The sequence below is a fragment of the Salmo salar genome, chromosome 08 (assembly GCF_965601325.2).
Source record: "Salmo salar chromosome 08, fSalSal1, whole genome shotgun sequence".
NCBI lineage: Eukaryota > Metazoa > Chordata > Actinopteri > Salmoniformes > Salmonidae > Salmo > Salmo salar.
This window is the reverse complement of record NC_138298.1, coordinates 29,916,577-30,060,755: the sequence shown is the minus strand read 5'-3', so window position 1 is coordinate 30,060,755 and position 144,179 is coordinate 29,916,577. Positions and strand designations below refer to the sequence as shown.

At 42.1% G+C, this 144,179-nt stretch overlaps 3 protein-coding genes and 1 pseudogene across 14 annotated transcripts; all 4 read right to left on the bottom strand.

The window, feature by feature from the left end:
* Positions 1-26,283: 26,283 nt before the first annotated feature.
* Positions 26,284-31,029, bottom strand: LOC145881535 (up-regulator of cell proliferation-like; annotated as a pseudogene).
* Positions 31,030-45,691: 14,662 nt separating this feature from the next.
* LOC106597144 (uncharacterized) lies at positions 45,692-56,515 on the bottom strand. 2 transcript variants are annotated; one of them, XM_082978574.1, is made up of 7 exons: positions 56,300-56,515; positions 52,402-52,568; positions 51,475-51,853; positions 51,278-51,336; positions 49,557-49,653; positions 47,504-47,556; positions 45,692-45,987 (listed from the first exon to the last, which is right to left on the bottom strand). In XM_082978574.1, exons 3-7 carry the CDS (start codon positions 51,782-51,784, stop codon positions 45,862-45,864), a joined length of 645 nt encoding a protein of 214 aa, XP_082834700.1. In that variant the 5' UTR covers positions 51,785-51,853; positions 52,402-52,568; positions 56,300-56,515; the 3' UTR covers positions 45,692-45,861. The 2 variants fall into 2 exon arrangements, with proteins under 2 accessions (XP_082834700.1, XP_082834698.1); XM_082978572.1 differs by lacking the exon at positions 52,402-52,568 and having other exon boundaries at positions 45,694-45,987; positions 56,300-56,514.
* Positions 56,516-83,704: 27,189 nt separating this feature from the next.
* On the bottom strand, positions 83,705-111,534 carry LOC106591609 (prostaglandin reductase 1). Of its 10 annotated transcripts, none has more exons than XM_082978564.1 (16): positions 111,391-111,534; positions 111,013-111,106; positions 110,638-110,739; positions 107,845-108,588; positions 102,622-102,746; positions 102,276-102,400; positions 99,318-99,467; positions 93,351-93,504; positions 92,505-92,608; positions 87,860-88,027; positions 87,694-87,721; positions 86,952-87,041; positions 86,616-86,771; positions 86,370-86,475; positions 85,803-85,921; positions 83,705-83,939 (listed from the first exon to the last, which is right to left on the bottom strand). In XM_082978564.1, the coding sequence occupies exons 2-16, from the start codon at positions 111,089-111,091 to the stop codon at positions 83,829-83,831; spliced, it is 2,361 nt and encodes a 786-aa protein (XP_082834690.1). In that variant the 5' UTR covers positions 111,092-111,106; positions 111,391-111,534; the 3' UTR covers positions 83,705-83,828. The 10 variants fall into 10 exon arrangements, with proteins under 10 accessions (XP_082834690.1, XP_082834689.1, XP_082834688.1 ...); XM_082978563.1 differs by lacking the exon at positions 87,694-87,721 and adding an exon at positions 87,229-87,256; XM_082978562.1 differs by lacking the exon at positions 87,694-87,721 and having other exon boundaries at positions 86,952-87,069; positions 111,391-111,533.
* A 15,562-nt stretch (positions 111,535-127,096) lies between these two features.
* Positions 127,097-130,488, bottom strand: LOC123742402 (N-acetylaspartate synthetase). 2 transcript variants are annotated; one of them, XM_082978560.1, is made up of 3 exons: positions 129,557-130,488; positions 129,052-129,216; positions 127,097-128,552 (listed from the first exon to the last, which is right to left on the bottom strand). In XM_082978560.1, the coding sequence occupies exons 1-3, from the start codon at positions 129,768-129,770 to the stop codon at positions 128,158-128,160; spliced, it is 774 nt and encodes a 257-aa protein (XP_082834686.1). In that variant the 5' UTR covers positions 129,771-130,488; the 3' UTR covers positions 127,097-128,157. The 2 variants fall into 2 exon arrangements, with proteins under 2 accessions (XP_082834686.1, XP_082834687.1); XM_082978561.1 differs by having other exon boundaries at positions 129,052-129,134.
* Between the last annotated feature and the right edge of the window lie 13,691 nt (positions 130,489-144,179).

Sequence of the window (144,179 nt, the reverse complement as noted above, 5' to 3'; positions counted from 1 at the left end):
AGATCTCAATGACTTTGAAATAGGGGTCTCAAAGGAGCACAGGGGGTTTAAAGGGTGTGTGTTTGTGTTTCTCAGTCACCAGGGGCCTCATTTATCAAAGGTGCGTCAGCACAAAAAAGACTAAACCTTGAGTGCACCAGTTTTTCTGTAAAGGTTGGTATTAATTGATTTTGAACTTGACTGGAAAGTGTGCATATCTCCACTCATCTCAGACCATTCATACGCATAACTTCTAGTGGTTGATCAACTGTATTGCAAGCAAATATTGTTATTTTGGGGAAAATGTAGGTATTTGATGCATGGAAATTATAATAAAGCATTAAAACCTAGGCCTAATGATAAAACAGTTGCATTGCCGTTTTTAAGAAGATCACATAGCAGCATGTCACCTAATATATGTATTTTACTTGTATTATATAGGCCTAAATCATAATCATATTGGAGGACATTTATTATTTTATGACATGACTGGTTTATTCCTGCTACACAACAATTATTTGGCTTCTGTTGCGTAGAGTAGACAGAAGGCTAAACTGAAAAACCTTAACTGAAACTTAAGCCTATATTAAATTAAAACTCTACCAAATAAAATGATGGCAGAGCCGCAAAAGCATTTCTGTGCATGGATGTTTATTTACATAGTGATCCCGAAAGAAAAACAGTACTGCCACAAACGTATACCTTATGGGGACAGCTAAACAGTGCTGCCCCATCAACAGCTCAATGAAAAGGTCCTCCCTTGAATTGAAAGATACTCGTTTTGTAAGGGGAAGCCCCTCCCATCAGAGCATACCAAACTCAAAAATTCATCATATCATTACAAACATCAGAGCATACATTTTACACTCAGCTAAACATTTAATGAACAATAGCACAATATAAGACATACGTAACCCAATCGCTACTGACATGGTGTCTTCCAATTTGCCCATTCACATGAACGCGCAATTCGGGACAAGCATGACAAAGGCAGCCCGATTGTCGTAGCTAGTGTCCTTGAAAGTCTGTCTGTCCTGTCGTTTTTTGATAAAGAGCAAATACCTACGCATGTGAAGCTTGGTTATGGAAGATACGCTGTAAGAGCTGTCGTGTCTTTGGCTATGCCGGATTAAGGAATATGACATGCTAACCTATACAATTATTTCTCTGTAATTAATATTACCTGATTAAGCTAATCATGTAAATGTAATTAACTAGAAAGTCGGGGCACCACGGAAGAACGTTTATAGAGCCGTTATCTTCCGAATAAACTCTTAAAATACTTAGTAATATTTTACATCGTTAGCAGTCAATATTAACCCTTATCTTATTTTCAGTCTCATAATGAAAGTTGTGAATTCTTGGCTATCTTCACGAACCCTGGCTAACAAGTTGAATCAGCAATACAAAATTGGGTTAAATTATTTATTTACTAAATACCTAAACTAATCACACAGAATTACAAATACACAGAATACAAATGATGTCATACAGAAAACATCCCTGGTGGATGGAACCTGTATGATGGCTTGTTACACAAAGGAAAGGGGGTTGGGCTTGAATGAAAGAGCGGGAAGATTTAGGAACAGAGAAACAGCAGCTATGCTATCGTAAATACATTATCTTATGCATTCTAAATTACCGCCCATTTGGAAAAGGAAAATGCAATAAATATTTACTCTGAGCTGCGCTTCGGTAGATTGGTCGTACATGCTGGCCGGGTTGGCCAACAGATCTTCCTGTCCTCGGAAGAATGTCTCTGGTGGTAAATTGGATACGTGGTGGTATCTTCGTCTGTTCGTTGTTAGACTGGATCCGTCGTCCGTCCTTTCTTAGCCCACGTCTACTGCGGCCGCTGCTAACTCAACGGCTAGGAAGTATCACTTCTGTAGTGAATAAGCTCCAAGTTCATACCATTCGCCACCAAAGCTCACGCCGAGGTTGGCTTAGTTCTGTACTTGACGTGTGTCCTTCTAACGTAGAGGCTGCAGACCTCACGTACTGGAACATCTGGTTATCTTTTCGTCAAAGGCTTATATAGTGGAGAGGGGGAAGGATGTGTTTCATTGTTTATAACCCCTGTCTCTTCACAGGGGTGGGCCACTGATCAAGCAGGGCACTTTCCTTATGAAAACCCAATTCTCTCATTTGGAAGCTAAAATTACATTTAAAAAGGTGGGTTTTGTTCATTGCCACAGTTCTAAACTGTACAGCACAAGTCTTAAAGAGGTCGAAGAAACTAGACATTATTGTGGCTGCAGCAGAAAAGTTTTTGGGACTCAAGGATTTTACATCGGAAGACTTGCAAGGGGTACTGGCACCGGAAGACCCGCCCTCCCAGGTTCCCCTTGAGCCTGTGTAGGGATCCGATCTGTTTTAGTTTTTTTTACAGAAAAGTTTGTTTGTTTAATTTTATATTTTTTTTTGTCGTTTTTTGGTGGGAATCCTGTTTCAATCCCGCGTAGTAGATGCAAATTAAATTGTGTGATTGCCAGTGTCATGACTCTCTGTCTTTGGTGAGCATCATTGGCACCAGATTAGCTCGGCACAGGGCTGACAGATAGCCAGACACCCCCCCCCCTCTCTCTCTCTCCCACCAAAGTTTTATGACTTAACAACCGGATTGTAAATACCTAGCAGAAATTCTTCCTTCTGCTCTGCAGTATTGAGTAAAAAATCATTTGTGTGTAGAGAGAGATTCTGGCCTAAAATTCTAACATCAAAAGATTGTACATTAGTTTTGGAATCCAAATGTCTGGAATGGTCGATGGGGATCCAAACAATAATCATGCAATATCATTTAGTATTTTGTGGTATCATTAAGGATGGTATAAATAAATAACTGTATCTTTAAGAGCTTTCACAATGTAGATATCAGATTTACATCTAAAGGTTGTAAAACGTATATGATTAAATATGAAACTATTTGTGAAAAGATAGCAATATGATTTTTGCCTTCTAAATGAGAATAGTTTTTCTTGCAAAACTTTTGTCAGTCAGTGGCCAGGCCCCGAATAAGGTCAGAGTTCACCCCTTTTTACAGAGTGCTTAAAAGGACTCGCTGAAGAATTAACATATCAGACCTGACAACGTGAGGACAATCCACACGTTGAAATGGTTAGAACTACTAGACCAGTCTACATGCAGTGCAAGCTGAATACATGACAAATGGTTTAAAACTACAACACCTGAAAATGGTAAGACCCTCTGAAACTCTCGAGTGAAGAAGATAAAGACTACACCGGAACATTCAGTCTGCAGCTGTTTAAGTACTGTTAGTCTAGTAAACTCGACCAAAGACCACGTGTGTGGAACACCTGAAGGATCCAGTCTAACAAACACTCTGAGACGAAGACGCCTACTACCACTACAAAGGACATTGTGACCTCTGATGGACAACCAGAGAATTTCACAAGCATTGACTTACATCGAACCACTTCCCATAGACGGATCGGTTTCAACAGAGAGACGACAAAGACATACAATCGTAAATATATGTTGCATTTCTTTTCTGAATGAGCGGTCATTCATGTGGAAAGTATTACTTTCCCCATGAGCATAAGCTTCCACATGTATGTACGAGTTTTAAGTTCCTCTGTGTACATATCACTGACAAACTGAATGGGTCCACGCACACAGACAGTGTGGTGAAGAAGGCGCCCTAGTGCCTCTTCAACCTCAGGAGGCTGAAAAGATATGGCTTGTCACCCAAAACCCTCACTAACTTTTACAGGTGCACAATTGAGGGCATCTCGCCGGGCTGTATCACCACCTGGTACGGCAACTTCACCGCCCACAACCGGCTATCTAGAGGGTGGTGAGGTCTGCACAACGCATCACCAGGGGCAAACTACCTGCCCTCCAGGCCACCTACAACACCCGATGTCACAGGAAGGCAAAAATGATCATCAAGGACAACAACCACCTGAGCCACTGCCTGTTCACCCCGCTAACATCCAGAAGGCGAGGTCAGTAAAGGTGCATCAAAGCTGGGACACAGAGACTGAAAAGCAGCTTCTATCTTAAGGCCATCAGATTGTTAACATTTTAAGTCTAAGTATTTCTTTGTCAGTGTTGTTGGTATGTGCAATAGGTTACCAAAAGTATCAACAATTGAACGTGACCTTATCATGAGAGTGACTGATGTAAGGATGAGACTATTGGATGATTATTTACATTCTTTCATTCAAGTTCACTCTGTACCACACAATCGCTTGGAAAAACAACTCCAATATGAATGAAGAAAACATCCATGGAAGGGTGGTCCAAAGGGTAAGGCTGGTTGTATCTACAAGGTGAAAAACATCCACACATACATTTGGCTTTGTATTCCCACACATCTACTCCCTGCTCTTAAGAATGAGGGTTGAGGTCATTTAATCCTTCATGTTCTTCAACATTCATGGATTAAGTTTTGACCAGTTCAAAGGCAGGCTGAAACTCTCCCCAAAAATATTATTTATCAACAGAATTGTATTGCCCCTTCAGGTTAGAATGTGGTTTAAAACATCAAGGAGTAAAACCAGGTTAACTAAGACCTCTGTGGTTTAATTGAGACCTAGCTTTAGTTCTCTGAGGAACGGCCCTGCAGGTAAATGGATGTTCTTATCCAGGGCTGTGTCTCCAGCAAGCCTGAGGGAGAGAGATATGAGGACCAGGCTCTGTTGGGGGGCACAACAACAGGTGCAAGAAGGTGTGTGCACTCTACTGTACCAGGAGTGCTGAAGAGCCTGGTCACGTGGTGTGTCCTTGGGTCCCTGTCAATCAGGTGGTGGACTATATAGTCTTAAACTGAAAACAGCACAGTGACACACAACTCATATTAGAAATCATATTTCCAACATACAAATATTAAGAGCATTTGTTTTTACAAATCACTCAATGACGTATAGCTCTATATAACAAAAGGTAGCCAAAGGAGAGGTAAACTATTGCTTCAACCCAGGCACCAACAAGGCGCTTGACTGCAGTAAAATCCCTGTCCAGACTCCAGTCTGGCGTTGGCCTGACTTCCAACCAGTCATGCAGGTCTCTCTAAGTACTCTGTGTACCACGACTCCTGGTACTCTCTCAGTAATGATCTCACACACAGTGACTCTGTCAGTGATTGTCCCTCGGTCAGTCAGTGTATTATGGCTAATCCCACACACACTGACAATTTGGTACACGCTTAAAACAACACCAATCCCAGGGAGCAATTTCCAATAATACGAAACCACTGACAACGTAATGTAATACATACTGAACTGGACAGGATTCATGTCTCTCTCATCTGAGAGTGGAGGACTGCCGTACCTGAGTCGGAGATATCAATAAGGAGAGTCAAACTTGTATTCAGCCTTCAGAATCTACTCAGAGCGTTGGCATTGCATCATTCTCGTCGTGGAGCGGAGGGTATCCACACAAACTGTGGCGGGGGCAAGACTACAGAGGCATCGTGTGGGATGTGACATGTTTGAATTATTTTGTTTAAAATGAATCCTATCTTTCGCCTTTGATGTAAATCACTGATCTGACAAGCGTTTACTGGTGTAAGCCATAAAATGGACACCTTGCTTTGACCCTGTCCAATTATGTTAGATCAGTATTTACCTCAGTGGAAAGATGAAGGATATATAAGCCACAATAAGTCTGCAGAGAACAGGCCGTCCTCTTAGCAATGCTAGGAGAAACACTGGAGCTAACATGAAAGAACAAGTCCATCCCTCATACTTCCAGAATGTAGGAGATGACTCTGGACCAGCTGTCCACTGCCTTGGTGTAGGGTTACTGAGACAGTACTTCAGGAGCTGCCAGAGACAACACACATGTTTTCATCACTTAATTCAGAGTCATCATTACATTTCTGCTCTGACATCATAACAAACTACATCACTGGTGGAGTGTTTGCCCTCAAAATAAACTGAATCATAGTAAACTGATATGCTCCTTCAATTTTTATGTGGAATATTTGCATACTAAAGGGAATTAAATGTAGCGAACAAATAGGTTGTGTCCTGGTCGTACTATGCCCCTGCTGCTGTCTCCAACATACACCACCATGTTCATCTGAGGGGCCCAGACGTGGATCTCACTCTGCCATGTGGTGGATGTACCATGCCCCTGCTGCTGTCTCCAACATACACCACCATGTTCATCTGAGGGGCCCAGACGTGGATCTCACTCTGCCATGTAGTGGATGTACCATGCCCCTGCTGCGGTCTCCAACATACACCACCATGTTCATCTGAGGGGCCCAGACGTGGACAGGGGTACCACCAGAGGGAAGAACAGGTTGAGGAAGGAGATGGTCTGGATGGTCTTTGTAAGGCCCTTCTCATCAGCCAGAACAAAACTACTCCCCCTGGGGACAGGAGATGGAGGAGAGGGGAGATAGAAGAGAGATGGAGAGGGGAGATAGATGAGAGATGGAGGAGAGAGGAGATAGAAGAGAGATGGAGGAGAGGGGAGATAGACGAGAGATGGAGGAGAGGGGAGATAGACGAGAGATGGAGGAGAGAGGAGATAGAAGAGAGATGGAGGAGAGGGGAGATAGACGAGAGATGGAGGAGAGGGGAGATAGACGAGAGATGGAGGAGAGGGGAGATAGACGAGAGATGGAGGAGAGAGGAGATAGAAAGGGGTGGAGAGAGAGGAACGTGAAATTTCAAAACAATTACAGAAGAATACTGCAATTTAAACAACATGTAAAAGACTGAAGACTGGACAGACTTAAACCAGGAGTGGACAATCTTATCATTAATGTGTAGTCCATAATGTAGTAACTGCCAATAATGTACTAGCTTTTTTGTCATTTATATTTTAATAACCCGTCTCCTGACTCCTAGCGATAGAGAGAGAGAGTGATAGAGATAGATAGAAGGGGTAGTACCTCTAACACTATGGTCCGCACCAGTTTCCTTGCCAGTATCACAGTAATGAAGATATTCAGGTGGTAGTCCACTGTGATGAGGGCAGAGAAGCCCACACAGCTACTGCTCCTAGATGTACTGTTGGGGGTACAGGAGGACTGGAGTTGGGCTGTTGGGGTTACAGGAGGACTGGAGTTGGGCTGTTGAGGGTACTGGAGGACTAGAGTTGGGCTGTTGGGGGTACTGGAGGACTGGAGGAGGGCTGTTGGGGGTACTGGAGGACTGGAGTTGGGGTGTTGGGGGTACTGGAGGACTGGAGTTGGGCTGTTGGGGGTACTGGAGGACTGGAGTTGGGCTGTTGGGGGTCCTGGAGGACTGGAGTTGGGCTCTTGGGGTACTGGAGGACTGGAGTTGGGCTGTTGGGGGTACAGGAGGACTGGAGTTGGGCTGTTGAGGGTACTGGAGGACTGGAGTTGGGCTATTGGGGGTATAGGAGGACTGGAGTTGGGCTGTTGGGGGTAAAGGAGGACTGGAGGACTGGAGTTGGGCTGTTGGGGGTACAGGAGGACTGGAGTTGGGCTGTTGGGAGTACAGGAGGACTGGAGTTGGGCAGTTGGGGATAATAGAGGATTGGAGTTAGGCTGTTGTGAAAACTAGAGGACTGGAGTTGGGCTGTTGGGGATACTGGAGGACTGGAGTTGGGCTGTTGTGAAAACTAGAGGACTGGAGTTGGGCTGTTCGGGATACTGGAGGACTGGAGTTGGGCTGTTGGGGATACTGGAGGACTGGAATTGGGCTGTTGTGAAACTAGAGGACTGGAGTTGGGCTGTTGTGAATACTAGAGGACTTTAATTGAGCTGTTGGGGATACTGGAGTTGGGCTGTTGGGGATAGTAGAGGAGTGGAGTTTGGCTGTTGGGGATACTAGAGGACTGGAGTTGAGCTGTTGGGGATACTGGAGTTGGGCTGTTGGGGATACTAGAGGACTGGAGTTGGGCTGTTGGGGATATCGGAGGACTTCAGTTGGGCTGTTGGGGGTACAGGAGGACTGGAGTTGGGCTGTTGGGGGTACTGGAGGACTGGAGTTGGGCTGTTGGGGGTACTGGAGGACTGGAGTTGGGCTGTTGGGGGTACTGGAGGACTGGAGTTGGGCTGTTGGGGGTACAGGAGGACTGGAGTTGGGCTGTTGAGGGTACTGGAGGACTGGAGTTGGGCTGTTGGGGATACTGGAGGACTGGAGTTGGGCTGTTGGGGGTACAGGAGGACTGGAGTTGGGCTGTTTGGGGTACAGGAGGACTGGAGTTGGGCTGTTGGGGGTACAGGAGGACTGGAGTTGGGCTGTTGGGGGTACAGGAGGACTGGAGTTGGGCTGTTGAGGGTACTGGATGACTGTAGTTGGGCTGTTGGGGATACTGGAGGACTGGAGTTGGGCAGTTGGGGATAATAGAGGATTGGAGTTGGGCTGTTGTGAAAACTAGAGGACTGGAGTTGGGCTGTTGGGGATACTGGAGGACTGGAGTTGGGCTGTTGTGAATACTAGAGGACTGGAGTTGAGCTGTTGGGGATACTGGAGGACTGGAGTTGGGCTGTTGTGAATACTAGAGGACTGGAGTTGGGCTGTTGGGGATACTGGAGGACTGTAGTTGGGCTGTTGGGGATACTGGAGGACTGGAGTTGGGCTGTTGTGAAAACTAGAGGACTGGAGTTGGGCTGTTGTGAATACTAGAGGACTTTAGTTGAGCTGATGGGGATACTGGAGTTGGGCTGTTGGGGATAGTAGAGGAGTGGAGTTGGGCTGTTGGGGATACTAGAGGACTGGAGTTGGGCTGTTGGGGATATCGGAGGACTTTAGTTGTGCTGTTGGGGATACTGGAGGACTGGAGTTGGGATGTTGAGGGTACTGGAGGACTAAACTTGGGCTGTTGGGGGTACTGGAGGACTGGAGTTGGGCTGTTGGGGTTACTGGAGGACTGGAGGAGGGCTGCTGGGGGTACTGGAGGACTGGAGTTGGGCTGTTGGGGGTACTGGAGGACTGGAGTTGGGCTGTTGGGGGTACTGGAGGACTGGAGTTGGGCTGTTGGGGGTACTGGAGGACTGGAGTTGGGCTGTTGCGTGTACTAGAGGACTGGAGTTGGGCTGTTGGGGGTACTGGAGGACTGGAGTTGGGCTGTTGGGGGTACTGGATGAGTTGGGCTGTAGGGGACAATGGAGGACTGGAGTTGGGCTGTTGAGGGTACTGGATGAGTTGGGCTGTAGGGGACAATGGAGGACTGGAGTTGGGCTGTTGAGGGTGCTGTGGGACTGGAGTTGGGCTGTTGGGGGTACTAGAGGACTGGAGTTGGGCTGTTGGGGGTACTGGATGAGATGGGCTGTAGGGGACAATGGAGGATTGGAGTTGGGCTGTTGTGAAAACTAGAGGACTGGAGTTGGGCTGTTGGGGATACTGGAGGACTGGAGTTGGGCTGTTGTGAAAACTAGAGGACTGGAGTTGGGCTGCTGGGGATACTGGAGGACTGGAGTTGGGCTGTTTGGGATACTGGAGGACTGGAGTTGGGCTGTTGGGGATACTGGAGTACTGGAGTTGGGCTGTTGAGGGTACTGGATGACTGGAGTTGGGCTGTTGGGGATACTGGAGGACTGGAGTTGGGCAGTTGGGGATAATAGAGGATTGGAGTTGGGCTGTTGTGAAAACTAGAGGACTGGAGTTGGGCTGTTGGGGATACTGGAGGACTGGAGTTGGGCTGTTGAGGATACTGGAGGACTGGAGTTGGGCTGTTGTGAAAACTAGAAGACTGGAGTTGGGCTGTTGTGAATACTAGAGGACTGGAGTTGGGCTGTTGTGAATTCTAGAGGACTGGAGTGTAGCTGTTGGGGATACTGGAGGACTGGAGTTGGGCTGTTGTGAATACTAGAGGACTGGAGTTGGGCTGTTGGGGATACTGGAGTTGGACTGTTGGGGATAGTAGAGGACTGGAGTTGGGCTGTTGGGGATACTGGAGGACTGGAGTTGGGCAGTTGGGGATAATAGAGGATTGGAGTTGGGCTGTTGTGAAAACTAGAGGACTGGAGTTGGGCTGTTGGGGATACTGGAGGACTGGAGTTGGGCTGTTAGGGATACTGGAGGACTGGAGTTGGGCTTTTGTGAAAACTAGAAGACTGGAGTTGGGCTGTTGTGAATACTAGAGGACTGGAGTTGGGCTGTTGTGAATTCTAGAGGACTGGAGTGTAGCTGTTGGGGATACTGGAGGACTGGAGTTGGGCTGTTGTGAAAACTAGAGGACTGGAGTTGGGCTGTTGTGAATACTAGAGGACTGGAGTTGGGCTGTTGGGGATAGTACAGGAGTGGAGTTGGGCTGTTGGGGATACTAGAGGACTGGAGTTGGGCTGTTGGGGATAGTACAGGAGTGGAGTTGGGCTGTTGGGGATACTAGAGGACTGGAGTTGAGCTGTTGGGCATATCGGATGACTTTAGTTGGGCTGTTGGGGTTACTGGAGGACTGGAGTTGGGCTGTTGGGGGTACTGGATGAGTTGGGCTGTAGGGGTTACTGGAGGACTGGAGTTGGGCTGTTGGGGGTACTGGATGAGTTGGGCTGTAGGGGACAATGGAGGACTGGAGTTGGGCTGTTGAGGGTGCTGGGGGATTGGAGTTGGGCTGTTGAGTGTACTGGAGGACTGGAGTTGAGCTGTTGGGGGTACTAGAGGACTGGAGTTGGGCTGTTGAGGGTACTGGAGGACTGGAGTTGGGAAACTGTTTGAGAAGATGAATTAAAAGGCAGGACATGGAGGAAGAAGATCTGAACGTCTTATGGTAGTTGGAGACTGATAGTCAACTACAAACATTTTCTCAAAAGTTGATCAAATAGGCATACACATTTCATTTCCCATGGAGCCTTGTATAAATAAGTAAATAATGTTAACCCTGATGTTGTAGTACAGTACCGTACCCAGTCTGTGTGTTAGGGGAGGGGATGTTCAGCCTGCTTGTTGTAGTACAGTACTGTACCCAGTCTGTGTGTTTAGGGAGGGGATGTTCAGCCTGCTTGTTGTAGTACTGTACTGTACCCAGTCTGTGTGTTAGGGGAGGGGATGTTCACCCTGCTTGTTGTAGTACTGTACTGTACCCAGTCTGTGTGTTAGGGGAGGGGATGTTCACCCTGCTTGTTGTAGTACAGTACTGTACCCAGTCTGTGTGTTAGGGGAGGGGATGTTCAGCCTGCTTGTTGTAGTACAGTACTGTACCCAGTCTGTGTGTTAGGGGAGGGGATGTTCAGCCTGCTTGTTGTAGTACAGTACTGTACCCAGTCTGTGTGTTAGGGGAGGGGATGTTCACCCTGCTTGTTGTAGTACAGTACTGTACCCAGTCTGTGTGTTACGGGAGGGGATGTTCAGCCTGCTTGTTGTAGTACTGTACTGTACCCAGTCTGTGTGTTTAGGGAGGGGATGTTCAGCCTGCTTGTTGTAGTACTGTACTGTACCCAGTCTGTGTGTTAGGGGAGGGGATGTTCAGCCTGCTTGTTGTAGTACAGTACTGTACCCAGTCTGTGTGTTAGGGGAGGGGATGTTCACCCTGCTTGTTGTAGTACAGTACTGTACCCAGTCTGTGTGTTAGGGGAGGGGATGTTCACCCTGCTTGTTGTAGTACAGTACTGTACCCAGTCTGTGTGTTAGGGGAGGGGATGTTCACCCTGCTTGTTGTAGTACAGTACTGTACCCAGTCTGTGTGTTAGGGGAGGGGATGTTCACCCTGCTTGTTGTAGTACAGTACTGTACCCAGTCTGTGTGTTAGGGGAGGGGATGTTCACCCTGCTTGTTGTAGTACAGTACTGTACCCAGTCTGTGTGTTAGGGGAGGGGATGTTCACCCTGCTTGTTGTAGTACTGTACTGTACGCAGTCTGTGTGTTAGGGGAGGGGATGTTCACCCTGCTTGTTGTAGTACAGTACTGTACCCAGTCTGTGTGTTAGGGGAGGGGATGTTCACCCTGCTTGTTGTAGTACAGTACCGTACCCAGTCTGTGTGTTAGGGGAGGGGATGTTCACCCTGCTTGTTGTAGTACAGTACCGTACCCAGTCTGTGTGTTAGGGGAGGGGATGTTCAGCCTGCTTGTTGTAGTACTGTACTGTACCCAGTCTGTGTGTTAGGAGAGGGGATGTTCACCCTGCTTGTTGTAGTACTGTACTGTACCCAGTCTGTGTGTTAGGGGAGGGGATGTTCACCCTGCTTGTTGTAGTACAGTACTGTACCCAGTCTGTGTGTTAGGGGAGGGGATGTTCAGCCTGCTTGTTGTAGTACAGTACTGTACCCAGTCTGTGTGTTAGGGGAGGGGATGTTCAGCCTGCTTGTTGTAGTACTGTACTGTACCCAGTCTGTGTGTTAGGGGAGGGGATGTTCACCCTGCTTGTTGTAGTACAGTACTGTACCCAGTCTGTGTGTTAGGGGAGGGGATGTTCACCCTGCTTGTTGTAGTACAGTACTGTACCCAGTCTGTGTGTTAGGGGAGGGGATGTTCAGCCTGCTTGTTGTAGTACAGTACCGTACCCAGTCTGTGTGTTAGGGGAGGGGATGTTCACCCTGCTTGTTGTAGTACTGTACTGTACCCAGTCTGTGTGTTAGGGGAGGGGATGTTCAGCATGCTTGTTGTAGTACAGTACTGTACCCAGTCTGTGTGTTAGGGGAGGGGATGTTCAGCCTGCTTGTTGTAGTACTGTACTGTACCCAGTCTGTGTGTTAGGGGAGGGGATGTTCAGCCTGCTTGTTGTAGTACAGTACTGTACCCAGTCTGTGTGTTAGGGGAGGGGATGTTCAGCCTGCTTGTTGTAGTACTGTACTGTACCCAGTCTGTGTGTTAGGGGAGGGGATGTTCACCCTGCTTGTTGTAGTACAGTACTGTACCCAGTCTGTGTGTTAGGGGAGGGGATGTTCACCCTGCTTGTTGTAGTACAGTACTGTACCCAGTCTGTGTGTTAGGGGAGGGGATGTTCAGCCTGCTTGTTGTAGTACAGTACCGTACCCAGTCTGTGTGTTAGGGGAGGGGATGTTCACCCTGCTTGTTGTAGTACTGTACTGTACCCAGTCTGTGTGTTAGGGGAGGGGATGTTCAGCCTGCTTGTTGTAGTACTGTACTGTACCCAGTCTGTGTGTTAGGGGAGGGGATGTTCACCCTGCTTGTTGTAGTACAGTACTGTACCCAGTCTGTGTGTTAGGGGAGGGGATGTTCAGCCTGCTTGTTGTAGTACTGTACTGTACCCAGTCTGTGTGTTAGGGGAGTGGATGTTCACCCTGCTTGTTGTAGTACTGTACTGTACCCAGTCTGTGTGTTAGGGGAGGGGATGTTCAGCCTGCTTGTTGTAGTACAGTACTGTACCCAGTCTGTGTGTTAGGGGAGGGGATGTTCAGCCTGCTTGTTGTAGTACAGTACTGTACCCAGTCTGTGTGTTAGGGGAGGGGATGTTCAGCCTGCTTGTTGTAGTACAGTACTGTACCCAGTCTGTGTGTTAGGGGAGGGGATGTTCAGCCTGCTTGTTGTAGTACAGTACTGTACCCAGTCTGTGTGTTAGGGGAGGGGATGTTCAGCCTGCTTGTTGTAGTACTGTACTGTACCCAGTCTGTGTGTTAGGGGAGGGGATGTTCACCCTGCTTGTTGTAGTACAGTACTGTACCCAGTCTGTGTGTTAGGGGAGGGGATGTTCACCCTGCTTGTTGTAGTACAGTACTGTACCCAGTCTGTGTGTTAGGGGAGGGGATGTTCAGCCTGCTTGTTGTAGTACAGTACCGTACCCAGTCTGTGTGTTAGGGGAGGGGATGTTCACCCTGCTTGTTGTAGTACTGTACTGTACCCAGTCTGTGTGTTAGGGGAGGGGATGTTCAGCCTGCTTGTTGTAGTACAGTACTGTACCCAGTCTGTGTGTTAGGGGAGGGGATGTTCAGCCTGCTTGTTGTAGTACTGTACTGTACCCAGTCTGTGTGTTAGGGGAGGGGATGTTCACCCTGCTTGTTGTAGTACAGTACTGTACCCAGTCTGTGTGTTAGGGGAGGGGATGTTCACCCTGCTTGTTGTAGTACAGTACTGTACCCAGTCTGTGTGTTAAGGGAGGGGATGTTCAGCCTGCTTGTTGTAGTACAGTACTGTACCCAGTCTGTGTGTTTAGGGAGGGGATGTTCAGCCTGCTTGTTGTAGTACAGTACTGTACCCAGTCTGTGTGTTAGGGGAGGGGATGTTCACCCTGCTTGTTGTAGTACAGTACTGTACCCAGTCTGTGTGTTAAGGGAGGGGATGTTCAGCCTGCTTGTTGTAGTACAGTACTGTACCCAGTCTGTGTGTTTAGGGAGGGGATGTTCAGCCTGCTTGTTGTAGTACAGTACTGTACCCAGTCTGTGTGTTAGGGGAGGGGATGTTCACCCTGCTTGTTGTAGTACAGTACTGTACCCAGTCTGTGTGTTAGGGGAGGGGATGTTCAGCCTGCTTGTTGTAGTACTGTACTGTACCCAGTCTGTGTGTTAGGGGAGGGGATGTTCACCCTGCTTGTTGTAGTACTGTACTGTACCCAGTCTGTGTGTTAGGGGAGGGGATGTTCAGCCTGCTTGTTGTAGTACAGTACTGTACCCAGTCTGTGTGTTAGGGGAGGGGATGTTCAGCCTGCTTGTTGTAGTACTGTACTGTACCCAGTCTGTGTGTTAGGGGAGGGGATGTTCAGCCTGCTTGTTGTAGTACAGTACTGTACCCAGTCTGTGTGTTAGGGGAGGGGATGTTCACCCTGCTTGTTGTAGTACAGTACTGTACCCAGTCTGTGTGTTAGGGGAGGGGATGTTCAGCCTGCTTGTTGTAGTACAGTACTGTACCCAGTGTGTGTTAGGGGACGGGATGTTCACCCTGCTTGTTGTAGTACAGTACTGTACCCAGTCTGTGTGTTAGGGGAGGGGATGTTCAGCCTGCTTGTTGTAGTACAGTACCGTACCCAGTCTGTGTGTTAGAGGAGGGGATGTTCACCCTGCTTGTTGTAGTACAGTACTGTACCCAGTCTGTGTGTTAGGGGAGGGGATGTTCAGCCTGCTTGTTGTAGTACTGTACTGTACCCAGTCTGTGTGTTAGGGGAGGGGATGTTCAGCCTGCTTGTTGTAGTACAGTACTGTACCCAGTCTGTGTGTTAGGGGAAGGGATGTTCAGCCTGCTTGTTGTAGTACTGTACCGTACCCAGTCTGTGTGTTAGGGGAGGGGATGTTCACCCTGCTTGTTGTAGTACAGTACTGTACCCAGTCTGTGTGTTAGGGGAGGGGATGTTCAGCCTGCTTGTTGTAGTACAGTACTGTACCCAGTCTGTGTGTTAGGGGAGGGGATGTTCAGCCTGCTTGTTGTAGTACTGTACTGTACCCAGTCTGTGTGTTAGGGGAGGGGATGTTCACCCTGCTTGTTGTAGTACAGTACTGTACCCAGTCTGTGTGTTAGGGGAGGGGATGTTCAGCCTGCTTGTTGTAGTACAGTACTGTACCCAGTCTGTGTGTTAGGTGAGGGGATGTTCAGCCTGCTTGTTGTAGTACAGTACTGTACCCAGTCTGTGTGTTAGGGGAGGGGATGTTCACCCTGCTTGTTGTAGTACGGTACTGTACCCAGTCTGTGTGTTAGGGGAGGGGATGTTCAGCCTGCTTGTTGTAGTACGGTACTGTACCCAGTCTGTGTGTTAGGGGAGGGGATGTTCACCCTGCTTGTTGTAGTACAGTACTGTACCCAGTCTGTGTGTTAGGGGAAGGGATTTTCAGCCTGCTTGTTGTAGTACAGTACTGTACCCAGTCTGTGTGTTAGGGGAGGGGATGTTCAGCCTGCTTGTTGTAGTACAGTACTGTACCCAGTCTGTGTGTTAGGGGAGGGGATGTTCAGCCTGCTTGTTGTAGTACAGTACTGTACCCAGTCTGTGTGTTAGGGGAGGGGATGTTCAGCCTGCTTGTTGTAGTACAGTACTGTACCCAGTCTGTGTGTTAGGGGAGGGGATGTTCAGCCTGCTTGTTGTAGTACAGTACTGTACCCAGTCTGTGTGTTAGGGAGGGGATGTTCAGCCTGCTTGTTGTAGTACTGTACTGTACCCAGTCTGTGTGTTAGGGGAGGGGATGTTCAGCCTGCTTGTTGTAGTACAGTACTGTACCCAGTCTGTGTGTTAGGGGAGGGGATGTTCACCCTGCTTGTTGTAGTACAGTACTGTACCCAGTCTGTGTGTGGTGTGTGTGTGTGTGTGTGTGTGTGTGTGTGTGTGTGTGTGTGTGTGTGTGTGTGTGTGTGTGTGTGTGTGTGTGTGTGTGTGTGTGTGTGTGTGTGTGTGTGTGTGTGTGTGTGTGTCTCTCGCTCTATATCTGTGTGTCGTCATCCCTCATCAATATCTCACCTGTTTCTGGGTCCGTTGCTGAGTCTACCTCTTACTAGTGTCTGTAGGGAGGGCTGAACAGAGTGGGTTAGCTGCTATCTACTCAGACCTCTCCAGCACCGGGGCATGGCCTAGCACAAGAACCACCTGAACACCCACTCCTCCATGGCAGGTTCCTTGCATATGTGTCTGTGTTGTGTGTGCTCCTGTTGGTCGGGATTCGGGAACGGGTGGTGGTGGTTGAGATTGTCTCCCTAGCCTCCTGGGGATGTTTTATAATTCGGGAGAACGTTTTATAAATCATGAGAATGTTTTATATCATTTCATGCACACGTTTAAATAATTCGTGAGCATATTTTATAATTTATGAGCTCGTTTTCTAAATCATGAGCACGTTTTATAATATGTGAGCTCAGTCAACGTTACCTCCAGGGCCCCATAAGGCAGAGCAAAGTGAGCAAAATCATTTGCTGCTTCTTTTTATTTTTACTGGAGTGATGGCCTGCATCTAATTGATGGTCAGTCTGAGGGGAGGAGGGAGCAGTGGTGAGGATGCCTCTCACCCGACTCACCGTCCCTCAGCCCTCCTTCCCTCCGCTGAGAAAAGGGTAAACAGTCTTCCAGCTGATGGCAAAACTCAAGTCACACCGCATTATTTCTGTCTCATGCACCAATTCATGTTGTTACTCCTATGACCAGAGAAAGTGAAATATTCCTCCAAAAGACACGAGCCGCTAATAATAACAATGCAGGCTTATTGGAATACTTTGCTGTAATCATTCATTGACACAGCAGTGCTGGTTGTAGCTTGTGAAAGTATGGAGAGCATTTTATGGCTTATAAAGGTGTTGAACAAAGTGTGGACAGTTCTGAATAACTTAAACATGAACTTCCTCATAAAAACAGCAGCTCTTTGCTGTATACGTTGAGTCTCACTCTAGTCATGGTGTTCAAATCTCACAGTATCACCTTTGCTGTGCATTTGAGGCTTCTTTTTGCAGTCTATTGAAAAGGAAACTGTGCAGACAAGGTGATCTGAACTATTTGATTGGCCAGTGGTAGGCCTATAGGTGCACTTGATTTGCTCTCTGAGTTATACCTTCAGACACATGAAATGGTTTAAATTGGGAACACTTTTTCCTTCCCGTTACTAGGGCTGCTGAATCAAGTGCACCTACCGCCAACAGTGTGAAACCCAATGATAAAAACACATATTTACAGGGTGATGATGTACTCTCTTCATAATGTCAGTAATAGGAGTGTCTGTTATATATTTACAGGGTGATGATGTACTCTCTTCATAATGTCAGTAATAGGAGTGTTATATATTTACAGGGTGATGATGTACTCTCTTCATAATGTCAGTAATAGGAGTGTCTGTTATATATTTACAGGGTGATGATGTACTCTCTTCATAATGTCAGTAATAGGAGTGTCTGTTATATATTTACAGGGTGATGATGTACTCTCTTCATAATGTCAGTAATAGGAGTGTCTGTTATATATTTACAGGGTGATGATGTACTCTCTTCATAATGTCAGTAATAGGAGTGTCTGTTATATATTTACAGGGTGATGATGTACTCTCTTCATAATGTCAGTAATAGGAGTGTCTGTTATATATTTACAGGGTGATGTACTCTCTTCATAATGTCAGTAATATGAGTGTCTGTTATATATTTACAGGGTGATGATGTACTCTCTTCATAATGTCAGTAATAGGAGTGTCTGTTATATATTTACAGGGTGATGATGTACTCTCTTCATAATGTCAGTAATAGGAGTGTCTGTTATATATTTACAGGGTGATGATGTACTCTCTTCATAATGTCAGTAATAGGAGTGTCTGTTATATATTTATAGGTTGATGATGTACTCTCTTCATAATGTCAGTAATAGGAGTGTCTGTTATATATTTACAGGGTGATGATGTACTCTCTTCATAATGTCAGTAATAGGAGTGTCTGTTATATATTTACAGGGTGATGCTGTACTCTCTTCATAATGTCAGTAATAGGAGTGTCTGTTATATATTTACAGGGTGATGATGTACTCTCTTCATAATGTCAGTAATAGGAGTGTCTGTTATATATTTACAGGGTGATTATGTACTCTCTTCATAATGTCAGTAATATGGGTGTCTTATTATAGGCTGGGGTGATAATAGGCCATCGTTATAAATAATAATTTGTTCTTAACTGACTTGCCTAGTTAAAGGTTAAATTATTGCGCTGAAAATTATTGGAATTTTTCAAACTGTTGCACGCAACATATAAGCTATGTTTTTATTGATAAATCAGAGCCATACCACGAGCACTACAACCGTGCCTGGAAAACACTTTCCATTCCCCTTTTATGGTACAAAATAACACCCTCGTTTACAGTGTGATTTGGAGATAGTTTCTAAAGCTCAAATGCAAATTGAATCACATTTCTGTAGAGGTGTGGGCAGAATGTTAAAACAGTGAGATCCAAACACAGGCCATGCATTCTTCTAGATTGTTTGTCTATTGAATCATTTCAAAGTAAATGCTGCCTACAGCCCACACTTCTATGCAAAATATGAATTGTTGATATTTTATTTATCAATACATGATTGTGTTTCTATCTTCTCCTGCCTTTGTATAGGCCCTGAGATTACATGGTTATTATAAACTGGGTGGTTATTGCTCTGAGATTACATGGTTATTATAAACTGGGTGGTTATTTCTCTGAGATTACATGGTTATTATAAACTGGGTGGTTGTGGCTCTGAGATTACATGGTTATTATAAACTGGGTGGTTATTGCTCTGAGATTACATGGCTATTATAAACTAGGTGGTTATTGCGCTGAGATTACATGGTTATTATAAACTGGGTGGTTATTGCTCTGAGATTACATGGCTATTATAAACTGGGTGGTTGTGGCTCTGAGATTACATGGTTATTATAAACTGGGTGGTTGTGGCTCTGAGATTACATGGCTATTATAAACTGGGTGGTTATTGCTCTGAGATTACATGGCTATTATAAACTGGGTGGTTAGAGCCCTGAAGGCTGATTGGCTGACACCCATGATATATCAGACCATATACCAGCGGTATAATGACAAGACATTACTTTATACTGTTCTAATTATTTTGGCAACCAGTTTATAATAGCGATATGGCACCTCAGGGTTTGTGGTATGGCCAATATACCACGGCTAAGGGCTGAATCCAGACACTCTGCATATATTGGCCTTATATCACACCCCCTCAGGCCTTAATGCTTAATTATGTCATGTTCATTGCAAAGCAATATTGTAGCCTACCCATACTGTCAGACTACATGTCTATTTTCTTTTGAGAATGGTTGGCTATTTAATGAGCGATTGATAAATGGTAGCTGCGGGCAGCATTTGGTAAGAGAACACACACTCATCTCCCCCTCCCCCCGCTCCGTTTTCAGCTACGTTACCAATGTGGGTCGACACAAGTTAACCAGCAATCTCAGTTCATACATTACACAAATGCTTACCTCCCTTCAGTAACAGTTTGGTATGGTACAAAGAATATTCAGACAAGCTTTCAAATTTAATTTAAGTGCTGTTTATTGTACTTATCAATGTTTTGGATGTGACAGCCTATAGGGAAAAGGTCAGAGACCTGATTGTGTGGTGCAAGGACAACAACCTCTCCCTCAACGTGATCAAAACAAAGGAGATGATTGTGGACTACAGGAAAAGTCGGACCAAGCACGCCCCCATTCTCATCGACAGGGCTGTAGTGGAGCAGGTTGAGAGCTTCAAGTTCCTTGGCGTCCACATCACCAACAAACTAACATGGTCCAAGCACACCAAGACAGTCTTGAAGAGGGCACGACAAAACCTATTCCCCCTCAGCAGACTGAAAAGATTTGGCATGCGTCCTCAGATCCTCAAAAGGTTTTACAGCTGCACCATCGAGAGCATCCTGACGGGTTGCATCACTGCCTGGTATGGTAACTGCTCGGCCGCCGACCACAAGGCACTACAAAGGGTAGTGCATGCAGCCCAGTACATCAAAGGGGCCAAGCTTCCTGCCGTCCAGGACCTCTATACAAGGCGGTGTCAGAGGACTGCCCTAAAAATAAATATATTCTACCCCCAAGCCATTAGACTCCTGAACAGCTAATCAAATGGCTACACAGACTATTTGCATTGACTCCCCCCCCCCCCCCCCCCAGAACGCTGCTGCAACTCTCTGTTATTATGTATGCATAGTCACTTTAATAGCTCCACCTACATGTACATATTACCTCAATTACCTCAACACCAATGCCCCCTGTATATAGCCCCGCTATTGTTATTTACTGCTGCTCTTTAATTATTTTCAATTATTTGTTATTCTTATCTCTTACTTTTATTTTAAATTTTTATTTTTAGGTATTTTCTTAAACTGCATTGTTGGTTAAGGGCTTGTAAGTAAACATTTCACTGTAAGGTTGTATTCGGCGCATGTGACAAATAACATTTGATTTGTTAGTTTGTTTCTGTTCCACGCTCTTCGTCTCTAGTTTGAGTGTATGCTGGAATAAGGACGGAAGTTTCTTCTTCTTCTATGGTATATTGGTGTCGTGACGTGACTACCATTAATGTGATGACTGTTATTTTATCAATCAATTAACTATGTTTAATTGTTACATGATTAAATGAATCATGTAACAATTAACTCATTAGTAACTTAGGGCACCACGGGCAAAGTTTGTTTAATGAGTTACCGTTTCCCAAATTAACTCAAGAATATATCAGAATATATCGTTATCATACCAGCCATCAATTAATACATTTTTCATATCAGTCTCATTTTGAACGTCGTTGACCTCGTAAATCTGCACGAACCCTAGCCTAAAAGTCATAATTCAGTGATACACAAATTGTCTAAATCATTTATTTACTAACTAGCTAAATAATTACACAGAAATACATAAACATAAACACACACACGTTATAGGTTATTGATTACTAACATAATGCAATGATATGACGGCTTGTTACACAATGGAAAGGGAGGGACATGTAAGGAGAGGGAGACAGGAAGAGTCAACTTATCAAATCAAATTGTATTGGTCACATACACATGGTTAGCAGATGTTATTGCAAGTGTAGCGAAATGCTTATGCTTCTAGATCTGACAGTGCAGCAGTATGTAACAGGTAATATCTAACAATTCCACAACAAAACCTAATACACACAATCTAGTAATGGGATGAGAATATATAAGTATAAAATATATGGATGAGCAGTGACAGAGCGGCTAAGATGCAATAGATAATAAAGAATAGATAGTGAAGGATACAGTATACAGTATATATGAGATGAGTAATGCGAGATATGTAAACTTTCTTAAAGTGCCATTATTAAAGTGACTGGTGTTCCATTTATTAAAGTGGCCAATTATGGCAGCCACCTCTCTGTGCTAGTGGTGGCTGTTTAAGTGAGTCAGGTGAACCTGTAGCCGTATTACTTCAACAGCATTTGACATGAGATATTCTCTAAGCTTTACAGGAATATGACTCTGGATATACACTGAGTGTATAAACATTAGGGACACCTGCTCTTTCCATGACAGACTGACCAGGTGAATCCAGGTGAAAGCTGTGATCCCTCATTGATGTCACCTGTAAATCCACTTCAATCAGTGTAGATGAATTGAACATGGATTGTGTATGTGTGCCATTCAGAGTGTGAATGGGCAAGACAAAATATTTAAGTGCCTTTAACCAGGGTATGGTAGTAGGTCCCAGGCGTACCAGTTTGAGTGTGTCAAGAACTGCAAAGCTGTTGGGTTTTTCACGCTCAACAGTTTCCCATGTGTATCAAGAATGGTTCACCAACCAAAGGACTTCCAGCCAACGGCAGGCCAGTGGTCGAAAACAGGTAATTAATGAAAGAGAACAAAGGAGGCTGACACAAATTGTGCAGAGCAACATACGGGCTACAGTTAGTCAACTGAGTCCAGTTTTTTATTGCGTTGCTGGGAGAAGACATGACAGTAGTATTTATTTGAGCTGATAGTGCAGGGTGAACTGCTCACAGTGGGCTTTCTACTAGGGCAAACCATCTGTGCTAAAAGTGTAACTCAGGTTAGGAGGCACATGATTACTGCTGACAGTAGTTGTCGGATAAAATGAAGTATCTTAGATTATGATTGACAACACCCCTGGGAAAATGTATATTTGCAGCAGCATTATGACAGCTCGGCGACACAATAGTAGGGATTATCTGAGCAGAGCTTGGGTCACTGATAAGTCATTGTTGGGACAGGGTCCAGGCACCTTCTGTTTCCAAAAGGTGTCGAAGTATCTATAAAAGTTATGCCAACAGCACTACAGTAGTCTTTTAGCCAGATGTGTAATGCCAGTAGCCTGCTGAATATTTCACTGTTGCTTCCGAGTAAAGACACAGGGCCTGAAATAATCAACCACTTTATGGAGTCTTTCAGAGCTAGAATTTTTCAAATCCAGTTTCAGCAGTTCCGAGCTAGCTCTCCTCTCATTTTACCCCAAATGGACTTCTGAGAGTGTCAGTCCCTGGCAGCTATCGTAGAATGGTAGGAAGCAGCCTAGTAATTGTAAGATACATTTGTAATATAATTTTGCAGTGTTGGTTTGTTAGCTTCCAGTTAATGCTAGCATTGTTTGTGTGTACCCCGTGCATGCTATCATTACTACATTTTTTTAGAAGTGTTACAGTCATTATAATTGCTGCCTACTATGTATATGTATCAGCAAGGTTTATATTGTTTGCATGTTCATGTTACCACTGCAATGTATAGCCTTAGATGTTACTGCTGTAGTAAAGGGTACCATTACCAAGTTTCTATAGGTTCCAGAACGACCAAATCCTATCTGTTGCTTGTGCACTTTGATTTACGGGCTAGTAACGGTGTCTGCTCAGATAAGATCTGTAGCTAGGCCTGAGAGAGGGCCATAAATCTGAAGTGCCAAAGGCTTATATGTCTCTCTCTGGCATGTACTGTATATATTCCTGCTGTGTGAAGTGTTTGCCTGTTATACTATAGCAGCCATTGTTAGAAAAGCATGCCAAATGTTGCATGACAACACATTACTAAAATTGCAGCTGCATCTGCCAATCAGTGCAGATTCAGTGGAGGAGACAAGGAGAGAAAGGATTTTGAAACGTTTGGTAATTTACATTTCCACAAATGACATACTAACACCCCCATCTAGTGGTTAATTCTGGTGTTTTTTTTTTACCAGGGGCTGAACATATCAATAGAACACAGAACATCAATAGAATTCAGAGCAAGAGCGCTAACTTAGGATCCGTTTAGCCTTTTAGATCACATTGAATAAGACTACATGGACAGGGAGGACCTGATCCTAGATCAGCACTTTACTTTGAGACACTTGATACTCACTTTGTGTACCTTTATTTGTCTCTAGCTGATTAAAATGGTATAGAACAGATTCCAAGTGAACAATTAGTGTACATTTTTTTATTGATGTACCGTATTTCTCATGAAGCCAAATAATATTTTTAAACCAAATGTTTTTAAACCAAATAATGTTTTATTGATTGATTGATTTGTATTCATAATTTGCATTATCTCACAATATGTCTGTAAACGATGAGTTCACTGCAGAAAAAAACACAATTTGTAAGTGATAATAACAATAAACAATATTAACTTTGTCCAACTGAAAGTCATTGCCTCCAGCTCTAAAGAGTTCAAACTCACATTATTATCATAATCACCATTTTTGTGGTTATTACCTAGAAACATTTAATCATCATCATTAACAGCAAAAATAAAATCATCATCAACAAAACAAATGCAATTATCATCATCAACAACAAGAAAATCATCATCATCATCAACAATATTTTAATAAATCATCATCAACAAGATTTTAATAAAATTATCAACAAGAAGAAATCATCATCATCATCATCAACAAGAAGAAAATCATCATCATCATCATCAACAAGAAGAAAATCATCATGATCATCAACAACAGGAAGAAAATCATCATGATCATCAACAACAGGAAGAAAATCATCATGATCATCAACAACAAGAAGAAAATCATCATGATCATCAACAACAGGAAGAAAATCATCATGATCATCAACAACAGGAAGAAAATCATCATGATCATCAACAACAGGAAGAAAATCATCATGATCATCAACAACAGGAAGAAAATCATCATGATCATCAACAACAAGAAGAAAATCATCATGATCATCAACAACAGGAAGAAAATCATCATGATCATCAACAACAGGAAGAAAATCATCATGATCATCAACAACAGGAAGAAAATCATCATGATCATCAACAACAGGAAGAAAATCATCATGATCATCAACAACAGGAAGAAAATCATCATGATCATCAACAACAGGAAGAAAATCATCATGATCATCAACAACAGGAAGAAAATCATCATGATCATCAACAACAGGAAGAAAATCATCATCATCAACAACAGGAAGAAAATCATCATCATCATCAACAACAGGAAGAAAATCATCATCATCATCAACAACAGGAAGAAAATCATCATCATCATCAACAACAGGAAGAAAATCATCATCATCATCAACAAGAAGAAAATCATCATCATCAACAAGAAGAAAATCATCATCATCAACAAGAAGAAAATCATCATCATCAACACAACAAGAAAATCATCATCATCAACACAACAAGAAAATCATCATCATCAACAACAGGAAGAAAATCATCATCATCATCAACACAAGAAGAAAATCATCATCATCAACAAGAAGAAAATCATCATCATCAACAAGAAGAAAATCATCATCATCATCAACACAAGAAGAAAATCATCATCATCAACAACAGGAAGAAAATCATCATCATCATCAACACAAGAAGAAAATCATCATCATCAACACAACAAGAAAATCATCATCATCATCAACACAACAAGAAAATCATCATCATCAACAACAGGAAGAAAATCATCATCATCATCATCAACAACAACAAGAAGAAAATCATCATCATCAACAACAGGAAGAAAATCATCATCATCATCAACACAACAAGAAAATCATCATCATCATCAACACAAGAAGAAAATCATCATCATCAACAACAGGAAGAAAATCATCATCATCATCATCATCAACAACAACAACAAGAAAATCATCATCATCATCATCAACAACAACAACAAGAAAATCATCATCATCAACAACAACAAGAAAATCATCATCCAGGCATATTGATCAAGATTGACTTTGAACATTGGGAAATACCTTCAGAACCGGCCACGTCATTGAACAAATCACTATTAAGGTGTGGCCCAATAAAACATGTTTTAAATCTTCTTAGTATTAATTTTTGATTAAGTAAATTATTGAAAGTATAATGAATGTGTAATACCTCTATTTGAAACAAGAAATGCATTTTTTTCACAATAAAACTTACATTAGGATGAAAACCCAGATCTGTAAATTGCTAAAAGGTTATATAGTTTATGAATGTATTTGTAAATATGACTTTCTGTGATCCAGTTGTGTATTTCCGGATGTGCACATTATTTCAACAACTCTTGTCTGGGCAACTACCTCCATATATTTTGATTCTGTGATATATCCACGTCATGAGAGTTATTTCTGGTTGTCAAGTCTTCTAATATTCAGTTATATGTTAACATGTTGGTTAACAGGAGTCATTATATACAGTAGTAATCCACTTTATTTCATGTTGAATGACCTCTTTCAAGGTCTCCATTGCATCATCAGGTGTTAAAGCCTTCCAGTCCTCTGGGATGTCTGCAGGGAGTGCTGAGTCTCTGTCTGTAGCGATTTTCTCATTGAATTTTGCCATCACATACATACTTCCAGTAGTCTGAAGCCTCAATGCTGGAATCTCCAGTTATTAACCAGTCAGGGTAATGTGTCTGGTAGTCCTTGTAGGGGTGAACATGCTCCTCCAGTCTCCAGGCGTTGGATGAATGATACAGCCACTAACCACAAGAGATGAACATATGTCAGTTACTAACTTATTTGAAGGTCCCTCCACCTATACACCATTGATACCTTCTGGACGGTGAATGGAGGCATGGTGGTTGGCATGCTCCTTATCCCCCCTGCTTCACAGGGTACACCGCAGAAGGGACATTGCTCTCCACAGCCAAACAGACTGGTGAACATCGTCGTCCTGAGGCTTGAATGGCAGAGATCTGAGTCTCTCTTTGATGTCTCCTCCCTGGTCGTACGTCAGCTGCCAGTGACTGCTCCATTTCTCCCACAAACTCTGTGAGGTAGTCAGCAAACTGTTCTGTGTCTGCAGTGTGCAGAATCAAGACGGACTCCAGAGCATCCTTGAGGACCAGTTTCTCTTTAAGGGCACTGCAGATGTTCTGAATGAATGTCTTGACATCATTTATATTTTTTAGGCCAGTTGTTTCTCTGATGTTAGAGATTGCGTCAGTGATCATCTTGACCATCTCTGAAAGATGTTTCTTCTCCAATTTCTCCAGACTGTTCTCATCTGAGAGTTGTTGGACAATCTGGTCAAACAGCCAGTCCTTCACAAAACTTTAGTAATTGTCAATGTACTTTTCATATTTATCATATTGTCCATCTGTCAGGAGTTGTTTCAAAATGGAGAACTGGAAAGCTCCTCTTGTGCTGTAATCCTTTGACCCTTTACCTGTCTTCACTTCATCAACCACATCAGGACCAATCATTTTGGTCACATAGTCCTGTACAGCTGGCTGCAAACAGAGCTTTGTGAAGTCCTCAGCTTTCTTTTGGCACTGGTCTCGGTTATGAAATAAGTCTTTGAACTCAGTAAGGTACTTGCTCTTAGACAGTTCCAGACACTTCTTTGGGTCATTAACTTCAATGAAATCATTATGCATCTTCTGGAACTCTCTGGCTGCTCTGCCACAGATGTGTAGCTTCAGAGAAACCTCACATTTCTCACTGATTTTAACATTCTTGTGTTGTTGTGACGATTCATCAATCTTGTTCAGCAGCTCTTTGATGTGAGTATCATGGTAATTTGTTTTGCTTTCCACCTTCTGTGTTATAAACAACTGACACTGTGTGATGATGTTGACACACAACTCTTGTAGTTTCTTCCTGTAATGGTTGATATCGAAGTGCTTAAATAAGGCCACACATATCTCCCCTACACTCCCATTTTCCACAACAAATACTTCTTTACCACAATCCACCAGGTTGATTCGAACCAACATCTCATTGACATTCCCACCCCTTGTTGAAAGATTTCCACGTAAAATAAGGAAGGCATCCTGAGCCACATCTCTTCTTGGGAGTCCTTTGAAGTGTATCTCAGAAAGAGTTTTCTTCCACATGATCTCAAACTCTTTACTGATGGCCTGACCTGATAGACCAGATTTATTCTGTCTACATTTCTGAAGCAAATCTAGCACCTTTTTCTCCATTGTACTTGCCTGAGAGCTCTTGATATTGTTCAGTTCTGTCATTCCCTCTTTGATTTCAACAAATCCTTGCAGTTTGTTCTTCACAGAGTTTTCTGTCTCTCGTCTCAGTGTTTTGGCACTGGACACAAAGTCCTCCTTGTATTTTTCCACTAGATTGACATGGCCATCTTGCTTTTCAAAGTATTTCACTATATTGTCTTGGATTTTCTTTTCTCCCAATGACAGCGTCTCAGTTGCTTCTATCATCAATTCATTTAGCACATCTCTTATGGACCTCTGGAGATGTTGATCTGTCATTCCAATATTGGTCATTTTAGTTTCAGCACATTTTAGTTTCAGCACATTTATACATCTCATTCTGGAAGGCCCATTCCCAACCGTTGGACTCCGAGCATAATCTGGAGTATGCATCTGCAACCAAGCTGTTTCTGAAACTAAAGATTAATTTCTCAAATTTCACTGCCTCCCACAAGCTTTGTGTCCACTTCAAGAAATGTGTCAAGTCATCATTTCTCTGGCATTTTCTGAAATCTTTCATCAAGGTCTTCTTGAAGCTGTACACTGCCTCACTGTAGCCAGCATTGACTGGAGCCATAGGTGGAGTCCCATGCCAGAGTCCTGGGATGTAGCAGCTGCTTGTGTCTGGATCATACTCCATCACATCAGTGAACTTGGTGATATTCTCCTTCTTCTCCATTCTGGCTGCTACCTGGGTCATTTCATTCAACTGTTCCAACAACTTCTTCCTGTCCCTCATGTTGTTGTCATGTGCAGACATGTCTGACACATTCTGGTGCACAAAATGACACATCGGCTTCTTCCCCACTTCCTTCATCCTGATAAAAGCATGAACAACAATCTGTAGAATGTCTTTCATCTCTGTGGAGTTCTCCATGGCGATGTTGATGATAGTGACATCACTGAGTCCTATCACCATTATTGCCAGTTCATTGTCATGTTCATGACTATCATCTAGTTGAGCCAACTCTGGTGATTTCAACCCCTCCGTGTCAATGATCATGATGAAGTCACATTTCGCTCCTCCTTGAGGTCTTTGTTGACTTTAATCAGTAGCATGAAGGCCCCTCTGGTACATCTTCCACTGCTGACAGCAAACTGGACCCCAAACATGGTGTTGAGGAGAGTGGACTTCCCTGTGCTTTGGTCCCCTAAAACTGTGACCACCCGTATCTTGCTGTTGGATTGGACAAGAGTATGAAGCTGAGATAGAACAGCTGATATCCATTTCAGAGGGATATTTGATGCATCTCCATCCACGATCTCAATGGGGAAACCATCCAACAGCATCTGAGCACACAATCCAGGGAGATGCTCCATCTGTTTCCTTTGAGGGCTGTTTTCAGGGAGGGAGCAGGCAGCTTCATATAACTGGCCCAACTCACGCAGGAAGTGTTCAAGTCCCAGGGAACAATCAGACATTTGCTTATCCAAATCTTTAATGTCATCTTTTTTCTCCTGAGAATGTTGGCAAAGATCTTTGTACCGGTCCCTCAAACTAGACAGGTTCTGCCGTGACAGATTGTCCAGATTTATCCGCATCCATTTGAGGAAGTAGGAACGCTCCGCTCCTGAAACTGACAATCCAGAAATGAAGCTTGTCATTGCATCTGATTTGTCAAATGTATTTTGCTTCTCTCTCAGCCCTTCCTCCCTTTTCTTCAGAAAGCTCTTGTAGTGTTCAATGACATTATTCTGTGCATTTCTCAGTCTACACCTCTCTTTTTCCAACTGGGAAAGCTCTTTCCAGATTGTTCCTTGTAAGGGTAGCTGTTGGTCTTTGAATTTCATTGTGTCTTTGAAGTTCCTGGTGATTTCATCTGCCATCTTCCTGGCACTCTGACACTCATCACTGTCTTCATCAACCAGAATCCCAAACTGATGAGCCACATCAACCATGTTTTCAATTGTCAATCTATTTCTTATTTTTTTGATGTTGTCACCCACAGATGACTGCAGGGTTTTGACAAATTCTGCATCATTCTGCTTCTTCTTCACAATCACATTTGCTGGGTTGATACTGTAGTTTGTGATAATTTTCTTCAATGTGTCCACCTTGAACGTTTTTCTCTGAGAGTTGACAACCAGAAATAACTCTGCTTTTGTGATTTTTCTTTCCAAAACCTTGAGATCTGCCTCAAAATCATCAATGAAAATGTAAACTGCAGCTGATGTTTGACACAGAAAGGAGAACTGTGTTTCAAAGGACCCGATGTCTCCTCTGAGATTGGCCACTGCCACAGGCTTAGTGAACATGTCTATGTTTCTGTTTCCACAGGGAAGGTACCAGCTGATTTCAACCAGACCATCTGAGATTCTGCGAGGAACATCGCCACATTCCATATCATAATGAACAAATGTATCATGGTACTGTTGAGGGTTACTAAGCAACTTGTTCAAAATCTGAGACCTGGACAAGCTGCTCTCTCCTAGCCTAACAAAGGACACCATAGGAATATCAGAGACAACAATTCTCTCCTCCACAAAAGCATTTGTGGCCGTTTGGAAAGAGGGTCTAAACTTCCTCACTATGTCCCTCAAGGCCCACAGCATCAAAGTGCTTTGTTTTGTGTCACAGTTGGGCAGCAGAAGAGGAACAGCAAACTGACACGTGGACATTTTCTGGACCATCTCCTGTTGCAGGAAACCATCTGAACACAGAAACAGGGCTGTGATCAGGTCCAGTGGATTAATTACATTGCTACTATCAGTGTCAGTGTCCAGGTTGTCTATACCACAATAGGAAACCTCCTGGTCAGTGGTCAGACATTTCACACTCCTAGCATTCACATTTGCCATCATTAATTTCTTAAGGAAGGCCCCTGGAAGTGACTGCATAGTGTTAAGTGGTTCATCTGATGTAGTATTAGCATTTATCTCAAGGGCAGTACTTAACGTCAGCTTGTTTTCATAATGATCTTCTAGTCCAGCCTTTGACAACAGCTCCCTCAGACAGGATCCTGTAAATAGAAATGAAAAGATAGCCATGATTACAAATCCTCTTCAACGTGTAGCAGAAAAGCACCCTAACAGGTGTTTACACTGTACTTTGGATGAAGTTAAAGCAAGCAGCAGCAGACCATCTCTGTGACACAGCGACTCACAGAAATGGAAGCATGTGAATTCAGATACAGTATGAGCTACAAATCCACTGAGCATGTTAACTCCAAAGGGAGGTATTATGACAACAGATTCCGAATTGGTAATTTCTGTTTGGTTAAATTTGGAAGAAACCATTTTACTGCAACACCAATTAAATATCCATTCAATGGAGAAATTGTCAGCTAACTGTGTTTATTGTGATTGAGCTTTATCCGTTTCTTTACATTACAGCATGGAATAAAGGTACAATAACATGTCCTGTTTCTAGAACTATATCAGTATCTCTATACATTACAGCATGGAATAAAGGTACAATGAACATAGATCCTGTTTCTAGAACTATATCAGTATCTCTATACATTACAGTATGGAATAAAGGTACAATAACATGTCCTGTTTCTAGAACTATATCAGTATCTCTATACATTACAGCATGGAATAAAGGTACAATAACATGTCCTGTTTCTATAACTATATCAGTATCTCTATACATTACAGCATGGAATAAAGGTACAATAACATGTCCTGTTTCTAGAACTATATCAGTATCTCTATACATTACAGCATGGAATAAAGGTACAATACCATGTCCTGTTTCTAGAACTATATCAGTATCTCTATACATTACAGTATGGAATAAAGGTACAATACCATGTCCTGTTTCTAGAACTATATCAGTATCTGTATATATTACAGCATGGAATAAAGGTACTATAACAGGTCCTGTTTCTGTAGCGTGAGGCAGCTTGATGTACAAGTAGTTTACACGCCCTGGACAGAACACTAGTCTATCACAGAGCCTTACCCCCAATATATCTCCTTATCCTCTCTGGGCTAGGTGGCACCAAATCGTCCCACCTACGTAACAGCCAGTTGAATCCTGTGGCGCGATTTTCAAATACCTTAGAAATGCTATTACTTCAATTTCTCAAACATATGACTATTTTACAGCTATTTAAAGACAAGACTCTCGTTAATCTAACCACACTGTCCGATTTCAAAAAGTCTTTACAACGAAAGCAAAACATTAGATTATGTCAGCAGAGTACCAAGCCAGAAATAATCAGACACCCATTTTTCAAGCCAGCATATAATGTCACCAAAACCCAGAAGACAGCTAAATGCAGCACTCACCTTTGATGATTTTCATCAGATGACAACCCTAGGACATTATGTTATACAATACATGCATGTTTTGTTCAATCAAGTTCATATTTATATCAAAAACCAGCTTTTTACATTAGCATGTGACGTTCAGAACTAGCATACCCCCCGCAAACTTCCGGGGAATTCGCTAACATTTTACTAAATTACTCACGATAAACGTTCACAAAAAGCATAACAATTATTTTAAGAATTATAGATACAGACCTCCTCTATGCACTCGATATGTCCGATTTTAAAATAGCTTTTTGGTGAAAGCACATTTTGCAATATTCTAAGTACATAGCCCAGGCATCACGGGCTCGCTATTTAGACACCCGGCAAGTTTAGCACTCACCATAATCATATTTACTATTATAAAAGTTTGATTACCTTTTGTTATCTTCGTCAGAATGCACACCCAGGACTGCTACTTCAATAACAAATGTTGGTTTGGTCCAAAATAATCCATTGTTATATCCGAATAGCGGCGTTTTGTTCGTGCGTTCTAGACACTATCCGAAATGGTAAATCAGGGTTACGAGCATGGCGCATTTCGTGACAAAAAAATTCTAAATATTCCATTACCGTACTTCGAAGCATGTCAACCGCTGTTTAAAATCAATTTTTATGCAATTTATCTCGTAAAAAAGCGATAATATTCCGACTGGGAATCTGCGTTTCGGTAAATAGAGGGAAAAAAAGAAAGACGGGGGCGACCAGTGCACGCGCCTAAGCCCACTGTCCCCTGATCGGCCACTTGACAAAGGCGATAATGTGTTTCAGCCTGGGGCTGGAATGACGACATTCAGCTTTTTCCCGGGCTCTGAGAGCCTATGGGAGCCGTGGGAAGTGTCACGTTTCCGCAGAGATCCTTTGTTTTGGAAAGAGATGTCAAAGAAAGCCAATAAATGGTCAGACAGGCCACTTCCTGTAAAGGAATCTCTCAGGTTTTGCCTGCCATATGAGTTCTGTTATACTCACAGACACCATTCAAACAGTTTTAGAAACTTTAGGGTGTTTTCTATCCATATCTAATAAGTATATGCATATTCTAGTTACTGGGTAGGTGTAGTAACCAGATTAAATCGGGTACGTTTTTTATCCGGCGGTGTAAATACTGCCCCCTAGCCCTAAGAGGTTAATGCTGAGTGCCAAGCAGAGACTCACTTAGTCCCAGTTTTACACTGTTTGGGTTGACTTCCAGCAATACAATAACCACAAGTACACATCAAAATCCATAAATAAATGGTTAATTGGCCACAAAATGAAAATTTTACAATGGCCATTTAAGTCTACGGATTTAAAAGCCATTGAAAACCAGTTTGAATTGAAGAGGGCATTCCATAAGCGGAGACAAAGGATATCAATGGTGTAAGATCCAGGGTTGGGTAGGTTACTTTCTAAATGTAATCTGTTACAGTTACTAGATACCTGTCTAAAAATTGTAATCAGTAACATAACTTTTTGATTAACCAAACTCAGTAATGTAGTCTGATTACTTTCCGTTGCGTTAAGATTATTTTCCCCTTAAGCGGCGCAGATTAGAAGCTGGCACAGCCCCCAAGTCATTAAATCAGATTTTAAATCTTAACCGTAAATTTAACCACACTGCTAACCCTAATGACAAGACTCATCCCAATAAACGTCAACCTGCTTAAGAACCATTAGAAGAAGACAAAATTGAATGTTACAAATTGAACCACATAAATTGTAGGATAAATCAATAAATCAATGCGTTTACATACTGTAGCTGGCCATAAATGGATGTTGCATTTTACTTTATGGGTTGGTTATGTAGACTTTTTCTAAGCCATTGCTTTCTACTACAGATAATAGGATTAGGCTATATAAAAAAAAAAGTTTTTCACAGTCTGACAGATTTCCAGTTGTTAATTAATTAATTTCATACCCCTTGATATTCAAGAATAGGACATCGAAAAATGGAAATATAGATTAGCCAAACTGTTTTACCTGAGCATAACCCAAAAAACATAGCCCTAATTAGCATACTCTGTTGTTTGTGATGTTGTTGTCATGGAGGACTGATTGGGCTCATTGCTTCCAGTTGAAAAGTAAATGCTGCTCTCTGAAAGACATGCTCTGAGCACTACCCAAAAGTGCCATTTGCATGTAGAAAATGAATGACATGCTGCACTTCTTAAATTAAACTCATTCTGACAGTCTGGAGCACAATACCACAGCAGAGTTTAGAAGGCAGGAACGCACATCAGTACTATGCTACTGTTGCAAGAGATAATTTGTGACCCGTTTCAGGAAGCTATGCATATGTCGCACTTCACAGGAGAGGCATTTGAATTTTGTTTTTTTAGGCAGAAATTGGTTCAGCAACATGTGAACTTTCATGTGCCTTAATAACAAACTTGTATGCCATCTATAAATAAAATTGTTACATTACGAGCCTAGTTGGTTTAGCCACGGAAAAAAACGGAACCTTCCCGCTAGCCATGATAGGGTGAGATCATGGATGAGCTGGAAATGCCTTGAGATAAGTTTGGATTGGTCTGCCATGTAGCATCCTTCTCTCTACAACATGAGCTGCTCAGTATGTGTACATAATCCTTGTTACCTTTTTTGAAAGATATAATGTCAGCCATGGAAAACTGCAAAAGTGTTGCTACGTACTGCTTTCAACAACATTTCTGCCCTGAATTTAGCAGGCATTATCGGCGGCAAAGTCAGTGGGAAAAAGTTGTGATTGACTACTTCCTGCACACGGTCAGAGTGACTTGACACAATGCAGGCCAAACAAGCTGTAGCTACAAACAAAACAGAGTTAAAGGGGTTCCAGTCTGCCGCGAAGCGGGTAAGAGTCTAGCTACATTTTCAGATATTATACATTTCAAATTTAGTCAGAAAGTCGTTTTCTTGCAAGTTAAAGCGTACAGTACTGTTAGCTAGCAAACGTTAACTTGCTGGCTCACTAGATAACGTTAGGTGTATGATCTGTGAGGTAATATTATTTGTATCCCAGAAATCCATTTGCATTGTTAGTTATTGCCTAATGTTAGCTATCTAGCTAACATTGAATTTAGTTGGTTAGCTTTTGCTACCTGCAGGGGGGGTTATAGCATTTCTTTCACATGGGTAAGCATCTATAATGTCATCTATAATGTCCCATATTACCCATCAATTCAGACAAGTGTGTCTGAGTAAGCATCTATACTGAACACAAATATAAACGCAACATGCAGGGGTGCTGCCATGGGTGGGCCTGGGAAGGCATAGGCCCACCCACTTGGAAGCCAGGTCCACCCAATGGGGAACCAGGCACAGCCAATCAGAATTAGTTTTTCCCCATGAAAGGCCTTTATTAAGGAAATACTTCTCAACGCCACATACATTTCTGGGATCTTTTATTTCAATTCATGAAAAATGGGACCAACACTTTACATGTTGCGTTTATATTTTTGTTCGGTAAAAGAATGATCAAATATACAATATTTTTTATCTTGACACTTACTATTTTTGATATTGCTACTATGCAAATATTCAAGTAACCATTTCACTGTACCATTTACACCTTCTGTATCCTGTGCATTTGACAAACATATTTTATATAGTATGTGTTTACCAGAGACGGTAATGTGAAGAACAACATGGCCTGCACCAAAGTCAGATTAGGATATAGACCAAGGACTAGATAAAGTGTATTTTACTAATACTTTTTACTACTACTTTCACCACTTTTAGTCTTAATCTTTGGTTGTTTACTACACTACCTTACTCACTCTGTTTAGCACATGGCCTCACATATGAATCCTTAACGAGATAAGAATCTTTAACCCCCTAAGGTCGATTATTCAAATCATGAAAAAAATCTCAATACAAATCTGTCAGTATAAGCTGCGCGTTGGGACTTGTCTGAAGTCGGTACAGCCACTCTGCCAACTTCTGTCTGTTTGGGTTACACACTAATGAGCCCTCTGTGTAAAGGTGAGACTCTCCCGAACAGGTACATTTCAGTTGTTTTGCTCTATGACACGACTCGTATGAAGGTCCCCTAGTACCAGTTTAAAAAAAGGATTGAAAGTACAGTAGATACTGTAAGTAGAATATTCCCATATACCAAGCTGACAGCTCATCTTGCCTCAAGCGAGGGTACCCAGTAGTGCGTAATTTGAGAAATATATAAAATACACTGAATGACCAAAAGTATGTTGACACCTGCTCATCAAACATCTCATTCCAAACTCCTGGGCATTAATATGGAGTTGGTCCCCCATTTGCTGCTATAACAGCCTCCACTCTTCTGGGAATGCTTTCCACTAAATGTAAGCGACAAGAGCATTAGTGAGTTCGGGCAATGATGTTGGGAGATTAGGCCTGGCTCACAGTCGGCGTTCCAATTCGTCCCAAAGGTGTTTGATGGGGTTGAGGTCAGGGCTCTGTGCAGGCCAGTCAAGTTCTTCCACTCCAATCTCGACAAATAATTTCATGTGGACCTCACTTTTGAGCATGTTGTCATGCTGAAACAGGAAAGGGCCTTCCCCAAACTGTTGCCACAAAGTTGGAAGCATAGAACCGTCTACAATGTCATTGTATGCTGTAGCATTAAGATTTCCCTTCACTGGAACTAAGGGGTCTAGCCCGAACCATGAAAAACAGCTCCAGATCATTATTACTCCTCCACCAAATTTTGCAGTTGGCACTATGCATTCCGGCAGGTAGCGTTCTACCGTCAGACTGCCAGATGGTGGAGCGTGATTCATCATTCCAGAGAATAACAGCACTTACAGTTGACTTGGGCAGCTCTAGCGGGGCAGAAATTTGACAAATTGACTTGTTGGAAATGTGGCATCCTATGGCGGAGCAAAGTTGAAAGTCACTGAGCTCTTCAGTAAGACCATTCTACTCCCAATGTTTGTCTGCGGAGATTTGCATGGCTGTGTGCTCGATTTTATACACCCGTCAGCAACATTTGAAGGGGTGTCCACATACTTTTGTATATATAGTGTAGGTTGCACAGCTCATGTTACACATGCTTAAAATTCACACATACAGTAGTTTACAGACTTGTAATAGTAGGATGACTATCTGGTCTATTAGATCATATCTAAAAGACTCTTTCTGCCATAGCTAGATATAGTGCCCCCCCCCACTTTAAAAAAATATAATTGTTATTATTTTTTATTTCACTTGGTCCCCACACCCCTTCACTGGTCATGCAACTCACCCTATGGTTATTCCCCCCATCCCCTCAGTCTTTACTCTGGCTCCACCCCAATGGACATGTACAGTACATTCGGAGAGTATTCAGACCACTTTACTTATCCAACATTTTGTTATGTCACAGCCTTAATCATCAATCTACAAACAATATCCTACAAACAATATCCCAGAATAACTAGACGAAAACGGGTTTTTCAAAATGTTTGCAAATGTATAAAAAAGAAATAACAGAAATACCTTATTTAGAGAAGTATTCAGACCCTTTGCTATGAGACTCGAAATTGAGCTCAGGTCCATCCTGTTTCCATTGATCATCCTTGAGATGTTTCTACAACTTGATTGGAGTCCCCCTGTCGTAAATTCAATTGATTGGACATGATTTGGAAAGGCACACACCTATCTATATAAGGTCCCACAGTTGACATTGGATGTCAGAGCAAAAATCGAGCCATGAGATTGAAGGAATTGTCCGTAGAGCTCCGAGACAGGATTGTGTCGAGGCACAGATTTTTTTCAGTGGCAGGAACTGGGAGACTAGTCAGGATCGAGGGAAAGATGAATGGAGCAAAGGACAGAGAGATCCTCGATGAGAACTTGCTCCAGAGTGCTCAGAACCTCAGACTGGGGCAAAGGTTCACCTTCCAACAGGACAACGACCCTAAGCACACAGTCAAAACAATGCAGGAATGGCTTTGGGACAAGTCTCTGAATGTCCTTGAGTGGCCCAGCCAGAGCCCGGACTTGAACCTGATCGAAGATCTCCAGAGAGACCTGAAAATAGCTGAGCAGCGATGCTCCCCATCCAACCTGGCAGAGCTTGAGAGGATCTGCAGAGAAGAATGGGAGAAACTCCCCAAATACAGGTGTGCCAAGCTTGTAGTGTCAGCTTGTAGTGTAGGAGACTGGAAGCTGTAATCGCTGACAAATGTGTTTCAACAAAGTACTGAGTATAGCATCTGAATACTTCTGTAAATGTGAGGTGTTGTGTATAGATTCATGAGGAAAAAACACAATTTAATCAATTTTAGAATAAGGCTGTAACTTAAGTAAATGTGGAAAAAGTCAAGGTGTCTGAATAATTTCCGAATGCAATGTAAATGCCTGTAATATTTCAATTTTGCAGAATCTCTTTTAAAATGGGTTAAAGTTATGTTTAGTAATCCTAGGTGTAAAATAATAAATAATGGTTACTTCAGAAAGTATTAAACTGTCGAGGAGTAAATAAGGTTGTCCACTATCGGCATATCTATTTATCATTGAAATGTTAAATATTAAAATCAGATCCATCAAAAATCTTAAAAACAAAGGTGTCATTGTATGCTGATGAGTCATGTTTTATTTTAAAACCACAATTTGGATATCCCAACAGCCTTATAGAGGATCTAGATACTTTTTGTAATCTCTCTGGATTACAACCAAATTATGTTGTGTACTATATTACGTATTGGATCACTAAAAAACACATTACCAAGTAGTTTTTTAGTTTTGGGGTCAGGACGTGGCAGTTTTGTGTATGGGAATGTTTGTGTTGTTGATTGGGACTAACAATTGAAGGGCACGGTGTGTTGAGTTGCCTTTGATTGGAAGTCCTATATAGGTGTGTGTGTTTTTCTTTGGGGTTGTGGGTGGTTGTTTTTGCACTGCGTTTATAGCCTGCAGAACTGTTGCCTGTTGTCACCTTTAATTGGTTTTGTTAAGTGGATGCTTTACTCCTTATTTGAAATTAAACATGAGTATTCACATACCTGCTGCGCCTTGGTCCATTTCTGAAGACAGCCGTTACAGTAGTTTAACAATAAATTGGTCGGACAGTGATATAGACATAACTCGGTATACATAGAAATGATCTCACTACAATACATTTTTACAGAAAGTTGGCAAAAATAGATAAGATCTTGCTACCATTGAAATGAAAAATACCTGTCTATTTATGGAAAAATCACCCTGATTAACTCTTTAGTCATATCACAGTTTACCTATTTGTTTATGGTCTTGCCTAGACCTAGAGACCGTTTTTTTAAATGTATTATATGAGCAAAACATTTTCAATTTAATTTGGAATGACAAACCAGACAAAATGAAATGGGTCTATTTATGTAATGAATATGAATTCGGAGGGGACAAATTATTAAATATTAAAGCATTAGACCTCTCACTAAAGGCATCAGTCATACAAAAGTTATACTTAAATCGAAACTGGTTCTCTAACAGATTAGTAAGAACGTCTAGAATGGCCTTTTCCCCTTTATTCAGATTACAACCTCTCAATTTTGGTTATTTGAAATGAAATAATCTCCAAATATCGCTATTTTTAAAACACGCTGTAGAAAGTTGGTTGCAATTTCAGCTCAATCCACCAGAAAAGACAGAACAAATAAACCAACAAATATTGTGGTTAAACTCAAGCATACTAATTGATCACCTTTGTAAATTATATCATAAATATAACTGGTGGAGTTATGTCACACACGCAGCTAATAAAAATATATGGAAATGTCTGCTCTACCCAAAATTACAACCAACTAATTGCAGCATTACCGCAAAATGGAAGACTGAGAAGTAAGGAACTTCTCTGTTGGCTCTGCATTAAAGACCAAAATGGGTTAAAGAAAACTGTGATAAGAAAGAAAAGTTTAATTTAAGGACCAGAAAATTGACAGCTGTGGCATACAGATTGCAAAATAGTTGAGAAGAGATTTTCGATGTACCGATTCCATGGCACATGGTTTATGAACTGATTCGCAAAACAACGCCGGATTTAAAATGTAATTATTACAGCAAATTCTTGCAACCAATAGAATGTTATATATATGGGGGATACAACCAGAATCATTAGATCATTTGTTTTGGTACTGTCCGTATGTAGCATGTTTTTGGTCACAGGTTCAGGAATGGCTGAAGAATTGCAGCATTTACCTGGAGCTAACTCTGCAGATAGCACTACAGGGTGATTTGAAAAATCATAGTCAATCGATCAATAATAAAATAATACTTTTAGCAAAAACGTTTATCTTAATTTACAATGTAGAAACTATGAGAATAGAAAGGTTCAGAACTTTTGTGAAACATCACAGTACAGTTTAAAAATATATGGCAAATAGAAATCCAATATGGATGGTGTTCAGAGATAGATGGGAGGGGTTGAGTGGGGCTGAAGGGTGGGACTAATAACTACAAGATAACGAGGAGGAGTTGAGAGTAGCAGAAGGATAGGAGTATAAACAAACAAAGATAACTATTGTAAAATAGATTGTGTCCATAAAATGTATATAGTATGTATACGCTGGAAGTAGAAGCCTACGTGTTCGTTGTTCATTAGTTTACTCTAATTAGGGGAGGGGTGGTAGGGTTAGTGGAAAATAATAAAGGAAAATGTATTTTAAGAAGATGTGTGTGAAAATACAGTACCAGTCAAAAGACTGAACACACCCACTCAGTGAATGTTTTTTCTTTATATTTACTATTTTCTACATTGTAGAATAATAGTGAAGACATCAAAACTATGAAATAACACATATGTAATCATGTAGTAACCAAAAAATTGCCAAACAAATCAAAATATATTTGAGATTTGAGATTCATCAAAGTAGCCACTCTTTGCCTTGATGACAGCTTGCACACTCTTGGCATTCTCTCAACCAGCTTCATGAGGTAGTCACCTGGAATGCATTTGAATTAACAGGTGTACCTTGTTAAAATTTAATTTGTGGAATTTCTTTCCTACTTAATGTGTTTGAGCCAATCAGTTGTGTTGTGACAAGGTGTAAGGTTCGGGCGTAGTGGAGGAGGAAACAGACGCAGGAAGCAGCGAGAAGGGTTATAGCTTTTAATGCTCAAAAGCAAAACACCTGCCAACCCAACATGCGAACTTAGCGCACACAAAATGAAAGTGCCCCAAACACGGGGGACAAAATACAGTGAGCGCAACACGATGCACTAGCGCAAAATACAGACAGCGCTTACCCAAGCAACACACAGAGGAAACAATCCCGCACAAAGAGCAGGCGGGCCAGCTAGCTCATATAGCCCCGCTAATAAACCCAGCTACGGACAGGTGCAAACAATAAAGGAAAGGGGGAAAACAGAAAAGGAATCAGTGGCAGCTAGTAGGCCGGTGATGACGACCGCCGAGCGCCACCCGAGCAGGAGGGGGCGCCACCTTCGGTGGGAGTCGTGACACAAGGTTGGGGTGGTATACAGAAGATAGCCCTATCTGGTAAAAGACCAAGTCCATATTATGGCAAGAACAGCCCAAATAAGCAAAGAGAAATGAAAGTCCATCATTACTTTAAGACATGAAGGTCAGTCAATCCAGAAAATGTCAAGAATTTTGATAGTTTCTTCAAGTGCAGTTGCAAAAACCATCAAGTGCTAAGATGGAACTGGCTCTCATGAGGATCGCCACAGGAAAGGAAGACCCAGAGTTGCCTCTGCTGCAGAGGATACGGTTGTTAGAGTTAACTGCACCTCAGATTGCAGCCCAAATAAATACTTCACAGAGTTCAAGTAACAGACACCTCTCAACATCAACTGTTCAGAGGAGACTGCATGAATCAGGCCTTCATGGTCAAATTGCTGCAAAGAAACTATTACTAAAGGACACCAATAATAAGAAGAGACTTGCTTGGGCCAAGAAACACGAGCAATGGACATTAGACCGGTGGAAATCTGTCCTTTGGTCTGATGAGTCGAAATTTGATTTTTGTTTGCAACCACCATGAGATGCAGAGTAGGTGAACAGATGATCTCTGCATGTGTGGTTCCCACCATGAAGCATTGAGGAGGATGTGTGATGGTGTAGGGGCGCTTTGCTGGTGACACTGTCAGTGCTTTATTTAGAATTCAAAGCACACTTAACCAGTATGGCTACCACAGCATTCTGCAGGCATACGCCATCCCATCTGGTTTGGGGGACTATCATTTGTTTTTTTTAAAGGGCAATGGCCCAAAACACAACTCCAAGCTGGTAAGGGCTTTTTGACCAACAAGGAGAGTGCTGGAGTGCTGCATCAGATGACCTGGCCTCCGCAATCCCCCGACCTCAACCCAATTGAGATGGTTTGGGATGAGTTGGACCACAGAGTGAAGGGAAAGCAGCCAACAAGTGCTCAGCATATGTGGGAACTCCTTCAATACTATTGGAAAAGCATTCCTCATGAAGCTGGTTGAGGGAATGCCAAGAGTGTGCAAAGCTGTCATCAAGACAAATGGTGGCTACTTTGAACAATCTAAAATATAAAATATATTTTGATTTGTTTAATGCTTTTTTTAGTTACTACATGATTCCATATGTGTTATTTCATAGTTTTGATGTCTTCACTACAATGTACAAAATAGTAAAAATAAAGAAAAACCCTTGAATGAGTAGGTGTGTCCAAACTTTTTACTGGTACTGTATATATTTGTGTTTGTATGTACAGCATGTATGTATGTATGTATGTATACATATATATATTTACAAAAAATATATGGGGGATTGGAAATGATGCAGACAATTACATTGATGGAAGCTTCAATCTATCTGCAATATATTCAATTCTGGTCTGTTGAGGATAAAGCACAATAACTTCCATTTAGAATTATGGCACATGCCTAGCTTCGATAAATTCACATTAAGGAAGTTGTTGCCCTGTTGTGACCATCATATAGGAGAGGTGATACGTTTGGAAAAAGGAAAGTGACTTTACCCCCCTCCCCCTAAAAAAAATGCATTGTTGGTTAGGGCTTGTACTGTAAGTAAGCACTTCACTTTCGTATTCGGCGCATGTGATTTTAAGTATGTTTGTAGCCTAAACCTGGTAAAATAATGTTTGTGGTGTAGCTAAACACTGAATGGCTCTAAATTCACTGTCAAAATGCAAACAAAGCTATAAACATCTTTGGAGCTAACTAGTGCTCTCAAATCGTATGCGGATGTCGACATTAGATGGGAGATGTATTCGTAACATTGCTAACTTAGCTAGCCTGTTGGGGATACGGGGGCAGTATTTGCACGGCCGGATAAAAAACGTACCCGATTTAATCTGGTTACTACTCCTGCCCAGTAACTAGAATATGCATATAATTGTTTGATTTGGATAGAAAACACCCTAAAGTTTCTAAAACTGTTTGAATGGTGTCTGTGAGTATAACAGAACTCATATGGCAGGCCAAAACCTGAGAAAATTCTAAACATGAAGTGCCCTCTCTGACCATTTCTTGGCCTTCTTTGTCATCTCTATCCAAAACAGAGGATCTCTGCTGTAACGTGACACTTTCTAAGGCTCCCATAGGCTCTCAGAAGGCGCCAGAACGTTGAATGATGACTCTGCAGTTACTGGCTGAAAAACAGTAGCGCATTTGGTAAGAGGTCGATATGAGAACAATGAGACGGGCGCGCGCATGCACGTGAAGAGTCCATTTTCTTCTTTGAGTCTTTGAACGAAAACAACTTCTCCCGGTCTGAATATTTTCGCTATTTTACGAGAAAAATCGCATAAAAATTGATTTTAAACAGCGTTTGACATGCTTCGAAGTACGGTAATGGAATATTTTGAATTTCTTTGTCACGATATGCGCCCGGCCCGTCACCCTTCGGATAGTGTCTTGAACGCACGAACAAAACGCCGCTATTTGGATATAACTATGGATTATTTGGAACCAAACCAACATTTGTTGTTGAAGTAGAAGTCCTGGGAGTGCATTCTGACGAAGAACAGCAAAGGTAATCCAATTTTTCTTATAGTAAATCTGAGTTTGGTGAGTACCAAACTTGGTGGGTGTCAAAATAGCTAGCCTGTGATGGCCGGATTATCTGCTCAGAATATTGCAAAATGTGCTTTCATCAAAGGTTAGTGCTGCATTTAGCTGTGGTTTTGGTTTTTGTGACATTATATGCTAGCTTGAAAAATGGGTGTCTGATTATTTCTGGCTGGGTACTCTGCTGACATAATCTAATGTTTTGCTTTCGTTGTAAATCCTTTTTGAAATTGGACAGTGTGGTTAGATTAACCTGTTATGGATAGGGGGCAGTATTTTCACGGCTGGATAAAAAAGTACCCGATTTAATCTGATTATTACTCCTGCCCAGAAACTAGAATATGCATATAATTATTAGCTTTGGATAGAACACACTCCAAAGTTTCTAAAACTGTTTGAATGGTGTCTGTGAGTATAACAGAACTCATTTGGCAGGCCAAAACCTGAGAAGATTCTGTACAGGAAGTACCCTGTCTGACCATTTCTTGGCCTTCTTTGTCATCTCTATCCATTACAAAGGATCTCTGCTGTTACGTGACACTTCCTATGGCTCCAATGGGCTCTCAGAGCCCGGGAAAAAGCTGAATGACGTAATTCAAAGCCCTGGCTGAAACACACGAGCGCTTTTGCTAAGTGGTCTATCAGAGGACAAAGGGCTTAGGCGCGTGCCCGAGTCGACCCAGTGATTTATTTTCTTTCGTCTGTTTACCTAATTGCAGATTCCCGGTCGGAATATTATCGCTTTTTTACGAGAAAAATGGCATAAAAATTGATTTTAAACAGCGGTTGACATGCTTTGAAGTACGGTAATGAAATATTTAGAAATCTTTTGTCACGAAATGTGCCATGCGAGCGACCCTTATTTACCATTCGGATAGTGTCTAGAACGCACAAACAAAACGCCGCTGTTGGACATAACTATGGATTATTTGGGACCAAACCAACATTTGTTATTGAAGTAGAAGTCCTGGGAGTGCATTCTGACGAAGAACATCAAAGGTAATCAAACTTTTCTAATAGTAAATCTGATTTTGGTGAGTGCTAAACTTGGTGGGTGTCTAAATAGCTAGCCCTGTGATGCCGGGCTATCTACTGAGAATATTGTAAAATGTGCTTTGACCGAAAAGCTATTTTAAAATCGGACATATCGAGTGCATAGAGGAGTTCTGTATTTATAATTCTTAAAATAATTGTTATGTTTTTTGTGAACGTTTATCGTGAGTAATTTAGTAAATTCACCGGATGTTTGCGGGGGGTATGCTAGTTCTGAACGACACATGCTAATGTAAAAAAGCTGGTTTTTGATATAAATATGAACTTGATTGAACAAAACATGCATGCATTGTATAACATAATGTCCTAGGGTTGTCATCTGATGAAGATCATCAAAGGTTAGTGCTGCATTTAGCTGTGGTTTTGTTTTTTGTGACATTATATGCTAGCTTGAAAAATGGGTAGTCTGATTATTTCTGGCTGGGTACTCTGCTGACATAATCTAATGTTTTGCTTTCGCTGTAAATCCTTTTTGAAATCGGACAGTGTGGTTAGATTAACGAGAGTCTTGTCTTTAAAATGCTGTAAAATAGTCATATGTTTGAAAATGGAAGTTTTCGGATTTTAGAGGAATTTGTATTTCGCGCCACGCCCATCATTGGATATTGGAGCAGGTGTTCCGCTAGCGGAAAATCTAGATGTAAGAGGTTAACGAGAGTCTTGTCTTTAAAATGGTGTAAAATAGTCATATGTTTGAGAAATTGAAGTAATAGCATTTCTAAGGTATTTGAATATCGCGCCTCGGGATTCCACTGGCTGTTGACTAGGGTGGGACGCAAACGTCCCACCTAGCCCAGAGAGGCTAGCTAACATATATTTTGAGAAAAAAAGATATATAAAGTGACTAGCTAGCTAGCGTAAGCAATGTTTGGTGGTCAATGAGACAGAGCTAGCTAACCAGCTGATGCTTATAATTTGTATACATGCTGGAACAGTGCACACATAAAACATACTTATAACCTGTAAATAGTTTATAAATGCTTATTAATTAATTTTGAATGACAGTGTTACCAAATCATATATCATTGAATGTGTAGTGTGCTGTGGTACCTTGGGTTGTTTTGATGTTTTCTCTTGAGGAACCTTCTTCTGGTTTTGGCTCATCTATGGCTTTTGGCACTGGTTCTTCCGCTTCACATTTCTATAAAAAGTTGAAATCATAGGTTAACATTTTACATTTTAGTCATTTAGCAGACACTCTTATCCAGAGCGACTTACAGTAGTGAATGCATACATTTCATACATTTCATGCATTTTAATTTTTTTGTACTGGCCCCCCGTGGGAATCAAACCCACAACCCTGGCGTTGCACACACCATGCTGGTGTTGCAAACACCACGCTCTACCAACTGAGCCACAGGGAAGCTGCGTCTTAACATGTTTAAGACATTATGACATTGAATCTTCAATTCTGGTCTGTTGAGGATAAAGCACAATAGCTTCCATTTAGAATTAGGGCACATTAATGCCTAGTCTGACATGCCTAGTTTGGGCTGAATTCATACTATGGCTGTCATTGCCTGTTGTGACCATCATGTAGGAGCGGTGATACGTTTGGAAAAAGGAAAGTGACTTTACTGGTAAAACAGTACCTTTATTTTCCCATCGTAACACAGATAAAAAATTATTAAAGTATATCTGTGCTAAAACGGCAGCCAAAACATCACCAAACGGTCCACAATAAACTATTACACTTTTTCTAAGTGTACCTCCATAAAATTCCAGATCTCTTGAAATCAGTTCTTGACTTGGACTGAAATATGTGCCGGTACTCATTTATAGGGCCAGTACTGTTTATATTTAGGTGCAGGAACTCCACAATACATTTGAGCTAATATTCTGTAAGAAGTGCAGGAATTTAAACAGTAGAAAATTTGAGGTGCCGGTACTCAGTTCCAGTGAGCTCCTTCCCAAATCAAGCACTGTGCCCAATAGATTTCATTGGAACAAGATCACGCAATGCGATAGCACAACAGTGGATTCTATCTTGGATTTTATTGAAATACATATTTTCAGAGTAGCCTACTCATTACAACCCTAGTCATTACCCACCGTTTGTTCTCCCTGTTCTCCCTGGTGAGTCTTTTCTTTCAAGCCCTTCTCTGGATTGGAAAGGTATGGGGCTGAAATCTCTGGATCGGGCTTCCGGTCAATAATACATCCACAAATTAGTGATTTCACAAGATCCACACAGTTACAATATATATTTTATTGTTATTGACTTTGCATAACTTATGTTGGAAATGTACATGCAGATGTAGGATCTTAATTTGATAAATATTTGTTGCTGAGAATTTTCCTGTACGGCAGGAAATGCAGAGGAGCTTCGTGATTGACATAATTTCACTGAAAACCCCCACCGACACTTTTAATAGTATTTCACTTTTCATGTAGCCTACGTTTGGCCAGCTAACAGCCTAACCACCAATCAAGCAACATTATGGACTAAATGTTAAATCCTGTTGCTGCAGGATTATTTTGCTGGGACAATATAGGACAAATTAAGATCCTACATCTGTACAAAACGGGCTGGAACTCAACCTCATATAACATTGAGCATATCATATTATAGAAACATATCATAGAAACATATCATATTATAGGAACATGATCAGCATTACCACTGAGGATAGAAATCATGTAAATGTGTCTATTACCCTCTCTGCCTCCTCCTTTTTGACAACGTGTTGACCTGACACCTCGGCTGGGCCTGGAATGGAGGTTGAGATATAGTACTTTAATAAGGGCAGGATCTCAGACGGGAAAGGTAGATGTAGTGAGATCGGATCCAGTAAAAAAAAAATATGACTAGCTTACCACTAAGTAAGTTAATAATGTGTCAACTATATAATCCTGCACCATTATATCACCCACAGATCCAGTCAAACACATTCTCATGAAAAATACTACTTTTTCCCTCCATTTTCATGATATCCAATTGACAGTTGCGATCTTGTGTCATCGCTTCAACTCCCCTACAGACTCGAAAGAGGCGAAGGTCAAGAGCCATGCGTCCTCACTGCTTCTTGACGCACTGCTCACTTAACCCGGAAGCCGACACCAATGTGTAGGAGGAAACACCGTCCAACTGACGACCGAGTAAGCTTACTGGCCCACCACAAGAAGTCGCTAGACCACGATGACAAGGAAATCCCAGCCGGCCAAACCCTCCCCTGGCCCGGATGATGCTGGGCCAATTGTGCATCGCCCCAGTGATCTCCCGGTCACGGCCGGCTGTGACACAGTCTGGGATCGAACCTGGGTCTGTAGTGGCGCCTTAGACCACTGTGCGACTTGCAAAAAATACTACTACTACTTAATTAGATACCACTATTAATACTACTACTACTATATATATATATATATATAGTAGTAGTACTAGTGTATATATATATATATATATATATATATATATATATATATATATATATATATATATATAACTACTAGTACTACTACTACTACTACTACTACTATATAACTTGATAATGTTACTACTGCGACTACTAATACTACTACTACATCATTATATAATACTACTACTACTAGTACTACATAATTATAATACTACTATTACTACTAGTACTACATAATTATAATACTACTACTACTACCACTATATAATTAGATACTACTATACTCCTCCTACTACTACTATATCATTATAAACTAATACTACTACTACTACTACTACTACTATTTAATTAGTTACTACTACTACTACTACTATATAATTATATACTACTACTACTATATAATTAGACACTACTACTATATAATTAGATACTACTACATTACTACTACATAATAATAATAATACGATACTATTACTACTACTACCACTATATAATGATCTACTACTGCTACTACTACTATATAATTAGATACTATTACTACTAGTACTACTACTACTATTTAATTATATACTACTAGTACTACTACTGCTACTGCTATATAATTAGATACTATTACTACTACTACTATATAATGAAATACTACTACTACAACTACTACTACATAATTAGATACTACTAGTAATACCAATAGTACTACAACTAATACTACTACTATATAATAAGATACTAATACAACTGCTACTGTTACTTCTACTACTGCTACTGTTACTTCTACTACTGCTACTGCTGCTACTACTACTACTACTGCAACTTCTATTCTAATGCTACTGCTGCTACTACTGCTACTGCTACTACTACTACTGCCACTACTACTGCTACTACTACTGCTGCTACAACTACTGTTGATACTACTGCTACTACTGAGACTGCTGCTACTATTGCTACTGCAACTTCTACTACTGCTACTACTACTTCTAATGCTACTGCTGCTGCTGCTACTACTACTACTGCTGCTACTACTACTACTAATATATAATTAGATACAAGTACTACTATATAATTAGATACTACTACTACTACTACTACTATATAATTAGATACCACTACTACTGATACCACTACTACTAGTATAATGAGATACTACCACTACTTCTACCACTACTACTACTACTACTTTTACTGCTACTACTACTACTACTACTACTAGCTACATCACGTTCCATTACTGTGCCAACTTCAACAGTTTGATGAGTTATTACATTGACAACATTTACATTTGAGTAATTTAGGAGACATAATGTGTAAGGGCAATGAAAGGAGCTGGTATAAAGAACTTTAAAACAGGAGACAATACCTCTGGTTGTTTCTCTGTTTCCTCCTGAGGAGCCATCTGTCTCTGGTTTTGTCTCATCATTGGCTTTGGACAAAGGCTGTTGGACCTCTTCCGATTTCTAACAAAACAGTTAAATCAATTCATTACATTGGTTAGGCTGAAAATGAAAATAAAAAGGGAAATTCCACCACTTTTTAAATAAATGTTCATTAAATCCAGCACCATACCAGTGTCTACATATGTAAACACTGTAATAAGCCATTGATAAGGAATTGTTAAATAGTGAATTCACCATTTAGTCGTCATTAGTCCCACATGTTGATTAACCATTTACTAATCACTAGTAAAGTGCTTTTGGAGCCCCTCATCTAAAGTGATTGCTGTTTATTCTTTATAAATGTTTTGAGCGACCAGTGCAATTTCTCACTAAAGGATGGGCATGCCGTTGGTAGACATTCCAGCTGTACCTGATGCCCCCTTAAGGTGTCAAAATGGCTTGGAACATATCAATGGTAAAATAATACGCACAAGATGTTAAAGGAAATATATCATATAAGCTATATAAAAAAGAGAGTAGCACACTCTATATATAAACTTCCAGGGACTTTATTTATTTTTATAGCTTACAGTTTATTGGCCGTTAGTCAGCACCTCTACATAAAATATTTTTATCTGGGTGTGCGCCAGCTCATGTTTTCTAAAGGAAATATATCGAACACTTCATATAAATAATCTACAAATGTTGGGGTAATGATTAATGCATGGTGAGCAAACTGTTTCTAAATGCCCTATACGTGGTTTATTACTGACTGTTAATACAAAGTATTACCCTATGTTCTTTCTGTTTATACATGGTTTATTACTGACTGTTAATACAAAGTATTACCCTATGTTCTTTCTGTTTATACATGGTTTATTACTGACTGTTAATACAAAGTATTATCCTATGTTCTTTCAGTTTATACATGGTTTATTACTGATGGTTAATACAAAGTATTACCCTATGTTCTTTCTGTTTATACATGGTTTATTACTGACTGTTAATACAAAGTATTATCCTTTGTTCTTTCTGTTTATACATGGTTTATTACTGACTGTTAATACAAAGTATTACCCTATGTTCTTTCTGTTTATACATGGTTTATTACTGACTGTTAATACAAAGTATTACCCTATGTTCTTTCTGTTTATACATGGTTTATTACTGACTGTTAATACAAAGTATTACCCTATGTTCTTTCTGTTTATACATGGTTTATTACTGACTGTTAATACAAAGTATTACCCTATGTTCTTTCTGTTTATACATGGTTTATTACTGACTGTTAATACAAAGTATTACCCTATGTTCTTTCTGTTTATACATGGTTTATTACTGACTGTTAATACAAAGTATTACCCTATGTTCTTTCTGTTTATACATGGTTTATTACTGACTGTTAATACAAAGTATTACCCTATGTTCTTTCTGTTTATACATGGTTTATTACTGACTGTTAATACAAAGTATTACCCTATGTTCTTTCTGTTTATACATGGTTTATTACTGACTGTTAATACAAAGTATTACCCTATGTTCTTTCTGTTTATACATGGTTTATTACTGATGGTTAATACAAAGTATTACCCTATGTTCTTTCTGTTACTATGAATTTCACAAACATGTAGAGAGCTGTTGATGACATCATCATGTGGTACTTTCTCGGGACCTTTTCTTCTTATCTTATGTAAGTGTGTCTTACCCTCTCTGCTTCCCCCTCCTTCTTGTCAAGGTGTTCAGCTAATACCTCCTCTGGTGGGCCTAGAATGGAGGGTGAGTTAAAGTATTGTACATCAGCATACATGCAGAAAGTGGTTGTTTTGCAGACTTCTTATGAACTGTTTTAATTGTTGTGAATTGTGTCTTCATCCTCAAAGAGCTGCATGATGAACAACTTGCCTAGGGACTGAGGAGCTGGTCTTGTCAAAGTGTCTGGGTTTGCTGCTGGCAGAGGGGTCACAACACACAGTTGCTTTGTCTTTCCGTTCTGCACCTCCTCCTGTAGCTGGCTGATCTGCTGCTGCATCTGTTGCTGCATTGTTTGCATTGACTGCTGTTGCTGCTGTTGAACCAACATGAAGCCCTGTAGCATAGCTCCTAGTGCTGCAATGCCATCAGGAGTACCAGTGCTGTGAACTGGTGTGGCGTCTCTTCCATCCCCTTCACCACCTGTTGCACCTGGTGACCCCTCATCATCAGGCTTCTCCATCACTTTAAGTCCACCAGGAGGGGAATCCCACCACCTAAAGATGGACGGGCTGTAACAGTCTTCTAAAGTCTAGCAGGGAAACATAATATAGTTTTTAGAGTTTCTCGAAGTAAGGTAAAAAACAACAACATTGTTAGTGGTTTACTCTCTCACAAAAAATACAATGAGTGGATGATCAACCAACACTAAGAACAGATCTCAAATTAGTCAAATGTTGGTCTCCTTACACTGGCTGTCAGTGGTATTGTTTTGTATTTATTCTCTAGATCACCTACATAGCATTGCCCCTGAAGGTTTAGCAACATTTTTGGTACATTGCAAAACATATTGTCTTCCAAAGATTCTTTGACATATCCAATACACAGTTAAAGGGCAATAAAGTGTTTATTGTGCAGGCTTCAAAATGGCTAACATGCATGAAGATGTCAGAATACAGATATGATGTCATTGTTTTAACACTATAATCACAGTTATTTTAACAACGGCGCACAACATGGTTCAATTTGACAATAAATCAGCACAATCTATATTCTGGGTTTAAATAAAAAAAACATTTTGTTTTAATTTAACTAGGCAAGTCAGTTAAGAACAAATTCTTATTTACAATGACGGCCTACCCCCGCCAATCCTGGATGACGCTGGGCCAATTGTGCGCCGCCCAATCACAGCCGGATGTGATGCAGCCTGAATTTGAACCAGGGACTGCGTGACGCCTCTTGCACTGAGATGCAGAGCCTTAGACCGCTGCGCCACTCAGGAGCCCAAAATCACAGCCTTCTGGGAGCTAGAATAGAGATCATCAATACTCTAGGAGATAGAATAGAGATCATCCATACTCTAGGAGATAGAATAGAGATCATCCATACTTTATGAGCTACAATAGAGATCATCCATAATCTAGGAGCTAGAATAGAGATCATCCTTAATCTAGGAGCTAGAATAGAGATCATCAATACTCTAGGAGCTAGAATAAAGATCCCCCATAATCTAGGAGCTAGAATAGAGATCATCCATACTCTAGGAGCTAGAATAGAGATCATCCATACTCTATGAGCTAGAATAGAGAACATCCATACTCTAGGAGCTAGAATAGAGATCATCCATACTCTAGGGGCTAGAATAGAGATCATCCATAATCTAGGAGCTAGAATAGAGATCATCCATAATCTAGGAGCTAGAATAGAGATCATCCATAATCTAGGAGCTAGAATAGAGATCATCCATACTCTAGGAGCTAGAATAGAGATCATCCATAATCTAGGAGATAGAATAGAGATCATCCATAATCTAGGAGCTAGAATAGAGATCATCCATAATCTAGGAGCTAGAATGGAGATCATCCATAATCTAGGAGCTAGAATAGAGATCATCCATAATCTAGGGGCTAGAATAGAGATCATCCATACTCTAGGAGCTAGAATAGAGATCATCCATACTCTAGGAGATAGAATAGAGATCATCCATAATCTAGGGGCTAGAATAGAGATCATCCATAATCTAGGGGCTAGAATAGAGATCATCCATCCTTTGCTAATGCAGATACAAAACAGAGTAATGGAGAGCAAGGTAGATATGGAAAATTTAGCTAACTAGGCATTTGTGGTAAATGCATGGAGGCTGTCATATTTATGCATGTCTGCTAATATGGAATTCATTATTTTATTTGACATTAATTTAACCAGAAAAGTTACATTCAGATTTACATATCTTTTTCAAGTGAGCCCTGGCCAAGAATCTAGCATACATACAGATACACATGAGACACAACACAACATAAAACAATAATGAATGGAAGTTAAAACAGTGTCAAGTGTATAAGAGAGTTTAAAAGAGCAGGTTTAAAAACATGTGCAATCTGTGGTCAACAACCTTCCAATCTGGAATTTAAATCCATCAATCAAAATAAAATGATTGAGTTATAAGTACTTTTCCAAAGTCTTTCAAGATGATGGGGCATCAAAGCTAAAGTCACTCTTAACAAACTCAGTTATTGAGTTGGAAACATTATATAAAATACAATTCTGTGATCTCAGACGGTAATGAACATGGGAGAATCTCAAATTGCATACTCCTTGCATCTTCTCTCCTCACCTCCTTTTCAAAACCCATTGGTGGAGAAGGTCAGAGGGGCGGGAACTCTGGCTTTTCCAATGGGGTTTGAGAAGGAGGCAAGGAGAGAGGAGAGAGGACACGAGGAGTATGCAATTGAGAATCTCCCCATGACTCTCCCCATGACTCTTTAGGGTGAGTAAAGTGCTTAAATACACTATATTTGGCCCTGTCCGGGGGTATCATCGGATGGGGCCACAGTGTCTTTTGATCCCTCCTGTCTCAGCCTCCAGTATTTATGCTGCAGTGGTTTATGTGTCGGGGGGCTAGGGTCAGTCTGTTACATCTGGAGTATTTCTCTTGTCTTATCCGGTGTCCTGTGTGAATTTAAATATGCTCTCTCTAATTCTCTCTTTCTCTCTTTCTGTCTTTCTCTCGGAGGACCTGAGCCCTAGGACCATGCCTCAGGACTACCTGGTATGATGACTCCTTGCTGTCCCCAGTCCACCTGGCCGTGCTGCTGCTCCAGTTTCAACTGTTCTGCCTGCGGCTATGGAACCCTGACCTGTTCACCGGACGTGCTTGTTGCACCCTCGACAACTACTATGATTATTATTATTTGACCATGCTGGTCATTTATGAACATTTTAACATTTTGACCATGTTCTGTTATAATATCCACCCTGCACAGCCAGAAGAGGACTGGCCACCCCTCATAGCCTGGTTCCTCTCTAGGTTTCTTCCTAGGTTTTTGGCCTTTCTAGGGAGTTTTTCCTAGGGAGTTTTTCCTAGCCACCGTGCTTCTTTCACATGCTTTGCTTGCTGTTTGGGGTTTTAGGCTGGGTTTCTGTACAGCACTTTGAGAATATCAGCTGATGTACGAAGGGCTATATAAAAATAAATTTGACTATATTGGCAGCTGCCCTAAAATGGTCTTATAGACAAACATGTACCAGTGTGTGTATCGCCTTACAGTTTAGGTTGGCCTTCCTGCTAACTGATATTAGGTAGAGTGGTGATATATCTGTTGTTGGTTACAAATCTTAAAGCAGCATGGTAATGTGTTGTCACGTCCTGATCAGAAAGGGGTATTTTTGTTATTGTAGTTTGGTCAGGACGTGGCAGGGGGTGTTTGTTTAGTGTCTCGGGGTTTGTTGGTCTATGTGCTTATGTAAGAGGGGTGTTTGTTTAGAGTGTTCCGGGGTTTTTGGTCTATGTTCCATGTTAGTGTATTTCTATGTTCAGTCTAGTCTTTCTATTTCTATGTTTAGGGTTTGTTGATTGACCTTCAATTGGAGGCAGCTGTTCCTCGTTGCCTCTGATTGAAGGTCCTATGTATAGGGGTGTTTGTGCTATGGGGGTTTGTGGGTAGTTGTTTCCTGTTTTGTGTCTGTGCACCTGACAGGACTGTTTTAGTGTCGTTCGTTGTTTTGTATACGTGATTTGTTTGTTTTTCCTTCTTTTGATGTAATAAAGAAGAGGAGTATACACGTTCCCGCTGCACCTTGGTCCAATCCTTACGACACCCGTTACATGTGTATCTAGTGTGAGCAGGGAAGAACAACGAATGGTATTCTCAAGAACAAGAAATGGACTTGTGTTACAAAGCGAACATCTGAGGTAGTGTAGAAGGTTGCTTTCTTGTTCTTGAGAACACAATTTGTTTAGCTTTCTTTGCATTTAAAGGTGCAATCAGCAGTTGCTACATCCATTTTTGGACTTATAAATGAATGATATGTACCCATTGATTCTTGAAGAATATAACTTAGAAATGCCTCATGAGCTTAGTTCAACTGTCATACCCCTTCAAAACCCAAAATATAAACAAAGTAAATGTAAACAAATTATATAGCCTCAAAACATGGTTAAAACTTTTGATATCATTGATGGTCTGTCCTTGCATCCATAGCTCTGTCTATGAATTTGAGAGTGGTTCCAATTCTCCTGCCCCATCACCTTGCTTTTTACCGAAACAGGGAAGGGGATTGACGCCTTGTTATTGTTTCAACTACTGATTGCCGCCATAACATCAATTTGAGCTTGTCAGAAGTCATGTCATCAACCTGGACACATTGTGATCTAACACTAAGATAAGCATTAGAAGTGCATCATCTGTATTATATTTGAAGTCCATGTTAGTCCCTGATATGTTTCATTTGAGTAATGGACAAAATGCCTACATCATATTGCATGTGTTGCCTATACGATTTTAATAATCTAGAAATTGCACGTTTGCATGAGTTAGTCTTGTTACAATGAACATAAAAAACATCTCATCACTCATACAACTTATTACAGAAGGCATTGTATAAAATAAAGTGCATACCGTATGCAGTCTTAAGAAACTCACAAAGTTTCACATTCACTTTTTATATGTAAATCTGGAAATACCAGAAATAGCCATTTGTATTTGCACACACAACAATGTGTTTAGTGTTGAAATAGTACAGTTATAGATGTCTTTACCTTTGCCTGCCTGCTGAGTTGGGGACCTACAGTCATATGTCTACAAGTAGAGATTCAGCTGATGTTTTATAGAGATGTGGGGCGTAATCTCACACCAAGAGCAACAGCATCAGAACATGATTAACCCTATCAGTCCCGAGATCAGTATCTGACTTTCACTTATCTGCATGTCCAGCCCTTATATTTAGCCTCACAATGAAGTATTTTAGCATTTTCTTTTCAGGGCAACAAGGGCTACAATTAGAAAACAAAACTATTTGACATAAACAGTTGAATTCATGAGTGTTATTGACAACAACTTGATAAAAATGAATTGATTTATACAGCTAAAGACCAGTTACGCCAACAAGACTGCAGAGAGAGATCAGATGCAAAGTGAGAAATACAAAGATCATATCTTATAAGAGCTTCTACTGGCACATACTGTATAATGTCTAATAATCTATATAAAATATAATATATGCCATATGTCACGATGAGTCAGTGACAATGAGTCAGTGATATGACTAAGATTACTTTGTCTAAACAACCCATTTAATCAGTAAAGTATCATTATTTAACTGTAGCAGAGCATGATTTACAAGAATTCCCCTGACTGACTAGAAACTGACTTGCGCCGACCCATCCCCCTTCAAGTCAGTCAGGGGATTTCAGATGACTCAAACTGAAACTAAAACAGAAAAAATATGAATTAAACAAAATAAAGTAACATAGATTGGATGTGTATGATTCAATACATGTTTAGGTAGTACACGTGTTTACATAAGTTTTGTGTTATTTTTTAAATTAGTGATGGGTGACTTGAGGGAGAAAGAGGGTCAGTGGAAAATTACTTTAGGATGCTGTTGCATGGGCGGGGGTAGATTTGCTTGAATATAATAACACACAATCAGCATTCATGAGTTTTATTGACAAATGTCACAACAAAAAAACAAGGTCCGCCAAAGCAATATACAGATTAAGCCCAGTTACAGTAGATGTCCTAACCGACTTGCCAAAACTATAGTTTGTTAACAAGAAATTTGTGGAGCGGTTGAAAAACCTAAGTATATGTAAACTTCCAACTTCATCTGTACTTTCTCTGCACTGCTGATTCATGAACTCTCTGCTGTTTGTTAATGATAGTCAGAAGACTGACGATATATTTCGGTAGAATGGTACTCTGATCTAGACGTTGGAGAGAAAGGCACTCGCACGCACGTGCATGAATGCACACATTCAGACAGTCAGAACACACATATTCAACACAAGGTGTATAATATTATTCAATAGCTGCTGTAAATCAATCACTGTTACCTGGTGGCCAACTACAAGAAACGTCTGACCTCTGTGATTGCCAACAAGGGTTTTGCCACCAAGTACTAAGTCATGTTTTGCAGAGGGGTCAAATACTTATTTCCCTCATTAAAATGCAAATAATTTTATAACATTTTTGACATGTGTTTTTCTGGATTTTTTTGTTGTTATTCTGTCTCGCACTGTTCAAATAAACCAACCATTAAAATTATAGACTTATAATTTCTTTGTAAGTGGGCAAACGTACAAAATCAGCAGGGGATCAAATTGCTATGTAACTGCAGGAGAGAGTTTGATTTACAAGAAATCCCCTCACTGACTAGAAACTGACTTGCTCAGACCCCTCCCCCCCTTTTAGTCTGTCAGGGGATTTCAGGTGACTCAAACTGAAACTATAACTAACAGATCAAGCCCAGTTACACCAACCTGACTGCACATCTTCATATCTTATGAGAGCTTCTACTATCTCATACTGAATAACGTCTAATAATGTATATCAAATATAATATATGCCTTATGTCACGATTAGACAGTGACAATGAGTCATTGATATAACTAAGATTACCCTGTGTAAACAACTCATTTAAACGCTATACTTATATCTCAACTTGTTTTCTAGCAGATTAGTACAAATGTCTCAACCCATGCTCAAGAATGGCCTTTTCCCCTTCATTCAGATTACAACCTCTCACTTTCGGTTATTAGAAAATGAAGAGACCACTGCAAAATGATCAGTTTCTCTGGTTTTACTATTTCTAGCTAAGTGTTTGGGTAAAATTAACATTTTTGTTTTATTCTATATACTACTGATAACATTTCTCCCAAATTCCAAATAAAAATATTATCATTTAGAGCATTTATTTGCAGAAAATGAAAACTGGTCAAAATAACAAAAAAAGATGCAGTGTTGTCAGACCTCGAATAACAAAGAAAATAAGTTCATATTCATTTTTAAACAACACAACACTAATGTTTTAACTTAGGAAGAGTTCAGAAATCAATATTTGGTGGAATAATCCTGATTTTCAATCACAGCTTTCATGCGTCTTGGCATGCTCTCCACCAGTCTTCACATTGATGTTGGGTGACTTTATGGCGCAAAAATTCAAGCAGCTCGGCTTTGTTTGATGGCTTGTGACCATCCATCTTCCTCTTGATCACATTCTGGTCTGGAGATTGGGTTGGCCATGACAGGGTCTTGATCTGGTGGTTCTCCATCCACACCTTGATTGTCCTGGCTGTGTAGCATGGAGCATTGTCCTGCCTGAAAAACCAATCCTCAGAGTTGGGGAACATTGTCAGAGCAGAAGGAAGCAAGTTTTCTTCCAGGACAACCTTGTACGTGGCTTGATTCATGAGATGTGGGGCGTAATCTCAGACCAAGGGCAACAGCATCAGAACATGATTAACCCTATCAGTCAAGAGATCCCAGCAAAAATTGGCTTTTCAATTATCTGACTTTAATTTATCTGCATGTCCCGCCCTTATATTTACCCCACAATTAAGAATTTTTAAATGTTATTTTAAGGACAATAAGGGCTACAATTAAAACACAAAAAAGTATTTGACATTAACAGTTGCATTCATGAGTGTTATTGACAAAAACCTGATGAAAATGAATTGATTTATACAGCTAAAGACCAGTGATATGTGATATGACTAACATTACCTTGTCTAAACAACCCATTTAATCAGTAAACTATTGTTATGTAACTGCAACAGAGAGTATGATTTACAAGAAATCCCCTGACTGACTAGAAACTGACTTTCTCAGACCCCTCCCCCCCTCTTTGTAGTCAGTCAGGGGATTTCAGGTGATTCAAACTGAACCAAAAACTAACATAGCAAAAATATGAATTAAACTCAGTAAAGTAACATAGATTGGATGTGTATGATTCAATACATGTTTAGGTAGTACACGTGTTTACATATGTTTTTTGTGCTATTTCTGATCTTCAGATAAAGGAGTGATGGGTGACTTGAGGGAGACAGAGAGTCAGCTCAAGACCAGTTACACAAATCTGTCTGCAGAGCGAGAACAGATACAAGAGAGAAATACAAAGTTCATATGTTATGAGAGCTTCTACTGTCATGAAGACCATAATATATAATATATAATGTATTGATAGATTGTAGATAATTGCTGTTTGTGTGAATAATATATTTTGTGTGATTAAGGAGAAGTAGAATGAAGCCTTAAGTCTCTGGGATGTTTTGCCTTATAAAGTCATAGTGGAAGTAGAGAAAAGGGTTTTGCTGAATATTAGTTTATTGGTTTGAAGAAGTGTCTTTGTACTTCCTGTGACCTGTGACCCCCAATATGTTATCTGGGGCAACAGTAGGACGAGAAGAGGAAGTTGCCCCATGTGCTATGGATCCCAGACGAGAAGATGAAGTGGCCCCAATCGCTATGGAACTCCAACCTGGTCTGAAAACATTCTGAATTATTATGTTTAATCCAATTAGGGGAGGGGTGGTAGGGTTAGGGGAAAATAATAAAGGAAAATATATGCATATATATATATACTGTATTATTTACCAAAAAGATATGGGGGATTGGAAATGATGCAAACAATTCCCTTGATGTAAGTAAAAATCTATCTGCAATATGAAAGCTGATCTACCCCTTAAAAAAAGGTATCATTATTTAACTGCAGCAGAGAGCATGATTTACAGAAATCCCCTTACTGACTATAAACTGACTTGCTCAGACCCCTCCCCCCCTTTTAGTCTGTCAGGGGATTTCAGGTGACTCAAACTGAAACTATAACTTGTGTAAAAAAAAAATCAAAAAAGAATCAGCAAGGTATTGCTATGTAACTGCAGGAGAGAGTATGATTTACAAGAAATCCCCTGACTGACTACAAATGGACTTGCACAGAACTTGGGGGGGGTTTCTGATACTTTAGTTACTGATTGAATGGGTTGTTTGGCCAAAGTCATTTCAAACTTAAACTAATATAGAAAAACAATTGAAGAAATCTCAATGACGTAACATATTGGATGTGTATGATTCAATGACATGTTTACGCAGTACATGTGGTTACATACGGTTTGTGTGTTGTGCTATTTCTCAAAAGGAGGCCTACTACTGTTGTGTTGTCTGCAAACTTGAAGATTGAGTTGGAGGCGTAGTCATAGGTGAACAGGGAGTACAGTAGGGGGCTAAGCACTCACCATTGTGGGGCCTCTGTGTTGAGGATCAGCATAGTGGAGGTGCTGTTCCCTACATCACCAACTGGGGGCTGCCCATCAGGAAGCCCAGGATCCAGTTGCAGAGGGAGGTGTTCAGACCCAGGGCCCCAAGCTTGATGATGAGCTTGGAGGGTACTATGGTGTTGAAGGCTGAGCTATAGTCAATGAATAGCATTCTTACATAGTTATTCCTCTTGTCCAAATAGGATATGGCAATGTGCAGTATGATGGCAATTGCATTGTCTGTGGATGTATTGGGGCGGTATCCAAATGTAATTGAGTGCAAATAGTCTGCGTAGCCATTTGATTAGGTGTTCAGGAATCTTATGGCTTGGGGGTAGAAACTGTTTAGAAGTCTCTTGGACCTAGACTTGGCGCTCCTGTACCGTTGCCGTGCGGGAGCAGTGGGAACAGTCTATGACTAGGGTGTGTGAAGTCCTTGACAATTTTTAGGGCCTTCCTCTGACACCGCCTGGTATAGAGGTCCTGGATGGCAGGAAGCTTGTAGTGCCTTGCAGTCGGAGGCTGAGCAGTTGCCATACCAGGCAGGGATGCATCCAGTCAGAATGCTCTCGATGGTGCAGCTGTAGAACCTTTTGAGGATCTGAGGACCCATGCCAAATCTTTTCAGTCTCCTGAGGGGGAATAGCTTTTGTCGTGCCCTCTTCATGACCGTCTTTTCCCTTTATAATCCGTGATTAGAAATGACTAGAATTGGACGTGCCCTCTTCATGACAGTCTTTTCCTTTTATAATCCGTGATGGAGTCCTTGCCACATATGTCTTGTGTCTGAGCCATTGAATTGCGACTCCACTCTGTCTCTGTACTGACGTTCTGCCTGTGTGATTGCCTTACGGTGGGAATAACTAAACTGTTTGTTTTCAACCATATTCCCAGTCACCATGCAGTGTTTAAATGAGGTGGTTCACAATTTCAGTTTTGCACGAATGCTGCCATCTATCCACAGTTTTTGGTTTGGGTAGGTTTTAATAGTCACAGTGGGAACAACATCCCCTATACACTTCCTGATGAACTCAGTCACCGTGTCCGTGTACATGTAAATGTTATTCTCAGAGGCAACCCAGAACATATCCCAGTCCGCGTGATCAAAACATGGATTCTGATTGGTCAGACCAGCGTTAAATAGACCTTAGTACGGGTACTTCCTGTTTGACTTCCTGCCTATAGGAAGGGAGGAGCATGGTGGAATCGTGATCTGATTTGCCAAACGGAGGGCCTTGTAGCCATCCCTGAAGGAGGAGTAACAATGGTCAAGAGTTTTTGATGCGCGAGTACTACAGGCCATGTGTTGATAGAACTTCGGTAGCCTTTTCCTAAATTTGCTTTGTTAAAATCCCCAGCTATAGGGCCGTCGTGGTATCGGCTTGAGGGGGAATAAACATGGCTGTGACTATAACTGAAAAGAATTCTCTTGGGAGGTAATACAGTCGTCATTTCATTGTATGGTATTCTAGGCATGTTGAACAAGAGGACTTGAGTTCCTGTAAGTTATCACAATCACACCATGAGTAGTTAATCATGAAACATACACAACCGCCTTTTTTCTTCCCTTTATTCCTGTCTGTGCGATGTACTGAGAACCCAGCTGGCTGTATGGATGGGGACAGTATATCCAGAGAGAGTCATGGTTCTGTAAAACAGAGTATATTACAGTCCCTGATGTCTCTCTGTAAGGAGATCCCCGCACTGAGCTCGTCTACTTTATTGTCCAGGGACTGGACATTAGCGAGTAATATACTCAAAAGCGGTGGATGGTGTGCATGCCTCCTGAGTCAGACTAGAAGACCCCTCCGAATATCTCTTCTCCGCCGGCGTCTAGGAGCAGCCTCTGGGATAAGTTCCATTGCCCTGGGGGGTACGAACAAAGGATACAATTCGGGAAAGCAGTATTTCTGGTCGTAATGCTGCTGAGTTACCCCCGCTCTGATATCCACAAGCTCTTTTCGGCTTTATGTAATAACACAAAATACTTTCTGGGCTAATAATGTCAGAAATAACACACAAAAAAAATAAAAATACTGCAAAGTTGCTTAGGAGCTCGACGCAGAGCTTCCATGTCTGTCGGCGCCATCTTCTGTATAATATGATGATAATATACAGGATCGGTACAGGATACACATGGTATACACTGTCCAACAAAATGCTCACTTCCATGTTCCCTCTCAATAAAGTGACACCATTAAGAAATAATAAAATATATTAATAAAACATTTAAAGTAAATGGGCTCGGTAGAATAGAATAAACATATTGCATGTATAAATACAGGAAACCACTCAACAATTTATAGTACAATATTTACACGTGTGTCAGGAAGAGCAAGTGTTTAAATTGTGCAGTACATAAATACGAAGTCTAGTAGCAGAAGTTGTGTTTAGCATGAGGTCCATAATTATTGGCACCCTTGATGAAGATGAGCAAAAAATACTGTATTAAATAAGTAATGAAAACACTGAGCTATATTGTATGCTTAAAAAAATCTGAAATTATATAATTATATACTAATACAATTGCTCAGAGAAAGATTTTGTTTCATTTATTATTTTCTTTACTCAAAAAGACAGGGGTCCAAATTATTGGCAAACCTGTTTTCAATACTCTAGCACCCTCCCTTTCGAGGATAATGACACTGAGTCTTTTTCTAAAATGTTTTATGAGATTGGAGAACACGTTGGAAGGGATCTTAGAACATTCCTCCATATAGAATCTTTCCAGATCATTGATATCCTTCATCTGTTTTTATGACCTTTTCAATTCAAAGCACATGTTATCAATGGGGTTCAAGTCTGGAGACTGAGATGGCCATTGCAAAACGTTCATTTTGTGGTCAATTAAGCATTTCTTTATGGATTTTGATTAGTGCTTGAGGTTATTGTCTTGCTGGAAGATTCACTTGTGGCCAAGAGGCAACCAGGTTTTTGCTAAAATGGCCTGGTAATGTTCATGATGCCATTTAGTTTATATGTGTGTGGGGGGGTGTCTATGTGTGTGTGGATGTGTGTGTGTGTGTGTGTATGTATGTGTAGGTGTGTGCTTGTGTGCGTGAGTGATTGCAGTTGGTCAGTCCAGATCAAGTGTTCAGCACTCTGATGGCTTGTGGAGAGAAACCGTCTCTGAGCCTGTTGGTCTGAGACCCAATGCTCAGATAGTGTCTGGCCATGTGGGGTACTTGATGATGCTGCGGGACTTCCTCAGGCACCGCTTTGAGTAGACGTCCTGACTGGGAAGGGAGCACGGCCCCAGTGATGTACTGGGCCATCTTCAATACCTGCTGGAGGGCCTTGCGGTCGTGGACAGAGCACTTCCCATACCAGGCCATGATGCAGCCAGTCAGGACGCAAACGATGGTACAGCGTTAGAATTTGGAGAGTACCTGGGGGGGACATAACAAATTTCTTCAGCCGCCTTAGGAAGTGAAGGCGCTGTTGCGCCCTCTTGGCGAGAGTGGTGGTGTTGTTGGTCCATGTCAAGTTCTCGGTGATTTGGATGCCAAGGAACTTAAAACTGCTGACTCTCTCCACTGCAGTCAAATCGATGGGGCATGTCTTCTGTTTCAAGAAGTCAATACAACATGCCTATCACTTTGAAGATGCAAAATATTTTTTATTGTGAAACAAACAAGAAATAAGACAAAAAAAGTCTATACTTTGTAGAGCCACCTTTTGCAGCAATTACAGCTGCATGTCTCTTGGGGTATGTCTCTATAAGCTTGGCAAATCGTGCCACTGGGATTTTTTCCAATTTTTCAAGGCAAAACTGCTCCAGCTCCTTCAAGTTGGATGGGTTCCTCTGGTGTACAGCAATCTTTAAGTCATACCACAAATTCTCAATTGGATTGAGGTCTGTGCTTTAACTAGGCCATTCCAAAACATTTAAATGTTTCCCCACAACTCGAGTGTTGCTTTAGAAGTATGCTTAGGGTCATTGTCCTGCTGGAAGGTGAACCTCCGTCCCAGTCTCAAATCTCTGGAAGACTGAAACAGGTTTCCCTCAAGAATTGCCCTGTATTTAGCGCCATCCATCATTTCTTCAATTCTGACCAGTTTCCCAGTCCCTGCCGATTAAAAACATCCCCACAGCATGATGCTGCCACCACCATGCTTCACTGTGGGGATAATGTTCTCAGGGTGATGAGAGGTGTTGGGTTTGCACCAGACATAGCGTTTTCCTTGATGGCCAAAAAGCTAAATATTAGTCTCATCTAACCAGAGTACCTTCTTCCATATGTTTGGGGAGTCTCCCACATACCTTTTGGCGAACACCAAACGGATTTACTTATTTTTTTCTTTAAGCAATGGCTTTTTTCTGGCCACTCTTCCATAAAGCCCAGCTCTGTGGAGTGTACGGCTTAAACTGGTTCAATGGAGAGATACTCCAATCTCCGCTGTGGAGGTTTGCAGCTCCTTCAGGGTTATCTTTGGTATCTTTGTTGGCTCTCTGATTAATGCCCTCCTTGCCTGGTCTGTGAGTTTTGGTGGGCGGCCCTCTCTTGGCAGGTTTGTTGTGGTGCCATATTCTTCAATTTTTTTAATAATGGATTTATTGGTGCTCCGTGGGATGTTCAAAGTTTCTGATATTTTTTTATAACCCAACCCCAATCTGTACTTCTCCACAACTTTGTCCCTGATCTGTTTGGAGAGCTCCTTGGTCTTCATGGTGCCACTTGCTTGGTGGTGCCTATTGCTTAGTGGTGTTCAGAACAGGTGTGTATATATACTGAGATCATGTGACAGATCATGTGACACTTAGATTGCACACAGGTGGACTTTATTTCACTAATTATGTGACTTTTGAAGGTAATTGGTTGCACCAGATCTTCTTTAGGGGCTTCATAGCAAAGGGGGTGAATACATATGCACTCACCACTTTTCCCTTTTTTTTCGTTTCACTTCACCAATTCGGACTATTTTGTGTATGTCCATTATATGAAATAAAAATAAAAATCCATTTAAATGACAGGTTGTAATGCAATTTTTTTTTAAATGCCAAGGGGGATGAATACTTTTGCAAGGCACTGTAGCCTTCTAAGGGAAGACCCCCATGAAATGGACAAAATAGAATGGGAACATATTGGCACCGCACAAAACATACACACGATGGACAATACCACTCAATTTGGCCCATTTTCATCCAAAACATATTGCAAATGTCATATGGCAAAGTGTCACACCAAAAAAATCCTATAGATGGCGAGCGCGCTCCCCGTGAATTTTCTTATTGCAAATATAACACAAGTCAACACTTATCGAAAACTTATCACCCCCTTAAAAAAGTGCTTTCTGGACCGTTTTTCGAAATTCTTTAGACTTTTTTGGTCAATTACACATGTATAAGAACTGTATGAACATACTTTTGTCATATTTTATTGACATCATTTTTTTATTTTTTATGCTTGTCCATAAGGCAATATGATTTCATAGGAAGTCAAAAGTCGAAGTCAAAAGTAACTTTTTATTCTCTTTTTTTTGCCAAATGCCATAAGAAATGTCCAAATGAAATGTTCAATAATTTTGTTTGTCAATTATACATGTATGAAAGTATTGAATGTGCCAAATCACAGCAAAAATACAATAGATGGCGAGAGCGCGCCACCGTGAATTTTCTTATTGCAAATGTAACACAAGTCAAGACCCGGGGGCAACGACCCCGTAAAAGTGCTTTCGGACGCAAATCTTGCAACATGTTGCTGCTGACTCTGTCATGTCTTGTTTTTACTTGTCCATAAGGCATATGTTTTGTCCATTTGCAATATGATTTCATAGGAAGTCAAAAGTCGAAGTCAAAAGTCACTTTTTTTTATTTTTTTTGCCAAATGCTATAAGAAATGTCCAAATACAATATGAAAGTATTGAATGTGCGAAATCAGGATGTTTTGTCCATTTGCCATGTACGATCATAGGAAGTCAGTTTCCAAACCCAAAAGTCAGTGAACCATGTCAAAATGGCATTTATACTGCCCAAATGATATATAGCCCAATTTTAAGCCATAAATCAACCTAGATGGTCTATTTGTCATGTATGATGAGGGAGAAGTGGGACTGTTGTTTTTTAATGATTTTTTGAAAAACGTCCAAAATGACCACGGATGGGCATGGGTGGGGGGTGCTCCCTACCCAACCGTAGACCCCTTGCTCCCCCCTAAAGGCATTAAAAAACATTTTAAAAATGTGCTTCTGATGACCCATTCCAATCACCAGGTGTACGGCTGTACATTTGCAATATGTTTCAATGGGCATTTAGCATCATGAATTTGACATGCTCAAAAATTCTGCAGAAATGCATAATTGACTGGCCCAATGAACTCGGGATGGCCGGGCAGTGACTGTGGTTCCTCTCCATCGCTCGTTGTGTTGATTTCATCATGTCCATTTGGTGATGTTTTTTCACTGTTGAATCATATTGCAAATGTGCGTTACATTTGCAATATGTTTCAATGGGCATTTAGCATCACGAATTTGACATGCTCAAAAATACTGCAGAAATGCATAATTGACTGGCCTGATGAACTCGAGATGGCCGGGCAGTGACTGTGGTTCCTCTCCATCGCTCGATGGTGACATGAGAGAAGTGGGACTCAGTCGTTTTTTAACGATTTTTTGAAAAATGTCCAAAATGACTAGGGGCGCCCCCTACTGGATGGGCACAGATGGGGGGTGCTCCCTACCCAACCGTGGACCCCTTGCACCCCCCTAAAGGCATTTAAAACCATTATAAAAATGTTATCCTGGTAACCCGTTCCAATCACCAGGCGCACAGCTGTCCATTTGCAATATGTTTCAATGGGCATTTAGCATCACGAATTTGACATGCTCAAAAATACTGCAGAAATGCATAATTGATTGGCCCGATGAACTCGGGATGGCCGGACAGTGATTCTGGTTCCTCTCCATCGCTCGTTTGTGTTGATTTCAGAATGTCATTTTGGTGATGGTCTATCACTGTTTAAACATATTGCAAATGTACAAAAGTCACCCAGCAAGTCAGCGTCCATCAGTCAATTAGATATCATTCTGACACCAAACTGATACCATCTGACACCAAATACACTTTTTCCAACTCGTTTAGAAGCCAACTATCACATATTTCAGAGCAGGCCCATAATTCATAGCTTCTTCAGTTTAAAACATAATAAAAACATAAAACACATAGTTACGTTCTAGCTGCGGGTCCAGCTCTGACATTATGTGTAGGCCTATGTGAGGCGACCCCGAATCCCGAGTTTCGGCTCGATAGGTCATTCAGTGCCCGAGCAACGACCTTAATTGGTGCTGAAAATCCACTTTTTCCGGGAGTTGCTACGGGGTCCTTGAATGAGCTATCGGAGAGAAACGTTGGGGTCTGTCTCTATGGGCCGAGGCGGTTTCAATGCACCTGTGTCACGTTCTGACCAGTAAAGGGGTTATTTGTTATTGTAGTTTGGTCAGGACGTGGCAGGGGGGTATTTGTTTTATGTGGTTCGGTGTGTGTGTTTATGTAGAGGGGTGTTTGGTTAGTGTTTTCCGGGGTTTTTGGGCTTTGTTCTATGTTAGTATATTTCTATGTTCTAGTCTAGTCTTTTTAGTTCTATGTTTAGTTTATTGATTTGGCCTTCAATTGGAGGTAGCTGTTCCTCGTTACCTCTGATTGAAGGTCCTATATAGAGGGGTGTCTTTTGTTTGGGTTTTGTGGGAAGTTGTGATTGCATAGCTGTGTTTAGCCTGTATTCCTGTTCGTTCGTACGTTTTCTTGTTTTGTTTTCTTCAGTGTTCAAAATAAATATATAATGAGCACTCAACCCGCTGCGCTTTGGTCCACTTACTACGACGACCGTTACAACCTGGTCTTGCGACTCTGGGACATTTCTAAATGTCGTCATTTTCAAAATTAATTGAAGTTATTGCAAATGTACGAGGCTGTTTCTCGGTCTGAGAACCATCTAGAGCCACATAACTCACCGTGCACTATCGACTTGAACTCTAGAACAGGTTTCTAAAGTTTCAGAGCTCTAGGTCTGACGGTTCTTTGATAGTTTGAACGAAGGTAACTATTGCAGGCTCTGTATGTCTCTAAGCCCCACACTGTGTCACTATGTCCTAGCTATGTGTGTGTGTTAGTTTTTTGGGGAAATCTGATGTGATAAATGACTGATTTACAGTTCATGAGGGTTACCTAGTCACACATATGAAGTTTCGAAATGATCTGACTTTTTTAACCCTTCAAAAACAGCCCCTGTGACCCATATTTAAGGCACTTCCGGTTGGCACAGGAAGCTATAAGTAAACACATATCCTGATTGGGGTATGCTCTTACAGAATCCCGAGTTTAAAGTCTTTACGTTAACCTCTTACATCTAGACGTTCCGCTAGCGGAACACCTGCTCCAATATCCAATGATAGGCGTGGTGCGAATTACAAATTCCTCAAAAATACAAAAACTTCAATTTCTCAAACATATGACTATTTCACAGCATTTTAAAGACAAGACTCTCCTTTATCTAACCACACTGTCCGATTTCAAAAAGGCTTTACAGCGAAAGCAAAACATTAGATTATGTCAGCAGAGTACCAAGCCAGAAATAATCAGACACCCATTTTTCAAGCTAGCATATAATGTCACAAAAACCCAGAAGACAGCTAAATGCAGCACTAACCTTTGATGATCTTCATCAGATGACACACCTAGGACATTATGTTATACAATACATGCATGTTTTGTTCAATCAAGTTCATATTTATATCAAAAAACAGCTTTTTACATTAGCATGTGACGTTCAGAACTAGCATACCCCCCGCAAACTTCCGGAGGAATTTGCTAACAATTTACTAAATTACTCACGATAAACGTTCACAAAAAGCATAACAATTATTTTAAGAATTATAGATACAGAACTCCTCTATGCACTCGATATGTCCGATTTTAAAATAGCTTTTTGGTGAAAGCACATTTTGAAATATTCTAAGTACATAGCCCGGCATCACAGGGCTAGCTATTTAGACACCCGGCAAGTTTAGCACTGACCAATATCAGATTTACTATTATAAAAGTTTGATTACCTTTTGTTGTCTTCGTCAGAATGCACTCCCAGGACTGCTACTTCAATAACAAATGTTGGTTTGGTCCAAAATAATCCATCGTTATATCCAAATTGCGGCGTTTTGTTTGTGCGTTCCAGACACTATCTGAAAGGGTAAATAAGGGTCGCGCGCGTGGCGCAATTCGTGACAAAAAAAAGTCTAAATATTCCATTACCGTACTTCGAAGCATGTCAACCGCTGTTTAAAATCCATTTTTATGCCATTTTTCTCGTAAAAAAGCGATAATATTCCGACCGGGAATGTCCATTTAGCTAAACAGAGGAAAGTAAACAAAGCTTTCGGTCGTCGCGGGCACGAGCCCTTAGTCTCACAGTACTGTAACCAGCCACTACCCAAACGCGCTACTTTTTTTCAGCCAGAGCCTGCAAAGCCACGATTCAGCTTTTTACCGCCTTCTGAGACCCTATGGCAGCCGTAGGAAGTGTCACGGGACAGCTAAGATCCTCACTCTTCAATAAACAGAGACAAGAAGAACGACACCTTGTCAGACAGGCCACTTCCTGCATGAAACCTTCTCAGTTTTTTGCCTGCCAAATGAGTTCTGTTATACTCACAGACACCATTCAAACAGTTTTAGAAACTTTAGGGTGTTTTCTATCCATATGTAATAAGTATATGCATATTCTAGTTACTGGGTAGGAGTGGTAACCAGATTAAATCGGGTACGTTTTTTATCCAGCCGTGAAAATACTGCCCCCTAGCCATAACAGGTTAAGAATTGACTGATCTACATAGGGTTGAATGCAGTGATTTTCACAATCTGAAGGCTGGTTATATCAAAACACCTTTAGGGTGTTTTTAACAACTTCCGGTTGCTCCAGGAAGCTTAGAATCAACACAGGTAGACCTCATAGTGGCCTGATGGTATGTCATCGAAGACAGGTTCATAAGGCATTCATAACCCACATAGGCTTCAGGTTGAATTTAGGGGAATAGGCAATGTATTCCAATGGGGTGAAAAGTCATTGCAAACGTTTTGATGTTAACACCTTCTTTTCACTGTTAAGGGTTAATGGCACATGGTCAAGGTTATGCTTGCGCAGATTGGAAGGACCTCAGGAACATTCCTGAGGTCGAATTGTGCTTCTAACCCTAACGGTTCTCTCGCTGTCACCCAAAAGCACTTGAAATTTAGGGCCAGGCTTCATTTTGGGCCTACTTTTTCTCACGGTCGCTGTGCTTAGAGCTACGGTCAAGCGGGGCATCTCGTTGAACTCGGCACAGCCTAGAGATAATGGTAATGCCATTGCAGGCTCAGTGTGTCTTTAAGCACCGCACTGTGTCACTCCATCCTTGCTGTGTGTGTGTGTGTGTGTGTGTGTGTGTGGTGTGTGTGGGTGTGTGTGTGTGTGTGTGGGGGGAGAGGAGCTTTTCTTTGACATCTGTTGGGAGTAATGACTGATTTACAGTTCATGAGGGTTACCTAGTCACACATATGAAGTTGTGGAAAGATCTGACCTTTTTAACCCTTCGAAACAGCCCCTATGACACCATTTTAAGGCACTTCTGGTTGACACAGGAAGCTGAAAGTGAACACATATCCTCCTTGGGTTAGGCTCTTATAGAATATTGAGTTTTAAGTCTTTACGTTAAGAACTGACTTATTTACAGAGGGTTGAATGAGTGTGTGTTATTTCAGAAAATCACAGAAAATCACAGAAATCTCGCAGAGCTCCGAAACCCGCCTTAATGGATTCATCTGAACACGCTGCAACTGGATCTGTAACTTTTTCCAAAAAAACCCCACTTTCTTTGAATTACGAGAGATAAATGTCTGGTTCTTTTTTTCCTGACACCGTAGGTTCATGTACTTTGACGTGAAACGGTCAAATTAGCGCTCTATTTTTGTTTTTGACCTTTAATCCCACGAAAATGGCCTTAACTCAAAAAGCGTTGAGGCCTCAACTCCATCTTGTTCGGAGCCAAATGCCCATTATGCCAAACCTATGCTCACCAAGTTTCGTCTTCAAAGTATTTTCCGTTTAGGAGAAAAGGCCACGTCGTGAATCGTGATGTTTTGTGCATTTGCAATATGATTCCATTCGCCCTCTTGTGGTATTTGCCGGGACAGGTGAAAAATGACCAAAATTTGAACATTTTATAAAACGGAAACCGAATGTCCGAGAGACTCCGTTCGATGACTTCCCGGAAGATCCGGCCCCGGTGCACGGCCCGACGCCATCCGCAAATTTTACAAACGTTCGCGGACGTCTAGTAAGGGACCGTACATTTGCAATATGGACTTTCTCATCAACCATACAGCAAATGTCAAAATGTTCCCTTCATGTATGTTATTGTTATTTTACTGTGTTACTTTTTATTTTATATTTTACTTGAATTTATTGAGTAAATATTTTCTTAACTCCATTTCTTGAACTGCATTGTTGGCGGAACCCCTGGCCAACATCCAGTGAAGTTGCAGCGCGCCAAATTCAAAAACAGAAATACTCATAATAAGAATTCTGAAAACATACAAGTGTTATACATCAGTTTAAAGATTAACTTCTTGTTAACCTGTTAGGGCTAGGGGGCAGTATTTGCACGGCCGGATAAAAAAACGTACCCGATTTAATCTGGTTATTACTACTGCCCAGAAACTAGAATATGCATATAATTATTGGCTTTGGATAGAAAACACCCTAAAGTTTCTAAAACTGTTTGAATGGTGTCTGTGAGTATAACAGAACTCATATGGCAGTCAAAACCCTGAGACAAATCCTGACAGGAAACTGAAATCTGATGTGTGGATATCACTTCAAACATTTGCCATTGAAACACACAGTGGCTTGCGATTCATTTAGCACTTCCCATGGCTTCCACTAGTCCCCAGTCTTTACAAAGTGTTTTGAGCCTCCTACCATCAAAATTGACTGAAAGAGAGGATGTTTACCTTGGTCACAGGAAATGGGCCATTACCATTGTGACGTTGGCGCCCATGGGTACTCTCCCTTTTCGAAACGTTTTGAAAGACAATGCAACCATCCCAATGGAATATTATTGAAGCCCTGGTTGAAAAAGCCCCTAAAGATTTATGTTATACAACGTTTGACATGTTTGAACGAACTTAAATAAAAAAAATTTGCTCATTCCTGACGACAAGTCAGACGCAGACGGTACATTTTCACTAGCCTTCGGAGCGCGCTAACGCTATTGGGACATACATTATTAACTTTTTTGAACAAAACTACATTTGTTATGGACCTGGGATTCCTAGAAGTGCCTTCTGATAAAGATAATCAAAGGTAAGGGATTATTTACAATAGTATTTTTGATGGTTGATCGTTCCAAGATGGCTCAAAACATGTATAGCCTAGACTATTTTTCTGGGCATACCACGTCGTTTATTGCAAAGTGTGATTTCCCAGTAAAGTTATTTTTAAATCTGGCAAAGAGATGGCATTCAAGACATGTTAATCTATAAGTCTTTGAATGACAATATTACATTTTAACAATGTTTTCGAATAGTAATTTTGTAAATTGTAGCGCTACTAAACCGGAAGCATTTGAGGCAAAAGATTTTCTGAACGTCATGCGCCGATGTAAAATGCTGTTTTTATATATAAATATGAACTTTATCGAACAAAAAATGCATGTGTTGTGTAACATGATGTCCTAGGAGTGTCATCTGATGAAGGTTGTCAAAGGTTAGTGCTGCATTTAGCTGTGTTTTGGGTATTTGTGATGCATGCTAGTTGCTTTGAAAATGGCTGTGTGATTATTTCTGGCTGGGTACTCTGCTGACATAATCTAATGTTTTGCTTTTGCTGTAAAGCCTTTTTGAAATCGGACAACGTGGTTCGATTCAGGAGAGGTGTATCTATAAAACGGTGTAAAATAGTCATATGTTTGAGAAATTGAAGTTATAGCATTTATGAGGTTTTGCATTTAGCGTGACGCGATTCCACTGGCTGTTGATTAGGGTGGGATGCAAGCGTCCCACTGGCCCAGAGAGGTTAATCCAGCTGCTGTGTCAGATTTCAAAAAGGCTTTACGGCGAAAGCATACCATGCGATTATCTGAGGACAGCGCCCAGCTAACAAAACATTACATACAGTTACCAGCCAAGTAGATGAATCACAAAAGTCAGAAATAGCGATAAAATGAATCACTTACCTTTGATGATCTTCATATGGTTGCACTCACATGACTCCCAGTTACACAATAAATGTTCGATAAAGTTCCTCTTTATATCCAAAAACCTCCGTTTGGCTGGCGTGTTTTGTTCAGTAATCAACTAGCTCCAGGGCGCGCACAACAGGCAGACGAAAAGACAAAATAGTATAGGTAAAGTTTGTGGAAATATGTCAAACGATGTTTAGAATCAATCCTCAGGTTGTTTTTAGCATAAATAAGCAATAATATTTCAACCGGACAATCGCGTTGTCAATAGAAAGCGGAAAATCAACAAACGGCGCGCTCTCGGACACGCGCCCCAAACAGTATGGGACTTCAGACAGACCAGTCATAGAAAGTGGTCTTACTCACTCATTTTTCACAATACAAGCTTGAAACAATTTCTAAAGACTGTTGGCATCTAGTGGAAGCCATAGGAAGTGTAATCTGACCCCACTGTCATCGGATACTGTGTAGACATTCAATAGAAAACTACAAACTTCAAAAATCCCACTTCCTGGATGGATTTTTCTCAGGTTTTCGCCTGCCATATGAGTTCTGTTATACTCACAGGCATTATTTTAACAGTTTCGGAAACGTTAGAGAGTTTTCTATCCAAATCTACCAATTATATGCATACCCTAGCTTCTGGGCCTGAGTAACAGGCAGTTTACTTTGGGCACACTTTTCATCCGGACGTCAAAATACTGCCCCCTATCCCAAACAGATTGTCACGTCCTGACCAGTTAAGGGTTTGTTTGTTATTGTAGTTTGGTCAGGGTGTGGCAGGGGGTGTTTGTTTAGTGTGTTCGGGGTTTTTGGTTTATGTTCTATATTTTCTATTTCTATGTGTTTATCTAGTTTTTCAATTTCTATGTTGGGGTTTTGGTAGGACCTCCAATTAGAGCCAGCTGGTTGTCGTTGCCTCTAATTGGAGGCCATATTTAAGTGGGTTAGTTTTCTCTTGTGTTTGTGGGTGGTTGTTTCCTTGTATAGTCTGAGCACCTTACGGGACTGTTTTCGTCGTTAGTGTTTTGTGTAAGTGTTTTGTTTTTTCCTTCGAATAAAAGAAGATGTTTAATATACCCGCTGCAGTTTGGTCCACTCCATACGACGACTGTTACATTAAGGGCTTGTAAGTAAGCATTTCATTTGTATTCGGTGCATGTGACAAAAAAAAATGTATTTGAAATACGAGATCCCGACTTTAAAAAAACTTTCATAACAACTTCCAAGTCCTTAACATAGGTTGGAAACTCAGTTATTATCTTTGGACCCAGACTTTCCCTACATGCTGAACTCTGACATCAGCTACCACGGAAATGACTTTGATGGCAGCATCTTCTGCAGTTAAATACAACAACAAAACTTTATTTATCAAAATAAACATAACTATATGTTTTTTGAACACTATAAATTGTTTGCTAACATTTCCAAGTTCCTACTCCAAGTTGAGAAGTCGTTCCTCTGATAACTCTAAACTCTGATAGGACTTGAATGTGGCAATAGACCTTGGAGAGAAAAAAACAAGGAAGTGAAAATATACAGTATAAAAGAAAAGTATGAGCTGACTGAAAAACAATTGGTGGGGATGTAGGGTAGATTAAGATGTACTTTAAAACTATAGAATCAAGGACTACCTTCTTAATTCAACACAACACTAACTTCATACACATGGGCTCTTTCTCAGTTGTCTAAAACTTTTCCCTCTCCTTCACTGATCTGAAAGAACTGATCAGGTGAAAGTTAAGCCAGCCTAATGATGAGCTTCCTTCCGCCATACTGTTTCCACCTGTGAACATTTTTCCAACTAGTGCAGATGAAGGGGAAGAGTCAAGGAGAAGATGGATTTTTAGACAATTGAGAAAGAGCCTCTGGCCAGGTTCAGTAGCGAAACGTGATTGAAAATTGCAGATAGAAGTGCTATGAATAAAGTGGACATGATTCCTTCTTTTCTACATGTCAGAGAGGCATGTTTGTTCTACATAACATATTTCTATCTGAACGTTCCTAAACATTGCATGCTGCTGAAGGCCCCCTTGGTCTGGTCACATGTCCACAGATGACATACCAAGATCACCATCTAGTGGTCAATTCTCATACTGCTATAACTTTTCTGAGAACGACTAGTTTCTATCTATTCAATCTGACCTTTTTAAAAGGGCAATTGCACTTCCTGATTTGGCTTTGTTTTTCATCAATGCTCAATAAGAACTACTAGCGGCCATGACTGAAGGTAAATGAAAGTTGTCTCGGGGGTGTGGTTAGACATGGGTGTTTCTTGGGTGCGTCTGCCATTCAATCACAACAAACAAGTGCAGTAGTGAGTACAGCTTGGTAAGCTATGGAGAGAACAAAGTTTTGAGGACTTCTCTCCTCCCGACCGACTCGCCATCTCAAGATGGTCAGCTAATTCAATTCTATGTAGGCTAAAGCTAGTCCTTGATCATGACTCTCAGTTCTATGTGTAGGCTAAAGCTAGTCCTTGATCATGACTCTCAGTTCTATATGTAGGCTAAAGCTAGTCCTTGATCATGACTCTCAGTTCTATATGTAGGCTAAAGCTAGTCCTTGATCATGACTCTCAGTTCTATATGTAGGCTAAAGCTAGTCCTTGGTCATGACTCTCAGTTCTATATGTAGGCTAAAGCTAGTCCTTGGTCATGACTCTCCGTTCTATGTGTAGGCTAAAGCTAGTCCTTGATCATGACTCTCAGTTCTATATGCAGGCTAAAGCTAGTCCTTGGTCATGACTCTCAGTTCTATATGTAGGCTAAAGCTAGTCCTTGGTCATGACTCTCAGTTCTATGTGTAGGCTAAAGCTAGTCCTTGATCATGACTCTCAGTTCCATTATATTACACAAGAGTCATTGGACGAAGGTGTCTTCTGTAAGGGGGAGTTTTGTTAAGATAGCTGACACTCGGTCTGAACATTAACATGCATTGCTTGCGGTATGGTTTTGGAAGCATAAGGACCCCATCTTTCATATCAGAGAGGGGAAAAAAACATTGATATACACCTTGATAAGGTTAGGGTTAGTGTTCCCAGACGGAAACATCTCCATGTTACAGCGCTTGTTTACGGAAAACAGACAGAGACAAGAAACGACCACCTGTGCTCTGTAACATGCTCTGAACACCTGTGTGTAAGCATAACTCAGGAAGTGTAGTTTCGTCAGATGAACGCGCACATAGTGTATATTTTTTATTTGAAGAATTCCTTCTTGCTGATGAAAGATAAGGGCCATATGTTTCGAAAGCCGTAACGCAAGTGATGATTATTGAGGCTGAGAACTGTAGGGAGAAGGCAGAATGCTGCCTACAGATTTTGAAAACCAGGCTTAAGCCTGCGCTGACCTTGTGTTTAGCCAAGCTGACAGTAGCTAGCTAGCATAGCTTGGTGATAGCTGCAGCTGGCTATCCTAGCTAGCTGATATTTCTGTCAAATCAGTTATTACTCAACAAGTCTTTCTGGGTAAGTCAATAAGAGCTTTCCACGCCTGGATTGTGCAGCATTTACTCATTATTATTTTAAAAAATTCCTCAAGCTCTGTCAAACTGGTTGTTGATCATTGCTAGACAACAATTTTCAGTTCTTGCCATAGATTTTCAAGTAAATATATGTAATAACTGTACCTCGGCCACTCAGGAAAATTCACTGTCTTCTTGGAAAGCAACTCCAGTGTAGCTTTGGCCTTGTGTTTTATATATTGTCCTGCTAAAAGGTGAATTAATCTCCCAGAGTCTGGTGGAAAGCAGACTAAACCAGGATTTCCTCTAGTATTTTGCCTGTGCTTAGCTCCATTCTGTTTCTTTTTTATCCTGAAAAACTACCAGTCCACCCATAACATGATGGAGCCACCACTACGCTTGAAAATATGGAGAGTGGTATTCAGTCATGTGTTGTATTGGATTTGTATTCAGGAAAAAAAGTGAATTACATCGCCACATTTTTTGCAGTATTACTTTATTGCCTTGTTGCAAAAAGGCTGCATGTTTTGAATTATGTTTTATTCTGTACAGTCTTCCTTTTCTCTCTATTAGATTAGTATTGTGGTGTAACTATAATGTTGTTGATCCATCCTCAGTTTTTCTCCTATCACAGTCATTGAACTCTGTAACTGTTTTAAAGTCCCCATTGGCCTCATGGCGAAATCCCTGAGCGGTTTCCTTCATTTACATTTACATTTTAGTCATTTAGCAGACGCTCTTATCCAGAGCGACTTACAGTAGTGAATGCATTCATTTCATTTCATTTCATCCTTCCTCTCCGGCAACTGAATTAGGAAGGACACCTGTATATTTGTAGTGACTGGCTGTATTGATACACCATCCAAAGTGCAATTAACAACTTCACCATTCTCGTAGGGATATTCAAAGTCTGCTTTTTTTTAAATTTTGACCCATCTACCAATAGGTGCCCTTCTTTACAAGGCATTGTAAAACTTCCCTGGTCTTTGAGGTTGAATCTGTGTTTGAAATTCACTGCTTGACTGAGGGCCCTTACAGATCATTTGTATGTTATGTTAACCACTATTATTACACACAGAGTGAGTCCATGCAACTTATTACAGTATGTGACTTGTTTTAAGCACCTTTTTACTCCTGAACTTATTTAGGCTTGCCATAACAAAGGGTTGAATTCTTATTGACTGAAGGCATTTCAGCTTTTCATTTTAAATTAATTAGCAAAATAACATTCCACTATGACATTATGGGGTATTGCGTGTAGGACAGTAACAAAAACATCTCAATGTAATCCAGTTTAAATTCAGGCTCTAACACAACAAAATGTGGGTAAAGTCAAGGGGTGTGAATACTTTAAGACACTGTAATAATGTGCAAATATTACACTTGTCTTTCGTCTTTTACTGTAATTCACAGCCGATACAGATACTGTACCTATCAGCATTTTGCCTGGTGGTGCTGATAGGGTTAATGGCAGGAACCAGGTTCCCGAGATTTACTGGGATTTTCCGCCCAAACCCACTGTAAGGATGATGCTGGAGATGAGAAGCAGGTACACGGAGTGGACGTTTAATTAACAACGGACACGGGACGGGACAGCGCCTGGACAGGAACACACAACGACATTAATGCTGACACAGGGATCTAACCAAAGAAACAGACAGATATAGGAGGGGCAATCAACAAACTAAAGGAGTCCAGGTGAGTCCAATGATGCGCTGCTGCGCGTGATGGTACCGGTGATGTGCAGGTGCGATGAAGTGCGTAACGATGGTGACAGGTGTCCGTGGTGAAGGCAGTCTGGCGCCCTCGAGCGCCAGAGAGGGAGAGCGGGAGCAGGCGTGACACCCACTCCCTTTTCCCAGGATAAATAATTGCGAGAAACTAGTCAATTATAATAAATTAGGTGAGGTGAAATGATACTGTTAAATGATATGGAATGTCTAAATCTGTCTTCACACAGCATTCTCTGCTCTGCTATGAGCGTTGGTTATTGACTATGAAAAATCAGAGGGGACATAATAGTGTTGTTCTGGGACCATAACGTGAGTCTGACTGGGGAAGAGGGGTCTCCTCGAGGGACCCGCGTGTGTATGTGTGAGGGGCGGGGGAATCCGAGGTCTACCAACCAGGACTAGACATTGGCCAATCAGAATCCACCCATCCCTGCACAATTGGCACTCCTCTCGAACGGTTACAACTGTATGTGCATTCACATAGCAAGCCTACTCTTCAGCTGGGCTGGAGGTTAGGATGACTGGTTTTATTGTGTGTGTTTGTTGTGTAGGTGATTGTATGCAGGTCTGTTGGAGATTCTGGAGTGCCTGAGCCCCTTACTACCCAGAGAGTGGAACACCTGGTTCTCTGTCTTGTTCAACCACATGATATGCTTACACTTTACAACAACTCTCATGAATAGGCCATTAAAAATGGTTTATAAATTAATATGTTAGAAATGCTTAGGATGTTTTGTTTAGAAGTGCTTCATTAATGTTAACAAATAAGAAAATAAAGTATTAACAGCATGTACACTGTTTATGAATATTAATGTTTATACATGACAATTTTTTTATTTTTTTATTATACTGAATGATTTTTACAGCTGATTCTTTGTTTTCACTACAGGTGTAGGAAGAACAACAAACCAAATAACTTATTTGGCATGGAGGACTGTGTTATGGTCACCCAAAGGTAATCAGATCCATTGACGAGCTGGAACAGTGTAGGGTGCATTATGAAAATCAACTGGGTCTGTGAGAACCAGACGCACAATCAACTGGGTCTGTGAGAACCAGACCCACATCCATGTTGAACACTAGTTGTAATTGTTATGGCTCCATGGTTAAAGAAGGAGCAGTCTGGAATTGTCTAAGTGGCAGGGTGACTGGTCGCTTTGCTGTTTGAATCCCAGATTGACTCTTTATTAAGTCTATCTGAAGGAGTTGTGTTGAATATCCATGTGAGGTTTTAAGCAGTTTTAGTATTTATTTGTAATAACTGACAACATTATATCAGAAATTATTATGGACTCCAGTGCACTAAATATACAGTAGAAATGATCAGGTGTTGTATTAGTAGTGAAGTATACATGCATACCATTATGTTTATTTAACTAAGCAAGTCCGTTAAAGAACAAATTCTTATTTACAATGACAGTCTAGGTAACAGTGGGTTAACTGCCTTGTTCAGGGGCAAAACGACAGATGTTTACCATGTCAGCTCAGGGATTCGATCCAGCAACCTTTCGGTTATTGGCCCAACGCTCTAACCACTAGGCTACATGCCGCCCCATGTAATGTATTGTAGTGAATTTGGGGCCTAGTCCCTCATCCAGCGACTGTCAACACAACACCTCAGTCGTTACACCAAGAGATATGAAACCCTTGATGAGGTTGCTAGGTGTTGGGTTAAGGTCACTACAGTATAAACTCAGTATAAACCAGGTTATGAGGTTGCTAGGTGTTGGGTTAAGGCCACTACAGTATAAACTCAGTATAGACCAGGTTATGAGGTTGCTAGGTGTTGGGTTAAGGTCACTACAGTATTAACTCAGTATAGACCATGTTATGAGATTGCTAGGTGTTGGGTTAAGGTCACTACAGTATAAACTCAGTATAAACCAGGTTATGAGGTTGCTAGGTGTTGGGTTAAGGTCACTACAGTATTAACTCAGTATAGACCATGTTATGAGATTGCTAGGTGTTGGGTTAAGGTCACTACAGTATAAACTCAGTATAAACCAGGTTATGAGGTTGCTAGGTGTTGGGTTAAGGTCACTACAGTATTAACTCAGTATAGACCAGGTTATGAGATTGCTAGGTGTTGGGATAAGGTCACTACAGTATTAACTCAGTATAGACCAGGTTATGAGGTTGCTAGGTGTTGGGTTAAGGTCACTACAGTATAAACTCAGTATAGACCAGGTTATGAGGTTTCTAGGTGTTGGGTTAAGGTCACTACAGTATAAACTCAGTATAGACCAGGTTATGAGGTTGCTAGGTGTTGGGTTAAGGTCACTACAGTATAAACTCAGTATAGACCAGGTTATGAGGTTGCTAGGTGTTGGGTTAAGGTCACTACAGTATAAACTCAGTATAGACCAGGTTATGAGGTTGCTAGGTGTTGGGTTAAGGTCACTACAGTATTAACTCAGTATAGACCAGGTTATGAGATTGCTAGGTGTTGGGTTAAGGTCACTACAGTATAAACTCAGTATAGACCAGGTTATGAGGTTGCTAGGTGTTGGGTTAAGGTCACTACAGTATTAACTCAGTATAGACCAGGTTATGAGGTTGCTAGGTGTTGGGTTAAGGTCACTACAGTATAAACTCAGTATAGACCAGGTTATGAGGTTGCTAGGTGTTGGGTTAAGGTCACTACAGTACAAACTCAGTATAGACCAGGTTATGAGGTTGCTAGGTGTTGGGTTAAGGTCACTACAGTATAAACTCAGTATAGACCAGGTTATGAGGTTGCTAGGTGTTGGGTTAAGGTCACTACAGTATTAACTCAGTATAAACCAGGTTATGAGGTTGCTAGGTGTTGGGTTAAGGTCACTACAGTATAAACTCAGTATAGACCAGGTTATGAGGTTGCTAGGTGTTGGGTTAAGGTCACTACAGTATAAACTCAGTATAGACCAGGTTATGAGGTTGCTAGGTGTTGGGTTAAGGTCACTACAGTATAAACTCAGTATAGACCAGGTTATGAGGTTGCTAGGTGTTGGGTTAAGGTCACTACAGTATAAACTCAGTATAGACCAGGTTATGAGGTTGCTAGGTGTTGGGTTAAGGTCACTACAGTATAAACTCAGTATAGACCAGGTTATGAGGTTGCTAGGTGTTGGGTTAAGGTCACTACAGTACAAACTCAGTATAGACCAGGTTATGAGGTTGCTAGGTGTTGGGTTAAGGTCACTACAGTATAAACCAGGTTATGAGGTTGCTAGGTGTTGGGTTAAGGTCACTACAGTATTAACTCAGTATAAACCAGGTTATGAGGTTGCTAGGTGTTGGGTTAAGGTCACTACAGTATAAACTCAGTATAGACCAGGTTATGAGGTTGCTAGGTGTTGGGTTAAGGTCACTACAGTATAAACTCAGTATAGACCAGGTTATGAGGTTGCTAGGTGTTGGGTTAAGGTCACTACAGTATAAACTCAGTATAGACCAGGTTATGAGGTTGCTAGGTGTTGGGTTAAGGTCACTACAGTATACACTCAGTATAGACCAGGTTATGAGGTTGCTAGGTGTTGGGTTAAGGTCACTACAGTATTAACTCAGTATAAACCAGGTTATGAGGTTGCTAGGTGTTGGGTTAAGGTCACTACAGTATAAACTCAGTATAGACCAGGTTATGAGGTTGCTAGGTGTTGGGTTAAGGTCACTACAGTATAAACTCAGTATAGACCAGGTTATGAGGTTGCTAGGTGTTGGGTTAAGGTCACTACAGTATAAACTCAGTATAGACCAGGTTATGAGGTTGCTAGGTGTTGGGTTAAGGTCACTACAGTATAAACTCAGTATAGACCAGGTTATGAAATTGCTAGGTGTTGGGTTAAGGTCAGTATCAACTAGGTTGTGGGGACTGTCTGGTAATTAGTCAAATCTTATGTCATTGGTGTAGAAAAAGTAATAATCAATATGCTAGATGTATTATAAACATTGTATTGTGAAGACATGTTTTATTTAGTTAATGTCATTACACTAGACCAAAACCTGTCTAGCTGTGTGTTGAATTACACTGGACCTAAACCTGTCTAGCTGTCTGTTGAATTACACTGGACCTAAACCTGTCTAGCTGTGTGTTGAATTACACTGGACCTAAACCTGTCTAGCTGTCTGTTGAATTACACTGGACCTAAACCTGTCTAGCTGTCTGTTGAATTACACTGGACCTAAACCTGTCTAGCTGTCTGTTGAATTACACTGGACCTAAACCTGTCTAGCTGTCTGGTGAAATACACTGGACCTAAACCTGTCTAGCAGTGTGTTGAATTACACTGGACCTAAACCTGTCTAGCTGTGTATTGAATTACACTGGACCAAAACCTGTCTAGCTGTCTATTGAATTACACTGGACCTAAACCTGTCTGTTGAATTACACTGTACCTAAACCTGTCTAGCTGTCTGTTGAATTACACTGGACCTAAAGCTGTCTAGCTGTCTGTTGAATTACACTGCACGTAAACCTGTCTTGACTGGGTCTATGGATAAACATGGAACAGAACACTAGAGTGTGGTATTCAGGAAGGATTCTGGAATGTTAAGTGGAAACAGATTCTGGTTCTAGAACCTGGAGTAGTTCTGGAATGCTTCAGCCAGATGTTCTGGAAGAGTGTAATGTTGATGTGATTGTGACATCATCACACCTTGACCACAGCCTTGCCGATGTTGTCCCCCTGTAGCATGCCCATGAAGGCAGCAGGCATGTTGTTGAAACCACTGGTGATGTGTTCATTGCATCTCAGCTTGCCCTGAAGGATCAACACAAACATTTTATTCTCCTCCTCCTCGTCATTAGCGCATCACCTCATCATCGTAATCATCATCACCGCCATCATCACTGTCATATTCATCCTCACCACCATCAGGCTTACACAGTCTTTAAGAACTGTTTTCCTGGATTCACTTAAAACTACTTTCAGAAGGAATCTTTACTGGATGGGTTTCTATTGTATCCTGAATGTCCTGAACACTGGTAATAGAACACTGGTAGCAGAACACTGGTAATAGAACACTGGTAATAGAACACTGGTAATGGAACCCTGGTAATGGAACCCTGTCCCTGAATCTCAGTCATCCAGGCCAATATTGTCACTAGTACCAGAACACTGGTAGCAGAACACTGATAATGGAACACTGGTAATAGAACATTGTTAATAGAACACTGGTGATGGAACACTGGTAATATAACACTGGTAATGGAACCCTGTCCCTGAATCTCAGTCATCCAGGCCAATATTGTCACTAGTACCAGAACACTGGTAATGAAACACTGGTAATATAACACTGGTAGCAGAACACTGGTAATATAACACTGGTGATAGAACATTGCTAATAGAACACTGGTGATGGAACACTGGTGATGGAACACTGGTGATGCAACACTAGTAACAGAACACTGGTGATGGAACACCGGTGATGGAACACTAGTAATAGAACACTCATATAAGAACACTGGTAATAGAATACTGGTAATGGAACAATCAAATAAGAACACTGGTAATAGAACACTGGTAATAGAACACTCATATAAGAACACTGGTAATAGAACACTGGTAATGGAACACTCATAAGAACACTGGTAATGGAACACTCAAATAAGAACACTGGTAATGGAACACTGGTAATGGAACACTGGTAATAGAACACCGGCAACGGAACACTGGTGATGGAACACCGGCAACGGAACACTGGTGATGGAACACTCAAATAAGAACACTGGTAATAGAACACTGGTAATGGAACACTGCCAATATTACCAGTGTTATATTGGCAGTAATGGAACACTGCCAATATAACACTGGTAATATAACACTGGTAATGGAACACTGGTAATATAACACTGGTAATGGAACACTGCCAATATAACACTGGTAATATAACACAGGTAATGGAACACTGCCAATATAACACTGGTAATGGAACACTGCCAATATAACACTGGTAATATAACACTGGTAATATAACACTGGTAATGAAACACTGGTAGCAGAACACTGGTAATATAACACTGGTAATGGAACCCTGTCCCTGTATCTCAGTCATCCAGGCCAATATTGTCACTAGTACCAGAACACTGGTAATGGAACATTGCTAATAAAACACTGGTAATGGAACATTGCTAATAAAACACTGGTGATGGAACACCGGTGACGGAACACTGGTGATGGAACACTGGTAACAGAACACTGGTGACGGAACACTGGTGACGGAACACCGGTGACGGAACACTGGTGACGGAACACTCATATAAGAACACTGGTAATGGAACACTGGTGATGAACACTAGTAATAGAACACTCATATAAGAACACTGGTAACAGAACACTGGGATGGAACACTAGTAATAGAACACTCACATAAGAACACTGGTAATGGAACACTGGTGATGGAACATTAGTAATAGAACACTCATATAAGAACACTGGTAACAGAACACTGGTGATGAACACTAGTAATAGAACACTCACATAAGAACACTGGTAATGGAACACTGGTGATGGAACATTAGTAATAGAACACTCATATAAGAACACTGGTAATGGAACACTGGTGATTGAACACTAATAATAGAATACTAGCAATAGAATCCTAGTAGAACCCTCTCTCTGTACCTCAGTCATCCAGGCCATCAGCCTCCTCAGTGACTGCTGGTGTTTGTGTTTCCAGCGAGCACACAGGAAGCCCTCCATCCTCAGCTGTTTGAAGATCATATAGGTGTGTACATACGGCCCTAAAATATAAACACATACAGTAGCCAAATATTAACAAACATTTCTACGGATTCAGTTATACAGATACAGTAAGATCATATGGGAGTGAACTAACAGCCCTGGCATATAAACAAATACCTGTCTGTGGTGTAGTGTTGTTGTACTCTATGGTGCAGTATCCTGTCTGTGGTGTGGACAGTATACCTGTCTGTGGTGTGGACAGTATACCTATCTGTGGTATGGACAGTATACCCGTCTGTGGTGTGGACAGTATACCCGTCTGTGGTGTGGACAGTATACCCGTCTGTGGAGTGGACAGTATACCCGTCTGTGGTGTGGACAGTATACCCGTCTGTGGTGTGGACAGTATACCCGTCTGCGGTGTGGACAGTAAACCCGTTTGCGGTGTGGACAGTATACCCGTCTGCGGTGTGGACAGTTTACCTGTCTGTGGTGTGGACAGTATACCTGTCTGCGGTGTGGTGTCGTTGTACATGGAGATGCTTCCACACACAGCTATTCTGCCATACTCTCTCATCTGAGGCATCACTACACTGGAGAACTTCCCACCAACCTAGAGAGAGAGAGAGAGAGAGAGATTGAGCTTTGATACACACACACATACACACGCATGTCCACAAACACGCATGTCCACACACACGCATGTCCACATACACAAAGAATGCGTGTGTGCGAGTGGTGCAGCGACCTCACGTTCTCAAAGTAGCAGTCGTATCCGTGTGGCGCGGCCTCCCTGAGTGATTCCTCCAGAGAGGTGACAGTCTTGTAGTTGAAGACCTGGTCAAAACCCAGCTGCTTTAGATAGGACACCTTGGTATCTGTCCCCGCACAGCCCACCACTCTGCAGCCCTGAGGACGGACACACACACACACACACACACACACACACACACTATACATTATGAAAGTCACTGGTAACACACAGAGACACATGGAATGTAGAACATAACTTGTCCTCATCTTCAGGAAGCAACTAACACTGTGGAGACGTTGTGGGAACGCTCTGGGAACGTTGGGGGAATGTTGTACCTTGATCTTGGCGATCTGTCCCACCACTGAGCCCACGGCTCCTGCTGCAGCGTTCACCAGAAGAGTCTCCCCCTTCTTTATCTCACACACCTCCTCTAGTCCATAGAGAGCTGTCAGACTAGAGAGATATCATCATCATCATCATCACCATCAGCACTATTATAACCACTAATGTATATCACACACCTCCTCTAGTCCATACAGAGCTGTCAGACTAGAGATATCATCATCATCACCACCATCATCACTATTATAACCACTAATGTATATCACACACCTCCTCTAGTCCATACAGAGCTGTCAGACTAGAGAGATATCATCATCATCATCATCATCATCAGCACTATTATAACCACTAATGTATATCACACACCTCCTCTAGTCCATACAGAGCTGTCAGACTAGAGAGATATCATCATCATCATCATCATCACCATCAGCACTATTATAACCACTAATGTATATCACACACCTCCTCTAGTCCATACAGAGCTGTCAGACTAGAGAGATATCATCATCATCAGCACTATTATAACCACTAATGTATATCACACACCTCCTCTAGTCCATACAGAGCTGTCAGACTAGAGAGATATCATCATCATCACCACCATCATCACTATTATAACCACTAATGTATATCACACACCTCCTCTAGTCCATACAGAGCTGTCAGACTAGAGAGATATCATCATCATCATCATCATCAGCACTATTATAACCACTAATGTATATCACACACCTCCTCTAGTCCATACAGAGCTGTCAGACTAGAGAGATATCATCATCAGCATCATCATCATCAGCACTATTATAACCACTAATGTATATCACACACCTCAACCACACAGGGCAGTCTGCATATCTATCTATCTATCTATCTATCGAAATCCATCCATCCATCCTACCCAGGCATGCCGATGGCCCCCAGGGCCAGGGAGAGGGGGATGTCCTGGGGCCAGTCTGGCAGCACAGGGGTCAGCTCTGCCCCATCACACACCCAGTGACTCCTCCATCCACAATCACTGACCACATGGCAGCCGACTGGGAAGCTGGGGTTATAGCTTTGGATCACCCTGGAGAGAGAGAGAGAGAGAGAAAGGTGAGTGTGTGTCAACATGAGTGTCAGTCAGTCTGTAGTGTGTCAACATGAGTGTCAGTCAGTCTGTAGTGTGTCAACATGAGTGTCAGTCAGTCTATAGTGTGTCAACATGAGTGTCAGTCAGTCTATAGTGTGTCAACATGAGTGTCAGTCAGTCTATAGTGTGTCAACACGAGTGTCAGTCAGTCTATAGTGTGTCAACATGAGTGTCAGTCTATAGTGTGTCAACATGAGTGTCAGTCAGTCTGTAGTGTGTCAACATGAGTGTCAGTCAGTCTATAGTGTGTCAACATGAGTGTCAGTCAGTCTATAGTGTGTCAACATGAGTGTCAGTCAGTCTATAGTGTGTCAACATGAGTGTCAGTCAGTCTATAGTGTGTCAACATGAGTGTCAGTCAGTCTATAGTGTGTCAACATGAGTGTCAGTCAGTCTATAGTGTGTCAACATGAGTGTCAGTCAGTCTATAGTGTGTCAACATGAGTGTCAGTCAGTCTATAGTGTGTCAACATGAGTGTCAGTCAGTCTATAGTGTGTCAACATGAGTGTCAGTCAGTCTATAGTGTGTCAACATGAGTGTCAGTCAGTCTATAGTGTGTCAACATGAGTGTCAGTCAGTCTATAGTGTGTCAACATGAGTGTCAGTCAGTCTATAGTGTGTCAACATGAGTGTCAGTCAGTCTATAGTGTGTCAACATGAGTGTCAGTCAGTCTATAGTGTGTCAACATGAGTGTCAGTCAGTCTATAGTGTGTCAACATGAGTGTCAGTCAGTCTGTAGTGTGTCAACATGAGTGTCAGTCAGTCTATAGTGTGTCAACATGAGTGTCAGTCAGTCTGTAGTGTGTCAACATGAGTGTCAGTCAGTCTGTAGTGTGTCAACATGAGTGTCAGTCAGTCTATAGTGTGTCAACATGAGTGTCAGTCAGTCTATAGTGTGTCAACATGAGTGTCAGTCAGTCTGTAGTGTGTCAACATGAGTGTCAGTCAGTCTATAGTGTGTCAACATGAGTGTCAGTCAGTCTATAGTGTGTCAGTCAGTCTATAGTGTGTCAACATGAGTGTCAGTCTATAGTGTGTCAACATGAGTGTCAGTCAGTCTATAGTGTGTCAACATGAGTGTCAGTCAGTCTATAGTGTGTCAACATGAGTGTCAGTCAGTCTATAGTGTGTCAACATGAGTGTCAGTCAGTCTATAGTGTGTCAACATGAGTGTCAGTCAGTCTATAGTGTGTCAACACGAGTGTCAGTCAGTCTATAGTGTGTCAACACGAGTGTCAGTCAGTCTATAGTGTGTCAACATGAGTGTCAGTCAGTCTATAGTGTGTCAACATGAGTGTCAGTCAGTCTATAGTGTGTCAACATGAGTGTCAGTCAGTCTATAGTGTGTCAACATGAGTGTCAGTCAGTCTATAGTGTGTCAACATGAGTGTCAGTCAGTCTATAGTGTGTCAACATGAGTGTCAGTCAGTCTATAGTGTGTCAACATGAGTGTCAGTCAGTCTGTAGTGTGTCAACATGAGTGTCAGTCAGTCTATAGTGTGTCAACATGAGTGTCAGTCAGTCTATAGTGTGTCAACATGAGTGTCAGTCAGTCTATAGTGTGTCAACACGAGTGTCAGTCAGTCTGTAGTGTGTCAACACGAGTGTCAGTCAGTCTATAGTGTGTCAACATGAGTGTCAGTCAGTCTATAGTGTGTCAACATGAGTGTCAGTCAGTCTGTAGTGTGTCAACATGAGTGTCAGTCAGTCTGTAGTGTGTCAACATGAGTGTCAGTCAGTCTATAGTGTGTCAACATGAGTGTCAGTCAGTCTATAGTGTGTCAACATGAGTGTCAGTCAGTCTATAGTGTGTCAACATGAGTGTCAGTCAGTCTATAGTGTGTCAACACGAGTGTCAGTCAGTCTATAGTGTGTCAACATGAGTGTCAGTCAGTCTATAGTGTGTCAACATGAGTGTCAGTCAGTCTATAGTGTGTCAACATGAGTGTCAGTCAGTCTATAGTGTGTCAACATGAGTGTCAGTCAGTCTATAGTGTGTCAACATGAGTGTCAGTCAGTCTATAGTGTGTCAACATGAGTGTCAGTCAGTCTGTAGTGTGTCAACATGAGTGTCAGTCAGTCTATAGTGTGTCAACATGAGTGTCAGTCAGTCTATAGTGTGTCAACATGAGTGTCAGTCAGTCTATAGTGTGTCAACATGAGTGTCAGTCAGTCTATAGTGTGTCAACATGAGTGTCAGTCAGTCTATAGTGTGTCAACACGAGTGTCAGTCAGTCTATAGTGTGTCAACATGAGTGTCAGTCAGTCTGTAGTGTGTCAACATGAGTGTCAGTCAGTCTATAGTGTGTCAACATGAGTGTCAGTCAGTCTGTAGTGTGTCAACATGAGTGTCAGTCAGTCTATAGTGTGTCAACATGAGTGTCAGTCAGTCTATAGTGTGTCAACATGAGTGTCAGTCAGTCTATAGTGTGTCAACATGAGTGTCAGTCAGTCTATAGTGTGTCAACATGAGTGTCAGTCAGTCTATAGTGTGTCAACATGAGTGTCAGTCAGTCTATAGTGTGTCAACATGAGTGTCAGTCAGTCTATAGTGTGTCAACATGAGTGTCAGTCAGTCTATAGTGTGTCAACATGAGTGTCAGTCTATAGTGTGTCAACATGAGTGTCAGTCAGTCTATAGTGTGTCAACATGAGTGTCAGTCAGTCTATAGTGTGTCAACATGAGTGTCAGTCAGTCTATAGTGTGTCAACATGAGTGTCAGTCAGTCTATAGTGTGTCAACATGAGTGTCAGTCAGTCTATAGTGTGTCAACATGAGTGTCAGTCAGTCTAGTGTGTCAACACGAGTGTCAGTCAGTCTATAGTGTGTCAACATGAGTGTCAGTCAGTCTGTAGTGTGTCAACATGAGTGTCAGTCAGTCTATAGTGTGTCAACATGAGTGTCAGTCAGTCTGTAGTGTGTCAACATGAGTGTCAGTCAGTCTGTAGTGTGTCAACATGAGTGTCAGTCAGTCTGTAGTGTGTCAACATGAGTGTCAGTCAGTCTATAGTGTGTCAACATGAGTGTCAGTCAGTCTATAGTGTGTCAACATGAGTGTCAGTCAGTCTATAGTGTGTCAACATGAGTGTCAGTCAGTCTATAGTGTGTCAACATGAGTGTCAGTCAGTCTATAGTGTGTCAACACGAGTGTCAGTCAGTCTATAGTGTGTCAACATGAGTGTCAGTCAGTCTGTAGTGTGTCAACATGAGTGTCAGTCAGTCTATAGTGTGTCAACATGAGTGTCAGTCAGTCTATAGTGTGTCAACATGAGTGTCAGTCAGTCTGTAGTGTGTCAACATGAGTGTCAGTCAGTCTATAGTGTGTCAACATGAGTGTCAGTCAGTCTATAGTGTGTCAACATGAGTGTCAGTCAGTCTATAGTGTGTCAACATGAGTGTCAGTCAGTCTATAGTGTGTCAACATGAGTGTCAGTCAGTCTATAGTGTGTCAACATGAGTGTCAGTCAGTCTATAGTGTGTCAACATGAGTGTCAGTCAGTCTATAGTGTGTCAACATGAGTGTCAGTCAGTCTATAGTGTGTCAACATGAGTGTCAGTCAGTCTATAGTGTGTCAACATGAGTGTCAGTCAGTCTATAGTGTGTCAACATGAGTGTCAGTCAGTCTATAGTGTGTCAACATGAGTGTCAGTCAGTCTATAGTGTGTCAACATGAGTGTCAGTCAGTCTATAGTGTGTCAACATGAGTGTCAGTCAGTCTGTAGTGTGTCAACATGAGTGTCAGTCAGTCTATAGTGTGTCAACATGAGTGTCAGTCAGTCTATAGTGTGTCAACATGAGTGTCAGTCAGTCTATAGTGTGTCAACATGAGTGTCAGTCTATAGTGTGTCAACATGAGTGTCAGTCTATAGTGTGTCAACATGAGTGTCAGTCAGTCTATAGTGTGTCAACATGAGTGTCAGTCAGTCTATAGTGTGTCAACATGAGTGTCAGTCAGTCTATAGTGTGTCAACATGAGTGTCAGTCAGTCTATAGTGTGTCAACATGAGTGTCAGTCAGTCTATAGTGTGTCAACATGAGTGTCAGTCAGTCTATAGTGTGTCAACATGAGTGTCAGTCTATAGTGTGTCAACATGAGTGTCAGTCAGTCTGTAGTGTGTCAACATGAGTGTCAGTCAGTCTGTAGTGTGTCAACATGAGTGTCAGTCAGTCTATAGTGTGTCAACATGAGTGTCAGTCAGTCTATAGTGTGTCAACATGAGTGTCAGTCAGTCTGTAGTGTGTCAACATGAGTGTCAGTCAGTCTATAGTGTGTCAACATGAGTGTCAGTCAGTCTATAGTGTGTCAACATGAGTGTCAGTCAGTCTATAGTGTGTCAACACGAGTGTCAGTCAGTCTGTAGTGTGTTTGCATCCACATGCTCGCCTCCCTCCCCCATAATGTACCCTTACTTGGCAACTTGTGATCCAATCATCACGTCTCCCTCCTTCATCATCGTCTGGCTGTAGGGTCTCATGTAAGGGTCCACACTGAGGAACACAGCCTCCAACAGGACCTGAACAGTGGTCTATTCATTAGTACACACCGTAGCGAAATATTTTGCAACTGAAAATATTTTGCTACAAAAATGTGTAATTTGTTAAGGGGTGTATTCATTAGTGGACACCGTTTTGCAAAGAAAACACGTGTTTTTTTGTTGGAAATATTCTGATTAGTCCCACCCCGTTTCGGCCCAGATAACCTGTTTCTAGTACAAATGTATTAACCACAGGTTATCAAGTCATTTCACATGCCATGGAACATGTTAGAATTGCAAAAGGAACGTGTTCATTTTGTGTGAAGTTCCCGGTAGGGCTTCAGTACGTGTCCAAGACCATTTACCCCTCTGGGGCATTAAAGGGCAATTCCGCCACTTTTCAACTTCATATTCTTTATCTCCAGCACCAATCCAGTGTCTACATGTGAAAACAGTGTGTTTCTGTGATCCGTGGTTAAAAAGAGAAGAAGGTCCTCAAAAAGTATTCTGTGACGTCACAGGGTAGAATTAAAACAGTGATTTCTTGCTCCCCGTGTCACTGCAAATCTCAGTGTTGGAAAAACACTGTTTTAAAATGTTTTAACTTTTGATGATGTCATCAAGTAGAACCTTTTTAAAGTTATATATTTTTTCTACAAAACATAGAAATGCAGCATTTCCACATATGTAGACACTGGTATTGTGCTGCATATGATGAAGATAAGGTTGGAAAATTGTGGATTTGCCCTTCAAAGTCGATCCTATCCTATCCTATCCTCACCTGTCCATCCCTGGGCTGCGGCAGCGTCTCCTCCCTCAGATGGAAGTCACTAGCCTTGGGGAAACCCTGGAAGTGCTGGTGTAACGTCCAGGCCTTGGACACAACCATGGTGCTCTGCTCCTCAGGTCTAAGACAGTAGATCTGTAGAGACTGGCTGGAGGGAAGAGGAGGAGGAGACTGAGGTCTGAGTGTATGAGAGAGACAGAGGGAGATGTAGAACATGTGTTGTGTGCCTTGGGTTGAAATCACAGGGTAAATATTTGCATTCCTTTGTGCATATGCTAATAAATCCTATCACAGCTATGTTTACTCAGGGCAGGTCACGAAAACGACTTTGTACCAATGTTTTCTATGGGCAAGTCATGAAAACTATTGTTTAGCCATGTTTACTCAGGGCAAGTCATGAAAACTATTGTTTAGCCATGTTTACTCAGGGCAGGTCATGAAAACTATTGTTATGACATAAAAACAGATGAAGCTACTTTGGGTTGGGAGCAAAAATACATTTTCATTCTCTTGTAATTCATTCTCATTCTCTCTTGTAATTCAAATGATTCTATTTCATTACCTGAATATGCTGATTACTGCAGCATAAAACTCAGGGGCGCAACTTTGGTTTTTTGAAGTGGGGGGGGGCATAACAATAAATATATTATTAACAGCCTACCCGACCGCTCGGAGACGTCCGCATGGTCCTAAAGCACACATTTGCCTTGTTTTGTATCACATTCCAATGATAAAACTGTGTGGGAGAACATTGAAATTTCTTCATGCTCCCGTCCCCAGTGAAAGTTGTGCCCCTAATAAAACTGAAGAAGTAAGTCCAGCTATCCTAGTCTTCAGACTCTACATTTTATTTATTTATTTAACTAGGCAAGTCAGTTAAGAACAAATTCTTATTTACAATGACGGCCTACCCCGGGCAACACTGGGCCAATTGTGCAGCGCCCTATGGGGCTCCCAATCACAGCCTGATGTGATACAGACTGGATTCAAACCAGGGTGTCTGTAGTGACACCTCTTGCACTGAGATGCAGTGCTTTAGACCACTGCACCACTAGGGAGCCCGTGTACCTCGAGTACATTCCTTACCAAGCTATATTTCACTGTGTAAAGCGTATGAACTATTGTCATCTATGTTTTCTATTAAAGAATTTGGTAATTGAATGGAATAGACATCTAAGCACTGCCACTGTGGATTTCAGAAAGCTTCATTTCAGCTACTTTGCAACAGTGTTGCTATGGGTTACTATATAGGTGGCTGTAAGGACTTTGATCTCGAATGCATCTCGAATGTCCACTTCATACAGAGAAATGACACCCCAGCAATGAACTAAAGCAGCCGTTCAGAATGAAATATAGTTGTGATGAATGGGCTTTTATGGAATGCAATATATGCACGTGTTCAGACAAGACAATTCAACCCAAGGCTGGTCCCAGATCTGTTTGTATGCCAACTGTAGCCAACATGAAACCAACTCCTATTCCTATAGTCGTTGTCTGTGGTTGAAGTTGAATTCTTGGTTTGAAACAGACGACCAAGCTATTCTGTGCTAGCCTTTATGCTTAATGTTAAACTGATCAATATGTGTTGTTTGCATCCGCTACAAGACCATGGTGATTGCCTACGGAGCTGTGAAGGGAACGGCACCTCCATACCTTCAGGCTCTGATCAGGCCCTACACCCAAACAAGGGCACTGCGTTCATCCACCTCTGGCCTGCTGGCCCCCCTACCTCTGAGGAAGCACAGTTCCCGCTCAGCCCAGTCAAAACTGTTCGCTGCTCTGACACCCCAATGGTGGAACAAGCTCCCTCACGACGCCAGGACAGCGGAGTCAATCACCACCTTCCGGAGACACCTGAAACCCCACCTCTTTAAGGAATACCTAGGATAGGATAAAGTAATCCTTCTACCCCCCCCCCCCCCCCCCCTTAAAAGATTTAGATGCACTATTGTAAAGTGGTTGTTCCACTGGATATCATAAGGTGAATGCACCAATTTGTAAGTCGCTCTGGATAAGAGCGTCTGCTAAATGACTTAAATGTAATGTAATGTAATGTTAGTTCAATGTTTCTCAGGCGTCAACATGCGGAATAGACCTACTTCAGCAACAACAACAAAAAGGCGAGGAGCTGAGGAACCCTACCTGTAAACTACATGCGTGCTGGTAAGCATCTCATCCAAGCAGCCAGATAACGGAATGGGACTAGTCCAACTTTTAGCTAAAGCGAATCCACACTCGTACGAAATCCGTTAGTAAACGCGTAATTACGCCACCGCGAAATCGACTGAATGAGTGTAGGCCAACGTCTCCTAAACGCGGAACATGTAAATTCGATAAACCTTTGTACTAGACAAACACTGAATATTAGGGTAGAAAGTGTGGATATGTCTGTTTACTTTACCGTTTGGTCCGTGCTTGCGCGTCTGCTGTTTCAGTTCAGGCTCGCCCACGTCTGCTGGAGAAAGTTGGCTTGTCGGTGGATCTCAGGATTGGATATAGTAGCCGATCTGTTGCAGTGTCCGGAAGGGAACTGTGGGCTTTGTTACTGGCGTTGGAGTTATAACGTTGCCTAACCTTTCACCCTAATATTTCCTCACCGACCTCATTGAACAGTGGCACGCTCTGCAGTGACAGAAGTCTTAGCCTAATGCTACGTCCATAACCAAGTGGAAAGGTAGTATTTGCCATGTACGACTTGGAAAATTCCTCTTGAACGTCCCCTCCAACTGGTAATTACTAGATATGCTGACCTCTGACGTCACATACTAAGAAAATGACCTCCAGAACAGCATTTTTGGCAGTTAAATGCAACAATAAAAAGCAATCTATGAATATCGTTTTGTAACAATAATAATTTGTTTACAAGCATGGTTAATGCAGTTTGTTGGCTTTTAGCCAATTGCAGTTTCTCAATGAGTTCAAAGCATGTGAATGCATCCAACGTGTATTACGACTTCACAACTGGTACTTAGCACCTTCCCACTTTGTTATGAACGCAGCATTTCTCCGTCAACTTATGCTGCATTCATAACCAAGTGGGAAGGTAGTGTCGTTAATACTAGAGGTGTGCCGAGTAGGCAGACAAATTAGTGTTTTTTATTTAACATTTATTTAACTAGGCAAGTCAGTTAAGAACAAATTCTACAAATGAGAAAAATTCAAATAAGAACTAATTATTATTTACAATGACGGACTACCCCGGCCAAACCCGGACGACGGTGGCCCAATTGTGCGCCACCCTATGGGACTCCCAGCCGGATGTGATGCAGCCTGGAATCGAACCAGGTACTGCAGTGACACCTCTTGCACTGAGATGCAGTGTCTTAGACCACTACACCACTAAGGAGACCGAGTGGCGTAAAGGATATGAGCAATTTTCTTGATACGATTATGATTAGAGTATTTTTTGTATTATTCGTGATCGAAAAAATATATACATTTTCGTGTGCCAGCACTTATCTTTCTCATGTCAGTCAGTCAAGTGAGGTGCTGCTACATCGTCTAAATAGCTCAACTGGCTAGTTTGCCTGTCTGTAAAGAGAAGGGCGGGCTGTATATTGATCCTGCTGTTCTGATTGGATAGAGTGAAGCTGTATTTCCATGTCCACTCGCTTCATAATTTCACCCGATCACTTTCACTTCTGTTTCGGTGTGATCATTCACGTTAGCCTGCTGCTATGATAATTCACATGGCAAGGACGTTTGCTATCAAGCTATCAATGTGCTTAATATCTAACAAACGGGCGAGGGTAGGGAAAAAAGATGAAACGCGCATTCTGACTGATAGCAAAATGGTCTGTCCACTGCAAGTTGAGGACACAGACACAGGTCAAACACACACACCCCTCCGCAACTCCTAATCTGCAGGTTGTTTGGCCTATAAACGTACAGGGAGAAAGGTATTTGCCAACTACTTAGGCATGTTAAAACATTGACGTTTTTTACAAGCACGAGTATCATCCGATCCGACTGTCAACTGTCAATTTACAGATAAGATTACGAATACGAGTATGGCCATGTCGGCACACCCCTAGTAATTACCAGTTGGATGCATTCACATGCTTTGACCTCATTGATAAATGCCGATAAGTTAATGGCCAACAAGTTGCTAGCTATTTGTTTAACCTTCATTTGACTAGGCAAGTTAGTTAAGAACAAATTCTTATTTACAATGACAGCCTACACCGGCCAAACCCGGACGACGCTGGGCCAATTGTTCACGCCCTATCGGACTCCCAATCACGGCCGGTTGTGCCTCTAGCACTGAGATGCAGTGCCTTAGACCGCTGCGTCACTTGGGACCCCAAGTGTAAACTAAGTGTTCAAAAAACATATTGATAGATAGTTTTTTATAAATAATGTTTTGTTGTTAAATTTAACTGCCAAAAATGCTCTTATCGAGGTCCTTAGTAGGTGACATCAGAGTTCAATATGTGTGAGAAGTTGAAGCTCAGAGATTTCCCACTAGTAATTACAAGTTGAAGGGGCATTAAAGTGCATTTTTCCCAGTCGTATGTGGTAAATACCACCTTCCCACTTGGTTATCAATGCAGCATAACATTAAAAAACATTAGTGCGTCTGTGGTAGCAGTGGTAGCCTAGCCCTAGAAACAGTATGCCAAATTTAGGATATTGACTTACATTTGGATATTGTCTTTTTTATTTAAATGTTTATTATTAATATCATACGTTTGGCATTCTATTTATAGGGATATTGGCAGCATATTGTTGCACATATTTCATTTTATTCTTCCACCTCCACATTAATCGATTAATCACTTTTTTTTCCCATAGTAGCTGATAGTCATAGGCCTAGCTCTGGTCCAGGGCGTTAGTGCGCGTTTCACTTCTAAAATAACGCTTTGAACACACCGACTGTAATAGCGCAAAATAGTATGCTGCGTCATCTAGATATGTGTGCAACAAAAGTTCAACATTCACCTTCTGCTACCATTTCTGTCAACCCGTTTACGCATACGTTCGATAAATCCAACGTATTGCAACAGCCTCTGCAACGCAATCGTGCAAGGCAAACGCAGCGTTCTATTGGAAATGAATGTACTTCTGGTTTACCAAAACGCAAAACTTCAGTCACTCTGTTCAAAGCGTAAGATAGAAGAGGAATGCGCACTAACGCTCTGGACCAGAGCTATGGAAGGAGGAACTGAAGATTGAAGCTCCAATCTATTTCGCTAGGTGGCGACAATAGTCCAGACAAAGTATCAAGGATTTTCTACACACCGATACACCAAGGCTTTTGCACTATTATTACCAGTACAGCGTAATGGTCTGTAGGGACCTATTATATTACCAATACAGCATACATGGTCTATACTAACATATTATATTACCAGTACAGCGTACATGGTCTATACTAACATATTATATTACCAGTACAGCGTACATGGTCTATACTAACATATTATATTACCAGTACAGCGTACATGGTCTATACTAACATATTATATTACCAGTACAGCGTACATGGTCTATACTAACATATTATATTACCAGTACAGCGTACATGGTCTATACTAACATATTATATTACCAGTACAGCATACATGGTCTATACTGACGTTGTACTGTTAAATAATAAGCTGTTACGTTTCTTTGCTAATACATCAGGATTTCTATTACTTAAGCTGCTTCGCCAGTCCACTTAACTCCATAACAGTTTCTGATAATATAATGTTGGGATTTCATTACAAAATAAAAACATAAACAGCCTAAAATTCTCGTTTGAATATCCAATGTGACTAAATTATGTCGCCGGCTGGGTTTTGAACCCGGGTCATATGTGCAAGAGCAGACTGTGTTAGCCCACCATGCTAAGATAAGGGTCAAGTTACCTATGGTTGTTTTCCCCAATCACTTTGCCAAATTTTCACAAGAATGAGCTTAACACAAAAATCTAAAACAGATCATCAAAATGTCTCATGTTTCAAAACACATAGTTACAATGTGGACGGTGTCTTCTCACACATCCAGTGGAGGGTCGTTGTGCATGGTACGTCGTTCCAACTCTTTAGTGGGTCTGATACCTTCTTTGAGAGTTGAGCGCAGTCTTCACCCTGATCTGCATCATTTGGTTCCCCATCCCTCCAATACCTATAAACAAGACAACAAAATAGACGGCAAAAAGTAATTAAAAAAGCAATCAAACAGGCTACAGCACAGATAGACGGTAAAAAGTAACCTGGAACAACACAGATAATCAGACGGTAAAAAGTAACCTGGAACACCACAGATAATCAGACGGTAAAAAGTAACCTGGAACAACACAGATAATCAGACGGTAAAAAGTAACCTGGAACAACACAGGGAAACAGAAGGTAAAAAGACATCCAACACATACATATGACATTTACATTTTAGTCATTTAGCAGACGCTCTTACCCAGAGAGACTTACCGTTGGTGCATTCATCTTAAGATGACAAGGTGGGACAACCACATATCACAGTCATAGTAAGTACATTTTTCCTCAGTAAAGTAGCTATCCGCAAAGTCAGAGTTAGTAAGGGGTGAAAAAGTAAAGTGTGAGTGTTAGTTCATGAAAGGCTTTTGGGGGGGTGTGATGGGGGGGGGTATGTGGGATGATTTAAGCTACTTTCTGAAGAGGTCGGCTTTCAGATGTTTTTTGGGAGATTGGCAGGGACTCTGTTGTCCTAGCTTCAGGGGGAAGAGATTGGACTGGGCTTCCGTAAAGGTTGGCCAAGAAACCAGAGGTGGGAGAACTGAGTGCTCGGGTTGGGAGAGAGCTGATCAGAGATGCACGCTCAAGTCTTTTGAACAGAAAATAGAAAAAGGATACCGGTCTGTAGTTTTTGATGTCAGAGGAGTCGAGTGTTGGTTTCTTGAGGAGGGGATTGGATCGGGACATTTTGAAGTCAGGGACGCAGCCAGTGGTCAGGGATGAGTTGATGAGGGAGGAGAGAAGGTCTCCAGAGATGGTCTGGAGAAGGGAGGAGGGGATGGTGGGCAGGTTGTCGGGTGGAAGTTACATTTTCCTCCTTTTTCACTCAGCTGCCCACAGCCCTGTTCTGTAAGCTCGCAATGAGTCACAGCCACAGGGCAGGAGGGGAGGGCCGAGCCGGCCGGGAGGAAAGGGGACAGTGCGAGTCATAGGATGTGGAAAGGGAGGAGAGTAGGGTCAAAAAGCCAGAATCGGGAGACAGGAGGGAGAAGGATTTAGCAGAAGGGAGAGATGATAGGATAGAAGATGAGAGAGTAGCGGGAGAGAGAAAGAGTGAAGATTGCGACGGCGCATGGCCATCTAGATAGGGGCTGAGTGGTTAGGGATGGAGGTGAGGGAGACAGAAAAGGAAAGAAAGTAGTGATCAGAGACCTGGAGGGGGTTGCAGTGAAATTAGTAGGAGAACAGAGACCTGGAGGGGGTTACAGTGAGATTAGGAGGAGATCAGAGACCTGGAGGAGGGTTACAGAGAGATTAGGAGGAGATCAGAGACCTGGAGGAGGGTTACTGTGAGATTAGTAAGAGAACAGAGACCTGGAGGGGGGTTACAGTGAGATTAGTAGGAGAACAGAGACCTGGAGGGTGTTGCAGTGAGATTAGTAGGAGAACAGAGACCTGGAGGAGGGTTACAGTGAGATTAGTAGAAGAACAGAGACCTGCAGGGGGGTTACAGTGAGATTAGTAGGAGAACAGAGACCTGGAGGAGGGTTACAGTGAGATTAGTAGGAGAACAGAGACCTGGAGGGGGTTGCAGTGAGATTAGGAGGTGAACAGCCTCTATTAAAGTTGAGGTCAAGCGTATTGCCTGCCTTGTGAGTGGGAGGGGACTGGGGAAAGGTGAGGTCAAAAGGGGCAAGGAGAGAAAACGAATCGGAAATGAAGGAAAGAAATGAATCAAAGGCAGACGTCAGGAGGTCTAAGTCGCCAAGTACGAAGAGCGGTGACCCATTGTCAGTAAATAAGCTTTAAGATGTCAAGCTCATTGAGTAACTCTCTAAGGGCACCTGGTGGGCGATAGATAACAACAATGTTAAGCTCAAGTGGACAATTGACAGTGACAACATGAAATTGAAATGAGGAGATGGACAGGTGAGAGAGGGAGACAAGAGAAAATCTCCAGTTAGGAGAACTGAGTAGTCCTGTGCCATCACCACAACGACCAGATGCTCTCGAACTATGAGAGAACACGTAGTCAGATGAAGAGAGAGCAGTTGGAGTTGCAGTGTTCTCTTGGGTGATCCATGTCTCCGTCAGAGCCAAAAAGTCAAGGGACTGAAAAGCAGCATAGGCTGAGATGAACTCTGCGTACTTGACCGCAGATCGGAAAACCAGGAATTCCACATGGGTTGTGCGTGCATGGTACACTAAATTAGAAGTGTTGTAGTCAAAGGGTGGGGAGTGTCTGTAAAGCCTACAGGGAGAGGAGCGAACAGGTACACACTAATAGTTGCCAAATCTACAAAAGAGCAGGAGAGGAGGAACCACCCCCTCCAATACAGCCACTGATTACCAAAACAACAACAGTCCCAAATTGCCCTGCCCCTTAATCCTGGTTGACGGGTCAACAATCACCTGGAAGTTATGAGCAGTCAGCAGTTCACGCACCAAGTGCTTAAAGTAGATGGCCCTAGCTAGGGAAAAGACAGTACTAGACAACAACAAATTAGGACAAATGATATGTATCACTCCTGGAGATATCATGAGCTATAAAATTAGCTATAACATTAATCACACTGAGATGGAGCCTCAGAAACTGGTTATGTACACTCAGAAAAAAGAGGTGAAGCCACTCCCCCTTCAATTCAGGAGTCCTAGCTATAGAAGGAAGCACATAGAAACAGACAGTAAAAAGTAATCCAATACCAACACAGATAATCAGACGGTAAAAAGGAATTTGTTACAAATTAGACTGTAAAATATCATCCAGAACAAGTTCACTCACGTAGTGCCAGGTGCTGATGATTGGCCTAATGCGCCATCGTTAATCCACTCCCAAACCCCCTCTGTATTGGTGTCATGGAAACCAAGATAGATGTCCAGGCATCCACTCCATTCATGGATAAATTCCTATTGTTTTGTCACAAAGAAAATATCCAGTCACAAAGAAAAGATCTTGAATCACATACAAACATACTTTTGTGTCAGGATTATTCACATTTTATTTTGGAGGGGGGGCTTGCAAACATTGGTTAAAGATAGTGACATGATAAAGTGAAAAACAAACAGGAGTTGAAATAGAAACAAAATGTTGAAATGATCAAAACATATATTGACTAACTCCCTCTCACCTGTTCCTTTTTGCTGTTAATGATCACCAGGTGTGCTCCTCGCTTCAGACAGTCCTGCCTGCTCTCTGTCCAGGATTTCTTCTCAGTAGAGAGGTAGTACCAACTGGACTCAAACTTCTGCCATCCTTGGGGACAGGAGCGTAGAGGTTATTTCATGACAAACCCATGATAGCGATCACATTTGTCTACATCAGGGACAAAATAGCACCTTATTCCCATACGTAGTGCACTACTTTCAACCAGGACCCAAATGGCATGGTCATTTAGAAACAACAGTGTCCTTGGTGACTTTCAGTGGGAATGGAAGCTTGTCCTTTCAGTTCCCCAAACTGTTTTGACCTAGATTCAATCAGATCAAGTGTTAAGGCGACTGCAGACAGCTGCATAGCGGATGTTTTGCTTGTGTTGGAGGTGGAACTGTGTTAGAGCCGTGAGTGGCTGCTCTTGTGACCAATGTCACGAAGCCACAACCACCTCACTTGTGTTAGAAGTTCAGAACGAGAAAGTGTAGGCTATATAGAAATAATGATGCTCGAATGGAAAAATCATTCAAATAAATAATGCAGATTCTATCATTAGAATCATTACAGTGTTCGAATGTGTAAACAAGGCTGCATGGGATCTCTTAATGCGAATCTGTGCAGCCAATTGCAATGTCTGCATTAGGTACACTGAGTGTACAAAACATTAGGAACACTTGCTCTTTCCATGACATAGACTGACCAGGTGAATCCAGGTGAAAGCTATGATCTCTTATTGATGTCACCTGTTAAATCCACTTCAGTCAGTGTGGATGAAGGGGAGGAGACAGGTTAAAGATGGATTTTTAAGCCTTGAGACATGGATTGTTTATGTGTGCCATTGAGAGGATTTATGGGTAAGACAAAAGATGCCTTTGAACGGGGTATGGTAGTAGGTGGTAGTAGGTGTCAGGCACACCGTTTTGAGTGTGTCAAGAACCGCAAAGCTGCTGGGTTTTTCACACTCAACAGTTTCCTGTGTGTATCAAGAATGGTCCACCACCCAAAGGACATCCAGCCAAATTGACACAACTGTGCATTGTAGTCAGTATGGACCAGCATCCCTGTGGAATGCTTTTGACACTTTGTAGAGTCCATGCCCTGAAGTGAGGCTGTTCTGGGGGCAAAAGGGATGAAAGTCAATAATAGGAAGGTGTTCCTAATATTTTGTACACTCAGTGTATAATGCCAGGAGCTGCTTGTGGATTTGACAGCTCTAACGCAGTTCCACCTCTGACACCATCAAAACAACTGCTATGTGGATGTCAGCTAAACCGGATCTGATTAAATATACCCCTTACTGAACATGAACTGATCTGCTCTAGTCTATTTGAAATATCCAAAACTCAAAAAATATGCTTTGCTTGGTTGCTTTCCACAGAAACCTTTTTTTAAACAAAAGTCTGACCCCTACTTACTGAGAAATGAACCATCACACCAAAAGGTCATTTTTGATTAATCAACACAGCTCCATCCTGTTTACTTTCCAAACACTGGGAAGACACACATGACAAACCAGATGCCTACTCAGCAGCCTGGTATCAACTGATAAGCGTCCACAGCCAGCTGCCTTCGCAGAAGCCTGATATCAACTGATAAGCGACCAGAGCCATCTAAGTACACATAAATCTGTCTTTGCTGACAAATCTAGGTGTTTTTGCCAACTCTTTGAATAATCTACATCAAAGGTTCTTAAACATTTTCAGCTCAAGATCCAAATTAGAAATTGACCTTACTCCCATGACCTAAATTGTCCTCCAATGTCCCAAATTATGAAGAAATAGTGTGTAGATGTACTCATAACTTGCAACCCACCTCCCACATGCTCAGGGCCCACTTTCAGTCCCGACCCATAGTTTAAGAAACTCTGGTCTACATGCAGAGTATTGCACAATTGATCATCCAACTAATGAAATTATCAGATTTATCTTGTATCCGTTACATGTCCGTTTAGGTTAAAAATCCATTGTGTTGGATGGGCACAGCATAAGTTAAAAATGAAATAACACTCATTTCGAGGTAATCCAATGGATTACATTAAATGACTTGTATTGTAATCCGTCCAACCCTGATCGGTAAAAATACACAAAATCAAGCGCACCTAAAATATATATTCTTTAGAAAACAATTAGGCTGCTATTTGGATCAAGCCAGGCCCCCAGTGTCCGATCTGGAGCATGAAGTCAAGTGCTCTGTTGGTCGCCCACTGCATAGCAAACTAGCAGTGCCCAAAAAACCCTGGTCTGCCTTAGAAAGACGAAATCCATTACGATCGCTAGAACGGCCCCATTTTTTTAAGATGCTGTTTTGGGCTCAACAATTTGTTTACTAAGATCAAGTTTGATCCCCTAGGTGAATTATTTGAAAGTTTTCTACAAATCGGGATATTTAATTAAATAGTGATAAATTCTGATCACTATGTTGTCATCACACAGGACCACGTGCTGACACAGACCAATCACGGGCCGGCAGGCTTAGAGGAGGCTCACGCCCTGATACACGTGCTCTCAGGCAGGATGAAAACGACTACGTCGACCATGATGCTTTGCTAGTTACGGCTGCTTTCAACGTGATCCTTAGCGATTTTCTGGGTGACATTCAGCCCCATTCAGCAATATGGCACGCTTCAAATTAAAATAATTACGGCTTCATTCGCCATCAGAAATTCTCCATAATAAATGAGTGGACGACGTCAGCGTTATCACTATGTACTGGTCTTAATGTCTATGGATCTAGCAGATCTGGAGTACTGTGAAACAGTCGATTGATCTAGCACAGTGGTTCCCAAACTTTTTATAGGCCCGTACCCCTTCAAACATTCAACCTCCAGCTGCGTACCCCCTCTAGCACCAGGGTCAGTGCACTCTCAAATGTTGTTTTTTGCCATCATTATAAGCCTGCCACACACACGCTATGCGATACATTTATTAAACATAAGAATTAGTGTGAGTTTTTGTCACAACCCGGCTCGTGGGAAGTGACAAAGAGCTTCTATAGGTCCAGAGCACAAATAATAATATAATAATAATAAATAGTTTTGCTGTTTATTTAGCCATCTTACATATAAAACCTTATTTGTTCATCAACAATTGTGAATAACTCACCACAAGTTAAGGAGGAGGGTGTGCTTGAAAGGATGCACATAACTCTGCAATGTTGGGTTGTATTGGAGAGAGTCTCAGTCTTATATCATTTTCCACACACAGTCTTTGCCTGTATTTAGTTTTCATGCTAGTGAGGGCCGAGAATCCACTCTCAAATGGTACATGGTTGCAAAAGGCATTTTTGTCTTAACAGCACGGTTTGCCAAGGCAGGATATTCTGAGCGCAGCCCTATCCAAAAATCTGGCAGTGGCTTCTGATTCAATTCTATTTTCACTTTATCGCTTGTTGCAATTTCGATGAGGCTCTCTTGATCAGATATTGGTAAGTGGACTAGAAGCAGGGCATGAAAGGGATAACGAATTCAGTTGTTTGTGTCGTCCTTTTCCAGTTTTTGATGACTTGGAAATGGATATAAATAGTATTGTTCTTTTGTAAGAAAAAGTGTGTGGAATTCACCCACTGATGCAATGTATTGTCAACTGTAAATGTGAATGAAAATTCGTCCTTTTCGGGAAAGTACCTCCGTAATTGTGCACCCAATTCACTCAGGTGCGTCGCTATATCATATTTGACATTGTCCATAAGCTTTAGTTCATTTGCACACAAAAGAATCATACAATGCTGGAAAGACCTGTGTATTGTCCTTGTTAATGCAGAAAGAAAATAGATCCAGCTTCTTAATCATAGCCTCAATTTTGTCCCGCACATTGAATATAGTTGCGGAGAGTTCCTGTAATCCTAGATTCAGATCATTCAGGCGAGAAAAAACATCACCCAGATAGGCCAGTCGTGTGAGAAACTCGTCATTATGCAAGCGGTCAGGCAAGTGAAAATTATGGTCAATAAAGAAAACTTTAAACTCGTCTCTGAATTAAAAAAAACGTGTAAATACTTTGCCCCTTGATAACCAGCGCACTTCTGGTTATGTTGTAAAAGCGTTACATGGTCGCTGTCCATATCATTGCATAATGCAGAAAATACACAAGAGTTCAGGGGCCTTGCTTTAACAACTTAACCATTTTCACTGTAGTGTCCAAAACATCTGTCAACCTGTCAGGCATTCCCTTTGCAGCAGGAGCCTCTCGGTGGATGCTGCAGTGTACCCAAGTGGCGTCGGGAGCAACTGCTTGCACACGCGTTACCACTCCACAATGTCTCCCTGTCATGGCTTTTGCACCATCAGTACAGATACCAAAACATCTTGATCACCAAAGTCCATTTGATGTCACAAAGCTGTCCAGTACTTAAAAAATATCCTCTCCTGTTGTCCTGGTTTCCAGTGGTTTGTAGAAGAGGATGTCTTCCTTAATTGACCCCCATAAACGTAACGGACATATACCAGGAGCTGTGCCAGGCCCGCCACGTCTGTTGACTCCTTCAGCTGTAACGCATATAATTCACTGGCTTGTATGCAAAGAAGTAATTGTTTCAAAACATCTCCTGCCATGTCAGTGATGCGTCGTGAAACAGTGTTGTTTGATGAAGTCATTGTCTGTATAGTCTTTTTGGCCTTTTCCCCCAGCATTGTCCCAGCCATGTCCACGGCAGCAGGAAGAATTAAGTCATCCACAATAATATGGGGCTTGCCTGTCCTAGCCACTCGGTAGCTCACCATATAAGACGCTTTTAGCCCCTTCTTATTAATGGTATCTGTTGCTTTTATACATGTCTTACTACTCGAAAGTCGTCTTTATTCTCGCTCCAAAAACTGTGGCTTATTTTTCAAATTGTCATGTTTGTTTCTAAATGTCTGCACAAGAGTGAAGGTTTATGGTTAATGTGATTGGATGTTAATTATTTTACTAGGCTACCTGTATTTTACATGGTATTGTTTTTTCGCTGAACACTAGATGGTTTAATTTTATTTTTTGCAGTGAAACGAGGCTACTCAGGCGAGAGAAAAAAAACTCACCCAAATGTATAGCCCCGTTGGAAAATATAAATGTACTGTTTGAAAATGTGAATCATTTAAAAAAATGTGGATCACATTTTTATTTGGCGTACCCCCGACAGCATTGCGCGTTCCCCAGTTTGGGCAGACCTAATCTAGCAGATCTGGAGTACCACAAAACAGTCAAGTCATTTTACAGTTTCTTACCACTGCTCTGTTTGTTTAGCTCTTCCTTCAAGTGGTCTCTCTCTTTAGTCAGGGTGTTGTAACTAGTCTGTAGCTGGTCTTTCTCTTTAGTCAGGGTGTGGTAACTGGTCTGTAACTGGTCTCTCTCTTTAGTTAGGGTGTTATAACTGGTCTGTAGCTGGTCTTTCTCTTTAGTCAGGGTGTGGTAACTGGTCTGTAACTGGTCTCTCTCTTTAGTCAGGGTGTTACTACTGGTCTGTAACTGGTCTCTCTCTTTAGTCAGGGTGTTAGAACTTGTCCTTAACTGGTCTTTCTCTTTAGTCAGGGTGTTGTATCTGGTCTGTAGCTGGTCTCTCTCTTTAGTCTGGTTGTTGTAACTGGTCTGTAGCTGGTCTCTCTCTTTAGTCAGGGTGTTGTAACTGTTCTGTAGCGGGTCTCTCTCTTTAGTCAGGTTGTTGTATCTGGTCTGTAGCTGGTCTCTTCCTTTAGTCAGGGTGTTGTATCTGGTCTGTAGCTGGTCTCTCTCTTTAGTAAGGTTGTTGTAACGGTTCTGTAACTGGTCGCTCTCTTTAGTCAGGGTGTTGTATCTGGTCTGTAGCTGGTCTCTCTCTTTAGTCAGGGTGTTGTATCTGGTCTGTAGCTTGTCTCGCTCTTTAGTCAGGGTGTTATAACTGGTCTTTAGCTGGTCTCTCTCTTTAGTCAGGTTGTTCAAACTGGACGTCTGGAATCTCTCTGCAGAGTAGTAATGACCAATGATTCGGTTATCTGTCAAAATAGAAACATATCGATTTTTTGGACAATTTTATAAAACGAAATTCAGCCACACGAGTGGATATGGTATACACATGTGCTTACATCACTGAGGACAACACAGTAATTTCCCCACTGTGGTCATTTGAACATCTAAATATTGAACTACTGATGATGAAGAATGTAAACTCAGCAAAAAAAGAAACGTCCTCTCACTGTCAACTGCGTCTATTTTCAGCAAACTTAAAATGTGTAAATATTTGTATGAACATAAAAATATTCAACAACTGAGAAATAAACGGAACAAGTTCCACAGACATGTGACTAACAGAAATTGAATAATGTGTCCCTGAACAAAGGAGGGTCAAAATGAACAGTCAGTATTGTCACGACTCCTACCGAAGGTGGCCCCCCCTCCTGCTCGGGTGGCGCTCGGCGGTCGTCATCACCGGCCTACTAGCTGCCACTGATTCCCTTTTTGTTTTACCCCCTTTTCGTTATTAGGTGCACCTGTTCCTAGTTGGGCTGATTAGCGGGCTTTATTAGCCAGCAGGCCCGCCTGCTCTTTGTGCGGGATTGTTTCTCTGTTTGCTTTACTTGGTGACACTCTGATTTTGTATTTTGCAGTAGTGCGTGTGTTTGCGCCAACAGTGTTTTGTCCCCTGTGTTTGGGGCACCTTGTTTTGTTGTGCTCTTTGATCGCTGTTTTGGGAAGGCTTGTGTTTTAGCCGTTGTGGTTATTAAAGCCACTACCCTGTATCGCTGCTTCCTGCATTTGATTCCTCCAGTATGACACCCAAGCCTTACAAGTATCTGGTGTGGCCACCAGCTGCATTAAGAACTGCAGTGCATCTCCTCCTTATGGACTGCACCAGATTTGCCAGAAGCCCTCACCCGCCGATCCAACAGGTCCCAGACGTGCTCAATGGGATTGAGATCCGGGCTCTTCGCTGGCCATGGCAGAACACTGACATTCCTGTCTTGCAGGAAATCACGCACAGAACGAGCAGTATGGCTGGTGGCATTGTCATGCTGGAGGGTCATGTCAGAAGGAGCCTGCAGGAAGGGTACCACATGAGGGAGGAGGATGTCTTCCCTGTAACGCACAGCGTTGAGATTGCCTGCAATGACAACAAGCTCAGTTCGATGATGCTGTGACACACCGCCCCAGACCATGACGGACCCTTCACCTCTAAATCGATCCTGTTCCAGAGTACAGGTCTCGGTGTAACGCTCATTCCTTTGACGATAAACGCGAATCCGACCATCACAACTGGTGAGACAATACCGCGACTCGTCAGTGAAGAGCACTTTTTGCCAGTCCTGTCTAGTCCAGCAACGGTGGGTTTGTGCCCATAGGCAACGTTGTTGCGGGTGATATCAGGTGAGGACCGGCCTTACAATAGGCCTACAAGCCCTCAGTCCAGCCTCTCTCAGCCTATTGCGGGAACAGTCTGAGCACTGATGGAGGGATTGTGCGTTCCTGGTGTAACTCGGGCAGTTGTTGTTGCCATCCTGTACCTGTCCCGCAGGTGTGATGTTCGGATGTACCGATCCTGTGCAGGTGTTGTTACACGTGGTCTGCCACTGCGAAGATGATCAGCTGTCCATCCTTTCTCCCTGTAGCGCCTGTCTTAGGTGTCTCATCGTACGGACATTGCAATTTATTGCCCTGGCCACATCTGCAGTCCTCATGCCTCCTTGCAGCATGCCTAAGGCACATTCACGCTGATGAGCAGGGACCCTGGGCATCTTTCTTTTGGTGTTTTTCAGAGTCAGTAGAAAGGCCTCTTTAGTGTCCTAAGTTTTCATAACTGTGACCTTAATTGCCTACCCTCTGTAAGCTGTTCGTGTCTTAACAACCGTTCCACAGGTGCATGTTCATTAATTGTTTATGGTTCATTGAGCAAGCATGGGGAACAGTGTTTAAACCCTTTACAATGAATATCTGTGAAGTTATTTGGATTTTTACGAAATATTTTTGAAAGACAGGGTCCTGAAAAAGGGCCGTTTCTTTTTTTTACTGAGTTTATTAGTGAAAACATAATAAACGTATAAACTTACAGTAGACAGACAGGCCTATGATCCCAGCCAGTAGGAGAACACACAGCAGCCCCAGACACACTGCAGCAACTCCGGATGGTCTCTTCCACCACTGAAAATTAGCTGAATCTCAAGGTATTACAAACTCTCTCGGGTAATGTTATTTTATTTTTTTATATATCATCCAGAATTGTAAGGGGACTAATAGGTTCTCGTCTGAGAAAGTGGTGTGTGTGTGTGTGTGTGTGTGTGTGTGTGTGTGTGTGTGTGTGTGTGTGTGTGTGTGTGTGTGTGTGTGTGTGTGTGTGTGTGTGTGTGTGTGTGTGTGTGTGTGTGTGTGTGTGTGTGTGTGTGTGTGTGTGTGTGTGTGTGTGTGATCTGTACTTGCATTGATACCTGAAAATGTAACACCAATGTAATCCTTTTTTCTGGGCTTGTTGGCATATGTGTCTTTATCAATATCCATGGTCTGCATTGTTGGATTCTCCACCTGTGTTTGTACAGATTGTCTCTTACATTTTTACACTCAAATGTGTATCTGTGCCTTATGTATCGTTATTTGAAATACTGGAGGTGAGCTTGACGTAGTTTATTTACTCATTACAGAGGAAACAATGGGATAGTCCCAAACGTACAAACTCAATTGGTGATTACTCTGCTTAGGTAAAATATTAATATTTTAAACATAAAGTTGTATATATCTAACCCCCCCCCACAGACAGTGCACAACATTAGCATGTATTAATCAGGTGAAATGATGAAGAAAAGTCTTACCACGGTCTTTGAGAGTTGAAAAGAAGAGATGCATCCAAATATATTACATTGGTGTGTAAATATGTCCAATGTAACAGATGTACTGAGTGAGCACGAAATGTAAGATTGGAGTTGTGTGTTTTTTGTCCAAACCACTGCACATTTTGTGTCAACATCAGCATATCCTTTACCTTATTTGGCCAAACAATTATGAACTAATATACCATTGGACGATAGGTTCAGATATACGGTAACATGTGGTTAACTTGGGCTTATCCAGAAAATGTGTGAGTCAGTATGTGTAACTAAAGTTCACAGTCAACTGAAAGTTCAAGTTACAGAATGCTGCACAGAAATGTGGGGTCATTTGGACTATTAAAAAAACATAAGGACACTTAACAATGCTCAATCACTACATTTTGTTATTCTTGTCTTAACAACAAACCAATATAGACCGTGATAAGATTTATTTTCTTCATTTCATCTGTTATGATTATGTCATATTTTATGCATTGTCTGATTCTTATGTAATGTGTTAGAAGCTCTTGGGCGATCAAAATACATACAGGACAATTGGTTTAGAGATATGGAATTTGTGCTTTAAATATGAATGTTTTACCCAATAGGAGCATGTGTTGCTAGTTGGGCAGATTTTGCACCTTTGGGACTATCCCATTGGTTCCTTTGTACTGGGTAAGCTGAATCATGCTAACCTCATGTTTTTGACGTCTGCAAACGCAGGTGCAGTTGAAAGCAAATAATCAACCAGTCCTTCAATTCGCAAGTGGCTGAAACTATCTTGAGTGGAGCATGGGGGAGCGGCTAGCGAATAAATTATATTTAAAAAAAAGATGACTAATGTTGTTTGTTTTTAATTATGCCCAGGTCATGAGGCCCCTTGATGAAATGAGGCCTGAGGCAACCTAAGGGTAAGTCCGCCAGTGGGGAGGAGGGAAGGAGAGGCGAGAGACAGCAACCGATAAAGCCGACTCGCGCTATAGTAGACTAATAGCTGCCATAGCTAGGTTATTTATCATCCAATATGATTGCGTAGTACCTGTCTTGGCTGAATCATACCGGGAGAAGCTAGTTAATAACTAGCTAGCTAGCTAGGCTAATTAAAGCTGCATGCGTTCTCTCGTCCGACAGCTACAAATAACAGCAACTCCAATGAGAATATGAATTATTAGATGCTTCAGGATTTTGGCAATGAAGCCCTTTATCTACTTCTCCAGAGTCAGATGAACTGGATACCATGTTTATGTCTCTGCATGAAGTTTAAAGGAAGTTGCTTAATAGCTCTAGCGCAATTGCTAACTAGTGTTAGCACAATGACTGGAAGTCTATGATATCTACTAGCATGCTAGTTTGCATTGGCACGTGAAACTACAGTGCCTTCAGAAAGTTATCACACCCCTTGACTTGTTCCACTTTTTTGTTGTGTTTTAACCAGATTTGTCTATAAGTACCTCATCTCTGTACCCCACACATACAATTATATGTAAGGACCCTCAGCCGAGCAGTGAATTTCAAACACGGATTCAACCACAAAGACCATGAATGTTTTCCAATGCCTCCCAAAAAGGGCACGTATTGGTAAATGGGTAAAAATTATAAAAGCAGACATTTAATATCCCTTTGAACATGGTTATTAATTGCACTTTGGATGGTGTATCAATAAACCCAGTCACTACAAAGATACAGGTGTCCTTTCTAACTCAGTTGCCGGAGAGGAAGGAAACCACTCAGGGATTTCACCATGAGACCAATGGTGACATTAAAACAGTTACAGAGTTCAATTCCTGTGATAGGAGAACACTGAGGATGGATCAACAACATTATAGTTACTCCACAATACTAACCTAATTGACAGAGTGAAAAGAAGGAAGCCTGTACAGAATAAAAATATTCCAAAACATGTGTTCTGTTTGCAAAAAGGCATTAAAGCAATACTGCAAAAAATGTGGCAAAGCAATTCACTTTTTGTCTTGAATAAAGTGTTATATTTGGGGCAAATCCAATCGAACACATTACTGAGTACCACTCTCCAAATTTTAAATCATAGTGGTGACTGAATCCCCTTATGGGTATGCTTGTAATCATTAAGGACTGAGGAGTTTTTCAGGTTAAAAAATAAACGGAATGGAGCAAAATCCTAGAGGAAAAACCTGGTTCAGACACTGGCAGATTAATTCACCTTTCAGCAGGACAGTAACCTAAAACATAAGGAAAAATCTACACAGGAGTTGCTTACCCAGAAGACAGTGAATGTTCCTCAGTGGCCGAGGTACAGTTTTGACTTAAAAATCTACTTGAAAATCTATGGCAAGACCTGAAAATTGTCTAGATTTTAAGCAAATGAGGAATCATTGTGTGAGACAAATCAGAAAGGCAAAATCTGACTATTATGTAACTGCTCTTTTGGATTGTATTTTTTATTTTACCTTTATTTAATGAGGCAACTCAGTTAAGAACAGATTCTTAATTACAATGACGGCCTACACCGGCCAAACTCGGACGACGCTGGGCCAATTGTGCGCAGCCCTATGGGACTCCCAGTCATGGCCGGTTGTGATATAGTCTGGATTCAAACCAAGTTGTCTATAGTGACTCCTCTAGCACTGAGATGCAGTGTCTTAGACCACTGCGCCACTTGGGAGCCCGGCTTGTAATGGTAATGGAAACCCGGCTAAATTCTGGAAAACTGTCAGAGAGACCTGAAAATAGATTTGCAGCGACACTCCTCATCCAACCTGACAGAGCTTGAGAGGACCTGCAGAGAAGAATGGGAGAAACTCCCCAAATACAGGTGTGCCAAGCTTGTAGAGTCATACCCAAGAAAACTTGAGGCTGTAATCGCTGCCAAAAGTGCTTCAACAAAGTACTGAGTAAAGGGTCTGAATACTCATGTAAATAAGGTATTTCTGTTTCTTTTTTATACATTTGCTAACATTTCCAAAAATCTGTTTTTGTTTTGCCATTATGGGGTGTTGTGTGGAGTAAAAAAATGCATTTGATCCATTTTAGAATAAGGCTGTAACGTAACAAAATGTGGAAAAATCAAGGGGTCTGAATACTTTCTGAATGCCCTGCATTATTTATCAAAGTGTAGCTGCTTCTACTCTTAAACCTTTGGATGTCATCTACCATACATTCTTAGAAAAATGGATTCCGAAAGGGTTCTTCGGTTGTCCCCATAGGAAAACCCTTTAAAGAACCCTTTTTTGTTCCAAGTAGAACTCATTTGGGTTCCATGTAGAACCCTCTGTGTAACGGGTGTTCTACCTGGAACCAAAAAGGGTTCTTCAAAGGGTTTTCCTATGGGGACAACCTAAGAGTGTAATGCTCTTTGTTTTGTTACAGGTGACAGTTTGATACTCATCACTGCATCCTGTATCAAAAGGTTGGCTGGACTTCGCTAAAGACCCGTAGATCTCTACATTACTCCCTTTTTGCTTACACGGCCCTACTTCATAAACTTCCGTCTTATCTAACTTTTCTGTTGAAGTATAGACACCTGAGTTGCCTAACCCCGTTCACACAGGATTGGTTAACTCTTGAGGTTCCTAGGGTCTCCACCGAGCTAGGTAAATCTGCTTTTAGTTTTAAAGCACCATAATGGTGGACCAAATTTAAAAATAAATAAATAATATAAAAATAAATATTTCATCTTGATGTTCTGGTGCCATTTGGGCAATTTTAAAGTATTGATTGAGGACTTATTTGTGGAGCAATGTAACTGTTTTTCTGGGTGATTTGTGATGTTTTATTTTTGCTTCCCATGACTGTGTTTTCATATTTTAAAGTATATAGAGACCTAGGTCTCAATATTTAGTCTCTGTTAAAGTAAAGGTTAAATAAAATAAAATCAACATCCAATTTGACAGAGCTTGAATAATAAAAAATAAAAAATAATGGGCAAATGTTGCACAATCCAGGTGTGGAAAGCTCTTAAAAACGTATCCAGAAAGATTCACAGCTATAATCACTGCGTAAGGTGCTTCTGCAAAGTATTGAGTCAGGGGCCTGAATACTCATGTAAATGAGATATTTCTGTATTTCATTTTCAATTCATTTTTTAAAATGCTTTCACTTTGTCATTTATGTTTTTTTTTGTGTAGATGGGTGAGAAAATAATCGATTTAAACCTTTTTGAATTCAGGCTGTAACACAACAAAATGTGGAATAAATCAAGGTATATGAATACTTTCTGAAGGCACTATATCTCTAACTTCCTTCATAATGGATGCAGAGACAAAGTGCTATCCATGAGTTAATCTAACTCTGGGAAAGTAGATAAAGGGTTTCAATGCCAAAATATCAAAGTATGCCTTTCAGTAGCACTCCCCAGTTGGCTCTTGGTGGTTGTAGCCTGTCCTCCTTTAACTTTTAATTCTGCCATTTTAATTCCATCTTCCACAGGCCTCTAGCGGAGAAATTATATTTTAAAAAGATGACTAGTATTATTTTCTATTATTATACCCAGCTCATGAGGCACCTTGAGGAAACAAGGTCTGAGGCATTCTTTCCTCTTCTGTCAAATGATAAATTCACCAGTAGATGCGACGAGGGGTTCCGGAAGTGGATTCTCAAGCCTCGTAACCTGTGGTGATATCGAATATTAGCGACAGCGATATTACTGTGCAACATAGACGTTACATTTTCTACCAGGATTGCAAAACAATTAATATGTCGATGTAGTGCCCATCGGTTTTGAATGTTTCAACCTTGAAACCCTATCCCAACTTAAGACATCTATTCCTGTTTTACGCACTTGTTTTACGCACTCAGTAGTTTTTATTCAGACTGATCTAGTTGGATAGTTTTTATTCAGACTGATCTAGTTGGATAGTTTTTATTCAGACTGATCTAGTTGGATCGTTTTTATTCAGACTGATCTAGTTGGTTAGTTTTTATTCAGACTGATCTAGTTGGATAGTTTTTATTCAGACTGATCTAGTTGGATAGTTTTTATTCAGACTGATCTAGTTGGTTAGTTTTTATTCAGACTGATCTAGTTGGATAGTTTTTATTCAGACTGATCTAGTTGGATAGTTTTTATTCAGACTGATCTAGTTGGATAGTTTTTATTCAGACTGATCTAGTTGGTTAGTTTTTATTCAGACTGATCTAGTTGGATAGTTTTTATTCAGACTGATCTAGTTGGATAGTTTTTATTCAGACTGATCTAGTTGGATAGTTTTTATTCAGACTGATCTAGTTGGTTAGTTTTTATTCAGACTGATCTAGTTGGATAGTTTTTATTCAGACTGATCTAGTTGGATCGTTTTTATTCAGACTGATCTAGTTGGATAGTTTTTATTCAGACTGATCTAGTTGGATAGTTTTTATTCAGACTGATCTAGTTGGATAGTTTTTATTCAGACTGATCTAGTTGGTTAGTTTTTATTCAGACTGATCTAGTTGGATAGTTTTTATTCAGACTGATCTAGTTGGATCGTTTTTATTCAGACTGATCTAGTTGGATAGTTTTTATTCAGACTGATCTAGTTGGATAGTTTTTATTCAGACTGATCTAGTTGGATAGTTTTTATTCAGACTGATCTAGATAGTTAGCTAACTTTCCTTTCTTACCATTATCTGGGTATTTGAGTTTCAATGTGAGTTCAACCATCATTCAGTTAGTTCGCTCTGTTCATTAAAAACACAATTTAACCAGCACCCATCTATTTTTTGTTACTACCTGGACCTAGCATTTGTTTTTGAAGTATTGAAACCAAACCATATGATTTGGATGAAAGTGAATGTAAGAAGCGCTCATCATTTCAAATAGGCTATAAACAGCCTATAAACAGCCTATAAACACTAAATAGGTCAGGCACCAGACGGGGAGCCTAAGAAGGAACGGAAATAAAAAAAGTTGCCTGTATTATTTCAAGGCTATAGCCTTCAAAGAAATACATTGTGAAGCATTTGCTAGTGCGACATACTAGGCTGGTAGGAAGTCAGGAACATTAAGCGCTATGCATTTAAAAAATTTGTTGTATCAAATCATTGTAGTCTATAAATTGCACATATAGGCTGTGACTTACGTAGAATTTAAATACAAATTATTTATGCTCAGTGCCTTACAATTCAATTTTAGAAACACCGGTTTGGCCAGTCTGTGTCTTCAGGCTCATGCTGGAGAGCAGACCAGCAGTGGAGAACATCCTCTTCACACTTGCAGAGCCACTGGGGATGCTAAACACCCTTTTGGCCACTCTTGCCAGGCTGGGAGGAGATGCAGTTTTTTTTCTATAGGTAGGTAAAAAGGTTTTCAGGCAAAATTGTCACGTCCTGACCAGTAAAGGGGCTGTTTGTTATTGTAGTTTGGTCAGGGCGTGGCAGGGGATGTTTGTTTAGGGTGTTTCGGGGTTGTTTGGGTTATGTTCTATGTTAGTGTATTTCTATGTTATTTCTAGTTGGTCTATTTCTATGTGTTGTTTATCGGGTTGACTTTCAATTGGAGGCAGCTGCTTCTCGTTGCCTCTGATTGAAGGTCCTATTTTAGAGGTGTTTGTTCTATTGGGGTTTGTGGGTAGTTATTTCCTGGTTTAGTGTTTGTTGCACCTGATGGGAATGTTTGGAGTCGTTTGTTTTGTATACATATTATTTTGTTTTTCCTTATTCAAATAAAAAAGATGAGTATACATTTTCCCGCTGCGTTTTGGTCCACTCCTTACGACAATCGTGACAAAAATATCCCAATCAAAATGGAAAGATTAAAAGTTGTGAATATGCCAGGCCTATTTGGCCAAAATCAATTATGGCCCATTGTATAGATAATATAACAAAAATGAAGGAAACTTTTAAGAGATCTGATTTGTAGTTTATAAATACTTCACTACAATGACACACTTAATTAGCTAGCCATCTTTCTTTTAGCATGTGCACATAGTAAGTACCCCACCATGCTTTCGTGATATGTGTCTTTTTTCCACAATGATTCTTTAGTTGTGGACATAACGTCATCGCTCTCCCTCTCTTGCTCTTGATCTTTGTAAGCCACCTTGATTTGGCACCTGTGTGTTTTATCAGTTTCTTTATGACAATATTTAGTGAACTTCATGACAGTAGATAAAGCAAGGGGCTATAGCAGCACACAAGTAGACTAGAAATGCATGCTGGGCCGGGCGGGGCGTGCCCTGAGCTGGTGAAGTGAGTGCTACTGGAGAGAAAGTGTAGCGGGCGAGAAGGCCGACCCTCCAGCCGCTGGGATACTCTAGTCTGGACAGCAAAAACACTTTAAAGGGCCGATCGCCAGTTAAAACAACAACAAAGCGACACTGTAACCACTGTCAAATTCATAGACATAGCTATGGATGAAAGGACTGACCATCCATGATATCAAAGTATACTTTAATCATGCTTTGAGGCTATACAGTGTTTACATAGTTTACAAACGTTGGAGTAAAACAATCTTATATTTTGGGTTCTGATGGGGCACGACATTAGAACTAAGCTCATGAGACATTTCTAAGTTATATTCTTCTAGAATCAATGGGTATGTACTGTATTGTTCATTTATACGTTCAGAATGGATATAGCAGCTGCAGATTGCCCCTTTAAAGCCATTTTTCTCAGTTTCCCTGGTTGCACAGTTATTGCTCTTTGCATTTGTAGGGCAGTTTTGTGCTCAAGTGGCTGACCTGCCCTTATCCTAAATCTGCCTCCGGTCCCTCTTATCGCCCTGGGTACACCTTCCTGAAAACAATGGCACCATACTTAGCCTGAACCTGTTCTGCAAGTTCATGTCCTTAAAGATTAGAATGTTCCAATGTTGTTAGCCAAAAAGATGATAGGTTAGAAAAGGTAACATTCATCCAGGGTTGCCATCGAACAGATATGTCACATTTCTTTCCTTTTTTTAAATCTTTTTTTTTATAGATATATCACATTTCTGGTTCGTCCACAACTTGTTTCCTGCTTGTAGCAGGGCGCATTTACAGGAATCCTTTTCTCTAAAAATAAGTCACATGATTTCATGACCAAAAAGAATATATTCGGTAAGGGTGTGTGATGCAAGTCAAGGGGTCCTTGGATGAATGTCTTCAAGATGCATAACTAGCATTGTTAAAATGACTGTTTTATTTCAATACCAGTTCATGCCTTAAAAGAAGCCAGTGTTCAAATGTAGTTCATATAGAGGTATTAGGATTATGAACACAGATATTGTTCTCAGGTGGCTGCCCTGTCCTTGCCCTTAGTCCTCCTGTGTCTTACATGATATGTATGACACTTTCCCCTGCCATCCATTATCACCCATGGTTTAGTTGAGTTTTTAAGCATACTGTATTTAGACACATACATTTGTTAGAGGATCAATGTAACTACTGTATATTTTGATTTGGCACCATGAAACTTGGAATACATTTTAATAACTTTTAGAATTAACAAAGGGACAGTAGAATTCAGTACATCAAATGCCCAAGTAATCCCTTTCAGATTAAACAAGACATATTTTTAGTACATACATGTTTCATTTAGACTCAACACTCAATTCAGACTCTTGACTTTAATCATTCGAGGAGTGAAATGGGAAGTGTGTTTAGACAGACATTTAAAGTACTTCATTATTATTATTATCACTGTTCACTGGTTTATAAACTGTTCATTAACATCCTAAAAATAAATCCCAGTCAAATCCAAAGTAGAAGTGTGAGATGCTTTGTGTCCTTCTGTTATCTTCCAATGAGTTTAATGAATGACAGCAGGGCTGCTGCTTCTGTCGCATACAGGAATCCTTTCTCAAGCATCATGCAAACCCAGTGCACAGAGACATGGCCCTCTCCATCTCCTCTCTCTCGCTCTTCCTCCTCAGAGAGGCCACTGTAGAGAGGCCACTGTTGAACAGATGTGGAGTGTCCACTACTGTCACTGTCCTCCCACACAGCTCACTCTCTCTGCTCTCACCCTTCAGGGTCAGTGACGTCAAGTTGACACCTGATTCAAACACCTCTCTGTCCAGAATGGTGTTCCCTGCTGCACTCTTCCCCTGTTCCCCACTCTGTCCAGAATGGTGTTCCCTGCTGCACTCTTCCCCTGTTCCCCTCTCTGTCCAGAATGGTGTTCCCTGCTGCACTCTTCCCCTGTTCCCCACTCTGTCCAGAATGGTGTTCCCTGCTGCACTCTTCCCCTGTTCCCCTCTCTGTCCAGAATGGTGTTCCCTGCTGCACTCTTCCCCTGTTCCCCTCTCTGTCCAGAATGGTGTTCCCTGCTGCACTCTTCCCCTGTTCCCCACTCTGTCCAGAATGGTGTTCCCTGCTGCAGTCTTCCCCTGTTCCCCACTCTGTCCAGAATGTTGTTCCCTGCTGCACTCTTCCCCTGTTCCCCACTCTGTCCAGAATGCTGTTCCCTGCTGCAGTCTTCCCCTGTTCCCCACTCTGTCCAGAATGGTGTTCCCTGCTGCACTCTTCCCCTGTTCCCCACTCTGTCCAGAATGGTGTTCCCTGCTGCACTCTTCCCCTGTTCCCCTCTCTGTCCAGAATGGTGTTCCCTGCTGCACACTTCCCCTGTTCCCCACTCTGTATTCAAGGTATAAAAAGCCTTCTAAACTTTGTCATTTTCACTTTAGAATGTCAGACTTCTGTACTACTCCCTTCACAGAACAGCACAAACTGGCAATAACCAGAATAGAAAGAGGAGTGGGAGGCCCCGGTGCACAACTGAGCAAAAGTACATTAGAGTGTCTAGTTTGAGAAACAGACGCCTCACAAGTCCTCAACTGGCAGCTTCATTAAATAGTACCCTCAAAACACCAGTCTCAACAGTGAAGAGGTGACTCCGGGATGCTGGCCTTCTAGGCAGAGTTCCTCTGTCCAGTGTCTGTGTTCTTATGCCCATCTTAATCTTTTCTTTTTATTGGCCAGTCTGAGATATGGCTTTTTCTTTGCAACTCTGCCAAGAAGGCCAGCATCCCGGGGTCGCCTCTTCACTGTTGACGTTGAGTTTGGTGTTTTGCGGATACTATTTAATGAAGGTGCCAGTTGAGGACTTGGGAGGCATCTGTTTCTCAAACTAGACACTCTAATGTACTTGTCCTCTTGCTCAGTTGTGCACCGGGGCCTCCCACTCTTTCTATTCTGGTTAGAGACAGTTTGCGCTGTTCTGTGAAGGAAGTAGTACACAGCATTGTACAAGATCTTCAGTTTCTTGGCAATTTCTCGCATGGAGTAGCCTTAATTTCTCAGAACAAGAATAGACTGATGAGTTTGAGAAGAAAGTCTTGGTTTCTGGCCATTTTGAGCCTATAATCGAACCCACAAATGCTGATGCTCTGAATACTCAACTAGTCTAAAGAAGGTCAGTTTTATTGCTTCTTTAAATCAGAACAACAGTTTTTAGCTGCGCTAATATAATTGCAAAAGGGTTTTTGAATGATCAATTAGCCTTTTAAAATGATAAACTTGGATTAGCTAACACAACGTGCCATTGGAACACAGGATTGATGGTTGCTGATAATGAGCCTCTGTACGCCTATGTAGATATTCCATGAAAAATCAGCCGTTTCCAGCTACAATGGTCATTTACAACATTAACAATGTCTACACTGTATTTCTGATCAATTTGATGCTATTTTAATGGACAAAAAAAATAGATTTTCTTTCAAAAACAAGGACATTTCTAAGTGACCCCAAACTTTTGAACGGTTGCGTATATTAATATAATAATTATATTAATCATGCATTGAACTGCATCCATTTATTCTGAAAACAATGCCATACTGTACAGCATGGAAGTTTGAACCAAATAGAACGTATTTTTATATTATTATATCTGAAGTGAAATAGAAAGGTGAATGCAGCAATCAGGTTGGTTCCACCATGCTAATCATAACCAACACTGATAATGTTCTCTCTCTGTGTGTGTGTGTGTGTGTGTGTGTGTGTGTGTGGTGACCAGTATCTTTGAGGGCCAGGAGCTTATCTAAGCTGCCATGCCCATCAATGGAGCGCTGGCAAAGACCTCACGTCCAGCCTCACCTCTTGCCTGCTCACCAACGGCCTCGATGGGGAGACCAGAAGTAGGTAGGTTTAGTCTGATCTGTTCAAACTTCAACATTAGTATACGTTTTTTGTTGTTGTCAGAAATCACCTATCCTTACTGCCATTGGTAATACACTGAACAAAAATATAAACTCAACATGCAACAATTTCAAAGATTTTACTCAGTTACAGTTCATATGAGGAAATCAGTCAATTGAAATAAATTCATTAGGCCCTAATATATGGATTCCACATGACTGGAATACAGATATGCATCTGTTGGTCACAGGTACCTTAAAAAAAATAAAAAAATAGGGGCGTGGATCAGTATCTGGTGTGACCACCATTTGCCTCATGCAGTGCGACACATCTCCTTCGCATAGAGTTGATCAAGCTGTTGATTGTGGCCTGTGGAATGTTGTCGCACTCCTCTTCAACGGCTGTGTGAAGTTGCTGGATATTGGTGGGAACTGGAACACGCTGTCATAAAGGTCGATCCAGAGCATCCCAAACAAGCTCAATGGGTGACATGTCTTGTATCTATGCAGGCCATGGAAGAACTGGGACATTTTCAGCTTCCAGGAATTGTGTACAGATCCTTGCGACATGGGGCTGTGCATTATCATACTGAAACACAGTATCTATGTGCATTCAAATTGCCATCGATAAAAAGGCAATTGTGTTCGTTGTCCGTAGCTTATGCCTGCCCATACCATAACCCCACCACCACCATGGGGCACTCTGTTCACAACGTTGACATCAGCAAACCGCTCGCCCAAACGACGCGTACACACTGTCCGCCATCTGCCCGGTACAGTTGAAACCGGGATTCATTCGTGAAGAGCACACTTTTCCAGCGTGCCAGTGGCCATCAAAGGTGAGCATTTTCCCACTGAAGTTGGTTACGACACCGAACTGCGGTCAGGTCAAGACCCTGGTGAGGACGACGAGGACGCAGATGAGCTTCCCTGAGATGGTTTCTGACAGTTTGTGCAGAAATTATTCGGTTGTGCAAACCCACACTTTCATCAGCTGTCCGGGTGGCTGGTCTCAGACAATCCTGCAGGTGAAGAAGCCGGATGTGGAGATCCTGGGCTGGCGTGGTTACACGTGATCTGTGGTTGTGAGGCCAGTTGGACATACTGACAAATTCTCTAAAACAACTTTGTGGTAGAGAAATTAACATTAAATTATCTGGCAACAGCTCTGGTGCACATTCCTGCAGTCAGCATGTGAATTGCACACTCCCTCAAAACTAGAGACATCTATGGCATTGTGTTGTGTGCCAAAACTGCACATTGGAAACAGGAAGTATGTCTAACTAAAGTTCAGTCACGCTCAAGTCCAACTGAAAGTTCAAGTTGCAGACTGCTGCACAGAAGGGTTTCAAAACACCCTCTCTCAAGCATAACCTGGGGTTATGAATGATCTAATATTCTGCTACTCCAAAATTCCCTAGTTAGAAAACATGTGTCTATAGCTTACTTTCAAAAAAATTAATTGTGAAATAATTTGGTCTGCATGAATGACAGTGCAGCGAATCTTCTTCAGTGAAATAAACCCAAACCTGGACTCAATGGAAAGCAAATGCAGATCTAGAGATGAACCATCTCAGGAATACTGACCTGGGATCAAGTCCTCCCTGTCCACATGACCTTATTCATTATGATCAAAAGGATAAACAGATCCTAGATCAGCACTCCTGCACTGACACGTTTGATAAATATGGTCCATGACTTGAGTCTGCTAATGCAGCACTTTAAAAAAAGGTATTTTACATATGTCTGCATTTCTACAGAAACTAGAGTAAGAGAGAGAGTAATGTGAAAGACAAAAACAGGAAAGTATGGTGTGAGAAAAATAGAAGTGGAGGAGCTGTATCAGGGGGATAAGGCGGAATCCCCTACCCTTCACTGTGTTACTTATTTTAAGTCCTATACCGTTTCTTGTAAAACACATGATCTTGCTTCTCATACAGTAGGCCTTACAAGGCCTTAAAAAAGGCTAGCTAGGGACCCCGCAATAGGCCAGCTAGCCACTCTACAATAGGCTACCTAGCCACTCTACAATAGGCTACCTAGCCACTCTACAATAGGCTACCTAGCCACTCTACAATAGGCTACCTAGCCACTCTACATTAACCTAGTGACCCTACAATAGGATACCTAGGGGAAAAAAGGCTAGTTAGGGACCCTACAATAGGCTAGCTAGGGACCCTACAATAGGCTAGCTAGCCACTCTACATTAACCCATAATAGTCTAAGCCCTGTATTACAATTATTTGATGAACATTTTTATTTGGCCTTACTGCTATTAGCCCATACAAATGCATTGAATAACAGATTCACTACATGGAACAGATAGTCCCCCCTAAAAAATCTAAAGGAAGTTTGTTCTGAAGTGTCTGTCCTATATCTGAGAGATATAAGAATGATCAGTAACATTTGATTTTTTTTTTTACATGTATTTAACCACTTATTTTTGTCACTAAACAGTCTCCATATATACTTCCATTATTTTTTTCAACTGGTACCAGGGGACCTTCAGATAGCTCGTGAGCATTCTAGAGGAAAACAACTGAAATGTCCGTGTTCGTGAGAGTCTCACCTTTCCACAGAGGGGTCATGTCAGTGTGTAGCCCAAACTGTTTGGACGCTACAGACAGAAGTTGGCAGATTGGCTGTACCGACTTCAGACGAGTCCAAAGATGCTTGTGGAGGTTGTAGAGCAAAACGGAGAACGCAATCGTGTTTGTGAGTGTCTCATAGAGGGGTCATCTTTCCATCGAGGGGTTATAATAGTTTGTAGGCCAAACCGTTGAGGTTACAGACGATGTTGTGAGAAGACCAATTTTAGGGATGTCTCATGGTCTGACAAACACCTCTCTAACTCTGTCAACTTTCACCACAGATGCGGAAGTATGACATAGGTTGATGAGGTGGATTGAGACACATCCAATGCAATAAAACATCTAGTTTAAATTGACAGATTTTGATGGGGATGTTTGTATTATGCTAATTATATTTTCCACAGGGGCGCGGACATCAACCTCAAGGGGTTTTAACCTAGCGACCCTACAATAGGCTAGCTATTAAACCTAGCATAGGCTAGCTAGCAAACATACAATATGCTAGCTAGGGACCCTACAATAAGCTATAGTCACCCTAAATTTAGCTAGCAACCGTACAGTATTTATAGGTTAGCTAGCAACGTTTAAAAGAGAGGGCTGAATTTTTGCAAGAAATAAAAACTTGTGAATGATGAATGAGTTACCTGATGCTGACACCCTGATCGCAGGATGTCAAATGCATTAAAGGGGAGATGTTTAATGTTGCATCCAGAGTGATTGTGATGTTACTAGCTATGCCTGTCATGGACTGTTCATTAACTAAAAAAATTGGGGGGCAAAAACTATTCTAGAACCCTCCTCCTGAACAGGGTTCAACAACCAGTTACTTTTGGTCAAGACACAAACAGGGTTAGAAAGTTCAGAACCATGTTTGAACACATAAAGGGACAATCTGAAGTTCAAACAAAAATGAACTGGGCAAACCGCTTAAGGATGGGGCTGGGGAAATGTAACCACTCAAATTCAGAGACTGGGCTATAGATGCAATGACTGAACATCCATGACATAAGAATTGTAGTTTTTAAAATGTCTTGAAGCTATACAGTGACTAAGTTTGCATTTTATGTTATATTCTTCCAGAATCAACAGCTAGTATAGAGTATATAATTAATTTAAAAGTGCAAAAATGGAGTTAGCAATCACAGATTACACCTTTAAAAGTAATGAATAGACACATTTTGGCATTTAGTCTTCCAATTTTCCATGTTTTGGAATTGTGGATTAGCTAAACATTCAATCATTACTTTTACCCGAAAGTATACCTTTTACCCCTATAGCTTTTGAGAGAGGGGGATATGAAAGTATACCTTTTACCCCTATAGCTTTTGAGAGAGGGGGATATGAAAGTATACCTTTTACCCCTATAGCTTTTGAGAGAGGGGGATATGAAAGTATACCTTTTACCCCTATAGCTTTTGAGAGAGGGGGATATGAAAGTATACCTTTTACCCCTATAGCTTTTGAGAGAGGGGGATATGAAAGTATACCTTTTATCCCTATAGCTTTTGAGAGAGGGGAATATGAAAGTATACCTTTTATCCCTATAGCTTCTGAGAGAGGGGGATATGATACACTTCTGTGCAGCATTTTATAACTTGAACTTTCAGTGACTTGAGCTTGACCAGAACATTTCAACTTTTGGACAAATGATAACTGTTTCCTCCCAAAGTGTCTAGCTATCTCCTTCGGTTCATGCTAACATGTAGTTAACCTCATGCAGAAACATTGGTTTTGTCTGAAACACTATTGAGTGGTATTTTTTTAGGAACAAAAACAGAGTACAAAATCAAATATGAGACAATAGACCTGTTGAGAAAGATACTTGGGGAAAAAAAATACAATTTGAGTAAATATATTTATTTGTTTATTTTGATTTTGAAAATGTAATGAATTCAAGGTTATTTGTTGATGTAAAAATTGTAATGTACAGATTTGAAGGTTGTGTCATTAGATTTGGGGTGTGTTGTGGTCGTGAGAAAAGTATTGCCCCCCCAAAAAATTGGGTCCCCAGAAATTCTGGCAGGAAAATTCAAAACTGAAAAAGTTTGAATACCACTTTTGAGGTGACCATGCAGTAGGAATTTAACAGTGAGGAGGCTGACGAAGTCGATGGATTTTTCTTGCCCAAAGTGATACTTTTTATTTGCAAGTGAAGATAATAGCCAGCAAAATGTGCAAGTATTTACAGAAATGATCAAATAGAGCATTTCAAACAAACCCGAGCAGCATGCCGACCTGTTCCCTGTCCTGTTCCTCAAACAATGAGAGTACAGGCTTCTTATAGCAATACCCAAGCCTTATACATCTGGTCAATTAACATTCAAAGCACATGATATACCATACAGACATGTTCAGATAAACATATGTAATAATACCAGCACACATTTCAATGGAGATGCTGCTATGCTTTAAGCATCAATAACCTGGGATATAAACATGCATGTCACCCGGAATAAGCTACTAGCGTTACCCTGAATAAACCATGCACTCGAACGTACCCCATTTCCCCACCAATTCTCTGAACAGGAAATTAACAGAAACCTCTTCAAATCACAAGGAAAAACGGTACATTTGCGAACAATTCTTTACCTTTAACCTAGTGATTACATACATTACGTTCTGGAGATTTTCTTCCATTCACTAAATGGTGAAACAAGGTGCTCAGGGTCTCAGGGGGTTGGGTTAGAGTGTGTGCTTGCGTGTGTGGCGTGCATTTGCCTGCATGTGCACTCGTGTGTTGTACTCCATCCCTGTTCCGTGCTCCATCCCTGTTCCGTGCTCCATCCCTGTTCCGTGCTGTGCTTTATTACTGTGCTGGGCTCCATCACTGTTCCGTGTGCTGGGCTCCATCACTGTTCCGTGTTGTACTTTATTACTGTGCTCCATCACTTCCGTGCTGTGCTCCATCACTTCCGTGCTGTGCTCCATCACTGTTCTGTGCTGTGCTCCATCACTGTTCTGTGCTGTGCTCCATCACTGTTCTGTGCTGTGCTCCATCACTGTTCTGTGCTGTGCTCCATCACTGTTCTGTGCTGTGCTCCATCACTGTTCTGTGCTGTGCTCCATCACTGTTCTGTGCTGTGCTCCATCACTGTTCTGTGCTGTGCTCCATCACTGTTCTGTGCTGTGCTCCATCACTGTTCTGTGCTATGCTCCATCACTGTTCTGTGCTCAGTGTTGGCTGTGAGTGTTAGTCTTGTGAACGGTCATGTCCATCCGGTAGTGGTGATGACTGACCCGGTAGAAGAGCTGTTCCAGAACCGACCGGCTCACGCCAGGAGTGGCGTATCCCTTGGTGACACCGACGCATCGGAACCCCAGAGTCTGGTATAGCCGGTGAGCAGCCGGCGAGTAGGCCGTGGTTCCCAAGACGACAGAGAGGTAGCCACGGTCCGCTGCAAATTGTAGAACCTTCCGCCCGAGGGCAAAGCCAACCCCGCGGTGCCGACAGGGCCTGTCCACCGACATGCGATGCAGCTCCACAGTGCCAGCTTCCCCCCGCAGGGCACGGGCCGCCACTACACCCACCACACTGCCCTCCAGCACTGCAACCCACAGACAGGAGTCTGAGAGAAATAAGGGAGGTGGAATTTGGAAATAGTGGGTTATATCAAACGATGTCCTAATCCTCCCATTTAATAAAAGCTGATGTCATTGTCTATTGACTTTTATACTTTAAATGGATCCTTTTCTTGGAAGAGCCTAATCACTGACTGGTCATCCTGTTGGGGACAAAGATTTACTATACTTTTTATTTTCTATTGATGGGGGTTGACCAAAATGAGCCTGGAGTCAGCGGGATCATGGTGACACATCCACAGGCACTAGCATGTCATTTTAGATGAGTAATTATATTCAAGAATGGAGACAGGAATGAAGCCCTGGTTTTATTTTACCTCCCTGGAAGTTTGCTTTTAACCAGGCACTGAACCTTGTGTGCATATTCATTTTTTTTACAAAATAACTATGTGCAATATAACTAAACTAAAGCCAACTACACTCAAATAAACAAACAAAACGAATGACAAATGCATTTTAAAAAAACTATTCCACCAAAACTATTACCTGGAGTTTTCATGTAATGTCCCTCGATGTCGCCCATATCCGTGAGTTTGGCGCGCTCCAGGTACCCAAGGACAACTCTCCTGCTGTAGTAGTAGCGTGCGCACAGGACAGCGAGAGGCACCAAACAAGTCAGCAAGAACGACTTGGTCGCAATAAAACAAACAACTGCAAAAGACATGGCGAAAAATAGATGATTGAGTAATCTAAAATGTTGACATACAATAGTCACAGGAAGGAAATGAGTTGGTACTATCGCAATCGAGCACAAATTATTCATTCTACTGCACATTTCCCAGAATTATACTAAATAATGCAATCAAATAACAAACGGTATTGATGAAATGTCAAGATAGCCTAAATGTAAATTATTACATTTATAACACATTCTCCATTGTCAAAAGCACATTTTCTCAGACTAAAGCAATCATATAACAGTGAAAACTGTAACCTATTGATGGAATAACAGTCAATATATAAATTGATATAAGACCTATATCTCGCTTACTTGTCATAGCGGCGTACAGCAGCAGGCTCTCAGGGTGACGTTTTAACCCTCTAAACGCGGTGTCCGGAACCATCTCCATCAGCCCGTCAATGAATATGCGCTCGACGTCCGGATAGTCAGCGCTTTCGAAATTACGCACAACCACACGGTCCGTTCTAAATCCATTAGTCCCTTTCTGATGGTACTTTCTTGTCACGTTGTTGTTGTCTTCCATGTTATCTCACTCAGAAACTTTGTTGGTGTCTCCCTGGGAAAAGTGAACTGACTCGCATAAGTCGTTAAATACTGTCACACGTTCTTCTTCTTCTATGAGGTTTAACGGCGGTTGGCATCCAATTAGTTGCATTACCGCCACCTACTAGACTGGAGTACAACTCCCTTACACTTTGCATGAAAAATAAAAATGTAATAAATTAAATACCCTATCATCTTACACTACTCACTCATTTTAAAATGATATAAAACAAAATTACCACCCAACTCCACTATTTAAATCTATTTAGTCTTACCTCATGCCATCACCCTGAAAGGATGGGACATCACCACTTAACACACCCTGTTACTCTTCTGATGTCAAGTCTCGCACACCCAAATACTTCTCTGCAGCGACCACCACAAACTACATTTTCTGCAACTTATCCCTGCAGTACAGTTGATAACCATTGCTATAAATGCTAAAAATCCAATCTTACTGAAACGTATATGACTTTTTGGCCCATCCCTCTGTACTGGTACAGATCTACTACTACACCACTCCTCTCAGGATCCCTCCCTCTGTACTGGTACAGATCTACTACTCACACCACTCCTCTCAGGATCCCTCCCTCTGAACTGGTACAGATCTACTACTCACACCACTCCTCTCAGGATCCCTCCCTCTGTACTGGTACAGATCTACTACTCACACCACTCCTCTCAGGATCCCTCCCTCTGTACTGGTACAGATCTACTACTACACCACTCCTCTCAGGATCCCTCCCTCTGTACTGGTACAGATCTACTACTACACCACTCCTCTCAGGATCCCTCCCTCTGTACTGGTACAGATCTACTACTCACACCACTCCTCTCAGGATCCCTCCCTCTGTACTGGTACAGATCTACTACTACACCACTCCTCTCAGGATCCCTCCCTCTGTACTGGTACAGATCTACTACTACACCACTCCTCTCAGGATTCCTCCCTCTGTACTGGTACAGATCTACTACTCACACCACTCCTCTCAGGATCCCTCCCTCTGTACTGGTACAGATCTACTACTCACACCACTCCTCTCAGGATCCCTCCCTCTGTACTGGTACAGATCTACTACTCACACCACTCCTCTCAGGATCCCTCCCTCTGTACTGGTACAGATCTACTACTACACCACTCCTCTCAGGATCCCTCCCTCTGTACTGGTACAGATCTACTACTCACACCACTCCTTCCCCTTGACCCATCTTCCTCTACTGCCTTCACTGCCTCAGCATATGACAACTTCTGCTCTACTCTAACCCTAGAAACCTCAACCTGCCTCTCCAAATGTGTCATTCTGCCCCTGAACAAGGCAGTTAACCCACTGTTCCCCAGTAGGCCGTCATTGTAAATAAGAATTTGCTCTTAACTGACTTGCCTAGTTAAATGAAGGTTAAATACATTTAAAAAAATGGGCACCCCTACAATTAACACATACCACTACTTTCCCCAATGCTACACATTCCTTTGTCTCATGCCCTTCTGCACACTTCTCACACCTAGGAACCTCCCTCCTACACACTGCTGCCACATGCCCATAAGCTTGACATCTGTAACATCGTAATGTATTCAGCACATACGCTCGTACAGGATAACTTGTATATCCTAACATCACTTTTTAAGGCAAAGACTCATCTTCAAAACTCAAAAGAACAGACAATGATTCTTCTGTTTCCCCCATCCTGTCTGAGTCTCCCCACCCTGTCTGAGTCTCCCCACCCTGTCTGAGTCTCCCCACCCTGTCTGAGTCTCCCCACCCTGTCTGAGTCTCCCCACCCTGTCTGAGTCTCCCCACCCTGTCTGAGTCTCCCCACCCTGTCTGAGTCTCCCCACCCTGTCTGAGTCTCCCCACCCTGTCTGAGTCTCCCCACCCTGTCTGAATCTCGCCACCCTGTCTGAGTCTCGCCACCCTGTCTGCGTCGCATCAAACGACGAGCATCACTTACACCGGGAATCTTTCCCCTCAGCTGGTCAACTTTTATATTTACTGCTTCCCCAGTTATCACTCCTTTATCACTCCGTTATCACTCCGTTATCACTGCTTCCCCAGTTATCACTCCGTTATCACTCCGTATCACTGCTTCCCCAGTTATCACTCCGTTATCACTCCGTTATCACTGCTTCCCCAGTTATCACTCCGTTATCACTCCGTATCACTGCTTCCCCAGTTATCACTCCGTATCACTGCTTCCTCAGTTATCACTCTGTATCACTGCTTCCCCAGTTATCACTTTCATTGGTGCCCTTTTCTTGAGAGCGAAACAATTCCGTTTTCTTGCCTCCATTTGTTTTACTCCGAGCACTTTCTCCCTCTGACCAACAGAAACACAAACAATTATCACTGGACCACTTCTGGTTACCCTCACCGATTCCACACTACCCAACTCTGTTTTCACCCACCGTGAGACCACAAAATGTTTAAGCCAAAAGGCAAAAGTCCACTTTATGGAAAAACTTCACTCCTACTGTCACAGACTCATCTTTATCCTGACCCTCGGTGTATTCCTCTATCTCCGATAACTTCACCACACCTACCACCTGCGATACTTCACCCTCATTCACTTCCATTTCTCCTCCTGTCTTCAGCTCCCTCTGCTTACACTTTCTACCACTCTTCTTTAACAAACCATCTACCTTTTTCCCCCATTTATATCTGACTCAAGCTCACCCTCTTCTCCCCTCTCTCTCTCTCTTAGACCTCCTCTCCCTCTCTTTTTTTCCTCCAATCCTCCTCCGTTTACCAAGTATAGCACATCTCCTTATGATAATACTGTACTACTCCTGACAACCATCTTGTTCTTGCTTTCTCTAGGGACTCCATTTCCCCCACATCGTCAGATGTAGCGCGCAACAGTCAGTGAAGTAAACAACAGCCTGTCACACCCTAACCTGTTTCACCTGTCTTGTGCTCGTCTCCACCCCCCTCCAGGTGTCTCCCATTTCCCCCATTTTCCCCCTGTGCATTTATACCTGTGTTTTCTGTTTGTCTGTTGTCAGTTCATCAAGTCTACCAGCGTTTTTCCCTGTACTCCTGGTTTTTGCTCTAGTCCCTGTTTGGACCGTTCTGCCTGCGGTTCTGTACCTAGTGACACTACCCTGGATTACTGACCTATGCTTGACCTGTTGTTTGCCTGCCCTCTGTTTTTGTAATAAACTTTTGTTCATTCCAACTGTCTGGATCTGGGTCTTATCCTGAGGTCTGATAAGATACCCATTCGTTACACGAATGCCGCAAGTATGGTACTGTTGGCTTTGGCAAGGGACCAAATGGTCAAATATTTCTAACCTTGCATTTCCTACTAGGTTACTTGTCCTTACCCAAATCAAATCAACGTCTATTCCACATTGGTTCAATGTAACTTAATTGAAATTACATGGAAACAACGTTGATTCAACCAGTGTGTGCCCAGTGGGTAGTGTTAGAAGTTTGATGAAATAGGTCACTTGGTGGGGTTTTAGTTGATCACAATAATGGTCGTGATATGTTGTCGTTGTTGCGCCCATGACACACCAATGTTCCCCTAGTGTTTGGCAAATGGCAACACAGGAACAATTACCAAAGCTTTGGCGTGAAATCATGCAGCTCCGCCCCAAATGGCACCCTATTCCCTATGGTGCATACTATTGACCAAAGCCCTATAGGGATAGGTTGTCATTTGGGACAAACCCATGCTCTTTCTTTTCTTTGGGGTGGCAGGATAGCCTAGTGGTTAGAGCATTGGACTAGTAACCGAAAGTATCCCTAAAAAGTTGGAGGGAGGGAGGGAGGGAGGGAGGGAGGGAGAGAAAATAAGGCACCCCTCGGCAGGAAAAACAGAACTAGACAATAATTTGTGCCAGGTGTGATATCCTCCTAAATAGCTCAGGCTAATGTTCTTATCGACCCAGTAAGATCAGCAGTCTAATGTTTCTATCGACTCAGTAAGGCCAGCAGGCTAATGTTCCTATCGACCCAGTAAGATCAGCAGTCTAATGTTTCTATCGACTCAGTAAGGCCAGCAGGCTAATGTTCCTATCGACCCAGTAAGATCAGCAGTCTAATGTTTCTATCGACTCAGTAAGGCCAGCAGGCTAATGTTCTTATCGACCCAGTAAGATCAGCAGTCTAATGTTTCTATCGACTCAGTAAGGCCAGCAGGCTAATGTTCCTATCGACCCAGTAAGATCAGCAGTCTAATGTTCCTATCGACCCAGTAAGATCAGCAGTCTAATGTTTCTATCGACTCAGTAAGGCCAGCAGGCTAATGTTCCTATCGACCCAGTAAGATCAGCAGTCTAATGTTTCTATCGACTCAGTAAGGCCAGCAGGCTAATGTTCCTATCGACCCAGTAAGATCAGCAGTCTAATGTTTCTATCGACTCAGTAAGGCCAGCAGGCTAATGTTCTTATCGACCCAGTAAGATCAGCAGGCTAATGTTCCTATCGACCCAGTAAGATCAGCAGGCTAATGTTCTTATCGACCCAGTAAGATCAGCAGGCTAATGTTCTTATCGACCCAGTAAGATCAGCAGGCTAATGTTCTTATCGACCCAGTAAGATCAGCAGGCTAATGTTCCTATCGACCCAGTAAGATCAGCAGGCTAATGTTCTTATCGACCCAGTAAGATCAGCAGGCTAATGTTTTTATCGACCCAGTAAGATCAGCAGGCTAATGTTCTTATCGACCCAGTAAGATCAGCAGGCTAATGTTCTTATCGACCCAGTAAGATCAGCAGGCTAATGTTTTTATCGACCCAGCAAGATCAGCAGGCTAGTCTCTTTTTATTGGTATGTAACTGTTATGAAAGTTGTATTGTTTGTTTTGTATTTCAGTGCCACTTTAAAGGTGTACATGACACTGCAACACAAATGTTCCCATGGGGACAATAAAGTCACTAAACTAAAGAAACTAATCGACACACAGATAGCATAGAGGAGTAATAGGTTGTGTCTCAAATGGCACCCTGTTCCCTTTATAGTGCACTACTTTGGACCAGGACCTATGGGCCCTCCTCGAGAATAGTTCACTATAAAGTGCACCATATAAAGGGAATATGGTGCGGTTTGAGACGCAGCCCTATAATCTAGGATGACTCATCACCAGGCAGATATCTTGAGATAGATCTGTCAGAGAGCATCATGGGACATGACCAGACCAGAAGGAGCCAAAACACACATGACTGAGTGGTGGACCATACACGCAGACGCACACACACGCATTCACACACACACACACACACACACACACACACACACACACACACACACACACACACACACACACACACACACACACACACTGGTAGATCAGTTAGAATCCATTTACACTGAGAGATAATGTTCACTGGCATCTTCTCTCCTGAAGACACGATGACATGCTGACTGGGGAGAGAGAGTACAAATAAATATATATATAAACTAGGTCTGCATCCCAAATGGCTCTCTATTCCCTATATAGTTTGGGACACACACAGGACAGCAGGCCTGGAAGAAGGGATGGAGGGAGAGAGGGATGAGACAGATGGAGAGAGGCAATGAGGAGGTGGAGGAGAAAATGGAAGAGAGCATCTGGTAATTGTCCATAGTGACGTTGTTGAGTCACAGAGACGACAGACAGGACAGATTGAACCTGAAGATGGAGAGAGAGAGGGGAGAGGGATAGAGGGGGCAGAGAGAGGGGAGAGGGATAGAGGGGGCAGAGAGAGGGGAGAGGGATAGAGGGGGCAGAGAGAGGGGAGAGGGATAGAGGGGGGCAGAGAGAGAGGAGAGGGATAGAGGGGGCAGAGAGAGAGGAGAGGGATAGAGGGGGGCAGAGAGAGAAGAGAGAGAGAGAGAGGGGGCAGAGAGAGAGGAGAGGGAGGGAGGGGGCAGAGAGAGGGGAGAGAGGGGGGCAGAGAGAGAAGAGAGAGAGAGGGGGCAAAGAGAGAGAGAGAGGGGGCAGAGAGAGAGGAGAGGGATAGAGGGGGCAGAGAGAGAAGAGAGAGAGAGAGGGGGCAGAGAGAGAAGAGAGAGAGAGAGGGGGCAGGGAGAGGGATAGAGGGATAGAGGGGGCAGAGAGAGGGGAGAGGGATAGAGGGGGCAGAGAGAGGGGAGAGGGATAGAGGGGGCAGAGAGAGAGGAGAGGGATAGAGGGGGGCAGAGAGAGAGGAGAGGGATAGAGGGGGGCAGAGAGAGGGAGAGGAGAGAGGAGGGGGATTGAGGGGGCAGAGAGAGATGGGAGAGGGGGCAGAGCGAGAGGAGAGGGATAGAGGGGAGCAGAGAGTGGGAGAGGAGGGGGATCGAGGGGGCAGAGAGAGAGGGGAGGGATAGAGGGGGGCAGAGAGGGATAGAGGGGGGCAGAGAGAGGAGGGGAACAGGAGATGTTATGATTAGAATAGGACATCTTGTGTCAGAGAGAGAGAGAGAGAGAGAGAGAGAGAGAGAGAGGGATGGGAGAGAGGGATGGGAGAGAGAAAGGGTGGAAGGGGATGGGAGAGAAAGGGTGGAGAGAGAGAGGGGGGGAAGGGGATGGGAGAGAAAGGGTGGAGAGAGAGAGGGGGAAGGGGATGGGAGAGAAAGGGTGGAGAGAGAGAGGGGGGGAAGGGGATGGGAGAGAAAGGATGGAGAGAGAGAGAGAGAGAGAGAGAGAGAGAGGGGGGAAGGGGATGGGAGAGAAAGGGTAGAGAGAGAGAGAGAGAGGGGGGAAGGGGATGGGAGAGAAAGGGTGGAGAGAGAGAGAGAGGGGGGAAGGGGATGGGAGAGAAAGGATGGAGAGAGAGGGGGGGGAAGGGGATGGGAGAGAAAGGATGGAGAGAGAGGGGGGGAAGGGGATGGGAGAGAAAGGGTGGAGAGAGAGAGGGGGGGAAGGGGATGGGAGAGAAAGGGTGGAGAGAGAGAGGGGGGGAAGGGGATGGGAGAGAAAGGGTGGAGAGAGAGAGAGAGAGAGAGAGAGAGAGGGGGGAAGGGGATGGGAGAGAAAGGATGGAGAGAGAGAGGGGGGGAAGGGGATGGGAGAGAAAGGGTGGAGAGAGAGAGGGGGGGAAGGGGATGGGAGAGAAAGGGTGGAGAGAGAGGGGGGGGGGAAGGGGATGGGAGAGAAAGGGTGGAGAGAGAGAGGGGGGAAGGGGATGGGAGAGAAAGGGTGGAGAGAGAGGGGGGGGGAAGGGGATGGGAGAGAAAGGGTGGAGAGAGAGAGGGGGGGAAGGGGATGGGAGAGAAAGGGTAGAGAGAGAGAGAGGGGGGGAAGGGGATGGGAGAGAAAGGGTGGAGAGAGAGAGAGAGAGAGAGGGGGGAAGGGGATGGGAGAGAAAGGGTGGAGAGAGAGAGAGGGGGGAAGGGGATGGGAGAGAAAGGGTGGAGCGAGAGAGGGGGGGAAGGGGATGGGAGAGAAAGGATGGAGAGAGAGAGGGCGGGGGAAGGGGATGGGTGAGAAAGGGTGGAGAGAGAGAGAGAGAGAGAGAGGGGGAAGGGGATGGGTGAGAAAGGGTGGAGAGAGAGAGAGGGGGATACAGAGAGATGTTATGACTAGAAACCTGACAGCTTGTGTCTGAGAATAGAGAGATGACCGAGAGAAAAGAGGGGGAACACAGAGAGCAGGGCAGATGAAGTAAGATAGAGGGGTACAGAAATAGAGAGACAGGGAAATGTAGATGGTAGGACTAGAAACTTGACATCCTGTGTCTGAGAATAGAGTGATGGAGAGAGAGAAAGAGAGAGAAACAGGGGGAAGTGAAGGAGAGAAAAAGAGAGACAGGTAGATAGATGGAAGCAGGTGGGGTTATAAGAAAACATGTGGCACCCTATTCCCTATATAGTGCACTTCTTTTGTCCAGAGCCCGTAATGCACTATATAGGGAATAGGGTGCCATTTGGGACACATCCATCAAAGATAGACAGACAGAGGAGGAGGGGAGACAGACAAACAGAAGGAGTAGGGGAGACAGACAGAGACAGAAGGAGAAGGAGGAGGAGGGCAGACAGACAAACAGACAGACAGACAGACAGACAGAAGAAAGAGGAGAGAACTGTTGGCTTGTCATTCATATCTGTTCATTCTTACCCACACATGGAAAAGCTGTCAGACTTCACTGCTGTCAAAAAACAGCAACTTAGAATAACGTGGGTGTTTGGGTAAACGCATCGTTTGATCAGCCAATGACGTGACTGCGCTGAGGAGTGTCAGATTGACGCATCAGAGCACTATCATTCCCCTTTCCTTTCCTCTTTCAACCTTCCCCTACTCCACTCCCCTTTCCTCTCCTCTGCCTTATCTGCCTGCCATCCTCACTCCATCAACCCTTTACTCACCTCCCTCCCTTCATCCCTCCCTCCCTCCCTCCCTCCTAACTCTCTCTCTCCATCCCCTCTACCTCCCTCCCTCCCTCCTCTCTCTCTCTCTCTCTCCATCAATCTCCCTCTCTCGCTTTCTCTCTCTCTCTCTTCATCCCTCTCCCTCCCTCCGTCCCTCCCTTCATCCCTCCCTCTCCCCCCCCTCCCTCCCTCCCTCCCTCCCTCCCTCCCTCCCTCCCTCCCTCCCTCCCTCCTCCCTCCCTCTCCATCAATCTCCCTCTTTCTCGCTTTCTCTCTCTCTCTCTTCATCCCTCTACCTCCCTCCCTCCCTCTCTCTCTCTCTCCATCCCTATCCCTCGCCCTCCCTCCAGTCAGTCTGTGTTTAGTGTTACCAGTAGCTCGTCACAGCTCTGAGACAGACTCTCCCCCCCCCCCCCCCCCCCGGATAGATGACAGCAGCCCTACCTACACCCTATTTGGTCCCTACCTCGTTATAGAGATGACTCTATCTCTGTCCCAAATATAACCCTATTTCCTATGTAGTGCATTACTTTTGATCAGGGCCCATAGGGTTGTGCATTTAGTACACAGCCTCTATAGAGTGGAGAAGGCCTATATCAGGGTTCTCCAAGCGAATTTGGGCCGAGGGTGATTTTATTTGGCCCCCAAGTTTTCTGAATCCCAATTTTTTAGGGTGGGGGGGGGGGGCATTAAAGACTGTAAAAACACCAGCAAATCAGCTACAAGTCATTTTAATTTTGTAAATCTGTTCCAAATCATTCTCACGCACAATAGACATATGTGTGATCGTATGGAAACAAGGTTTGAGATGATGCTGTATTAGTCAAATATTACATCTGTTTGGGCTTCTTGCGCGTCAATTTGCAGTCTACATATTATTTGTCATTCTTTTCCGTTCCTCTGACTACTACTACAAGAAGAAATTGCCCCGTGGCTGAATCTAGTTGATGATCCCTGGCCTATATTATGGAGAAAACTCTGTAAGATATGGTAATAATGAACCCCTGCTAGGATATGGAAGTTGATTGCGCACACACACACACACACACACAACACAGCTAAACCAGTATGTTTTGAGCGTCAGAGAAGGGAGAAGTAGAGAGGTTGTAGGACAGAGGCTCCAGGTTAATTCAAAACAAACTGTCAATTCAGATAGAGACTACTAAAAACGACTTGTACTGTGGGTTAGCCACGCCTCTAACCACGCCCACACCTCTAACCCCACCAGCAGCTTAACAGCTAATCATCATGGTGGGCGTTCCCCTGCTCAGACCTCACGCATGCTTCCATGCCACATCATCTACTCTGCAGTCGGGCACCAGTTTGCTATAACATACTGTATTATGTGTTAGTTGATATATTCTTTTTTTTTATTGCTTTGGTACTATTTTCACAAGTATGTGGTGAGAAAAAAAATAAGAAACTGCTCTTGCTAGCATCACTGCCCCCTTATTAAGCTTTACGTATCTGCTTCAAGGCCTTCGTCAGAACTTACAAGTATGTGGTAAAATGTCTTAACTCTCAGTACAAAACTCACAGCACACAAAATCACAGTAACTTTTTCACCAAACCCAATCAGTGTTTCATCTAGAAATACCTTTCATATAAAGTAACTGCCTTTCACAATGCAATGCTCACAATACTTTTCATATGATTCTCTTCTCATTTGTTTAAAGACATTTGACCATCACTTAATCCATCTCCACTTAATGGTTAATCACTGAACCGTTTGGTAAACCTATAGATTTTAAACTGGTTTGTCTACTATATATGGATTTAGAGAACTACAGAAATAAAATGTGAGTTTGTAAAGTACAAACATGTAAATGACATGTATGATACATGATAACCATACATAATGACTAGTCAGTATTGATAACAGACATGTATGATACATGATAACCATACATAATGACTAGTCAGTATTGACATGTATGATACATGATAACCATACATAATGACTAGTCAGTATTGATAATTGATTCCACATAGTGGTCACCATATAAAAGGGGGTGTGAACACTTGATATTTCTTTCAACATGGAGCAGATAGACAGCAGGGAGAGGAAGAAACCAAAGAGCTCCTGGGGGCCATCAGAGAGGTGGGCATGGGCCCCGTCAAAGAGGTGGGCATGGACCCCGTCAAAAAGGTCAAAGAGGTGGTCATGGACCCCGTCAAAAAGGTCAAAGAGGTGGATATCAGAGAGAGGAAGGCAGACAACAGGGAATTTACCATAGCAGAGGCTGCCAGATTAGTTCACCCTAATCTGAAAAGGTCAACTGTCAGTTTGATCATATGAACATTTCACCAAGACAACAGGATATGCACTATGCTTTACTATTACAGTAAATTACATATTGTAATGCATCTAAATTCACAAAACATGTTACAGTATTCTTACTGTTCTACCCTCAGAACTGACAGAAGACCCCATGGTGGTTGTCGTGTGCTGACCGACCAGCAGGAGTGGGCAGTGGTGGAAATTGTCACGGCTGTCAGAATGATCGGACCAATGGTTGTAGTTCCACATCTTTTTATTTATAGTGAAACGTTGCAATACACCAAATACTGAAATACAAAAAACAACAAACTGTGACGCAGAGAGGAAAACACACTACTCAAAATGAACAACCCACAAACCCAAAAGGAAAACCCCCCTACTTAAATATGATCTCCAAACAGAGGCAACGAGGACCAGCTGCCTCCAATTGGAGATCAACCCCCCCCAAAAAAACAACATAGAAATAGAAAACCAGAAAACCAACCAAACACCCCCTGTCACGCCCTGACCCATCTACTATAGAAAATGACCTCTTACAAAGGTCAGAACGTGACAGAAATGGTGACGGCCAGGAATGACATACGGCTGTCCGAAATAAAACAAGCCATTGTAGCATCCATCAGCCTACCAACAATCACCCGCCTTTTGAAGAGGCACCAGGTATCTATGAAACACCGGGTGAAACATCTGCAGGCCGGGTATGTTCAGGTACAGTACTATATACTGTATTACTGTTACTATTAATGCACATGCTACTTCACACTATCATATTGGAACTATACTGTAAAAATAACTAACCAAAATATATTTTTAGAGGGTGATGGTCCTTGACGCTGCTGTGAACCCTCACAAGTATATCTTTGTGAGCTTCAACCTGGCAAAAACTCGGCGCCATGGGTGGAACCTCATCGGCCAATGAGCGACCGTCCAAGTGCCTGGACAACGTGGGGGAAACATCTCCATGTGCACAGCTATCTCTGAAGATGGTGTGGTAGGACGTAGGCCATTACTTGGATCCTACAAAGCTGCACACCTCATTGTGTTACCCAATGAAATTGAGCCGGCCTGTCAATGTGAAGCGGTCACCTACGTCATTGTATGGGACAATGTCAGGTTCCACCATGCAGAGGTGGTTCATGCAGAGGTAGTTCACCCTACACCTGCCCCATATTCCCCTTTCCTTAACCCTATTGAGGATTATTATTTTCAGCATGGAGGTGGAAGGTGTACGATCGCCATCCCCATGAGCGTGCCACCCTCCTTCTTGCCATGGATGAGGCATGCAACGACATCAATGCAGAACCAATGGTAGATAAAACAACTTGTCACACCCTGATCTCTTTCACCTGTCTTTGTGCTTGTCTCCACCCCCTCCAGGTGTTGCCCATCTTCCCCATTATCCCCTGGGTATTTATACCTGTGTTTTCTGTCTGTCTGTGGCAGTTCGTCTTGTTTTGTCAAGTCAACCAGCGTGATATTCCATGCTCCTGCTTTTTCCTTTTCTCTGTTTTTGCTAGTCCTCCCGGTTTTGACCCTTGCCTGCCTTGACTCTGAACCCACCTGCCTGACCATACTGCCTGCCCTGACCTCGAGCCTGCCTGCCACTCTGTACCTCCTGGACTCTGACCTTGTTATGATCTTTCACCTGTCCACGACCATTCTCATGCCTGCCCCTTGGATTATAATAAATATCAGAGACTCAAACCATCTGCCTCCCGTGTCTGCATCTGGGTCTCGCCCTGTGCCATTATACAACTAAATTGAAAATATATCTATTATGGTGATTAAACCAATGTTGTCATTACATTTCACAATAAACTTTCACTGCCGTTCAAAAGTTTGGGGTCACTTAGAAATGTCCTTGTTTTTGAATGAAAAGCTCATTTAAATAGTACCCGCAAAACACCAGTTTCAACGTCAACAGTGAAGAGGCGACTCCGGGATGCTGCCTTCTAGGCAGAGTTCCTCTGTCCAGTGTCTGTGTTCTTTTGCCCACCTTAATCTTTTCCTTTTATTGGGCAGTCTGAGATATGGCTTTTTCTTTGTAACTCTGTCTAGAAGGCCAGCATCCTGGAGTAGCCTCTTCACTGTTGACGTTGAGACTGGTGTTTTGCGGGTTCTATTTAATGAAGCTGTCAGTTGAGGACTTGTGAGGTGTCTGTTTCTCAAACTAGTGACAGGTTTGGAATGAAAGAGTGGCTGCGTTACAAGTGTGACTAGTTTGGAGTGTTGTACTTGTGAAAATGGTACCAAAGCGAGAAAAAAAATACTGTTAATACCTTTCCGGGCGTTGTAAGATCTGTCAGCACCGTGTCTGAGCAGGAGAACAAGACCAGAGTGTCAACATAGTCTTGGCCCAGTACATCAACACGTTGTTTTGATAGATTCATCATTTAGTGGATTTCAGGGCCAATGTTTCTTTTCCTTTTCACTGTATGGTAATATATTCCAAGTCAGCTGTGTCCACTTGCCGAGGTCAGTTGCCTTATTGCACAACATAGCAAAACGCTTGTGCGTGCGTGTGCAAGTGCGTGCGTGTGTTATTTGTTTGACAATGACGTGCTCGAGAACGTCTGTCTTCCTGCGGGACTTTGTTAACATGCACTGACAAGCCAAGCTTTGCTGATATGTGTGTTATGTGTTGTGTGTGTGTGTTATGTATGCGTGTGTGATCTCACACTTAAGCCTCCCAAATGTTCCCGATGTCAACGTGATCCAAGTATGTGTCATCACTCTGGTTCTGTTCTGTTGCTGCTCTCTCTCTCTGTCTGTCTGTCTGTCTGTCTTTCTCTCTCTCTCTCTCTCTCACTTTATCTCTCTCTCGCTCTCTCTCTCTCTCTGTCTCTCTCTCTCTTTCTCTCTCTCTCTCTCTCTCTCTCTCTCACTGTCTCTCTCTCTCTTTCTCTCTCTCTCTCTCTCTCTCTCTCTCTCTCTCACTGTCTCTCTCTCTCTCTCTCTCTCTCACTGTCTCTCTCTCTTTCTCTCTCTCTCACTGTCTCACCTTCCTCGCTTGATCCCTGTTGCAGTCTGTAACTTTGTAGCATTTTTACGGTTAGTGTCAGGAGACAAGACTCTCCACGATGCAAATGACTAAATGTTCTTAATTAGCAAAACAAGCAAAGGAGCACACACACACTTAGCTAATTAAGACGGTTTATTGTACAGTCAGTTATTTGCAACACGTACAGGGAGAGTCCTGTCTCCTGACGGACACACATTAAACACACAAGGGCATCATGACACCATACCCAGAACAAATGTAGTGTGTGTGTGTGTGTGTGTGTGTGTGTGTGTGTGTGTGTGTGTGTGTGTGTGTGTGTGTGTGTGTGTGTGTGTGTGTGTGTGTGTGTGTGTGTGTGTGTGTGTGTGTGTGTGTGTGTGTGTGTGTGTGTGTGTGTGTGTGTGAGACAGAGAGCAAAGTGACCACAGGTACTCAGATACTGATCAAATACTTTTTCTGACTTGTTACAAAGACACACACACACACACACACAGCTCTGCTGTGCTTTGATTTCACCAATAATGAGATCCCTACGGTGTGGGCGGGGGGACACAGAACAGAACAAAATGGAGATTAGGTAGGAGGAATGGCAGCCATGATAGAAACCAGGGAGTCACATCTAAACAGACCACTGATAGAAACCCTACACCGATATACACACTACACTGATAGATACACTACACTGATAGATACACTAGACTGATAGATACACTACACTGATAGAAACACTACACTGATAGAAACACTACACCGATATACACACTACACTGATAGATACATTACACTGATAGATACACTAGACTGATAGATACACTACACTGATAGAAACACTAC

What these genes read in the sequence shown, in the direction of transcription:
- LOC106597144 (XM_082978572.1), bottom strand. Translation starts at nt 56,335, where the DNA reads ATGACTGTAGGTCCCCAACTCAGCAGGCAGGCAAAG. An exon ending in AACTCAGCAGGCAGGCAAAG is followed by an intron (nt 51,854 to 56,299) that starts GTAAAGACATCT and finishes TTTCCCTGCTAG; the next exon opens with ACTTTAGAAGACTGTTACAG. An exon ending in AGGAGGGGGAAGCAGAGAGG is followed by an intron (nt 49,654 to 51,277) that starts GTAAGACACACT and finishes CTGTTTTGTTAG; the next exon opens with AAATCGGAAGAGGTCCAACA.
- LOC106591609 (XM_082978564.1), bottom strand. Translation starts at nt 111,091, where the DNA reads ATGCAGACCATGGATATTGATAAAGACACATATGCCAACAAGCCCAGA. An exon ending in CATAGGCCTGTCTGTCTACT is followed by an intron (nt 108,589 to 110,637) that starts GTAAGTTTATAC and finishes CTATTTTGACAG; the next exon opens with ATAACCGAATCATTGGTCAT. An exon ending in TGATGGCCTGGATGACTGAG is followed by an intron (nt 83,940 to 85,802) that starts GTACAGAGAGAG and finishes TTGATCCTTCAG; the next exon opens with GGCAAGCTGAGATGCAATGA.
- LOC123742402 (XM_082978560.1), bottom strand. Translation starts at nt 129,770, where the DNA reads ATGGAAGACAACAACAACGTGACAAGAAAGTACCATCAGAAAGGGACT. An exon ending in GCTGTACGCCGCTATGACAA is followed by an intron (nt 129,217 to 129,556) that starts GTAAGCGAGATA and finishes TGTCTTTTGCAG; the next exon opens with TTGTTTGTTTTATTGCGACC. An exon ending in ACATTACATGAAAACTCCAG is followed by an intron (nt 128,553 to 129,051) that starts GTAATAGTTTTG and finishes TATTTCTCTCAG; the next exon opens with ACTCCTGTCTGTGGGTTGCA.